Source organism: Manis pentadactyla, chromosome 2 (assembly GCF_030020395.1).
Source record: "Manis pentadactyla isolate mManPen7 chromosome 2, mManPen7.hap1, whole genome shotgun sequence".
In the NCBI taxonomy this organism is placed as follows: Eukaryota; Metazoa; Chordata; class Mammalia; order Pholidota; family Manidae; genus Manis; species Manis pentadactyla.
The window spans coordinates 163197912-163305736 of record NC_080020.1 but is presented as its reverse complement, the minus strand read 5'-3'; the positions used below and the strand labels follow the sequence as shown (position 1 = coordinate 163305736).

Genomic DNA, 107825 nt, shown 5'->3' with positions numbered 1-107825 from the left:
ATCCCAATTTGGGAGAAAATTATTATGCATAGAAAAAAGACCAATAAAATAAACTAAAAAGGGAAAAGTAATTTTTAAAGTGGATGGAAACACAATATACTAATATAAAGTGGTAACCTGTGGAGCGGTACGGGGCAAGAACATTCTGAGGTATACCCACTTTATCCCATTTTTATTTCTGAGCATTAGAATATGTATTACCTAATCAAAATATTTAATGTTTGCAGGACAGAAAATACACGTAAGCATTAGTAGCGATTATCCCAGAAGAGTGGGAAAAGATTTTTTTCTATTGCTTATACGTTCACTAATGTATTTTCTACAGCGAATAAGAATGACTTTTACGATCAGAAAAAGAATGTGCTTCCTGGAAAAGATCTGTGGCGACCTCGGTGGGTAGTTTCCGTGGAGTCGGGAGAGGGAGCAGCCGGGATGCGAAGGCCCCCGCTGCAAAGGTGCCGAGATTGCTTTCCGTTTCCAGACGGCACAGACCTGAGCATAGCACGTTTGAGCGGCGGACAAAATGCCATGACATGGCAGAGTTAAACATGCGGCAGAGGATGGAGCGAAGAGGCGGCCGGCCCCGCCACCGGGCTAGCGAGCTCCTGCTCGGCCTCGGTCGTCTTGGAAACAGGCGGGGAAGGAAAGGGGAGTTATGATCTGTTGTGGGTGCTCTGAAGCAAGGAAACCAGGAAAAGGTGGACACGCCTCCCACAGGAGATCTCACGGAGACGCCACAGGCAGAAACTGTCAGAACCGGAGAGGAAAGAACCACAGCCTTCAAAGCCCTTTCCGCAAACGCTTCCGCTCCCCTGGGCGGAGCTGCGCGAAGCGCGCGCAGGAAAGGGCGGGGCTGTGCGCCCGGAGCCAGCGCGCGGGTATCGCGAGAGCGGTAGAGGCGGAAGCGCGATCTGTGCAGGATGCGGTTCCTGGTTGTGTTGGTCCTGCTGAGCTTCGCAGCGGCGGGTAAGACCCCCGCCCCCGCCCCACCACCACCATCCCACATACCTAAGTAATCCCCCTTTCGCCCCCAGGCCCACCATCCTCGCCGTGGCCGGTGGGCATCCGGGCTCGCTTCTTCCCTGCCCGACCCATCCCTCTCCTCGCCGTCACCCTCCTCCTGCGTTTGCTTGTTGTCACGGTCTCTTCTAGCTCTGAGGGTTCTTTTCTGCTGGCCTGCCTCTCTTTCTCGATTTCAGGAGCCGGGCCGCTCACTTCGTCAGCCACGGAAAAACTGCTCTTCAATCCTGAGAAAGGTCAGACTTCTACAGGAAGAGACTCCAGCCAGCTCCCCTCCAATCAGCTGTCTAAGAAGGAAAGTCCCCACAGACATAATCTGAAACAGCGGTTTGCGGGAGATGGCAAGTCGGATCCACAGAAGCAGTCCGCAGAAGATGCCCCTGTCAAGTTGGGTCCTCAGAAGCAATCCACGGTAGAGGACGCTGACAAGTCGGATCCACAGAAGCAGTCCACGAAAGAGGACACAGGCAATTTGGATCCACAGAAGCAGTCCATGAAAGAGGACGCTGGTAAGTCAGAACCACAGGAGCCATCCACGAAAGAGAATGCCAGCAAGTCAGTTCCACAAGCACAGTCCACAAAAGAGGACACAGGCAATTCGGATCCACAGGAGCCATCCATGAAAGAGGATGGTGACAAGTCGGAGCCACAGAAACCATCCACAGCAGGTTACTCTGGCAAGTCTGATCTGCAGAAGCAGTCAAGGAAGGAGGACTCTGGCAAGTCAGGTCCACAGAAGCAGTCCACAAAAGAGGATGCTGGCAAGCTGGATCCGAAGAAGCAGTCCACAGGAGATGCCTCTGCCAAGTCAGACCTGCAGAAGCAGACCACAAAACAGAACACTGGCAAGTCAGATCCACAGAAGCAGCCCATGGAAGGTGCCTCTGGCAAGGTGGATTCACAGAAGCAGTCCACAAAAGAGGACGCTGGCAAGCCAGTTACCAGCCCTTCCTCAGATAACAAGGAGCCCACCAAGCAAGAAGGTGAGACCTCTCAGCAGTCTTCCAGAACTAAATCTGGGGAGAGAGTGTTAGTGGACTCTGACTCCACTTCTCCTCAGCAGGAGGGAGAACATAAGTCTTCAAAGCCTACTGAAGATGTGGAGCTCAAGGAGGTTGAGGAAGGTGATACAGAGCCTGAAGAGGATTTGCCACCCAAAGAAGAGAAAGAGGTGCCTGGGCCTGCCTCCAGTGAGGACCATGAAGGGACACTTCTGGATTCCATGAATAGGGAGAAGGATGACCTTTATAAGGACAGTCTTGGAAGTGCCAGTGCAGAGAGCAGCCACTTCTTCGCATACCTGGTGACAGCAGCCATTCTTGTTGCTGTCCTCTACATTGCCTATCACAACAAGCGTAAGGTAAGTCAAGAGTTGCCTTAAGAAGAGGAATGGGGTGTCCTCCACCCAGAAGCTTGGTGAATGGGTCAGTGTCCACGTGTTTGCCGGTGAGCATTGGGGATTTTAAGTCAAATTTCAGTTTTTCCTCAGACCCTGCTAAGGCTCTTTACTCTTGTTTTGTAAATTAGTTGTTTTTATGTCTGTTTTGAGTGCCCTCTGCTGCTGGATTAGGTACTAGTAAGGACATTCTTGTGATCTGACCTGAATGAGTCTCCTCTCATGATCTTGAACTAGATTCTCCAGAGCCTCAGACGATTTGAGGACCTAACAGTTTGCAGATATAGTAGTTCTTTTCTTGTTTCCACTCCCAAGACAGTGCATCATTTCTAGCTTCTTTTCCCAAGCGTTTGTCTTCCATCTGCAGTGGCAGAAAGAACAGTTACATAGTCTTCCGACATCAACAGCAGGGAGCCCAGGTGATATCTTCTACAATCAGCTGTAAAAGCTGACTAGCAGAAAGGCCTGTAAGTATATGGATAACCTCATGTTTTATTTCTTCAGCAGGATTTGGTGTGTAGTAATACCAGTATAGCTTAACAAGCACTCTGATATTAGACAGCATTCTTGCATTTCTTACCGATTGCTAAGAATTTAGTAGTTTCTATAGCCTGTTTGAAATTCATGAGTTCAGTTCATGATGGCCATTGGCTTATGTCTGTAAGGAATGAGGGAAGACATTTAGTGAAAATGCTGCACTGCTTATTCTATACTCAAGTGTTCATCATGGAGAGTAACCTTTGGCCTGAAATGAGAGTGAAAGGTTAATGTGAAGCAGGGTATGGAGTGATAGAATATATTTGCAGATAAGAAATAATTACTGCTTAAGATTTAAAAAAATAAATAAAAAGGAATGTCTTAGCCTGGAGCTGTCTAGGGAAGTGTCGGCGGATCTGTGACTGAGTATTCTTGAGTAAACCACAGACTCCCACAAGCTGGAGTCCATAATAGCCTTCCATCTGTCATTTCCTATTTAGCAGTTAAGGGATATTCTGATGTCACTGGGCCCTGTCCTCTTTAAAATTTGCATAGGACTCTTTGTGGCTGTACTGCTCCTTTTACTGTCAGCGTCATTAACAAATATATGATCAGGTGATTTCCTCTTGTTTCAGAGACTGAAGTACATCATTATAGAGTCACTTGTTAATCATTTTCTTTTTCCTTTCCCCAGATTATTGCTTTTGTCCTAGAAGGGAAAAGATCCAAAGTCACTCGGCGGCCAAAAGCCAGTGACTACCAGCGTCTGGACCAGAAGGTGAGGAAGACAGACCCAGGTCCGGGTGGTGGTGGGAGACGTGCAGTCTCAGGTGGGCCCGGCAGGGGTCTTGCACTTGGCATGGCAGCAGCAGTGGTTCTGGGGCCGCTACCCTCGTTTCCCTGCCCCTTTTAGGGAACATGTCTAATATGTCTACACGTTAGAGCTAGAAGAGACCAGCAGCTCTCTACAGCAGCTCCCGCCCTCAGCAGAGGAAGAAACTTGGCTCAGAAACATTGTGATTTTTTTCCCCTTCAGTTCCCACTACATTGTAGTTCATGGCAAAATCAAGACCTGATGGCATCTTCTTAGGCTATCGTCTTGTGATTTTTTACACCAGCACTTGATAAAATTTAATAGGCATTGCACATTTAACCACAACATGTCCTATATATCTAACTCAGACTTCTCAACTGCAGCATAGTATTCTGTGCGAATGTTCCATAATTTAACTGGTCCCCTATTGCTGGACTGGTTGGTTCTCTTACAGTCTATTGCTACTAACAGTGCTGCAGTGATACCTTTATACATTCATCTTGGTGAACATAGAAGCACAAGTGACCCTTGATCAGCATGGGTTTGAACTGTGTGGGTCCACTTATACTCACATTTTTTTAAATAAATGTATTGGAAAATTTTTTAAAAAATTTAATAGGCATATGAATCACCCTGGGAATTGTGATACAAAGCAAAATCTGATTCATTAGAAACAGGGTGGAGCCTGTGCTTCTCCATTTCTAGGAAGTTCCCAGGTGACGCTAAACGCTGCTGGAACATCTCTCTAGGTAGCAAAGCACTGGACGACACTCCCTGAATACAAACAAGTCCAGAAACACATAGCCTCCAGCTCCCCAGATCAACCCTGCTAATAAGCACCATGGACTAGATTTCCTAAGTGCAGCCAACCCATGCCTCTGCCAGAATGCAGAGCCCTCCTTCCTGTCCACAGCGCAGGAGCTGAGTAAGTTTCTCCCCACAGGCAGCTTGTTGGAGCGGGAATGGTACTCCACTGCCTTGCTGCTAGGACGCACCCTTCCTTTGCCCGTCTGCATAGAGACGGCACTGGGGAGAATAGTCAGTGGCCTCGCTGTGAGTTGCACGCAAACTTCCCACAGGGAACATAATTCATGTGCACAGCTCATACCAGCTACAAAATAAGCCCTTCAGCTTAGAACATCTTTGCCAGCTGGCCCAGTGGGTCAGCTTTGCAATTTAGCCCAGCCCAGTACCTTCCCAGATAATTGACGTTAAGGATTTTTTTCCCCATCACTATATTATTATTTCTGACTTTAAAAAAATGCACATACAAGCAATTCAAAGCAATACAGAATGGTACAAAGCAGAAGCCAAGACTGTTACATTCCCTCCACCAAATATGTATCTTTTTGGTATATGTTTTATTTCAAACTGACTTTTAAAATAACTTCATGTGCTTTTACTGGTTGCTGTTTGTATCATAGAGCATTCAGTTTGTCTTCATTCTGAAATTTTCCCTGAACTGCAACTCATCTTTTTTCACCCCTGAAATCACAGTAGTGAGGTATATTCCTGTGGAAAAAGATGAACTTTACTAATGGATTTTGTTGCTCTTGTTTCAGATTTGATTTTTCTGTTCTTGAGAACCTTGTCCTCCCTGCTGATTTGTTTCTAAATCAAGAAAAATGAAGAGAAAAGTACTGTGACCTAAGGGACACCCTGTCCTCTCGGATTTGGTGGCAAGTCCGGGCTGGCAGAGGCAGGGGGCTGCTTTGGTTTGTGCACCTGCACTTTGGTGCCCTTGTACTCCTGTGTTGCTGATGCCTGTGCTGGTGTCTTCCGTCCTTTCCCTCCTGAGTGTGAGTAGAGGGGGCTGCGGGAACTCAGCCGTGACCAAAGGAAGATCTCAGCCGTACGCAGGCCACTGCTGCTGACTGCTGCTCTCGGGCCTTGGCTCTGTAGAAGTTACCCCTTGAAAATAACATTGCACTTGCCACTATTTATCGTCACAGACCTAGCAGAAAATTCTGCAAGTTGAGATGCTTTTGTCCCAAGGCCTCTTACTTTGAGGGGCATGTGCCCTACGAAAGGTGTAGATGGTGAATGCTGATGGGCGAAGGGCTACTTTGAACACGTAATTCTCTTCAGAGGCTTCAGCAGCAAGCCAAATGGCAGCTTAGAGAAAGTGTTTTATTGCCTGTGAATTCCAGCTGTCTGGCATAAATTCTGAACAGTTTTCTGACATTTTCATATTAAGACGGAGTAAATTAACTTCCATTTGGTTGTATGGCGCATAACATCGAAGTTGGAGATTCTGGGAGAAATGCTGTAAAGCCACTGTTCCCACTGCAAATTTCTAAAAATACAGTTATGATTGTTGAAACATTGTGTTCTTCCATACTCACATCATGACAGGAACTTTCTGGAAAAGGGTAAGCTCATGCTTTGTGCAAGAAAAATGTAGGAGGGTTTTGGTTTTGGTCTGCACTTTTTTTCAAGGGGTTTTCATGAGTCAGATTTCCCACAAACTCGCCTTAGCCTTTGTTGCCTAACCTAGACAAAATAGACTTGTATTTAGTACTGTCCCTTTTACCTTTATCTAGTTAATGGTCCTCTACTCTGATATAAAACGCCAAGAGCAATTAGTAAAAATTCTTCCATCCCATGTGAGGGGTTATTAAAATTTAAGAAGTGCAGAGGGTTTCCCTAGGGTAACAACGAGTAGTGTCTTGGTTCTCGTTGGTTAACATTTTATTAAAGCTGTTGCTGGCATGCTACCCTGTTACAGAGAGCCTAAGGGGAGTTGTCTCTGCAAAGCAAGCATGGGAATAGAACAGCTGATCTCAGGGAAATACAAAGAATGGGAAGTGAGGGAAGATGATGGATTCTGTGCTATTGAATGACTAGGTCTGAAGGAGGGACATCCTGCTTGTCCTGTTACCTTCCACCTTGCTCACAACAGCCCATGGCACTGAGTTGAGATTTTCATTCTTTGCGGGTAAGCTATTTGTGGAGATAAGGAATGAATGATGGATGAATGCTCTTTGGGGCATCATTCTTCTTGGGCACCACTCTTCTAATACTGTCCTCTGCATCCTCTTCTCAGCAGCTTCCCTAATACTCAGACCAACGCTGTTCTGTTCCCTGTGCTGGTTCCCTGCCTCCCTACCTTCCCTCCTCCTCCCCAGTGTCTTCTGTTCCTGTCTGCAGAAACACCTTTCCTTCTGCCCAACCGTCCTCTTTGTTATTCACTCTGCTGTTCAGCTTCCCCAGTGCGTGTTGCTTCCATTACCTTGCCATTCATTATCCTCATAACCTTTACAAACTCACTTTGGTCTCTGCCTTTCTACTAAGAATGGTTTTCTGAGGTTCACATCACCAAATCTAGTGGCTTGTTCTCAAAGCTTAGCCTTGTCCTTGATAGAATTGGATACTGTTGACCCCTGAAATTAAAATCTTGGTTTCTCTGACAAACTGCTGGCTGCTGAGAGCTCCTGTACCTTACTCTGTGCTGGTGGGGAAAGGGCCCACAGAGGCAGGTCTCTGTTCCTTTGTCTTCTCAGAAATTCATTCCTCATCCTCCAAGTGACTCCTAAGCCTTCCCTTGGCCTGGCCCCCTGAGAGACCAGTCCTGCTGTGTGCTGAGCATTTCACTTGGTTGTCCTGTTGTTATTAAAACTGACTTTCTCTCTTCTACCCCTTACACTGCCCCTCAAAACTGCCCGGTTTCTTTAATCATCTCAGCTGTAAACTGCAAACTACAAACCTTTACCATTTTTATCTGTCCTATCCATTTTTAAACTATCTCCAACTACAGTCTTTCCATTTTCCTTGCTTCTTTGTCCCACACTCACACTCATGTCACTTCTCTCCTGGATGTTTTCTCAGAGGCACCTTAATTGGTTCTTCTGCCTGTCTTGCACGTCTTGAGACCAGATTGATTCCAAAGTACTTCCCTTATCTGAAGCTTCTGTCTGTACCTCTCACGGCTTAGCGAATCTAGTTTATAGATGCTCTCACTCAGGACCCTGCAGGTGGCACTTTCTTCCTGTCCTTCTCTGCATCCTGGCCATGTCAAAGGCCCCTCCTGCCAGGTGTCCATCCAGGCCTCTGTGCCTTTTTGTTTGTGCTGTGGCCTCCATTCCGGGGCTTCCCTTGGTGGTTTTTTGATTAGGGTGCTCTCCTTTCTCTTCTTCCCCTTGCCTTCCCAAAATCTGTTTGTTCAGGGCCCAGCTCAGGTTTTCCCATCTACCTTCCTGACCCTGCCCCTCCCCAACTAATGTGATTGGCTCTTGCCATTCTACTCTAATAGCTCTTAATAATATCAATCAGAAATTTTGGAACTTCCAACAAAGCGGGATAGTGAGTATCTGATGTCTAGTATTTTCAAGAACACTAAGCTACTAGAGAGAGGGCCCTTGGCACTGTCTGCACGTCTGCCCAGCACAGTGACATTCCCTAGGCACTTTAGGAGCTCAGTTTCTGCTTACAAAGGAGAGACACTTTGTTTAGGACATCTGGGTGTGACTTAACTGAGGCCTTATATAGCTCTTTGTGGCTACTGGTTGCTGTCCCTTATTGATGGATTTTGCTTAGGAGGAGAGCAAAAAGAAAGGGTGTCGGAAACAAGAGGGTTGACAGCAAGTGGACACTAAGTATTGTTGTGGAGACCACATACCTCCACTTTTTGAGCCTCTGAGAAGTATCACTTCTTGAGCTGAAAGCACAATAGAATTTGTTTCACCGTATCAACTACACTGAAAGATCTGTAAAGGAAAACTTGTTTACTGAGAGTTGTCTTTTTAAGAGAGACTATTTGAAGCATGCTTTCATAGTGGTTATGAGGATGAGGGTGAGTCAGCTGAAGCATTGCTTGAGCTGGTGCGGGCAGTGAAGCACATAGCACCATGAGAGGCACCCCTATCCAGACAGCTGCGCACCTCTTTTCCCTTCTTTAAGGGGGCTTCCAGTAGGAGGAATCTAAGCTTCAGTCATGGATGTTAACAGAGGAGCTTATTTTCCTGCTAGGTTACTAAATAGAATTATCCAGAGTGTACTTCTGTATTTGAGGGAGTGGAAGGCCAGTCTATCTAGAAAGGCTAAGACAACTCAGAAAGTCCTGACACTAGCAACATATCCTCTGACATTTCTTTTCCCATGATGCCTTTGAATGAAACACTTCATGATAGAATTATAAACCTTTAAAATTCCCCTTTAAATGGTGGTGATTCTCGTTTTTTCCTTCCATTTCATGTCATTTAAATCCAAAAGAAGCCTGCCCCTTGTGTTTATAGGGTAACCTGACAGGTGATGCTGTGCATGTGAGGAAATCTAGCATGCCTTGCATGTGTTCTCAATCATCTGAACAGGGAGGACAGGACACTGCACCAGCCTGTAGTTCTGCCAGCCGGTTTCTGAAACTGTTGCTGGGAAGGTTACCTTTGGTAGTGCCTTGCTCAAGTTAAGAGTCCCAGGAAGAGATTTTCAGGTTTAAGTAAGGTCCAGAGCCAAGACTGAATCTCAATTCAGTTAGTTCCACAAGTCACATCTGAATTTCCTAAATATCCCATTTAGGAACTCCTCTGTCAAGGCGCTGGGGCTGAGCTGTGTATTGTTCAAGCTGCCACACACACAACAAAGATAGCCTCCTCACACACTGATAGATAACCTTTAATTCAGAAATCTACTGTGTTAAGTGAATAATTGATGGTTGAAATTGTTTCTTTTTTTTTAACCCAGTTAGTAGAGTGCCACTGTTTTGCAATGTTTTATATTTTCAGCATTTTGTAATTTAACTATAATTACTGTTTTTTTTTAAAGCTTATTTGGTCTGATGATAAGTACTTTTCAGTACATAATGTTTTACTAAGCTTTTATGAATGCCATTTCAATGTAGTTTTGTGTCACTGCACAGAAACCAAAATAAATTTCAAATATTAGTTATCAAATCATTAATTTATTAATATTGCATTAAAATTGACTGAAATAAGGCCTCACGTAAGTGAAAGGTCATTTTTTTCTTAGCCTTCCTTCACCTTCCCATTCAGTCCCCATATGTGTACCAGGAAACTGAAAAAGCCGTTCCTGGGCTTTGCACACATTCTGTAGCTCTCCGTGTTCTCATCCTGACTGATCTCCAACCCCCGCTCCTCCCCACCAGGCAGCCCAGATCCTACGTGCAAGGGGCCACTGGGCTGTTTGGCCCAGTACATCCAGTGCCCCCTCGGCATGCTTGTCCTCTGCTGCCCCTTTGGCCTGAAGGGCCATTTCAGCGTGCTGCCACACCAGTGATGGGATCTTTCCAGTCCAGTGCCGTCTACTAATGTCACTCTGCACTGTGTATTTTTGGAAGAGCCCTGAGCTCAGGTATTGAGCTCCATGAGGATATCTTGGTGCTGGGATGTTGAGAACCCAGTGTCACCCCAATTGTAAGGACAAATCTAGAGCCTGGTTGCATACGAACTGGATGTGATCTTCTAACATACATGTTGCCTTGTTTCCTTACCAGCTGAGAACTGCAGTGCAGCACTAAGAGTGAATGAAAGGAGGGAGATGCCTCAGTACAATAATGCCACCCTTTCAGCTAGCCAGCACATCAAAGGGTTTTGTCCACCTAAATAAAAGAATATTCTGTTTGTTCAGAGTCAGGTGGTATGGGGTAGGGTGGTGGTGTGCAGAGCACTACTTGGTGAGTCGTTGAGCTGTGCAAATCAATAGCCCACACTGGGCCTTTCAGTAGGGATAGCCTGTTACAACAGGTGTGAATGGTCAGCAACTGCCCCAGCTGGAGGAGCTTCAGTTTAAGAACAGTAATCTTATGTGAGACTTGAGTGTGAGGTGAGAGCTCTACTCAAATAGAGATCAAAAAGAAATCAAGACTGCTTTATGTGAGCAAGAAAAGAATGCAGGAAGACATGGGCATGTCAGGGGCAGTGCCATAGCACTGGCTGAATTCCTGACCCAACTAATTCTTCTTCTGTGCCTGGATCCTTGAGCCAAGCTTCCTAAGGTTTGAGTACAAGTTCCGCTTCAGAATGGTGCTGCTACACAGCAGGGCCCCTTGCAGGGTCCCCATCAACACACAGGTGAAGATATCCTGGCCTAGAAGATAAGAGCAGAGGCCCATGAGCAAGCAGGGAAGGGGGAGAGCAAAGGTTCTCGTGGCCACCCCTCCATGCCAGGCTGTCCTGACGAAGTTTTAGGTCAGGACCAAGGTCCACAGCCTGCCAAGGCAGCCAGCTCAGGGTATGGGAGGCTACAGGGGACAGCAGGACCAAAGAACAGGGTGACAGAGTCTAGGGTCCTGGCAAGATAGGGCAGTCAGTGTACCTGTCAGGTAGAGGTTGGGGATGGGGCTTTGGGCCCTCAAGGAGGCCATCACGTAAGGATGCAGACGGCCCAGGTCATGGTCAGCTCCATAGGTGGCACCTCCGGAAGCAGCCAGATAGAACTGATTGGTCAGTGGGGATCCTCCAGCCACACTGTCCACCTGAGGGAGCAACAAAGGTGGCCACAGAGTGGGAGTGGGACCTGGCAAGATCACTTCTCCCTTCTCTGCTCTCCCAGAAAGAGCCGACGCCCTTTGTGGATTCCCTGTCCCTCCCTGGAGCCCAGTTATCTCAGGGCTTTGTTCCCCTGTCCAGAGAAGGGCGGAAATGGCCCCAAGAGGTCTGTCCCCACAACCACCCAGTTGCCCCTCCGACCTTCCCTTCCAGTTGCGGGAACAGCTTCAAGACAACGGACAGAGAGGCTTCAACAAAGGAGTTCTTGAGGGTCTCATATAGTCATTGCTCCGCTTTCCCTCGGGCTCCTCCTGCCACTCCTTAAACCACTCATAGGACGTGGGTGCCAGCACGATCATTGTGGACCGGTCTGGGGGCATAGAGCCAGCGTTACTACTGCCCAGCATCTTCCTCTGTCCCCTCCACCCCCTTGGGACCTTAAGCCCCACCTGGGAAGCAGTCCTCCCAAGTCGGATCCTTGGCTGAAGAAATGAAGAGAAAGGGCATGTGTGCTGCAGCCTTTTCCCTGGGCTTGGAGAGGTAGTGCTCCATCCTGTGGGCGAGGAGTGTGGCTGCAAGTGCACTGGCACCACTCAAGAACAGACCTCCCCAGGGACCCCCCCACTAGAGGGATGACGCTGAGGCACTGCCTAGGTTTGAAAGCCTTCCAGGAGCAAATTCTGGTCCACTTCTACCCATTTCACACCCTGCTGCTGACTCCCTGCAGGCCCACGCTGACACCCACCCCCCAAACCTACACATACACACACAAGCCTTACGCCTTGTCCATGTCTGTGTCAAAATAAACATATTGGTTGGTGGACTGCAGACCCAAGTCCTTGTGCCTTGCAGGCAGATGAAAACCGAGATCATGCCCAGGCTGGGCCGTACCATCCCCAGCTGCTGCTTCATGCCTGCCGAAGAGAGAAGGTGAGGGCTGCTGGACGAAGCCCAGAGAGGGCTGCTTGCACCCTCGGAGCTCCTGCTGGTGCTGCTCACTTCGCCTGCAGCCTTAGCCCCAGCTGCCAGCCTGCTCCTGGGCCATTTTTACAACTGCTGTTTCAACACTGACTTGGCAGAAGGGCTTGTTCATCTGTCTCCTGGATACAACCCTCTCCTCCTATCCTACCTCCATCGACTTCTGCTGCACCTTGCAAAGGAGGTGACATCTAGTGTCTCTAAGCCGGTTCATGGTGACTGCAGGGCAGTCTCAGGCCAACTGCCCCCAGTCTTCCCCTAGTGTCCTTAAGTTATGACTGGGCTCCACTCTCTAAAGACCACACATGTGAACAGTTTGTTTTAAGCCTTAATTTCAGTGTTGAATTCACCAAGCTATGTATTTAATGAATGACTATGCATAATTCCTAATGTGCTGGACAGCACTTAATATCTAATGTGCTGTCAGCCCAAGGTCTCAAAATGGTAAGCAATGCAGATAAACAAATGGCTAAGAGCATGACTGGCACAGAGCATCTCAGTATTCAGCTAGTGGGGCAGGGAGCACAGTGGAGGAAAGCATCAGTTGCAGGGAGAGCCCTCTGCAATCCCAGGGCCTGAACAGCGGGGCTTCCTCACCTCACAACAGGTGACCCAGACCAGTTTTCTGGAAATTGCTTCCGCAAGAAGTTACCCTTTGTTTCCATTCCCAGGACCTTTCTAGCACTTGCCAGGGGATAACTCGGCCACTTGGCTCTGCTTAATTCATTTAACAAAGATTTGTTAATTAACATTTAGCAAAGATTTGCTGAAGACCTGAAATGTAGAGAGTCCTGTGAGAGGCCCTGAGAGTACTACTGTTAGGCAGGAAAATAGATATGAGCAGGGTGGAAACAGAATAAGGTAAGTAAAAGCCCCCTAGAAAGGACTCAAGTTAACCAGTTAAAACTAGAAAGCCAGAAAAGACTCTGAGTTAATGAATTAATTAAGTATCTGAGCACGGCCCATGTCTTCATTGTGTCAATTAGATCATTGTAAGATTTACTCTAGCCTGCTAAAAGGCCCACCTATAAACAGCATAATAAAGACAGGGAGATCCCACCTTAAAGCTAAAAAAAAGTAAGATTCATAACATACCATTTAGCAAACAAATAGTAACTCAGCCCACCCTGGAGGGCAGGCAAATGGTCTTAAGTGATATGCCCCCAGACCAAAAAGCTGCTATTCTGGGAAGGAATCAGCAGTAAATTTCTTATGTTAATTTTGCAGAATTACCTGGAAAATGAATCAAAAGAAAGATGTAATGACTCATCAGGGATAAACATTCAAGTCCACACCCCTAGCCCTTTGAAAATCCTCAACCACCTATAAACCCCAGACCCTAAAACCTTGGGGGCGCCTCTTCTCTGAGGAAGCCCACACTCCCCACTGAGTGTGCATCTTTTTGCTTTAAATAAATCACTTATAACGTTTTGTTTCTGAGCTTTCCAAGTGGTGTCTTTGTTACTCTGCTTTTTCATTCTAATTACCTTATACTCTAACTTCCCTACGTCTCCAAACCAACCTTCCCCCCAACACTACGAGGAATCAGATATGACACCTGTCAAATAGAAAGAGACTTTCCTGAAAGAAGCTGGCTATCCTGCTGTCCTAATCAAGTGACAAAGAACTGAGCGCTCTGGGGAGGGTGACCTCAGAATTTACCATCCCAAACAGATAGCTTTCGAGAGGGAAAGGGAATGTCATAACAGTTACAGCAGGACAACAGACAGAGGGTTTGCAACGCCCAGCAAGGGGACACCCTGAGGAGGAAGGGGAACCAGGCTTCCCACAGGCCCAGGAAGGAGCAGCGAGTGGCCCTGGAGCCGTGGGAGCCCCTCACCGCCTGGGCCTGGCATGCAGAGAGACCACGCTGTGGACACCCCCTTTCCGGGTTGGGGAGGGTGGGCATGGAAGGAACCAGGGGCCCAGGAGTGAAACCCCCTAGGTCTTCAGAGGCCCCTCAGAACAGCAACTACCTCCAGCTATCCCGGATCCAGGAACAATATACCTGGCAGAAAAAATATACTCCTGGGTCCCAAATAAGGCACACAACAGTTACACAAACCCTTTTCACCATTCCAGCCTTAGCTTCCCTTACTGGTATTGCCAGACCAGTCTTCCCCACCCAAAAAACTTCCTTTCCAACCATCCCCAGTAATCTCAAGGCTTAGCAGAATTGAGAAAGCATTCCTATTCACAAAGGCTCCCTCTGCCTGACCACCCCACCTCCACCCTGGACCCCGACAGGCACTGCTTGTCCTAAATGCCACCAGATAACTAGTTCTCATCTCTGAGAGGTAAACAGACCTATCAGAATCTCCACCCCCAAACAGCTGGGAACGAAGGAGTCCCAGCATCTGGGTTCTCTGAGTTACGCATCATGACTGCCTCTAGCTGAAATGCCCCCAGACTGGTATCCACCTGGGGCAGCATCCAACTCCCCATCCATGGACAGCACTCAGTCCTTCAGCCGGCAGGGCTGGTGCCATCAAACTGTTTGCAGGCCTGAGACACATAAGAGCAGTTAAAGCTGAGCTAGATAGTGAAGGGAGGGCAAGCTGAACAGGTAACTCTGTAGCATGGCTCCCAGGAGAGAAGGCAGGCCTGGTGGGGCACTGGGACTTGTCAAGAGGGCACTGTCAGGGTTCAGAGGTCCTCAGAGAGAGGGAAGCAGACAGTACCAAAGGCGAAGTCTCTCAGACCACCCAGCCCCTTCCAGCTGCCCTGTCCCTGGGCAGTCGGCCTCACCCCACTCAGCTCACCCAGTGCAAGAGGAGGGAGGCCTCAGCTGGCAGCAGAGGCTACCTGACGCCCAGCTAAGTGAGACAGGAATGAGAAGGCTCATTTTCAGTAGCACACAATTCATATCTCAGAGACCATTACAATTGCTACCCCATCCTCTCCCCAACAAGGAAATCCAGTACCTCATTTTTCTACCAAACGCACTCTGCTGACCACCTTCTCTGGCTCCTCCGAGAGCAGCCCCCTGGCCCACCCTCTGGGGAGAGAGCTTCTTCCCACCACTCTCCAGGCTCCTCCTCTGTACACCACTCAAGTCGATGGTTTCCATCCCAACGGCATCTTCAGCTGTTCCTTCCTCTCAATCTCCCACCCTAGCCAGAGAAGCCTCTATCTAGACCCCTCTCTCTTACCCTTCAGGATTATGGGTCCCTCCCAGCCAGCCAGCCTTCTTTCCTCAGGTCACACCAGTAGCTTCTAGTTACACAATACCTACAGTCCATTTCTAAAGGGTAACTTCTCATCTAACTTTGGCTTGGCAGCTTGTTCCTTACAGGCTGATCTGCTCTCCTGCCCCGTTTAGTGAGGGCTTGTCCCTTGAAGCCCCATGCTTCTTAGCCCAGAGGGGGCCAAGAGCCCAAGCTTTCAACTTAGACACACCAGTGTTCTTACTCCACTTTGCTACTTTCAGCTGGGTGGCCTTGGAAAGTTGCTTTACCAATATGGGCCCCAGCTCACCCCACCCCCATCTTAGAATGATGGTCCTTCTCTCCCAGGTGGCTGTGAGCATCAATGACAGAGGTAAAGCCTCTCATACAGACTTACCAGAGCAGAGTGCACCCATAAATATGCCTACCTTCCCAACTCGACAAAACCAGGCTTTGATTTTTGGACACAGCCTATCAGAGATGACTGCATTGAGGCATATTTCTAACTGCATCCCAGATTTTGAGCATAGTGCTCAAGAGACAGAAGAAAGCCAGAGGGCACTCCTGCAACCTCAGGCCCAATAAGGGGCTGGTTACTGAAAGAGACAGAAAATATAACCTTTGGTCCCACATAAGGCACATACAATTTCTGCAAGCCTTTCTTCTCCGTGCCAGCCCTTGCTTCCCTTACTAATGTCAGACCACTCTTCTCCACCCAAAACAAGTGAGAAGTTAAGAAAGGAAGCAGGATTCATATCACAAACTTAGTGAAAATCCAAGAAATGTTCCTTTAGGAATCTACATACCACCATTAGCTGTTGGAGAGATGAGCTAAGACCTAGAAAAAGAAACCAAATGGGCAACTCGGAATGGAGACTAAAAAGGGGAGAGGGCAAAGCAGTTGAAGTTATAGGGGGAAAAGGGGCTGTATGCCAGCAATGGGATGAGAGATAAGGGCCAAAGCTCTTTGGGGACCATGCACTACAAAGGAAGCTATCTCCCAACCCCAAACACAGAGGCCCTGCTGAGAACGGATGCTGGAGACCTGGGTGCTCACCTTTGCTACTTAAGGATGGTCAAAGGGAAGCCAAGAGGAGGAAAAGCATTGGCCAAGCTGAGCAAGTGGTCCCCAGAAGGCCACGCTGAGAAGCTTGGAAGGGAGTGGTGCAGCCAGTCTTACCTGGCAGACAGCGGGCACTCTCCAGCAGTAAGTGCTCATAGGTATTGAACAAGCCTGCGCTGGAGACTACAATGGGGCAGTAGATGTTCACCAGCTTCTGACCTTTCTTCACACTGACACCTGTAAGCACAAGAGCTTGGCTGAGGGGCTGTGTGCTCCAGGAGAAAGAAAGGCCCACACCCTGCACAGATCTCTCCCAGCCTACACTTCATTTTCTCAGACCTGGGCGTCCAGCCCCACCAGGGCCAAGCAGGCAGGCCCCAGGCAACACTGGCCAGAGCGCGAAGCACCCTCAAGTACTCTCAGTGTTTCCCATTAGCCACCTCTGTGTGCACCTTCCCTTGCACTCTTCCCTCCCTGCATGGGCACTCTTCTTCTGCCACCCAACCACCTCCACACCAATCCCGACAAAGTTCATCCATTGGGATCCTAGACCCTTCTTCACTGCTGCCAGAGTTCTAGTTCCCAAATATGCTCCTTAAAACCCTCCAATGATACCTCACCTTCTGTAAGATAAACTCCAAAGTCTTGTATCAGTCTTCCATGATCTGGTCCCTTCTGTGTGTGTGCAGCCTCATCTCTGGCCACTCTCACAAAACTATTAGGTAGAACCATACAAAACAGCTGGTATTCAACCAATTCTGACCTATACAAATGGCTGTTTCATATGGTTCAACCTAATATTTTCATATGCCTAAAGATACTTAGCTCTTTCATACCTCTGTGCCTTTGCACATTCTGTCCCCCCTGCCTGGAATAACCTCCCCAGCCTCTGGCTAGCTTCTTCTCACACTTTGTGACCTGGCTCAAGCACCTCTGCCTTCCCTTGGAGGCTTTCCCTCTTCCGCCAATCCTCTATGTCACCTCCATCTTTAGTATGTGCCTCTGTATATCAGTGATCTTACCTATGAGACTGGAAACTTCTTGAGTTAGAGATTGGGATTTAATTTATTTTTTTGTCTCCATATTTTATCACCTAGCACATGAAAAACACAGATAATATTCTGAATTGAATTTAATTGAACTGATAAACTTGCCTTTCTTCATGGACCCCTTTCAGCTAGGAGAACTTGCTCATGGATGTAAGAGAAAATCTCACAGCTTGCACAGCCACCTCTCTCTTACCAACCAGCAACCCCCTAGTCTCTACTACAAATGCATTCTCAGAGATTGCTGATGCCTTTTCTCCCTTGATTTTTTTTTTTTTTTTTGCATTGGGCCATCCCTTCTTCTCCTCCCCGCTGAAAGATTCCTTTGTTGAATTTGCCATTGCACTGGCCCTGTTTTCCTCAGGCCCCTCTCTGTCACATTCCCTTATGCTTCTGTAAGCACTCCCTAGTCATGGACAACCTGTTCTGTTTACCAGAGTCCTTCCTAGCATAGACCTTCTCCTCACAGAATTTATCCATAGTAGGATTCTGACTCTCTGGGCAGGTAACAGCAGGGACCTGGGCCAGGACAATGAGCTCCTAGGCCCCACTCTGCCATTTACAGATTGAGGGCAGGCCATCCTGCTGGCCTCCACACTGCCCTCTGCAGTGCCCAAGATACTGGTTCATTCCATCAATCACTGAACAAACATTTATTGGTCTTCTGCTCTGTGTTAAGATCTGTAGACATAAAGATTAAAATGACACAATTCCTATACTCAAGGAGGTCATGGATTACTGGATAACTATTTTTACCTACTGAATAAATGATTAAATACTGTTCTCTGGGGACCATGCAATTCTTTATACTTCCTGAGTCCCTCTTACCTCCCGACTCTTTGCAATCCCCCAATGCCTGTTCCAGGGCAGACTGCAGCCTTTAACCCCAAGGAAGCCAGTTCCTCTATGCCTTCAACCCTCAGTGCCTTTTCTCTGCACCCTGGGCTCTCCCACCCCAGGGGCCCCGAGGCACAATGTGGGGCTCTCACCACAGGCTTTCCCAGCAGAGTCCAGCAACACACTCTGCACAGCAGCCCTGGTCAGGACAGTGCCCCCGGCCCGCTCTATCACAGGGATGGTGTGGAAGGCAATTTCACTGGGACCCCTCGGGGAAAAAAGGCCCCTTCTAGGAAGTGGTTAACCAGCAGAGCATGCATGACAAAGGTGCCTTGGCTGGGGGTCACACCTAAAGGGGAAGAAAAGGGTGATGAGGCAAGCGCAGGCAGCAGCACCATTCAGAAAGGAACATGGATTCCTGTCAGAAAGCACGCACCCTGCGTCGATAAACCCCAGGATCCAAGTTCCCAGAGCTCCTGGCAGCCAGAGGGCCTATTTCCACCCAACCATGTAGTACCTTACAGCTGTCGGGGCCAAGGGAATGTCCTCTCCAGAAACTGCCATGCTGCCAAGACATGGGACAGTGCAGGTTAAAAAGGCGTGCACGAGGGGAATTTTTACCAGGGAGTCCAGCCAATAGGTGGACGGATTTCTCATCCATAAGCCCTGGAGGGCGTGGGGTTTATACTGCTCCATTTCAGTCGGCTGGGCGGGTTCAGGAAGAAAGACTGAGAGTCAGGAGGGCAGTACCACCTCCTCCAGGAGCTGCCCAAGCCCAAGGCCAGTACTCACCGTAAATGGGAAAGATGTAGCTGAGCACTGCCCGGAGCTCTGGGCAGCTGCCGCAGGACCTCAGCCAGGCTCTGTGTGGATGCATGGAGAAACGGAGAGAAATGAGTGAGCAGGCCACACTTGCTGAGGAGCTGAACCACAGGCAATGGGAGGAGCTTCAAGAAGATGGCATGAAGGACTCCCCTCGATACCACCTGAGAAGAAAATGAGCAGGCGGGGCAGGTCTCATCTCTAGAATCAAGAATCACCTACAGCAGCTGGAGGGCCCAGCAGCACCTATTCCTGGCTGAACTTCACTGAATCTGGATTTTTAAAAATCTGTACTCTGTGAATTTTTCCCATTCACACTCAGATGAGCCTTTTTTTTTTTTTGCTTTTCAGTTTCCTGCCCAAATTCCTTTTGGAAAATCCCAATTTGGTCTCAGATGAAGTTAAAAAGGGTAGTGAGTGATCTGGCCACACGGAAGCCAGCCTAGTCAGGGAGGAGAGCAGGGTGCCCCCTAGAGGCCAGAGTGAGAGTGGCAGCTGCTGAGCCCAGGCTCCAGAGACAGGGCCCATCTGGGCAGAGGCCAACTCCGGTGGGGACTGAGTTCAGTACAGACATGACTGTTCCTCCCCAACCAGTCACTCCACTAATGAGGAAAGTCAGCCTTGCTGGGAATAAACAAGGAGTCTTAAGCATGTCCGAATTACCTTATCCAGCTTTATATACTTGTCAATGGCAGCTTTCTCGTGGGGAAACTTCTTGAGGCCCTGAACGTAGGCTTTCTCCCCGCTGTACATGGGGAACTGCTTTTGGCCATCGGGCCCTTCTAGTATCATGATGTCAAAGGGAGAAGACATGGCAGCCCAGTCCAGCTGCCCCTCAGTGATCTGGTCCAACATAAAATGGCCAAGGCTGCCCTCCTGCATGCGCCCAATATAATGGATTCCTGTTGAGAGACAGAAAAACAAGGTGTCATAGGGAGAAGGGACTTGAGCGCTGGCTGGAAAGGTGGACAAAGCAGCAAGGTGAAAGAGGCTGTCCTGCACAGCAGAGTCTGGGCCCAGAGGGGGCTCCCCACCCTTTCTGTCGGGAGGATTTGCTGCAGAAACCACCAAACCCCTGCCCAGCTCAGCTCCCAGTGGATATGGCTGTCAGATGAGGAAAGTGGTGTCCAGAGAGAAGACAGAACCTCCAAAACAACGGAAATGCCCAGTATCATCCCACAACCAGCCCAAGGCGGTTATCAGGTGATATACTGGAAGCTGGTATACACACCCACACACACAAACATACTCAGGAGATTAAGGTAGGAAGGCATCACAATTAGTAGAAGAGTACTTAGTTAATTTGTCAATTTCTTCTTTGGCGATGGTAGTTCCACTGTGAGCAGCAGTATATTTGACATTAATTGTTTAAATTATAAAGCTCTTGACATCATACAGGACTTTGACACCCACTCCCTTCCCTATGATTGGTAAAACTATATTGTACATACATCTAAGATTGAACATATCACTTGGTGTTACAATTTTTTAAAGGTTTGTGTAAAGCTCCATCTCCTTCAATTGATTCCAAGTCATCCTTATATTCAGAGTGTATTACAGTTGAACATGCTCCCAAGTATATGCATGTATGTGTTTATGGGTATTTGTATAATATTGGCCCACTTCTCTCCAGGTCTATGATCACCAGCTTAATCAGAGTCACTCACCATCATCTCTCACCTGGACTTTTCAAAACCTAATTGGTCTCCCCTTTTTTGGTTTTGCCCCATCAGAATCATTCATCATACAATGGCTGCTCCCAACCTGATGAGATAGAGCCATGCTCCCAACCCTTTCCCACATAGGTCCTACCTGTGTCAAATTCAAGGCCATTCTTTCCAAAGGTATGACAGCAGCCGCCTGCCTTGGTATGCTGTTCCAGCACCAGAACTCGCTTGCCAGCTTTGGCCAGAATTGCAGCTGCAGCCAGGCCCCCAAAGCCACTGCCTATCACCACAACATCCAACTTCTCTGGAATTCGGCTGTCTAAGAAAGCTGCAGCAGAGAGAAGAGAGATGGAGAGTGGACATCTGCAGCAGCAACAAAAGAGCAAAGATAAGGAAACTAAGGAAGACTTCTCTAGCTGGTACCAGGTAAGAAAACTCTAGAGCAGTTTGGCACAGAGCTCCTACCTAAAATATCTCAAATATTACCTGGGAAATACTCAGGACCAACTAGGCAGATTAAAGAAAGTGATTTGGTTTGATCTGAACTGACTTAACCAAAGTCACTATGTACCTGGGGATTTTCTCTACTTCAAAGAAGGTAGGAATTGGTAAACTGCTACAGGAACAAAAACAGGAAGTTGACAATAACACAGGCTGAGAAACTTTAGTGCAGATAGAGAGAGCTAGGGAAGAAAGAAAACAAAGAGATAGGGAAAGGGGTGCTGTGGGTTAGGCTGCTGCTCATGGAATTGTCCATTCACAAGCCGGTTATCTCTGGAAAATGCAGGGTCTGCTGGCAGTAGTGTGGCTGGTCATATGGTGGTTCTTCAAGATCCTGAAGCAGAGGCTTAGCAGGACTTTGCTGAGAAATCACAGCACCACTCCCTCATAACAGGAAAGTCTGGACGCAAGGCAGAGGGGATAGCACATAAATTAGACAACACTGGACAGCATGTGGTGCTACGTGGGCACTTCCAACACCAGATCTGTTCTTTAAAAGTTATTCCCAAAGGACTGGAATTTGGAATTTTTTAATCTACAAGATAACTTGATAAACTTTTAACTTAAACGTTTTCAGACAGACCGATAGTGAAAAACTAAATTTTATATCACAATCCAGATCCGTCACATGTAAGTATGTAATAGAAATACCTGACACAGAAGTTTCACAGTACAATACTTTCCAGAACCATATGTGATTCACACTAAGTTCTATTTTACTGCATTATGAAATGCAACCTACTAAATCCATTTCATGGCCCACTAATAGATCAGAACCTGGTTTGAAAAACAGTTAAACTAGTCATCTCATTTTTAGACCATCCCAGATAAGTGAAGTGACTTGTTATGCAACAAATTACTGGAAGAGTTCCGGCTAAAACTCTGATCTCAGAAGTTCAGATTAATAGTCCTTCCGCTTACAACAGTACTGCCTCAACTGTAGCAAGACGTTTCACACAGAATTCTAAAATTTGAGAGGGACCCTGGAGGTCAAAAAGGGTATCCAATTTTTTTTTTTAAAGCAGAACTCTTCTTTAATCCTTAGAATTTATAATTCTTTAAAACCAAAATATGTTTTAAAGATGACAGTGGAGGTAGTTTGGTTGATAGAAGAGTCACTCTGAGCCTGGGGCACCCTGTTGAGCCTGTCTCAGTTTTACAGCCAGGGTTCAGCCATATCAATCGGGACTGGGCATAACCAGTCAACTCATTTAATGGGCAAAATACAATTTCCTATATAGGTTGGAAGAGATTTCTGTGCAGCTTCCCCAGGCTCCTGAACCCATGAGGACGGTAAGTGAAAAAGTTAAGGTTCTAAAACCAAGCGGGGCAAAAGTCTCTTGTCTACCCCGTGAGTCTCGGCCACATTAAGAGGCGCACCTTGGCACAACGAGGACCGTGCCCGCGCCCGCGGGACACTAATCAGCGGGCCTGCCCGGGCGAAGGCTGTCGCCTGTGGCAGACACCAAAGGGGGCGCTTCCACGTGAAGGAGTTCCTCCCAGCAACCTGCTCACTGCCGGAATGGAACACGCACCCGCGAGGAGGCCCGAGCGCTGCCCCGGACCCAGGGCGCCTCCCGCTGACCTTTCTTGAGCACCTTCTTCCTGGCCTCCTTGTCGGTCACCAGGGGCGAAGGGGGCTGCTTGACGTCGTCGGAGAAAGGGTTCGGGGAGCTGCCCGCAACAGCCCCACGTAACCTCTGCAGAGGACTGCCAGAAGCAGCACAGCCAGCAGCACCAACGGCAGCCACATCACGCGCGAGAGAGCAAGGGGTCAGCCCCGACTTCTCGAGGCCTCTGCGGCTCTGGCTCGGCGCTGTCAGTTGGTCGTTGCCAGCCTAGAGAGGAGGACGCTTGGACAGCCGGACGCCCAGACTCCGGCGCAGATTGACCCTCCCGGCTCTTCGTACTAATCTGCGGGGTGGAGTTCCCATTGCCTGCTGGGAGGTGGCACGGAGGGCTCTGGGCGCATGCGCGGAGGCGCCCTGCCGGGCTGCCGGGCCCCGGCTGCGACCGCTCGGGGGACTTCGGGGATGCGTCCGGCGAGACCCCGGGGGACGTCTGAGGAGGAGGAATGTGGCGTGGAAATGATCGCCCTGAGGCGAGTCAAGGCTGTGAGTTGCAAGCCAGAGAATCCCGACTGGCAGACAGGAGACCTGGGTTATGGTCTGTTGTCTGCCGAGATTCGCTGAATGACCCGAGGCAAGTTGCTCTCCTGGTTCCCCACCAAGCGGTGAGAAAGTTTCTGGCCGGAATCCCCACACAGCCCCTGTCTGCTCGGTATCTTGGTGGATTGGGAATCTGTTGAGATACGAGCTTCACAGCGGCTAGCAGCCAGCCCTGTACCCCCCAGATTGTCCGTAGTTTTTGCCGCGGCGCCCCCCTAGGATGGCATTGCTTGAGGCGGAGGCCTGGGGCAGGCCTCCGGGTGGGTCCCCATGGGACTCCTTCCGTGGGGTGATGCGGAACCGCCCAGCAACAAGCCTGAATAAAAGATGATTGCCATACCTATGTACGCATTTGTGTTTAAGGTGTGGACCCGGTGTCTAGATTAAATACCCACTCAGAGTTTGAATTCCAACAAGCAGTTCGAAAATCATACCCCTTAATGTAGCTCCTCATCTAAAGTGACTGCATCATAAATACTTAATTTGAAAAGGATCCAACTTTATAGGAGGGTCGTTTCCTCAGGCACAACAGCTTTAAGGAACTTGCCTAATATTGGTGAGAGTGACTTCATTAACTTGGGGTATTTGAAAGTTTGACAGTTTTTGCTCTTTTCTTTCTCCAATACAAATAATAATTGTCCCTATTGAAGATGCCAGTGCTCCAGGCTTAGCTGAGGCACAAGCAGGTGTGTAAAGCTTATCATGCTTCTACGCTGCTTGATTGATTTCATACACAGTAACAGAAGAGCCTTCCTGAAATCGCTGTTAGCATTCCTCCCTGTCACCTTCCTCAGGTTGGCTGGTGTGTGAATGTTTGGTCATATGCTGTCATGGAGTTCAGGGAGGAGGGAAAGGAAAGGCAGGCCGATGCTGAGGCCCCAGAGGACATAGCAGGAGAGAGCTAGATCCTGAGGTACCAAGGGACACTGCCCTCCCCCATAAATTACAGTGAGCTAAATGCAACTCGAGAGACAGGAGGTATTCCTGTTCTTGGAGCTAGGAATCAGTGCATCCTACCCCTCAACAAAGACTCCAGCTTGTTACTGGCGGCCAGTTCTTAGACAATCCAGATCATATTCCCACAGTGGAGGACTGACATCATAGACCACCCACCTTCCTTAGTTACCCAAGTCTGTGAAGTACGGTTGTCAGTTATGTATGGTTGTCATCCATCTGTCCACTTCTGATCTGGATTTTTGTTGTGACTGGCATCCGTGATGTCCACTCCTCCCATGATGAGGTGTGAACCTGTCTAGTCTTGTTGTGTGCCACTCACTCGGGTGAAATGGGAGTGAACAAAAAACACAGACAGACAACACAGACAGACAGACAATGGCTGCAGCAGCCTCGATGTGGCGCAGCTCCTTTATTTTTATACTGCCTTTCTCGGACCTCAGCCAAATGCTATACTCATCTTTCCCTTCTCAGGGGGGACAGGCCAGAACATCTTGTTGATTTTCTTAGAATCTGCCCAGTAAGCAAGGGTGGTGTTTTTGCACGTCCCCAAGGTCTCCCTGTTTTCACTGTGAGGCGTCTTGGCTCGTTTTCAAGGACAAGATGTGTTGTTGTGGGCAGATAACTTCCAAGGACTGCACCAGTTGTTCTCAAGCTGGTGCTTCCCTATTCTGCGTTCAGACATGGGGGAAGACAAAGGCCGTCCCCTACAAGTCTTCCTAAGGTGGACTCATGAGATGACTTAGAGTTAGCCAAACTGGCTGAGCAGCTGCGACATGTACAATATTGATGATAGCAGAGGAAGGCAAGCATTGTGTTGAGTTTTGATATTCTGTTATGATAGGAACCAGATCACAGTGTTGTAAGTCTCCAGACCCAACCTGTGTCTCAGCACTGCAGCCAAGATCACCTACCAAGGTGCCATCCATTAGCCTCATCCCTTTAAGAAACTGCCCCAGATCCCAGTAACTTCATTGTCAGAAACAGACCCTTCCACATATGTAGGTGCTGCTGCCTTCTGGACACAGAACCCAGCCCTCAGACTCTATAGAATCCCCTTCTTTCCATCCAGTGGCACAGATGGTAAGAGGTAGGCATTTGGCTAAAGGAGCTTATTTATTCAGAATAAATTTAGAGTTCCTTAAAGATTTTTAAAGTCAGTTGTCTGAACAGAGGCATAACTGAATGATGAAACCAGCTTTCTTTTTTTAATTTTTTTCTTTCTTGTTTTTTTTACAGAGTTGAGACTTCAGAGACCTCAGAGACTTCTTTCCGTGCTTACAGAACCACCTCCCCTCCAACCCTGGTGATGGCCCACAGGGACTGTTTTCTTGCTCGTAGTCTGGATGCCTGCCAAGAAGGAAGGGGAAGGTAGAGCAGTCGGGTCTCTGGCTGTCCCCATAGCTTCTAACCTCAGACCTTATTAAACTACTTTCTGAGCCCAAGGACACAGCTCACTTGAATAAATGAGTTGAGTCATGAATGAGATATCTTGCTCTTTCCATAATGAGAAGGAATTAAGAGATGGACAGGTAAGCAAGCACTTCTAAAAACTGGGGAAAGAAGGTATTGGTTTGGGATATATCATTATTAGTATTAAGACAATATATCAAGAGAATAGGGAACTTTGGAAATGTTTAGGGAAAACCCTCATTATAATTATTTTTCTTCTCTTAGGAGAAGCTTTTATTCACCTCTGGGTCAATTGCCTTTCCTGGTAGCTTATTTTCTAAGTGGGTCATGGGATTCTGTTTTGGATTCACTTGAGTGAGAGGAAAATTTCAATGAGGAATTCCCCAAGAAGTTGGTAATCCATTGATTAGAGTTGTTTACCTTATTGGCTCTTTCTCTGTCAAGCACCCGCTTTGGCCTGATTATCCTTAGAACTTTTGGTTCAGTGTGGCATCTTTGAGCCTGGCAGCTAACCCTGCATTCCTTACCTGTCTCCCTACCTGGCCCAGACATGGTTTTAAATGGAGCCTGTGGGATTCAGTGGCCCAGACTAGTACGAAGCCTTTGCGGGCCCAAGAAGGTTTTCTTCACTGTACTAAGACGGTTGAACTGTTCAGTCTTGGGACACTGGAGGTGACTTAATAGGAGAGGGAGAAGAAGGATAGAATGTGTCCTGAGTACACAGACTCCTGCAGGGAGTTGTTTAGCACAATGAGTCACCAAATATTTTTGGAGACATAGTTTGTGCCTACTAGTGTGCTAACAGGTGTGGGAAATATAAAAGAAGCATAAGAGAAGATCCCTACACATGAAGCAGCCGAGGCTGATTGTGAAGTTAGGCTGTGCTGGAGGATGTGAAAACCCCAGGGTCACTCTGAAGGCGAAGTTGCAATGCACTTACACAGACAAAGTCACAGGATTTATTAGTAGCATATCCCAGAAATGGGGGTGGAAGGGCAGTCCTCCATCCCAGGTCATGAGCAAGCAGGAGATGGAGAGGAGAGTAACAAGCACCTATTACTTATGAGGTGGATGGGGTGGGGGTCACTGACTTTCCTCAGACTCAGCTCTAAGTGGTTATTTTAAAAGGTGCCCCAGAAGAAATCCTGCCATTTGCAACAACATGGATGGACCTAGAAGGTATTATGCTCAGTGAAATAAGCCAGGTGGAGAAAGACAATACCATATATGATTTCACTTGTATGTGGAATATAAATACAAAGCAAAATAGAATGAACAAAACAGCAGTAGACTCATAGACACCTAGAAGTGACTGGAGGTTACCAAGGGGGCGGTATTGTAGGTGGGTGGGGAGGGTGAGGGGGATAAAGAGATCCAGAATCTCAATCATAATATAAGTTGGTCATGCAGATAGTAATACAGCATGGAGAATATAGCCAATGATTCTGTACCATCTTCCTAGGTTGATGGATAGTAACTGCACTAGTGTGGGGGGGTGAGGATTTAATAATAAGGGTAACTGTTGAACCACTGTGATGTATATTTGAAACCAATAAAAGATTGTATATGAACAATACTGCAATAAAAAAAAAAAGGTGTCCCAGGAAAAGAAAAGTGGAAACTTGTGGCAGGAATCCTATGCTCAGGTCCTTATCTAAATGTCCAGTCTCTGTGAGCAGGGCTGTCACACTGCAAAATGCCCAGGCAGCAGTTCACAGAAGCTGTTTTCTCATCACGTGGGCCTTCTGGAGAGGAACTTGTATTGCCTGCAGAAGAGTCATAGGACTTAGGGAGAGACCATTGTAGCCCCCGTTGGTAAGGCAGGTGATGGAACTGATCTTGCAGGGACCAGAGGACACAGAAAAAGTGGAGGTGGGGTATGTTCTGGAGGAAAACTATGTGACCCAAATGATGGAGGCGGGGGCAGCAAGCCTATTCATCAGATTGAAGGGAGAAATGACAAGTGCTCAGGCATCATGAGGCCAGTTGCGGAGGAGTGTGTTCAGCTGTGGTGTGTTTAGGCAGCCATTCTTGCATCCTGGGCATGAAGAAATCAAAGCTGCGGTTAAGTAGTTATTCATTGAGAGATGTGTGGGAGGGATTTGGGAACAAGGAAGTCTAGGACTCCAGGACCTGACATAAGCAAGGATTATTTTATTAGTTGTTTTATTTTAATTGTTATTTTTCTGTCTGTATTTTGGAGCAAATAATACATTCACATAGTTCAAAATCCAAAAAGTACAGAAGATATACACATAGTAAAATAACTTCCTTCCACCCTTGTCCTGCAGCTACCCACCTTTCCTCCTAGAGGCAAAGTTACTACTTCATTGGGTATAATTCTGGAAATAGTCTGCAGAAACAAGCACATATGTTTCTAAAAACACAAACGGTAAAATAGTGTATATGCTCTACCTTTTGTTTTTCACACTTAATGTATCATGAAGATTGTTCCATATGGTTCCTAAAGCACCTTCTTATTTTTTATGGCTGTATATGTGTCATTGAGTAGGTGTGCTTTAATTTGATTAGTCCCTTAGTGGACTTCCGGAGGTTTGCCAGCCTTTTGCAGTTATAAACAGTGGTACCATGAATGATGCTGTAAAGCATGTCATTCAGCACATGGATGAGTATATCTGTTAGACAAATTCCTGAAAAGCAGTAGCAGGCCCAAAATGTACAGAGTATGTATGGTTTTGTCAGGTATTGTCAAGCTGTAGAGGTGGTAACAATTTACATTTCAGTGTGTTTTAACACCTGGGACTCTAGCCAGCACAGTATGCTATCACACTTTTTGGTCTTTGATAATATAAGTGAAAGACATTATTTCAGAGTAGTTTTATTTGACATTTCTCCTAAGTAGTTGAGCATTTTTTCATGTGTATAAGAATTATTTGTTTCCTTTTGTATAAATGGTCCATAACCATGCCCATTTTTCTACTGGGTTGTTTCTATTTTGTTCCCTTATTGAGTTGTAAGATTTTTGTTTAAACATGTTAGGAAAATTAGTCCTGTATTGGTGAAATTTGTGAAAAACTGGGTCAAGTGGTTTTTTAAAACTCTAATAGGCAAAAGGTTTGTCTAAGCAGAAGACCAAAAATGAGGAAACTGCCTCACTGAACTTAAGTTACTCAGAGCCCTGAGGCCTGTAGCAGAGCCAAGAAATCTGTATAAGATTTTTGTGATAACAGTAATTAAGCTTTTTGCAGTTTTTCTTAAGGCTAGATTAAACATAAGCTTTTCCTTACATTGTTCTTTGTAGTTGACTTCTTGGGAGTTCATGCATTTTCTGTGTGTAGTATTGGGAACAGGTGCAGCATTACAGCTGTTGTCTTTGGGGGACTGATGCATGCCCAAAAGGTTAACCCTGGCTTGTCGCACAGGTTGAAAACATGTGTGCTGGGCACTCTCCAACATCTAACAAGGACCACAGTGCTCTTCTGGCTTTCCGAGGGATTCCTGTACGTATCACCTACACCCCGATACCCCTGCCGATACAAGCTATTGTTGCATGCTGCCAGACACCAGGGACGAAGGGCGGCATAGACCCTACCCTCCAGGAGCTCATGCTTTGGGGTGGGAGGTGTGGGGCACAAATGTGCAATGACCTCTGTCTAATGAGGTAGTTGCTGCAGTGAAGTGGAAAACCAGAGGCACAGTGGCCTCAGTTGAGTTGTGCATTTTTGTTTACCATTCAAGGACAGCATGCACTGGTCCCCACATTGCCCAACTTCTACACCATAGTTGGAGTTTTCCATGTGCTTCTATTTAAGACTGGCTTTGATCAACCCCTCAAGGAAGACCAGATCCTCTGGCCTTCAGTTTCAAGGATATTCAATACAGTGGGTGGGACATGTTTGTGTGGATGAGGGATATAGATGCTGTCCTCACACTGAAGGTCAGCTGTCCTTGTAGATCTCAGAGTTGAAGAACAACGGCATCCTCCGTGCCCTGACTGCAGAAGCTAATGGATGGGAGCCAAATGGTAAGGTCCCCTCGGGCCCCTAAAGCTTGGGTGGCACCCAAGGTACAGCTCCCCATGGATCTACTTTCTAATCATTTGAATTTCTCTCACCATTTATCCTATAGAATTTTATAGATTTATCATACTTAAAGGAAGATTAGAATCCACACTGGATTAGAAGTCAAAAGACCTGAGTTCTAATCTAGCTCTACTAGCCCTGCTAGTAGTTTACTGTGTGCCTCTGAGCAAATCGTATAATCTCTGTGTCTACAGTGGAAATACTAATGCCTCCTTTATCCTCAAAGGGGTATTAAGATAGTGAAATACAACAGTCTATGTGAAAAAACTTTGGAAGGTATCCTATTATATCTGCTTTACATGGTTCTTTCCTATGCTGTATTTAAAGCTCACTCCACTTGCTTATTTTTTACACATAAAGTCACACTCACCAGTTCAGAAACACCAGTTCTGGAGTCATATATCTCTGATTTAAAGCCTGGTTCTCTCCCTCCCAGCTACATGACCTTGAGCAAGTTCCTTAACTTTTCTGTCACCCTCCTCATCTGTGAAGCAGGGATCATATGAGAACCAGTATAATGCAAATTCTATAAGGATTAGCTGAGTTAATGTAGAGTGGTCTGTGCACAGAATGTAAATCACAGTGCATACTCATTGGTATGTATTGTTATCTTTAAATTCTGCAGTCTGCAAATGTGATCTCCAAAAATATGGGGCTTCTTAAAAATATCCTAATGGAGAAAAGTTATTTGGAAGTCTGTGAATTTCTTTCAATGGAATTTTGTCTTTACTGTGTGATGACAAGCCTAACATTTATTAGAGGTGTTGCCTAAATGTCACAATACTTTATATTTCAGTGCACCTGGCATATATGTGCCAGATATTTTTAAGCCTCTTAAGCAATTACAGTTTTTTCAGAGTGCCCTCAGCTAATTTAAATTAATAGGCTGACTGGATCAGCAGTGCTCTTTACTATGTGAATAAGTAGAAGAAAGCCTAAAAAAGGAAGCAGTTGAGAGAGAAAAAAGACAACTAAACTAGTGTGCATTGCATTTATTATGCTGAAAATTAGTATTTTGCCTCTATTTTCTTTTATTAATCAAAACAAATTAGTATTTTTTGGCAAGATCATCTTCAGATACAGGAGTCGTCTACCCGATTCCAAGAAGAAAGGGAAGAGGTGCCCTTACGTGGTTTGAGAATTTGTCTCTAGTTTTTAGGTCTCAGATTACAATTGCTAGTTGAGACCTTACACTTTCTGTTGACTAACCTGCTGTCACAGCAAATTTCCTCACTTTTGCTGGTGACAGGTCTGCTCCTGGCTCATAACCTTTGGTCATGTTGTTTGTAGGTGAGGGTGTGTGGTGTCAAAGATTAGTCAAGCTGCTTGCAATAAGAACCTGAGGGGTGGAGAGTCCATAAGGCTGGGCAGGTGAGGAGGTGCAGGGAGGAGAGCCCCTTCAGTGCTATGAGCTGCTCCCCTCCTCTCTTCTTGCTCAGCTGCTTTGTCCCCCCTTTTGATATCCAAAGGTCCAGCGTGCTAGAAGTGAGTTTTATTTTCTTTGCCATCCAAGTACTCTGTATTCTGTTGCTGTCTAGCTTGGAAGCCCTGAGGCTCAGTGTCTGCTACCCCAGATGGGGGCTGGCAAGACTGAATTTCCTCGAAGCCCAGACATTCAGGACCGTGGGCCCATCTTACCAGTTACCACTGTCTGCTGCCCTGCCGGACCCAAGTCCTTGATGGTGTCAGTAGTACTAACAAACATGTACTGAGTACTTACCTTTGGGCCACATACTCCCCTAAGAAGCTAAAGAGTTACATCATCCGTAACAGTCCCATGAGTGATTGCAGATGGTTAAGTAACCTACCCAAAGAAAACAGCCAGGTAGGAATGATATATTCAAGGCCCTGTGGCTGTAGAGAGTGCTTGTAGCAACTATCCTCTTTGCTTCCCAGCAGCTTTCTCTTTTTCATTATCCATTAGTGTTTTGAGTTTGGAGCAGCATTTTATTTAATTTGCAAGTATAATTTCAAAACAGTTTATTGTCCTGCGATGTCCCCAGCCAAGATGGCAAAGCAGAAAGGAGCTGTCGTAAACCATTCTCACTGCAGAGGCTGCGGGGGCGGCCAGCACTTTTGGTATTGAACTGAAGGCTGTCCACCCTTCTGTTATTGGTTGATGCCTTCTATAGCAAATCAGAGAGGTCAGTGTGGGACACACCACTGGCAATTTGGGCTAGAGATGGACGGCTGTGGTTTGGGGAAAAAGGCTGTAGTGGCTGCAGAAGACCTGTCTTTCCCCTACTTTTTCCCCCTTGTATTCTGCTTTCCTTTATTCATCAGATATTTGTTGAACACCTCTTATGTCAGGTACGGTGCTAAGTTCTGGAGAACCCTGCCTTCATGGAGCCCCTGGCAAAGTAGGGAGACAGCTACAACACTGTGATAAGCACTGGGCATCAGGGTGTCTCAGAGGAATGGCTCCTTATCCAGACAAACAAGGTCAGAGAAGACATCAGGTGAGGGTGGTGTCAGAGTTACCTGGAGGAGGAGGAGCCCCAGAATGGAATAAGTCTGCAGGCGAGAGCACCCAGCGTGCTGCCTGCCAGCAGAGGGAGAGCAGCTGTGTGAAGGCGCCGAAGGTGGGAGGTGTAGGGGGCTTCAGGTGGCCCTGCCTGCCCAAGGGCAGAGCTAGAGAGGTCAGAAGGATCCAGCCTGTGAAGGTGCTCAGATGCTGTGCTGGAGAGTTTGGTTGTGAGAATTATGGAGAATCCCTGGAGGGTTTGAGCATGGGGGTAACATCAGTTCTGTCTTTTCAAAAGCTCACTGTAGAAGAGGGTATCTGAGGGCAACAACCCACGGCAGGCAGACAAGGGTGGGGGCTGCAACAGTGGTCCAGGCACACCTCCACCCCAGAGGGTCTCCTTTTCTCACTCTTGCAGTTGTGAGTACAGAGGTGCTCAGAGCCCAGGAAGAATGGGAAGCTGTGGACAACATCCAGCCAGAGACAGGTAACTTCAGGCATGACACTCTCTCCACGTAGCCTGGCTGCTGTTAAAGGCCCCGTCCGCTGTGTGGCTCATGTTTCTGTGACTTTGGGGTTTGGAGGCAGAATTCCCCAGTGTTCTCATGTTAGCTATGTGACATGGAATGAATTCTCTTTTCCAAAGCCAAAGATGATGACATTCTACCTCGGGGGGGAATAGAAATGAACACCGTGGGGAAAGGGCTGCCATCTACCCAGCCCTGAGAGAAGACAGGAAGGACCATGGTCAGTATCGGCTTCTTCTGGGCCATGAGGCTGGGCAGAAGCATGGAGGCAGGCAGCCAGGGTCCCATGTAAGGCTGAGCAGGTTACTTACTTGTACACACAAGTCCCTGGAGATGGGGGCTAAAGCCCTCTGCTGGAAGGGTCTGAGGGCTGGGTGAAAATTATCTCATGCCCCTAACTGAGAGTTTTGGATGGAGCTACAGGAGGGTAAAACTAGGACCCTGGCTAGCCTGAGCCCCACTTAGGCTCCTGGAGAGATGTAGCAGTGGACTGCATCAGCCATCACCTACATTGCTACCTGGTAAGTTAATCCCCTGTGAACTATCGCAAAGGATGGAGAGGGAGTCATTCATATCAGGGTGTAAGAAGGGGCAAAGTTGAAACTAGGAAAGGCTCCTAAGCAAACCTTAGCACACTCCTCCATAGACACCTACTCCAGGCAGTGACCTGCCCACACAGCTGGGAACTGCAGGTCTACCCCTTCTCACTGCAGAGGTTGGCCCAGCAAGCCTCCGAATGGCCTGGGCTTAAAAGGGAGAGGGCCCAGCAGGGAATGCCAGCCCCCTGGGAGAGGATTGATTATAGCTGCAGGTGTCTGGTGTTTGCAGCTGAAAGCCAGCCCTTGGCTCAGAGGTGACAACCAGGAGGCACTCAGTCAATGTTTGCGACAGTGTGACTACCATTACAAATGCTCGAGTGTCTTCCCTTTTGCTACAGGAAGCCAGGTCAACTCAGGTGAGCCTGGGCAGCTGATCTCCTTCAGTGAGGCCCTGCAGCATTTCCAGACTGTGGACCTCTCCTCCTTCAAGGTATGATGACAGCAGGGAAGTTTAGGTTCCCAAGCAAAGGCACCTTCTTCCCAGGAGCCACGTTTCTAGAGGACACTGGGCAAGCAAGATGGAAGCTTCCAGTTGAGGGCCCTATCTCACCTAAAAAATTGAGGAGCATGGATGGCTAAGGGCCCATACCTCATGCAAGGCCCCAGTGGCCTTTTTGAGACTGGGCCCTCAGCACTCCCGTGGTCCTGTCATACTGAGGTCCCTGTAGCTGCTCCTTCCTCTTCCCTCTTAGGGATGGGGAGGTCCGTAGTTCCTTAGGAGGCAAAGCATCCTGTCCAGAGAGCTGAGTAATTCCAGGCTATTGTAGGAAAATCTTCCATTTCCTCAAGTCACCAAAAGTTATTTGAAAATTTTGAAATATGTGGAGTTGGAAAAATAAGGGATATTGAGGGGAATAAAAGCTGGCAGGCTTTCTCAAGGATCGTATTATCTTGAGTGACCAAGAATAAATTTAGAGGAATGTGATTTCAGATTTTTAAACTAAAACCTGGCTCAAGAGAGAGAGAGGCTGAAAAGATAGGACTCAGGACCCAGAAGCTACCAAAATCAGAAAGTTCAAGGACCTGTAGCAGTGGCCCTGAGCAATGAAAAGTCAGCCTGGCCTGGTTTAGGAAGTGCTGGTTGTGTATGGACAGAAGGCCCCAGGCACCGCTCAGAGGTATCCAGCTCAAAAACAGTCCCCGCTCAACTCCCCTCCCCACCAGCTCTCTCATCCTGGAGGCCAAGAGGGCTGCTAGGTTTTATCATTTATGTCCTTGACAGAGAGAGACAGAGACAAGAGACATACAAAAGGAGCAGCAACCCTCCTGGGAAAACTGGCCTTGCTTTTGTTAGACCACATGGGCGGGGCCCCGCAGCCCAACATCTCTAGCCTCCTGGCAGTGGAATAGCTAGTTCTGGTACAGCCCAGAGGACCAAATGCGGACAACTGGCTAGTAATGCCTATAGGGACATGCCTTTCTACTTACAGAGAACTTGGAGATGGCCTCCAGAGATTGAACAGGTGCTTCCCCACTTCAGCTCCTTTCCACTGACCCAAAGACCAGTTAGTTGGGGGAAACTATTTCTTTCTGCAAGAACGGTATCTGTGCTGAGTCTGATGGTAAATTCATTAAGGCAAGTGAATCCATTACTCTGCCCATCGCCTGCAACTTCCTCCCCAGGAAAGAATCCAGCCAACTATTCGAAGGACTGGGCTTGCAGCCCTCCGGCACTGCCTCTTCGGGCCTCCAAAACTCCACCAGGGCCTCTGTGAAGAAAGGGACTTGGTCCTGACCATTGCTCAGTGTGAGTGCACGAGTGCTGCCACAAGGCAGGCTCCGTATGTATGTGGTCAGGCAGAGAGCACAGTTTGCCCAGTCTGTAGCTAAGGTTAAGCCAGGTGTCTTGTGTGTGCCATGCTGAGGGGCAAAAGCGTGGGAGAACAGGGTGTCTTGAGCACAGTGCAGATGCATCTTGGCTGAACCATTCTCTGAGGAGCACTCTGAACAGAGAGCATGGGTGTGTTTTGGGTCAGGTGGCCTGGATAACCAAGACCCAGTGCATGGCCGAGTCCTCCAGACCATCTACAAGAAGCTGACCGGCTCCAGATTTGACTGTGCCCTCCATGGAGACCACTGGGAGGATCTGGGCTTTCAGGGTAAGCAAGAAGAATGGTTCATCTTCTTTTCCTTGACCCCCCTTGATTCCAGGACTAGAGTGAGAGCCTAGATCATCTTCTTCTTGTCATGCCAGCTCCATGAGTCAGGGGATCTGGGGAAAACATTCCAGGAAGACGGTACAGCAAATGCAAAGGCCCTGAGGTAGAGCATGCTCACCCTGCTTGGGAAATAGCAAGGAGTGTGGCTGAAGTGGAGTGAGCAGAGAAAAGTTCACCTGCAGCCTTGCAGGCTATTGTAAAATACTTACTGTAAAGTGAGGTGGAAAGCACTGGAGTGATGTGATTTGGAATCTAGTTTCTTATTTTTCTTCTTTAAATATTGATGAAAAATTTTTTGTATTATTTTTTTGAGTGAAAAAAGTGGTTCAGCTGTTTTGGGGTTGTGCTACTCCTTTTTCATAGTTTTTGAGTGAAAAAAATGGTTTCACCTGTTTTTGGATTGTATTGCTCTTTTTTCCAAATTACATTCGTATAGAATATAACTAATTAATTAGGAGTCTGTTGGTATTGACAATGTGTTTTTGAGCCCCTTTATTGTCTCACATCTATAGTATAATTGTCTTAAATAATGCCTCTACATACTTTAAGGATCACATCATTGCTTTTATTTCAAGCATCAAAAATTTTAAAAACTGAAGAGAAGAAACATTCTGTTGTATTTACTCATATGTTTAATTTCTATTGTTCTTCCTTTCTGATATTCCAGTATTTCTTCTTTTATCATTTTCTGCTTTAAGAACTTCCTTTAGCCAGTTTCAAAGGTAGGTCTGCTGGTGATAAATTTTCTTAGTTTTCCTTCATCTGAGAATGTCTTGATTTCCTTTTCTTCCTGAAGGATACTTTCTCTGGATATAGAACTCCAGGTTGATAGTTCTTTTCTTTCCACACTTTAAAAATATGCTACACCCTTCAGGCCTCCATGACTTCTGATGGGAAGTCAGCTGTGGTTTGAGTTATTTCTCTCGGATAGGTAAGGGGTTGTTTTTCTCTCTGCTTTCAAGACCTTTTTAGTTTGTGGGAATTTACCTACAATGTGTCTTAGTGTGGATTTCTTTGGGCTTATGCTATCTGGGGTTTGCTCAGGATCCTGCATCTGTAGGTGTGTATCTTTTGCCAAGTTTGGTAAGTTTTCAGCCATTATTCCAGTACTTTTTTCAGCCCCACACTTCCTCCTCTCTGTGGGACTGATGACAAAGGCTAGACCTTGTGTTATTGTTACACAGGTCCCAGAGGCTCTGCTCATTTTGTTTGATCTCTGTTACAGCTCACTGATCTCCAAAGCTCTGCTCATTTTGGTTTTCTCTCTGTTGTTCAACAGATCAAATCTTTTCTGTTGTTCCAACTTCAAGTTCACTGATTCTTTCCTGTTTTCTCTGTTCTGCTGTCAAGCCCATCCAGTGGGTTTTTGATTTTAGTTATTAATCTTTAGTTCTAAATTTTCTATTTGGTTCTTTGTATCTGGCATTTCTTTACTGAGACTGATGTTCATCTTTTTCAGAGTGTGTTTGTAGTTGCTCATCAAAGGTGTTTCTATGGCAACTAGTAAGGTTTTCTGTCATTGCTGCAACAAATCACCACAAATTTAGTGGCTTAAAATAGCACAGACTTACTATCTTACAGGTCTGTGATTCAGAAGTCTGACATAGGTCTCTCTGGAGTAAGACTGGTGTGGTAGCCAGGCTGCATTCCTTGTCAGAGGTGCTAGGAAAGAATCCATTTCCTTCCCTTTCCCACTTTCTCCAGACCCCCCGCATTTCTCCTTCAAAGCTAGGAGCATAGCATCTCTCTGAGCCATGATTCTGTCCTCACATCTTTCTCTAGCTCTGTTTCTTCTGCCTCCCTCTTTCACTTCTCAAGTCTCTTCTAGTTATATTGGTCCCACCCATATAATCCAGGATAATCTCCCTGTTTATTAGCAACCTCAGTCCTACCTATAATCTCAATTCCCCCTTGCTATGCAACATAACATTTTCATAGGTTCTGGGGATTAGGACAAGAACACCTTTGGTGAGAGCATTATTTTGTCTACAACAGGTGCTTTTAAATCCCTTTCAAATTCTGTGTTATCTCAGTGTTGCTATTTACTGGTTGTCTTTTCTCATTCAAGCTGAGATTTTCCTAGTTCCTGGTGTAACAGATTTTTTATGATATCCTCAACATTTTGGATATTGCATAATGACACTCTAGGTCTTCTTTAAGTCATCTATTTTAGCAGGACTCCTCTGACACCAAGCCAGTGGCGTAAGGGGGATGTCACCTCGTTACTGCCAGGTTGGGGTGGACATCCTAGTGGCCCATCCTGGCCTCCACTGATACCACTGGCTGGGAAGGGCAAGCGTGCCTCATTACTGTTCCCTTCTCACCTCCACGGACATCATGGGAGGCAGATGCCTCCTTAGCACCAGGGAAGAATAAAAGTCCCAGTTCCCTGCTTCTCTGACACTGCCCTAGCAAAGCCAAGGGTCACCTCATTACAGTCAGGGAGGCGTGGAAGTTCAGGCTCCCCACGTGGCATATAATAAAGGTAAAATTCCTGAAGCTCACAGGAACAGGGGCTTCAGTAAGCATCACTCACTATTACCCTTGATTTCCCTGTGGTTTCTGTTGTAGGAGCAAATCCAGCCACAGACCTGAGAGGAGCAGGCTTCCTTGCCCTCCTGCATCTGCTGTACCTGGTGATGGACTCAAAGACCTTGCTGATGGCGCAGGAGATTTTCTGCCTGTCCCAACATCATATCCAGGTACGGCTTTGGTGGGAAGTCAGAAGAGAGGGCTGTGGAGCTAGGACATGGGCACAGAGCTGTCCTGAGCAGCCAGGAGGGCCTCGCAGATAGTATCTTTAGTTGCTGAAGGTTCTCAGAACACCTGAGGCAAACCAGGAATGGGCTTCCCCTGTCAGCCTGACCTGCGCTGGAACCTGAGCTCCACCACTCATTAGCGTGTGTCTCAGGCAAGTGCCTCAGCTCCTAAGAGCCTTGCTTTTCTCATCTGTGGAATGGAAATCATGGAAACTTCAGCTGCATGGTTGGGAAAATGAAGTGAGCTAATGTACAAAAGCACTGGGCACATCTGTGACGTTAGTGCTGCACCTCACCTTGCACAGGATAGGTAGGTTGTGACCCTGAAGGAGGAGAGTTAGCCTTATGTGCCCCAGAGGAGGATGTCTGCCCCCAAGGGTCAGGTGACACAGACTTATGGACAGGCCAGAAGTGGCTTCTGTAGCCCTCAATTTCTGCCCAGGCCTGCTCTCTGGGGTTGGGTCTGATGGTTTCCTGGGCAGTAAAATGTGGTAATACCCAGCATTTTAGAAAACAGATTGGACCTGTTTCCTGCCATTTGTCTATTTCAGATCCATAGGACCTGGAATTCATTCATTAACAAATATTTATTCAGCATTTCCTGTGCTAGGTAGTGTTCTTGGGGCTTGGAATACCTCAGTGAACAAAGCAAAGATACCTCTAGCACAGAAGACAAGACAGTAAGCATGACAGATAAATCAAGTATAGAGTATGTTAGAAGGTGGTAAGTGCTGAGGGAAAAGAACAAGTAGGGGAAGGTTAGGAGAATGTGGGAGGAGCTCCCAGGACTTTATGGGACGGTCAGGGTGGCTCTCGTGAGAGGGTGAGACTTAAACCAGGCCTTGAAGGAGTGAGGATGTTGGTAAATAAATCTGGGGGAAGAGTGTTCCACACAGGGGGAGCAGGTAGAGCAAAGGTCCTGAGGAAGGAGTGTGTCTGGCACAGAAGGAACAGCAAGGATGCCAGCTGGAGCAGAAGGAACACAGGAGGGTGTTACTAAAGGAGGTCATGGGGATGACAGGGACCAGAGGGCATAGGACCTGTTGGCTGTGTAAGGACTTCTGATTTACTCTGAGTAAAATGAGGGTTTTCAGCAGCCTGGAGTACTTGATCCAACCTAACATTTTAAAATGGATCCTACCAGCTGCTAGGCTGACAATAGTCTATAGCAAGAGCTTTTTTTATAATCAAGTTAGAGATGATAGTGGTTTGGACCAAGGTATTTGCAGAGGAGGTAGTGTGAAGGGATCAGATTCTGAATGTAGAATCTCAAACATACGGGTTTAAGAGAGTAGAGCCAGCATATTTTTCTGACGGAGTGGGTGTGGGTGTACAGAAAAAAGGAGTCAATGTTGATTTTTAGCCTGAGCAACTGGAAAGATAAGAGTGGCCATCAACCAAAATGAAAAAGAAAGAGCAAGTTCAGGGGGTTCAGTTGGCCATGTGCAGTCTGACTGCGGTTATGCCATGGCCCTCCCCATGCCTCACATTGGCGCACGCAGTGTCAGCACGGCTTACTGCTTACTGGTGAGGTTAACCTTGATCCTGTGCTTAAGTTGATGCCTACCAGGTTTCTCCCCTGTAAAATTACTACTTTTCCTTTGTATTTGGTAACTATCTCAGGGAAGACTCTTTGAGACCTTGTAAGTATCCTGTTTCTCCTCGAACTCTTTTCTAATGGTGATTTTCTGTTAACCTCATTCCTCCTACATTTATTAATTGGAATTCTTCTGTTAGAAACAATTTCCTGTGCTCATCTGTTTATTTACTAAGTTACTTTTTATATCAGTATGGACTCATGGATATTTATTTTATTCTGTGGGTTATCACCCAAGACTATCACTATTACGTTGCTCAAACTGTTCCAGCTTTGGCCATTTTAGTTCTTTCAGGTAAGCACCTGCCTGTTCAACATGCCCGATCCTTTTCTTAGCACTTTTTTACTTTCTAGACACCAAAGGATGTTCTAGCTTCATCTTGTATTTTCCCTGTATGATTCCAGCCTAGGAAGCAACCACTTCTCCAAGGAGCTCTTATTCCTTTAATTGGAGAATGATATTTAGAAACCAAGATATGAGCACCGAGTGTTTTTGCTGCTATTAAGATCTCACTGCTTCTAGGCCACAGTGGAAAGAGCACAGAATATGTATGTGTCACTGGTTGACTCCTGACTCTGATAGGAGACATCTTCAGTGGGGCACCGGCCAGCCCCAGCCAGGGAGAGGAGCCTGAGAATGAATGGCTGAAGTTCAGACCTGCCACGTGTAATCAGGTCATTTTATCTTAGAGGGCAGAAGTCAGTCAAGCAGGCTGAGTTGCCAGAACAGACTGTCACAGTGACAGTGTTATTGGCCGTGTTACCTCATTCTCACCACCTCTTTGCCCTTTGTCTTGTGAGAAAATAATCCCAACCCTGTAGAGTTATTCTGAGTGGGAGACAAACACGTGTCATTCAGTGAATGTTAGTTATCAAAGTAACTGCTGATTTCCGTGAGTAAGAATACATTTTATACATTTTATATGTAATAATACATACATACATAAATACAGCTTAGGTTTTTAAAATCAGTTGAATACATATGTGTATGTGCATGTGTGCATGCTCACACTCACACACACACACACACTCATATACTCATATTAATAAGGTAGATATTTTTGAATCTAAAACTTCTTGAATATACAGCAAATAATCATACAGTTCCTGCCAGGTGGGCAGTTTTTCATTGCTAACATTTCCTGGAAACCTCTGTATCTTTTTGGGAGAAATACCCATTAAATCTTAAAACCTCACCCATGCCTGTCTGTTCCAGGAAACTCTGGAGGAGGCAAGAGTGGGACTTAGGTTCTGGTCTTGAGACATGTCATGACACCCATGTTGAGAATGTGGACATATTCCGTGGTCTTCATGATGCGGGGAGGCATGTCCGGGTCAAGTGTGAGAACTGTCCAGTTAGCTTGTGAACGGGTGCGGCCTCTGGCCACACACTTGGTCCTAACAGCCTCCCAGAGGTTGAGCAGTGCTTCAGCAATCACTGGTGCAGCCCCTCATCTTAGAGGTGGGGACCTGGAGATCCAGGGAAGGGAAGTGGCCTGCCCAAGTCCCACAGCTAATGAGTATTTCCCATAAATCACCTTTGACCTCAGTGTCTCCCTTGTGATTTAGGAAGGCTCTTTTTTAGGACTTTGCTGCAGAAGTATGAAAGCCAAGGTAGAGGGTTATTGCCACCTCGGATGCCCTCATTTGGTTCCAAGGAGGGGCTTGAATAAGGGGTGGGAGCCAGCCCAGGCAGCTCTCTGAGGAAGAGGAGCTCAGGCGGAGGAAAGACAGAGAGAGGAAGGAGTGGGTACTTGGTCATCACAGACCCAGACTGACTGCCTGACCAATCTGCTTCTCATCCCTTCGCCCACCAGCCTTTGTGGAATTTACTGGGATTTATATTTACTACACAGTATGCATATCAGAAAATAAGAAGGAACACCAACTTAATATGATAAAATAAGAGGGCTAATATAGGCATCAGGAAACTACACGCTAGTTCCATCTGCACTGTTATCATTTAGCTATGCTATTAGGCAAGTCACTTAACATCTCTGGGTTTGCTTTTCTATGAAATAAGGGGTTCAGCCTAATAATTTGGAAGTCCCTTCCAGCTTTATTTTATAATTCCGTGAACTAAAAGTAATTCCAAGGTTTTAAAGTAAAACTTGCCCTTAAGCCCTCATGAATCTTGAAAACATACACGTTTTCATGTGCCAGATCAGAGTAACAGTTGGGGGCCCAGCCCTGCCAGCAGCCAGTTGTGTTCTAGAGGAGAAAACTGAAGTTTCAGGTACCCCTGGCACATCCTACTGAAGGGGAATTGGCCAGAAACTACAAGTATTGGGGGCTCACAGTGTAGAAGCACCTGGGCTGCACTGTCCTGATTAGGAGGAGTGCAGGGCATAGACACTCCGAGGTGCAGGGCACCTTGGGCTACATGCTGGTGGGCAAGGAAGCACCTTATTGTTTGTTTGTATACAATTTGTATAGCCTTCTATGCACCTTCCATCCATTAGTTCCCTCCATCAACATGACGAGCATGCAAAGAGGTAGAGCAGAGATGTTCTATGAATCTCCATTTTCTAGCAAAAGAATGTGAGGATCAGAGAGGTAAAGGCTTCTGGGCAAAGCTGGGTAGATAGTAAGTGGCGAAGCCAGGCCCGAGACCCACATCTCCTGGCAGCTAGCCTAGCAGTGGGCTCCTTACAATGGCAGTTCTCAGCCAGCAACACACTCCAGAGTCACCTGGGTGGATGCAGACGCCCAGGCCCACCCCGAACTACTGAACTGGAATCTCAGGGGTGGGGCCATGTCAGCAGCAGCCACAAAAAAGATGATGCTGGCTTCCTACTCAGTATTCAAAGGTGTTTGAACACAAACATGAGGCATAAAGAGAAGTGAAATTTTAAATGGGAACCCAGAAGTGGCCAGGTCTGATTTCCTCTGCTGTCTTTTAGCCAGCTGCCTGAACACAGCCTTGTGGTATATTTTACTCAAAGCAACACTTCTCAGGCCCAAGCGGACTGTGGAAAGAAACGAGGCATTCAGATCTCAATTCCAGCTTTTCACTGCTTTTTAATAAGTGGGTTTTACAAGAATGTTCCTGAGAATGAATGAACACCAGGTTTAGACCCTCTGTTAATTATGTTGCTACCATATTCTTGGTCCCATATTTATTTTTAAACTGAAAAAAAAAGGAAGGGGCAATATTATACAAGTAAATATGATAATGAAGTAAGCAGTGCTTGAAGGTATAAATACACTGCTGCTGACCTCAGCTACCCATCTTGAGGCAAGGCTGATACCTAGGAACATTTGTGAACAGCTACTGAGGCTGGTGTTGTGCTTAGTATTTCCTATAGGTGATCTAAATTACTCCTCAGAGCAACTCTGTGGAGCAGGTTGTGGGATAATAGAAAATGTAAACTCTAGATGACAAAACCTATCTCATAGAGTTTTGTAAAGATGAGTGACTTCACTCCACCCAGCATGGCACTTGTGCTGGGGTCTGCAGGACCAACCCCAGGTTCAGTGATTCACTGGGAGGATGTAGTCATACTCACAGCTATGATTGATTAAAAGCAAAATTAGGAAAAGGACAAGAATCCACAGGAGACCAGGAGCAAGCCCCCATGAGTCCTCTCCCAGGGGAGTCACACAGGATCACTTAATTCCTCCAGCATTGAATGGTGCAACACGAAAGGTTGCCAGCCAGAGGAACTCATTAGACATGCGGTACTCAAGGTTTTTACTAGGGACTGATCATGCAGACACTGTCTGTCTAGCACACACCAAAATTCCAGAATCACAGAGGGAGAGCAGGTGTTCGGTATAAACCATATTGTTTGCACAAACAGTTTAGGCACAGTGAGTCATCTGAAGGGATTGGTGGGAACCCTCTCAACATCCAGGTTCCCATATACTAGCCATGGGCTAACCTTTAAGCAGCACCTTCCAAGAGTAGCAGTCTCAGGCCTGCTGTGTTGACTCTTTTCTGCACAGCCCTCAAAATTTACTTCCTTTTTGATTTTGAGAGATGGAAAGCCGAGTCTCATAAAGTTGGGGTGGCCTTCCTAAGGACACACAGCAGGTGGCCAGGCCAAGATCTGGAATCCAGGTGTCAGAAAAGACCCTGAGAAAAATCTCTGTGGAGCCAAAAGGCCCTGTGCAATTCAGTGCTGTCAAATAGAACTTTTCTGCGATAACAAAATATTCTCTATCTGCACTGTCCAATATCGTAGCTGCTAAGCACATGTGGCCCATATGGCTAGTAGGACTGAGTTTTTAGTTTTACTCAACTTTTAATTAATTGAAAAGTAAATTGTTCCATGTGGCTAATAGCTACCATGCTACCATACAGCACAATTGTACATCAGAATGTAATGGATTTTCTTCTCAGAGGCAGATGGGATAAATAGACTTTGGTTCTTGTTCTAAACTAAGGAATGCACTGATCTGTGTGCGCCTCTGAATGGATATCCTCGTGTATGTGCAACATCGGAAACTACCATGTAATATTTGTAAATTCCCTGGGAAAACCCCCTTTTCGTTTGCTTGGCTTTTTGTTAGTAAAGAATAGGAAGGAACTTGTCCTTCCAAAAATAAAGCATTAAAGCAGAGCCCACAGGAGATTCTGAGGCCCGTCCTAGTGAAGCACCTTTGGACCCCATGCTGCCTCCTCTCAGGAGTTTGACCTGCACAGCAAGTTCTCAGGTCTGTGTGTTTCTGACAGATGGGGTGTGCCAGTAAGTCAGTGCTTTATACCTGCTTGTACCTTCTCTGTCTGCGTTGGATGAAGTGTTTATGAGCAAATACCCAGATGCCTAGAGAAGGGGACATTTTAAGAACCTATATAGAATTAGATAACTGAGCCTCACCCCTCGTGTTCTTAATCCCAGGGATGATGAGGTCCATGGGTGGCCCACAGGGGGTCTGGAGATGACCAAGGAAAGCTAATGGGTCGATATGTTGTTGAAGAGGCTGGAGAACTAGCACGGACTATGCAGACCAGCTTTACAGTGAATTAACCTTAGTTGGAATCCTGGTTCTAATGCCTTAGGAAATTTATTGAAGCCCACTGAGCCTATCTCCTCATCTGTAAGGTGGATGGAAAATTATTGTGAAAATTAAGTGTAAGCATCAATATTAGCTGCTGCCTCTGGGTTATGATTGCTGTTCCTGCCAGAGGGCCACGCTAGGTTATGACAGGAAACAGAAGGCAAGAGCATGGGTTGCTACTAACCTGGGATCCCCTTTGTTCCAGCAATTCCCCTTCTGTTTGATGTCTGTGAACATTACCCGTATCGCAATCCAGGCCTTAAGGGAGGAGTGTCTCTCCAGGTGAGTCCCTCACTGCTTCCCACCCCAGCCGGCTGACAGGGACCAGCCACGCCTGGTCCCCTCCCACTGCTGCCTCATTCTCATTGTCCCTGGCTCTCTTCCTTACCTGCTGGCTGCTGGGGAACACTGCCTGACAAAGTCCCTGTGGGCTAGTCTCCTGGCCCATCTCTCCTCCTAACCCTGACCTCCGATGTGAAGGCTGCCTGGGGAGTGGCTCCCCTGGGGAAAGAGGGCAGACAGCCCCCAGGTTGGCTTCTGTTCAGTGCTGAGCAGATTGCCTCACTGTCCTGCAGGGAGTGTAATCGTCAGCAAAAGGTGATCCCCGTGGTGAACCACTTCTATGCTGCCACTTTCCTCCACCTTGCCCATGTCTGGAGGACGCAGCAGAAAACCATCTCAGACTCAGGCTTTGTCCTCAAAGGTAAGCTCTTCTGGGGAGACCTGGCTCCTGAACTCCAGGTTCAGGGACCCCAGGATGGTGGCTGATTGGGGCTGTAGTTCCCTCCCCCAAGCCCCCATTCACACCTTCTCAAGTTCAGCTTCCCGAAGTGTCCACTGGCCCACCCTCTGGAACCTGCAAGCCCTCCTTCTCTGCTATCACTCTCCTCCTTTTCTGTCCTTACACCTGTGCTGACCATATTTTCTGAATCAAAAGCTGGGCCCAACAGTGGGACTGACTACTCAGAAGCTGAGACTGTCCTGGCCTGGGTATCACGTGTGGTGCCTGTGCTGTATCTCGTTTCTCGGTCTTCACCTCTGGTGATCTCTCCATCTTGGAGGACTCCTTCACCCACCCCTGTCGGATCTGGGTTCAGGGTGCTCCCGAGAGTGCAAGGTCCTGAGTGTGGTGCAGTTCGAAGCCCCCTCCAGGCTTTTCTTTCCCACTACTCTCTGTTCCAGACTTGGAGGCGTTGGCCAAGAAGAGCCCGAGGCGGCTGCTCAAGACTCTGGATACCTACTTGGCCAGAGCGTCAAAGGGACAAGCCTCCTTGTTGGGAGCACAGAAGTGCTCCGGGCCACAAGACCCTCACTCCAAAGATCTCACCTTCACAGGCGTGTGTGACTTACCATCACACTCACCCAAAGGCACACGGCTAATCTGACCAACCCCAGAGGTTCACCATATGGAAAGACTTAAGGCTGGGCCACACGGGCTCTCGGAGGGCAAATGGCGAACCATGTGAGGAGTACTCTGGCTGGGCCGGGCCCCGTCCTGTCTCAGCAGAAGGGGTGTAGGAAGGTCCTCGGCCTGGCTGGCAAAGCCAAGGACCCTCACCCACATGAGACATTAAGCACACCTAGACTGCCCCACTCCCCACAGACCTCCACAGCCATACTCTGAGTGGGGAGTCAGTTCACAGAGTCGGGTCCCAGGTAATCTCAAGGAGAGGGGAGGGAGGGATCATGAGGTGGGAGAGCCCCACCTGCATGTCCCATGTGTCCCCACAGTGAAGGCTAGTCCAGGCAGAGGTGCCAGAATTCTGGCTTTGAGCAGCAGGGTGGTAAGGCCCCTGGGTGCCCACAGGACAGGGACTGGATAGGGACCCTGTAGTCAGAATTTGAAGGGAGAAGCAGTAATGGCAGCCAGTGGGGCAACATGAACCAACAAGCTTCAGCAGGGCCACCTTCCAGGAGCAGGGACCCTGGGGGCAAAGTCCTACCCACTCTTCCCAACCCTCCTCCCGCTGCTGATGCAGAGCCAGGCGTGCCTCTGTTGCTGCCCATCCTAACCGCCCTCCAGCTGGGCTGCCCCCCATCCCCTGGAGACCCATCAAGGATGGTTTTTGGCCTGGTTGAGGGAAAGAGGAAAACCACACAACAGCAATTTTTGAATAAAGAACTGTTCCAGGTTAAGGGTCCCAAGTGTTTTTCTCCAAGACAAGCCTTGCACCTTCCTGGAGCCAGGCAGTGAAGGCACTGGTTATGAACGCCAGGAGAGAAGGTTCCTCTGCTCTGGCTAAATGCTTGCTGAGTCACATGACGTCCATCTTGCACTTACAGACCCAGAAACTCCTTGCACACTTGAGCCAGTGGGTGAGGTGGCCCTGGCTCTTCACAGTGACTCATATGAGGCATGCACACTGGGGTTTTCCTAACCTTTGCTTCTGGGGAGGCTAGCCCTCTCGCCCCCATCTCCCCAGACCGGGGAATACTGAGCTGGGGAGCAGGGAGCAAGCAAAAGCCCAACTGTGCTGCTCTGTCCCCCATCCTCCCTCAAGGAGAGGCACGAAGATCTGGGTCTGACCTGCTGGAGGTGGGGACAGCAGATGGTCACCCAAGGATGGCAGAGCACTCCCCAGTGCTGCCAGTAGGTGGGCTCGACAGCAGGGCTGGTAACAGACTGCAGTCTGCCTTGTGTCATCTTTGCCCAGCCTGAACTACTCCTCTGTACACCTCACTTCCTCTAGTCTGGTGCTTAGCTGACCAGCAGAGGGGGCAGGGGGCTTGCTGGGCCTGGTGGAGCTGGGCCACAGAAAGACTGCAGCTCAAGCTCTCCTCTGAGAGGCAGGTGGAATGGCTCCTTCCCTGCAGATTCTTCTCACTCGCTCTGAGCCTGAAGGCTAACTCAGCAGACCTGACCAGGACCGCTCAGCCCACAGCACAGCCAGGAACCAGTCCCCGGGCCCTCTAGCTGGAGGGGAAGCCTGCAGCCCCTGTAGGAGCCCTTTGCTCCTGTGGCTCTCCTGTGTAATGTGTGCAGCTTTGAACCTGGGGAATCAGTAATAACATAGCTCAGAGATATAACAACAAGCTGCAGGCATACTGGTGGACTGGCTGGGGGATGGGGGTGTCTAAACCCTCCGAAAGTTGATCATTAATCTTAATCTGTGCGTTTTTCTTGGGAAAGGCCTACCTAGGCCTCTCATGGGGAGACTTAAAATCCTTCACAACCCCCAAAACGTCAGAACCAGGGGTTTGGTGTGGCTCTTACTCTCTCCCCTTTTAAAAATCATCCCTGGCCCATGCTGTTTGTGCAGGCTGCCCAGGGACCACAGTGCTCTCTGCAGGGGAGGGAGGGATGGGGGGAGATATGCAAGGGAGCTGATTTTTCTGTGCTGCTTGACACAAAATCAGTAAGATGAACCTGATCAGAATTTGTTTGGAATGGATGAATAAAGCATATCAGAGCTCAGAAGCCACAGAACCCTTAGGGCCCAGGGGTGAGGGTGGGTGAGGACAGCTGCAGCCCTACCCTGCCCAGTGGACCGGGGTCCAGGCTCCCACAGTTCCCGCCCTGCTCTCTCCCCACTGGGTCATGCCCTCCACGATGGGACCACTCAGGCTACTCCATTCTCCCCCTAGGTAGCTTTCTAGTTTCTTTGCCACCCCATTGTACAAAAAAATGAAGTGAGGGCTAGACAAGGAAGAACAGCTTGCCCAGATGCAGCAGGCAGGGTGAAAACCAGTGCTGGTCCAGCGCTTCCCCGCAGCCCCATGGGGGCCTGGATGCATCAGCCTAACAATGCAGTATGCCTCTGGAAGGGCAAGCCAGACTTCACAGCAGCAAAAAGTTGTCTTCTTGCTCAGTAAGCATGTCATTTGGAAGCTGCTTCACAATAGCTTATTAGGACATCAGAGGAAATACTGGCTTGAATGGAGATGTATCTGGAACCTGTCACCACAACCTTCTCCAGGTTGGGAATGTGAGACAACTGAAGCCCAGGCTGAAAGTAATCTTGGGGCCTGGTGTTGTGCCACCTCCCTACTGGGTTCACAGCAGAGCTGCCAGGCCTGCTGGGTCTCCTGGCCCCTCTGCCTCAGTCATGCAAAGCCATCTGTAGCCCCTTGGAGTTGGGGAGTTGTCACCTGGGTCCTGCTCCACTCCAGCATGGGCTAAGCGCAGGTGAACAGGCGGGGCAGTGAGAATTAGCCCAGGGCAGGCAGTGCACAGAGAATGGGGACAGTCCTTGTCTCCTTTATTGAGCATCACCAAGGCACCTCAGCACTGACCAGGCAGCTGAAGGAAGAGCAAGCACGTCAGCAGGTAGGGGGCAGCAAAATGCCCACCTTCATTGCCAGCTCTTGAAGAATTGCTTGAAGATGGGGCTCTCATGTCCCTGGGACAGAATCTCCACCTACAGAGACAGCAGGCGAGAAGTCTGGCTCACAAGGTTGCCTCCTTCAGGGAAGGCTGGAGCCATGGAGGAGGTGCTGGGCACCAGGCTGGAGCCTACAGGCCGTCCAGGCCAGGGATGCTCCTCCAGATAAGCCAAGAGACGAGAAAGAAGGTTACAGGACATGGGCTGTGAAACAGACTACCTCAAGGACTTGGGTGCACAGTTTGATAGATGCACCAGTTATAGGTGAGCCCTATCAGCCTCCCCCGGAACAGCCTGTGGAGTCACCATGCTGGGGTGAGCTGGGGACAGTGGCCCAGAGAAGGCCCACAATCCCTGCAAAGGCACACCCAGCTCTCTGGACTCCCAGGGGAGTTGCTGCCTAAATTCCCTTAGAAAGTATGTCCTTGTACATTTTGAAGGATTGAGAAGGGCTTTCCCACTGACCCAGGGTCTGGAAGGGAGGTCAGATTGTTCCTGACTGTGCCCACATCTTTCCTGTCCTGTCTGAGGGGAGGAGGCCACAGGAAAAGCCCCAGGAGGGGTCCAGGCTGGGGTGGCTCCTCACCTGAGTGTTTGGGGGGTACCGCATGCGTGAGATGAAGTCCTCAGCCACTTGGAGGGCCGCCTGCCGCTCCTTCTCGTTAGCTTTTTGCCCTGGATCATAGGAAGGAGATCATAATACAAGCAGAGACTCTCTAGCCCACATCCCATTTTTCTTGAGGAAGTTTAAAAAGGTCCACAGACTAGCTGGCAACTTTTAAAATAAATAGACAGAAGGTGCTAAGCATGCTCAAGAGATCCTTGGGTTTGAAGTCAGCCCGTTGAGACTACTCCCAACCAGGCAGCTCCAAGCGGAATGAAAACTGCTCTGCCGCCCACTCTCAGTGTCAATATCCTGCTAGTCCGGGGACCCTGGGATCCTCCCGGAGAACTAGTCTTCTTCTCACTGCATCACTAAAGCCAGGGCCACCCTGGGACCCCTCACCTCTTGGTCTGTCAACTGTACTGTTCCCCAGTTGTTAGTTGTAAAACTAATAGGACAAAAGGATGTAATTTACTACAGCTTTACTCCCAAAATGCCAGATAGGCACATCTAGCCTATTGGTTATGCCAACTAAGGGCTTATAAAAAGAAAATGGTACAGCCATCCATTCCCTCCTGCCAGCAGGCTCTTTAATGCAAACTGTGCTCTGGTTTAAGGCATTTTCCAAGGAATCAATGTTGTGAACTGTAATTGGCTCTCTAGCCAGGCTATAAAACTCCAGTTAGCTACAGTGTACCTGAAATTAATGTGCCTTATCCTTCCTCTGTGATTTGACCGACCAGCTACCAGCCAGATACTTCTCTTCCTGGTTCCGACTTTCCTGTTTTTATCCCCTCTGGTTTCTCTTTCCAAAATAGATGAGTTCTTTGCCTGAGGTTAAATTTGCTTCCCTGTGCACGTTGGGCACTCTCCCCACCCCCTGAGAATTGGTCCAAAGTGTGCAGTTTGCCCCCCTCAGCTTACCTGGTAGAAACCCGCCTAGCTGCTGGTGAGGCAAGAGCATGTTGCCTGGCAGCCCTAGTATTAGAACACTTAATATTTCCTCACCCATCCTGACCAGGCTGGGGCTGGGGCTGGGCACTTCTCTTGGCCTTGGTTGACCCCAAAAATATTTTTTGAGCAAATGCTATTTTGTCAAGACACTAGAGACAGTCTGGCTCCTGCGTACAGTAAGTTTATAATCTGGTCAGGGAGGTGAGGCACGCTCAAGAAAGGACAGACATGGAGAAGTGGCGAAGGTCCCAGTATCACTCAGACTTAAGAGCTTTGTTTCAGCATTTTCCAAGTCAAACCAAGCAAACAGGCTTCTGCACAAGAGTTCCTATTTCCAGCCAATACAATCTCTTGAAAAATCAAGTTCTACCAGTTCACTATCCACTGCCTAAAATGAGGTTTTGTTTATTGAAATTTTAGTCACACCTCCAGGCAGAACAGCAAGATTGGTTCCCAGCAGCCCTGAGGGCCCCAGAGTGCTTGAGCACAGTGGTCTGCAAAAATGTGGCCCTGGACAAGCAGGAAGAGTCACAGACCATTAGATATGCAAATAGTCAGGAGGAGGGGTGCCAGCCATCCGTTCTAATATCCTCTTGGGTGACTCTGCGCCATGCTCAAGTTCCAGAGCCACTGCCTAGAATTTAGGGGGTGGGAATAGGGAAGAGGAACCCCCAGCAGTTCTGAGGCCCCCTGAAAGCAGCCATCGGGCTGAGCCCTCCATTGGGAAGCCAGCCCAGGTCGGAGGAGCTGCAGAGGTCTCAGCTGGAGTGGAGGAGCCACACTTACCCTTCCAGATGTAGATCTTGCCACAGAGCCCATTGTCCAGCACAAAGCAGTCATCAGATACCAGCAACTCCAGGGCAAAGGGGCTGGAATCAGCCACCTTGGTCAGGTTCATCTGCCCAGTGGCATTAGAGACCTGGGGGAGGACAAGCAGTGCCAGACCCCACCCTCCTTTCCCAAGCACACAGCCTTAACCTCTGTCCCCCGCACTGCTGCCCCCTCCCACGGCCCTAGGGCAGACGGGACCAGGAGCAGAGCACTGCCAGGCAAATCCCAGCCACCCCCACCCCTCACATGCCCCTCAATCACTGTAGCTCAGAGGCCCCAAATCCATTTGGAAATGAAGTGGATTCCAAATTATGAATAAATGCAAAGAATCCAAAAAAGTAAAGCTCAGCATTGGCTTCAAGCCTCTTCTCCAAGAATGGGCCAGGAGTGAAGTGGCATTTCTCTCCTTAGGACTGCCTGACATCCATCCACTTCCCGTCTCTTCTCACTCCAAGCCCTGGGTAAACCACCGTGGTGCCCAGCTCAACAGTCCCACTGCTCTCGTCTCCCTTCAGTGGCATGTACCAGGCTCTCAACCCCAGCAGGTCCCAGGCAGAGCTGGAGTGCCCACCTTGTACAGAGCTGCAGTGCGGGCATTCACCTGATCAGCCGTGAGGTCTTCTTCAGGGTTGCCCTCCTTCAGAGCAGGTTTAGGGCCTAGGACCTGCAGGGGCCAGGGCAGGCCAAGTTCTCAGGAATTCCTGGGCACCTGCCCCAGTCCTTCCCCACCCGTCAAGCCCAGGTGGGGCAAACTGTCCTGCCTGCCTAAAGGTACCCTACAGAGGTGAATGAAGACTGGGTCCAGCACCCCACCACCTGCAGGCCACTGGTCCATCTGCCCAGGGGGTACTTACTCTGAATCACACAATGGCACCCTATGAGCTAGGCAGTCTGAGAAATGCCCCCGATGTGCCATCCTCCACCAAACCCCTTGTCCCCCCCAGCCTCTCAGCAGCTTCCAAGCAGAGACTCCCAGCTGTCCACCCCAACATCCCCTCAACCTGGATCATCTCAGCAGGCTCATCCCCATCGGTGACAATCTCCACCCGGGCCTTGCCCTGTCGCTCACTGTCCCGGATGGCCAGGGCCAGGTCCCGCGCCTTGTTGCGCTCCAGGATATTGGACTTTGCACCACACCAGGTGAAGATGTTCTGAGGGAAATGGGGAGGCTTGGGTTAGAGTTGGCGAGTGGGTGGCTTAAGAACTGTCCCAGAGGCAAGACAATCAAAGACAAGCAAGAAGGCAAGAGGGGACACAGAGGCCTTGCTGAGAATGGAGCCCAGCCTCCATCTCCCTCCTGCTTTATTTTTCTCCAGATCCCTTCTCAGCATCTATTTAAACATCTTTATCTTGTTTATGATCTGTCTCCCCTGACTAGAAATTATGCGTCACCAGAGCATAAGTGTTCCATTGGGCCAGCCTCACTTTGTGCACTGCTGTACACCCAGGGCTGAAACAGAGACTGGCACATGTTTGGCACAAAACCGATACTGAGTGAATGAATGAAGGAGTGAATGAAGAGGCAAACGCCACCCTTGAGCCCAGCACGGCACCCTCCTACCTGTGCCCCTGCCAGACATGGCCCTCACCACCCTTCCCCTGCCAGCATCGCACCACTTCTGATCCTCCTTCCAACAGCTCTTGGGTTGATCTTCTGTCCAAAATCTTTGGCACAAGATGCAGTGCAGACTCCTCAGACAAAGCCAATCTCTTTGTTATCTGGGTTTCACTCTCTGCATTTTCTCTCCCACTGCTCTTGTACCCACCCAGTCACTCACTCTCCGCATTTTCTCTCCCACTGCTCTTGTACCCACCCAGTCCCAGTCAAACAGGACCCTTCCCTGCTGTGCACAGACATGTTAGCTGCACTCAGGGCCTCAGCTCCCGGTCCTTCACCTGGAAGGGCACCTCCCCTCCATGAAGGTCCAGCCAAATGGCACCTTCCTGGGACACCAGCTTTGGCTCAGGCTAGAGGGCCCCTCCGTGCCCCAAGCTCCTCCCACACATGCGGTCACCTCTCTCAGCCTTTCACACATCCTGCCATGGGCTACAGCAAGTGACAGGCCCATCCCTGCTGCCTTCCCAGGGCAAGTAGTCTGTGGTCCCTACGCTAGCTCCGAGCAGGCATCACTGACTGAGTGGATGGTAAGGGAATAAATTAACGAATGGTCTGGTAGGCAGCTAGCTCAGAGTTAGCAAACCTGCAAGAGAAGGAGGGAGTAGGCCCCAAGTTACAGGCAGTGGCTGGACAGCAGAGGGGGGTTTCTATCCTTATGAGCATAAGGATGTCTTCTAACAACTGGAGCAGTCACACTCAGAATGGGCTTAGAGCTTCTCAGCATCCTTCCCTCTCCCCAGGCCTCATGGTCCCTGCCTTTTTAAGACGGTGCCAGTACAGAGTGCTCAGTCCTGCCCTACCTACCCACCTGGCCCAGGTCCAGGATGAAGCAGTCCCCAGTGTTGAAACTGTCCCAGCTCAGCGCCTGCTCTGTGGCACGGATGTTCTTCTTCCCCTTCACTTGGTAGAGTTTCTTGATGGGAGCTGGGGTGGTCCCTGGGGAGGTCTTGTGAAATGCCGACTCCACTCCGCCTTCCTGCAGCCCAGCCAGCCAGCCTGAGTGGGCCAGTGGGAGGCCCCGAGCCTTCCCTTCCGCGTCCCATTGGGAGATGGGCAGAAAGGTGGGGAGGACCCAGCTTCCTAAGGCACCTGGGCGTTTTTCAGGGTAAGAACCAGCTGGCAGTGGGGCTGACTCTGAAAGAAACCACAGGGTAGGGGCCCAGGACATGGGGTCTGACCTGGTACTTGACGCCATGTGGGAAGTAGCTCATGAAGAGGTCGGACTCATTGCCCTGCACCTCTCGATGCTGCACAGGCCGATCCCCAAGCAGGGTGTTGAGTTGCACGGCAAGCATAGCACAGGCTCCCTGCTCATCTCGGGATGACTGCTGGCCTGGGGCAGGCGGGAGGTAGCAGGGCAAGACCCTTGAGACCCATGCAGCCCTGGCTCCTGCCCAGGCCAGACGCACATCCCCACCCAAGTCCCCGCAGTCCCCTACCTATCCACATGTGCAGGTGGGAGAACTCTTCCAGGCCATTGTACAGAACAAGGTAGGAGTCCCCCGAGAAGAAGATGCCCTGGTTCTCGCGAGCTACTGGCACTGGCTTCAGCTTCTCCACCCGCCAGATGTGCAGGCCAGGAGAGCGCACCAAGCCCGGGAATGGAGAGCCACTGCAGGCAGGGGGAGGATTAGCAGTGGCCAGGGCCCGTGAGAATGGACCCAAGCAGAGATCTGGGGGGCCTGGGCAGGCCTGGGAGGAGAGGTCATGAGGAAAGCCAGCCCTTGGAAGTGAAGGAGGAGGGAAAAGGGGAGGGGCACACAGCCTACCTCTGGGGAAGGGGTGTGTACATGCTGTTTCCAGATCTGGAAAGACAGGAGAAGCCATTGTTATTACTACTATCATGACAACCACTCTTCACTTTGGTCTAGGGAGGTCCTTCCAGCTGGCCAGGTGTTACCCTATTCACCAACTGCTTCATCTCCAAGTGCCTGAGAGATTATCCCTGTCTCCATTTTGCAGTAAAAGAAACTGAGGCAGAGAGTCTAAGTCCAAAGGCACACAGCTAGTGGGTGGCTAGCGAAAACCATATCTCTGGCTCCTGGGCCAGTGTCTTTCCCTTGCTGTCACCTCTCAGTCACACCTCTCTTCTGCTTCCAGACCCCTAACTCTGGACATTATATGAGGCGGGAATACAGCACACTAAGCAATAACTGCTTATATTAGAAAAATCTAAAATCAATTACTTCAGTGCCACCATAAAAAAAAAAGAAAAAGAAAAGCAAATTAAACCCAAAATAAACAGAAGAAAATGATAAAAATAATAGAAAACAAAAAATAGAGAAAAATCAATGAAGCTGGTTTTTGGATAAAATTGATGAACTTTTAGACAAACTGATTAGGAAAAAAAAAGGCACAAATTTCCAATACAGAAACAAGAGAGATGACATCACTACAGATTATACAGATATTAAAAGGATAAAAAGAATATTACACAAACTTTATGCCAATATATTCAATAACTTAAGGAAATGGTCAAATTCCTTGCAGGATACAAATTACGAAAGTTCACTCAAGAAGAAATAGATTACCCAAATAGTTATATCCATTAAAGAAACTGAATTTGTACTTAAAAACTCCACCACCACCACCACTCTACCCCACCACAAAAAATTCCAAGTCCACATAAATTCTAGCAAAAAATTAAGGAAGACTTCTCTGGAAAAGAAGAGAGAACACCTCCCAATTCAGTCTACACTGTCAACATTATCCTGATATTATAAAACCAGATAAATATAGAACATTAGATTAATGTCCTGCAGTAACATAGACAAAATTTTAGCATATGTAACTCAATAATACATAAAAAGTAAAAAACATCATGATTAAATGTGGTTTATCCCAGAAATGCAAAATCGGTTTACATCTGAAATTAATGTAATCCACCCACCAACAAACTAAATATACGTATATATACATATATAATTACCTCAATAGGTATCAGAAAAAGCATTTAGCAAAATTCTATAATCCATTCCTGATTTTAAAAAACCTCCAACAAGGAATTTACCCTAAGAATGCAGCAATCAAGTATGAGAAAGATCAGTGCACCCCTATGTTTATCGCAGCACTATTTACAATAGCCAAGAATTGGAAGCAACCTAAATGTCCATCGACAGATGAATGGATAAAGAAGATGTGGTACATATACACAATGGAATACTACTCAGCCATAAGAAAAGGGCAAATCCTACCATTTGCAGGAACATGGATGGAGCTGGAGGGTATTATGCTCAGTGAAACAAGCCAAGTGGAGAAAGAGAAATACCAAATGATTTCACTCATCTGTGGAGTATAAGAACAAAGGAAAAACTGAAGGAAGAAAACAGCAGCAGAATCACAGAACTCAAGAATGGACTAACAGGTACCAAAGGGAAAGGGACTGGGGAGGATGGGTGGGTAGGGAGGGATAAGGGGGGGAGAAGTAGGGGGGTATTAAGATTAGCATGCATGGGGGGTGGGAGAAAGGGGAGGGCTGTACAACACAGAGAAGGCAAGTAGTGATTCCACATTTTGCTATGCTGATGGACAGTGACTGTAAAGGGGTTTATAGGGGAGACCTGGTATAGGGGAGAGCCTAGTAAACATAATATTCGTCATGTAAGTGTAGATTAGTGATACCAAAAACAAAACAAAACAAAACAAAAAGGACAGTTCCTGTGTGGTGACCTCCAATAAGTTCTACACAAGGGTATAAAGGGCATATAAAAGTGTAGGCAAAGGGTCTGTTTGTGTTTATACAGAGGATCAAAGCCTAATTGGGCTACCCCGAAAATGAACTAAGATACGATATGAAAAAGAACTTCCAACATCAGCACTCTCTGGAAGACTCATGCCAGAAGACGATCATCAAAAAACCCCAACAAAGATCCGCGCACTGCTACAGCTGTAGATGCACTCATCCCACCAGCTCCTGGACTTGCCATGGGAATGAAGGAGATATCTAAGCTGGCCTGTGCATACAGTAAAACAACAAATTTGACTGGATCTATACTGTTGGAACTCAACCAAGAATTAGGAGAAGTGCAAATTGTAGCGCTCCAAAATCTTACAACTACAGACTATTTACTGTTAAAAGAACATAAGGGATGTGAACATTCCCCAGGAATGGGTTGTTTTAATTTGTCTGATTTCTCTCAGACTGTTCAATTTCAGTTGGACAATATCCACCATATCATAGATAAGTTTTCACAAATGCCTAAGGTGCCTAACTGGTTTTCTTGGTTTCACTGGAGATGGCTGGTAATTACAGGTATGCTTTGGTTATGTAACTGTACTCTTATTATGTTAATGTGTGTGCGCAATTTAAGTAGTAGCTTAAAACCCACACATGCTGAAGTTACTCTACAAGAAGATATGTCAAAGAAATAATCAATCTTCCCATGTTTTCTGCCGCCTGCTACTTCTATAGCTTTTCTTCTTCCTTCCTAATTACAGCCCTTAAATAGAATTCGTGCCTTATATCAAATTTACCGAGTATCATAATTCTTCCAAGTGGTAAAGATACCTCAAGACAAATGCTGGGCATAGAAGCTACAGGGCATAAATATGCAAAGAAGTAAAAAGCTAACCATTTCAAACAATAAGGCTTCTCTCTCACTTACCAACTTTACATTTCCCTGTATGGCCCCGGAAGATGACTGGTTAGCCAGAGACGGGTAAGATTCCTCAAGGGAGGAACAACCTAAGACAGGCACGGTCGCAGGGGGGTCATCAGGTGAGAAATTGGGGATCAACAGAGGTGAGGCTTAGAACCTCACCCCCCCGTTCTGAGAGAAATCTTCTGCATACGTGGATGTTTTATTGCCCTTGTCTAGCTTGGATTAACACATAGTCTACAGGCACACACCTGATCATCTACATTTGCTCTCTTACAACACTAAACTATGTTTTCTACCTTTATCTTGTATCTACCTACCACTTCAGCATTTTATTAAAAATAATAATAATAAAGAGAGAAATGTGGTATCCACATATAAATCAAGTATAAAAACCAAATGAGTATTCATATTTGAACTGACTGTTTATAGTTCATAATGCATGAGCAAAACCAAAAGTTTCTGTGATGACTGCCCTTGTACTGTTCACTATGTAACTTATTCATTATGTAAGAATTTGTTCTCCATGTAAGAACTTGTTTGTTATGCCTCAGAAGATTGGAGACTGACGAAAATTAGGCTTGGGGTGGATTAATGATTGTGCATTGAGCATTGACTCCCCTATACAGAATTTTATTGTTGTTAACAACCATTCGATCAATAAATATGAGAGATGCCCTCACAAAAAAAAAAAAAAAAGGTACACACTTCCAATGGTAAAATAAATAAGTAACCGGGATGTAATGTATAGCATAAGGAATATAGTCAAGATATTGTAACAGCTTGGTAGGGTGATAGCTGGAACCTAGAATTGTCATGTATATAAATGTTTTATCACTGTGTTGTACACCTGAAACTAATGTAATGTAATACTGTGCCTCAACTGCCCTTCAATAAAAAATAATTATCTACAAAAAAAAAAAAAAAACTTCCAACAAACTAAGACTAGAAGGGAACTCCCTTAATCTTATAAAAAGCATCTAACCAAAACAAACAAAAAACCCTACAGCTAACATTAGACTTACTGCCTTTCCTAATTCTAATTTCCCTCCCTGGGGAATGTCACCCATTCCCAGGCATCAAGCAATCACTTCTAGATGCCCAGCTCCCTTCAAAAGCCAGGAAGATGAACATCATCCTTATTCTGTCAGTCAATGAGAGCAACCTTTTTTCGACAGAAGTTCTTAGGAAAAAAATAAATGCTATTAACTTCCCTTTCCTCCCTCTGCTCTTCCTTGCTCTCAACTGCCTGCGTGGCTGTTGCAGTTCATTACTACTCTTGCTTTAATGAATCCTTTCTTACCTGAACTCGTCCAACCTGTTCACGAATTCTTTCTCGATCAGAGTCAGGAACCCTCTCCCAAGTTGAGTTCTCACCAAGGGCTCAGAGAGATCTCCCTGGATTCGATTGCCCGACAACATTTAACCAGGGAGTTATTAGGAGGGAAGATTCCTAACATTTTATGGTGATTAGACAACTGACCTATCTTAAGTCAGGGCAAACAGTACTAAATATGTTTTCACTACTTGAGGGTAATCATTATCTTGGAGAAGAACAGGATCAATAAATTCCTTATGTTAAGTTTATCTTAAAGAATATCTAAAGGACTGACTATAGATGGTGACAAAATGTCTGTCACTAGAGATAGACATCCTGAGACCACATGTCAAGCCTACACTCCCCTGGCCCTTTACCCCATTCTTGAAATCCTTAAAAAAAAAAAAAAAAAAAAACGCTAAATCTTTAAGAGCATCTCTCCTCTGAGGCTGCCCACACTCCCCTTTCTTCGAGTGTGTATTTGCCTTAAATGAAGCCTCTTGCTCCTCAACTTACTGCATTTTGTCTCCTGCTCTTCCAAGCCTCTGGGAGGTTAATAAGAGACTCCTTCCCTGGTGGTAAGCATCTTTGTTACTTTGCTACTTTGTTCAACTGTCTAGACTTAAGCACAGATCTTCACTCTCTCTGTTCTATTTCTGACAAGTAGGGAAGGGATACTGAGATCTCTGATTTGGGCTTGCAAGTTCCCATCACTTGGGTGACCCAGCCAGGACTGTTAGCTGTAACATCGTGCTCTTTAGTAGCCTGTCCAAAAATCTCCTTTCTTTGTCTTGAGGAAGTTCTCAGAACATAATCTCACTTCATCCAGTGCTTCACAGCTCCCCCAAATCCTAGAGTGGTAGGGGCCTAGTTCCCACACCTGCAGATCAAGCAGACACTAGACATCAGGTGACCCTGACTTTAAGAGTTTGCAAGGAATTTGCCCTATGCTGAGCAGGAGTTCAATGAACTTCCCTTTCCTCTGTCTGTTCTTCCTTGCTCTCTGCTGCCATCCACTACTACTCTCACTTTAATGCATTCCTTCTTTACCTACACTCATCTGACCTGTTTGAGAATTCTTTCTCAATCAGAGTCAAGAACCCTCTCTGGAGTTGGCCTACTGCTCAGGGAGATCTCCCTGAACTGGACTGCCTGACAACATTACTAAAGGGTTTCTTTTTTTGTCGTCAAATGCAGAGCCCACACCAGCCAGCACTGCAGCCCAATTCATGCTGCATAGATGCACAGTGGTTTATTAGGTGAGTCCCAGTGGTGCCGGGTATGGACCTGGCGAATTTCAGGATGAAGAGGCAAATGGGCACCATTAGGAGATTCTTGGGGGCTAGGGAAGCAGGAAGGGTGGGCAGCCATGTTTAGGGGGTGGAATGGAGAAGAAAGGGTGTTGAGTCTAAGTAGGAAATGGAGAAACAGGAGCAGTGATAATAGATAGAAAACCACCATTTTGGGGGGTGTTTAATACCAAAAGATCATAAGGAAATTATGACTTTTCTTTTTCATTCTAAACTTACAACATAGCTGAAGGCATTTTTTGGAACCACATTCTCCCAAAGTGGGAGGCAGTGTGGGGGAGGTTTGGGGGAGGGAAACTACCATTTCTCCATCCCACAGACGGTCACATGCTGTGCCCACATCCCCTGTAGCAGGCAGCTGAGCGTGTGACTCAGGGATGAGGTGGTCAGGTGGCTGCCCCACGCCCAAGGCTGTGGGGAGAGCTTGGGAAGAGATATGGTGTGAATAGGGGGGGCCAAACTGTCTGCTTCACTATTTTTTGTTCTGTGTTACCAATCTGAGAGCTCAGGGCATAATGCAGAAGCAGGCAGCCCACGCATGGGGACTGATGGCCTTGGAGAGCCGCTGCAAGGGTCCCATGCAGGGGGTGGCTGCCTGCCCCGTCATCACTCTGGCTTTCCACCCTGCCTGCCTGTGAGAATTCCTTCGGGACCTTATAAAAACATAGATGCCCAAGGCCCAGGCCTGGAGATTTTGATTCCACAGGTCCGGAGTGGGACCTGTGCATATGCATTTTAACGTATGTTCCAGGTGATTCCAATGCTATCAGTTAACTCTGTCCAGCGTCTCACATTGGCCTCGCATGAGAACCATCCAAGGGGAGGCGGGACTTTCAAACAACCCCAATTCCCGGGCTACATACCAGATCTGTTAGAATCAGACTCTTTGGGGTGGAGCTTGGGATATCAGTGTTTGATAAGTTCCAGGTGACTCCAGTGTCAGGGCTGAAGCTCCTGCTGCCCCATCAAATCCCTACCCCTTAGACTTTTCTGCTCCAGGCTCTCACAGGTAAGGGTCCACCCTGACATCTGGCTTTTCACTCTGTCCTCTCTCTCTGGGCCCCTGGGCCCAAGCCCACAGACCCTTGAGCTTCCTCAGTGCACATGTCTATCAAAGCCCACCACCCCTCTAGGTCCCTATCAGGCCCTAGCTGTCCAAAGAGTCGTCCCAGCCCACTCCTGGGGGTGTACACTCCAGTCCCTGCCTGCAGGCTGTCCTACAGCATGACCTGACTGTCTCAACCAGAGCAGGGCACATGCTTGGTACCGCTGCATGCCTTAAGGGTCTATTCAATTCCATTCAAGGTCTGTGCTGGGAGCTTAGCACAGGTCTGAAGAGGTTGGGGGGAGCACAGAAATGAAGAATGCCATGTCCCATGGTCAAGCTGGAGGGGGCTGAGAAGGAGGGAGCCATCACACCCAGTAAGACTGCACACAAACTTCCCCAAGGTGGGGAATGTCACAGAGTCACAGATGGCAGCATGGAGATGAGCCTAAATGCTATCAGACGGTCACTAGACTGGGTATTAGGTCGGACGCATGCCTGCTGGTTGTCCCATGGCCCGGACTTTAGGAAGGAGGCTGCCTTTGAGGACACAATGGGGGACCCAGGGGCAGCGGGGATGAGGGTCACTGTTACGCATACCTTCACTGTCAGACAATGAGAGCCGCCAGTGATATCTGTGCTCTCCTCAGAAACTGACTCCATGGATGCCCTAGCAGGTTCTTCACTCCTAGGCCCTGTTCACCCCAGCTGTGAAATGAAATAGCCCCCTAACCCTCTCCCCGAAAAAGGGTGCAGGGATGAGTGTCAACACTAGAGACTGGATCTTCCCAGCCTGGGATTTGGGCATTCTCGGAACTGGGTCCAGAGACCTCGTCTGGGGACACTGCAGCCAGGGCTCTCACCCTGACACCAAGCAGGACTCCTATTCCCCCCTCCCCTCCCCCCACTTTCACCTCCCTCCCCTCCCCCCACACTACCTCAGGCAACTGACCAGACCCTCAGGGGGGTATTATTGAATATGCAAAATAATGTGCTATAGGCTTTGAATTCACTCTGCCTGCTGGGCCTGCTCTGCCCCCTCCTCCAGTTCCTCCAGCCCAGTCCACCAATCTCCAATCACACTGCAGTCCAGTCTTAGGCACAGGTCTCCTCACATCTGAATGCCCCTCCCGGCTGGCTGAGGACCTCCAAAACTGCTCACTCGAGTGTGGTGGCCTCTATCAGAAGAGGCAAGTTTCTCATCAGTGCAGTGAGCACAACCCACCTTCTCCAGTGCAGCTTCAACACTCCAGTCAGACCTTGTACCTGGAACCTGGTTCAAAGCTGCCAGGACAGTGAGCTGGGGAACACCAGTCCTGGACAAAACGGCTTCCTGAAACATGAGTCTGTTTCCAGCCCAGCAGCCAGCTCTCACCTGCCCACCTAAGAGGGTTCTAGCCAGCCCAGTGCCAGGGCCTACTCCCCTCAGCCACCAGCTGAGGCTCTTCACCTTTCTGCAGCTCTCCCTCCACCTACTTCTGCTTTTCAGGCTCTTCTTCCTCTCAGCCAGCCCCACCCCAGCTTCTCACTTCCCTCTGAACCCCCGGGGGCTGCCCTATCCATCTGCCACCTCTGGGCTCCTTACCCAGCCCATACTGGGGCCCCGTCCATCCTTGGAGAACAAGTACCGAGGCAAGGGGTCTGCCAGGCTGGCTCCTCAGAGGCACCCACAGGGAGCTAGAGGGCACCCCTGCTTGGGGCCTCCCCACAGTGGCCTCAGCCAGTCGGCATCTCTGAGTGTAGAACCTGCCAGGAGAACCACTGGCAGCCTCGGTGCTCACCAGCCTCAGGCAGGCGCATCTGCCCAGCCCCAGCCTCCCAGCCTCTGCTAGTCACATTTCCTGGGTGGGGTCACTGCCTGTGCAGTGACTTTCTCCTCTTCTTCCAGACTTGTCTTTCTCCTTGTCCTGAATGCATAAATTTGATTTTGTTTACAGCTCTGTTCTGAGGGAGTGGCTGAGGTCTGTGAAACATTTTTTGCCGTGTCTCGCATGCCAAATGCCTCTCAAGTCTATCCTTGGTCAGCTTTCCATCACCCTACGAACTTTACTATCACACGATCTGAGCACTGGGCGCCCTGGTGGACAGCAATAAAAATATAAGCAGGCTTCTATGGCTGGTTAGCCAGAGACAGGTAAGATTCCTCAAGGGAGGAACAACCTAAGACAGGCACAGTCGCAGGGGGGCCATCAGGTGAGAAATTGGGGGTCAACAGAGGTGAGGCTTAGAACCTCACCCCCCCTGTTTTGAGAGAAATCTTCTGCATCCGTGGATGTTTTGTTGCCTGGATTTTTTGTAGTTTGGATTAATACTTAGTCAATAGGCACAGACCTGATCATCTACATTTGCCCTCTTACAGCACTAAATTATGTTTTCTACCTTTATCTTGCATCTACCTACCACTTCAGCATTTTAGTAAAAAAAAAAAAAACCAAAAAAAATACAGGAGAAATGTGGGATTCTCATATAAATCAAGTATAAAAATCAAATGGATAATCATATCTGACTTGATTGTTCATAGTTCATGATGCATGATCAAAACCGAAAGTTTCTGTGATGGCTGCCCTTGCACTGTTCACCATGTAAGAACTTATTCCCTATGTAAGAACTTGTTCACCATGTAAGAACTTGTTCGTTATGCTTCAGAAGATTGGAGACTGTTGAGAATTAGGCTTGGGGTTGATTAATGATTGTGCATTGAGTCCCCTTTACAGAATTTTATTGTTGTTAACAACCATTTGATCAATAAATATGAGAGATGCCCTCTCAAAAAAATAAATAGATAAAAAATAAGCAGGCTTCTTGCTCCACCCAGGGGCCATCCTGCCTACATCACATCACAGGACCCTAGGGCTAGTCTGGTTCAACTCGCTTGCTCACTTTCTAGAGAAGGCTAGTGAGGTCCTGAGAGCACAAGTTACTTGCTCACGCTCACACAGGAAGCGAGAGGTAAGGCAAGCTTGCACTCCCTTCTGAATCTGTGTTGAAGGATTTGGGCATTCTCAGAACTGGGTCCAGAGACCTTGTCTGGGGACACCGCCGCCAGTGCTCTCACCCTGATGCCAAGCAGGACTCCTACCCTTTCCCCTCATCCACTTTCACCTCCCTCCCCTCCCTGCACATGACCAGAGGCAACTGACCAGACCCTCAGGGGGGTATTGTTGAATTTGCAAAATAATGTGCTACAGGCTTTGAATTCACTGTACCCTCTGGGCCTGCTCTGCCCCTTCCTCCAATCACGTCAGGATAAAGTGGAGTCTGAGTGTGCTCCGGGAGAAAGGGAGCGCCCAGTTACTCAGCCACACATGTGGCTCCTTGGCCCAGGACTCCGGCAGCCTGTCTTGGATGCAGGCCTGCCCTGGCTCAGAGCTGGCAACAGGCTGGAGATAAGGCTCAGCCTTTTGGGTCAAGGCACCACCAAGGGGCTGTAGTGTGGGCAATGGAACTAAATCAATCCATGTGTTAAAATCTTTGGATCAGAGCAAGATAAAAGTTAAATGTTCTCTTCAAAGAACACACACTCTAACTGGCATCTGAGTATGTCCATGACCAAATGGCTGGCCTTAAAAACAGGGTGATCTGGATTGGAATCCCAGCAGGCCGTGTCCCCATGAGAACCAGAGGCTGGGCGGATAACAGGGTGGAGTAGAAAGAGTTGAACAGTCTGGCTACTTACTGGCTGTGCTTCCTCCCGCAAGTGACTTAACCTCCTGGAGCCTCCCTGTGCCCAGTATCTAAAACGGGGATAAAGATAACCATGAAGCTTAAATGCGATCATAAAATTAATTAGCAAGTAATAGTTACTCAGTTAACCTCCCCAACAATGAGAATTTAGTAGGGGTCCTCAGTATATGTACCCAGCACCTTGGCAAGTAATGCCCCTGCCCTCTGCCCCAGCTCTGGGTGTAGGGGCACGGGATGGGAAGGTAAACCACAGGTCACTCCTCCTCGCCCTGCCACACCCCACCCTAGGGAGGTTCACCCACTCTTGTCTGCACCCGTATGGGACAAGGGTGGCTCTTAAGTTCTGGGCTCTGTGTACCTACGAGGGCACAAGGATGAATGGGATCAGCGTTCACACTTGAGCCTTCCCTGGGTAAAGGTGACCCTATCACCCCAGGAATATAAAAAATTTGCGAATTATCGAAACAAAAGAGCCGGTCACAAGCCTGGGAAGTCTCGGGCGCCTTGGAACTCACAAACAATGCCCAGGCTAATGACGTTATCTGGTAATCAGACTCTAAAACTCATTTTTAAAAAATCAGACTTACACTTTTCCTCCTTGTTCGGTTTCCCCCCCGCAGGAATGCCCAATGTTTGTACCAAACAGAGTAAAATACAGCACTCCGGAGCACGGACCCGCCCTCTCCCGCCCCTCTTTACGGGAAGCGAGGAGGGGGGATTAGACTCACGGTGCGCCCCAAATAGGAGAGAGGGGAGGAGGCGGCCCCGGACCGCCCGAGCCCCTGAGACCCCTACAAGGGGAGCCCGGCGCCCGGTGGTCTGACCCCGGAGCTACTTGCCTGCCAGCGCCTCTCTCTGTTGCTCTGGTCGCTCGCCGCCCCTCGAGGTGAGCAGCTAGAGGCCGCCCGGGGTGAGTCAGAGGGAGGGGCCGGCCGGCCTGGGCCGGCTGGGGGCGCTGCTGAGCCCGCCCCCGCAATTGTTCTGCCCCGGGAGAAGGAACCGAAGGGAACCTAGAACTGGGGAAACTGTGCAGAAGACTTCGCGAGAGGATTGCAGCGTTTGCAGCCCGCAGTGCTCTAAATATGATCTTGTTTTGTCCTCACACCTGCCATCGTTATTATGCTTATTAGATGAAGTCTCAGAGAAGGTAAGTAATTTGTCCAGGGTCACACTGCCAGTTCACTGGCAGAACCAGGATTCAAATCCAGCCTGGTCTGGCTTCAAAGCCGATGCTAGACCTGCAACCCCTCACTCTCCTCTCTATTCAGAAGAAAACAGGCCAGCCAGTGTTCACCAGGAGGCCAGGCCTTGCAGGAAGTAAGTCAAACAACAAATAGTCCACACTTCCACCTTGGCTTCTGAATGGAGAGGGCCATGAGCAGCAAGCAAACCCCAAAGGATGTCAGCTAACAAAACGTATCAGGATCATGGCATCAAACCACTCTCCCTCCGCTTGTCCATCCTCCTCTGACTAGGGCTCACCCCAGAGACTCAGTTTCTATGTCCCTCCTCTGAAACATGCAGTGATCGTTGACTCTCTCCTCCATGGCCCCCTGGTGTTCTGGGCATCAAGGCCACTGGGCCATCTCAATCTACACCCTCCAAGGGAAAACTTTTCAGCCACACCCTATTAGCAAAAGTGGAATTGTATCCATGGGCAACCTAGTCAGCTCCTGGCCCACTTCCCAACACCTGGGCCCTGCCAAGGCCCTGCCCGCCATAGTGCTCTCAAGAGCATTCCTATTCTCTAGATTTTTGGGGTAAAATTTACAGTGAAATGCACAGATCATTAATGTATGAGCTTTGGTATGCAAACACCCATGTAACCCACATTCCTATCAAGATACAACATCTCTAACCCCGCTCCCCCAAAAAGATCCCTTGTACTCTTTATCATCTGTCACATATGCCCCTCTCCCGCCACATCACTAGCTCCTCCGGCCCAGGGACTATGTCAGGTTATCCTTGTTAACCCCAGCACCCAGCAGAGCACCCACAAGGTAACAGACACTCAAATTTTTTTTTACTGAATATGTATCAACAGATTAGAGAGCAAAATCCCCACATTCTAGTACTGCCCCAGCCTATGTCGCCCTGGGAAAATTGCTTAAACCTACTGAGCCACAGGTTCCTCACCTATGAAATGAGGGCAGTAACCCAGCCTGCCTGCCTGGGGATTGTGGGGCTCCAATAAGATGACCTATGGGAGGCTCTTTGAGAAGAATAAAAGTTCTGGACTTGTACAAGGTGCTACTGCTGTTATTATTAATAAACTACTTCTAGAACAAAATCTGGCTAAAAGAAACCAGGAGAGGGAGGCCTTAGACACTGACTTCTGGGATTGGCTGCTTGGGCTCTGGCCAAAGTCTGGGGCTACCCAAGATGGCCAGCTTTCTGCTTCAGTTCCCATTGACTGTGTAATGGATTATTACAGGCTGTGTAATGATTTCCAGAGCTAAGAGCTTTCTGAAATTGCAAAAGATTCTCCCTAAGTGAGTTCCCAACCTGGCTTCTAACTTCCCTGCCATATGGGCTTCTCTGAGTCTTTCCATCTGTAAAGTGCAGCCACCAGACAAGGAGTGCCTTCTGGCTCCTCTGACCTTAGTCCAGAGGTACAGCCGAGCTTCCTCAACCTGTGGAGCTGACAGGGATCTGTCACAATACTTAAAAATTGGTATCAAATTCCCTTAAAAATTGATATAAAAATTCCCCAAAGTATTCCTTTGAAGTCACTGACTCAGGAGCTTCTAGCTTTTAAATTTGATCTGCAGTGAATTTTTCTAGATCATTCCAACTGGTTCTGAGCAGTGGCCAGGGGTATGGACTGTCATATTTTCTGACTAAAACTCAAGATTCAAAAGATTTTTGTTTTTCTTTTTTAAATCACTGTGGGGTGCTCAGAGGCATTCTGGGCAGTGAAACACTGGCACTCTTCAGTGACCTTTTGGAAAGTGGGACTGTCCAGTATAGCATGAATGAGTGTACCAAGAGGAGCTCAGGTGGAGCCTGTGGTGGCAGGGAAGGCCCCAGGCAAGTGGGCCAGGAGGGGCTGCTCCCGGGCTTACCCCCTTAAAGCCAGGGTCACACTGGGCCCTCAACATCACTGTAAGGTCATGAGAAGAGTTAACAATCTTGAACGTGGCACTATATGCCATGAGTCCTTTATATGATTGTCTCCTTTAATCCTTCCATTTACCTTCTAAAGATCCTCTTAGTGTTGTTGTTTTACAGATGAGGAAATGGAGGCAAAGTGAGGTCAAAGAAAGTTGCTCCAGGCTCCCCTTTTGAAGGTGCAGAGGATGGGTTGGGAGCCAGGTGCCTCCAGCCATCAGTGCACATGGCCTCCTGAGGTGGAGCTGGTCTGAGATGGGCACCCCTTCTTGCCAGGCCCTGCTCTCCCTCCTCCTCTCCCAACACCCAGCCTCCTCTCAGCACTGGATGCTAGTGCCAGCTGAGTCCTTTCACATGGAAGAAGTGACCTCTGCTCACCATCTAGAGACTTTAAAGAAAAAAAATTTTATTTGAAAGTAATTAGAGACTCACAAAAAGTTGCAAATAGTGTGGAGTACTGATATGTGCTACCGCCTGGATGAATTTTTAAAACATAACACTAAGTGAAAGAAGCCAGTCACAAAAGACCACATGTTACATGATTCCGTGAAATGCCCAGAATAGGTTAATCTATTGAAATAGAAAGTAGATGAGTGGTTGCCTAGGGCTGGAGGGGCTGGTGGGGGGGTGGGGGTACTTGGGGTGTAACTGCTAATGGGTACAGGTTTCTATTTGGGGTGATGAAATGTTCTAAAATTAGATTGTGGTGATGGTTGCACAAGTCTGTGAATGTAGTAAAACACAATTGAATTGTACACTCAAAGCTGTCAAACAAAAACTAAGAGGACTTTGTAACCTTTGAGTGGTAAGACCATCCATGACCCATTTGCACCCACTTTAAAAAAAGAGAGAGGTCTCACATTTCTATCCCCCAGCTTCTTCTGATGGGGCCATCTTTCATAACTGTAGCAAGTGCACCTTCCCTTTTAAAGGTGAGGTTCCTGAAAGCCCAGCGCTTTTCTGTAGTGCTTGGAGTTCAGATCATGGTAACTCCCCACCCATGCCCAGGGCTTTAAAGTTTACAGAACACTTCCACCCACACACCACACACAAACGGACCTCAAAGCAAACCTGTGGGACAGGATCACCCCATTTCTTGGTCACAAGAGCCTTCCTCTCTCCCTGGGTTCCCTCTCTAGTGTTGCCAAATTTGGCAAATAAACACATCTTGTCAACCCTGTAAGGTAATCAGCTCTAACATGCTCAGCCAGTCCTGGGTGCATCTGTTCATCATTTTGATACCGCATTGATCACATACTTAAGAACTGAAAGGACCCTGGACCCTCACCGGGCCCAGCCTTGCTCACCGGGAGAGGCTGGACCTCCAAGGCCAAGTCCTCACTCCGACCTCTCCTCTCCCGCCTTTCCACTCGGGCCTGGCTCAGCCCGACACGAGGGGCGGACCCCTGGCTAGAGCGCGCCCCTCTTTGGCCTCAGTTGCCCATCTTGAGATTGGTCCCGCGGGTGTCAGCAGATACATCGCTGAGGTTGTGGGCCAGTGGCGGAAAGTGCCACGGGGAGCCCGACCAGCAAAGCGAGTCCCTCGCCAGACCCACTGTCCAGAACCAGGGCCCACAGAAAAGGGTAATAAGGGTGGCACCACGCAGGGCTCGGCGTGAGTAGGCCCTCCCAACCCCACCCAGTCCCGAGCCCCAGCCCGAACTCCAAGCCTCAGCGGAAGTGGGCCGTGGAGCAGGCCTACGGCGCTGCGACCACCCCTGCCAGGTTCAGGCCAAGTGGGCTCCCGAGACCCACGCCACAGGGATTGGGACGCGGAAGCGGACCTCGGGACACAGCGACACACAGGCCACGCCCGCCCGACTGCGCTGGCCCCGCCCCATGAGTTACCAATCCCGGCAGGCAGCGGGCTAAGGGGCGGGGTGGGGGAACGCTCCTGACCGGAAGAGCGCGTCCCGCGCTGGGGGATCTGCTTTGCAGATTGGAGGTCCCCGTGCCGTGGAGGGACGGAGGTCTTTTCTCCCCTCCGGAACAGCCCCCGCCCCGGCACACAGTGTTTGACCATGGGATTGCCGGCCGGAGCCCTCCTCCGCTAATATGAGCTCAGCTCCGGCCTCCCAACAAGGCTGGGGCTGCTGGGGAAGGGGATGCTGGGTGGAGGCTTGGGCCCGCCCGCCGCCGAGCATGCGGGAGTGCCCTTCTGTGACCTCTCCTCCATCGCCTGGAGCGAACTCCCCTTTCCTGGAGGGAGGAGCAGCCTGGAGGCTGAAGCAGCACCAAGCTTGTTACGGTTCCTGTGTGGCCTGCAGGTCTGGAGAAGCCCGGGGAAGACCTGGGTCCTCGTGTCCTGGGATGTAGATACAGATGTTCGGGCCACGGTGTCTGACCGCTCTCAGCATCGTGTGCCCAGGCGTCAGAGCAGGGAAGGTATAACCAGGGCAATCTCATTCAGTATGCTCTAAATGCTCTGCTCACACCTCAGGGTCAGGAGCTAGAACTGTTGTCCAAACTTTCCGAGTTACCCAAAGAGCTTTTGAGGCACTACAAGAAGGACTTACCCAAGCCCCTCAGTGCAAGTCAGGAACTCAGGGGTGTCCAGCCAGCTCAGTGGGATCAGCTGTGCTGAGGCCCCACTTAACACACCCTTCTGGGGCGAGGGCAGTGTCTCTCTAGAGGCCTCTAATCAGCTGATTTCTGGCTTCCAAGTGGGGGTTCAGGTTACACCTGTATCGGGAGCAGTGACGCCAACCACAGTGGCCAGTAGTACACTGGACTCTCTGTCTCCAACCTCTTTTTCAACTTTTACACTTTCTGACCTGGTCATATACTGCTTTGTCCCCGATCATCAAGGTAAATAGGAAAATAACCTAGTGTATGAAGATAAAGTCATGACCCTGTAATGTCAGTGAGATTTTATTCTTCTGTATTAGGTTAAGACCATATGTACCTCCCAGAAATAGTACATTTAATCTTGAAACAATTAGAAACAACTCCAGTAAGGATATTCAAAGTTGATAACCCAGATTTCCTTGTAGCAGGAGTGGGGGTCATATAAACTGGTCAGGCTGTCTATAAGCATGTCCACTTCTGCCTGGGAAGTTCTCAAAGACTTCATTTCCTAAATATTTCTGTTAAGACAACCAGCCTTTTGTTGATAGCCCTCTGCCCCTGGAGACGAGAGACAGAGACCATAGAAGCTTAGAGGTAGCCACTGCCCCAGTCCCTGGACTCTTTGATAAGAGCCCATTCTTTCCTGCAACAGTGAGCTTCTGCATTCCAGGGCTTAGCACCAGACTCTTGAATCAGTAAGAGCATATGCCTTGCCTGCAATGTTCCAAAAGCTATTTAATGCCTATCCGTGCTTCCTGAAGCTCCAGCCAGCAGGGTGCAGTTAAAGTCACAGGGCATTGTCATTAGGTCCTTACATGGAATATGCCTTAGAGTAAGGAGTGCCAAAGGTGGGTTCTTTCCCCTTCGGGGCCTTGAGGAAGATTCAGGAAAGTACATATTCTAAGCATGGAAGTACTTGCACCTATACACATCCTGACGCAAATTCAAGATGCTCATTTTGAAAGAAATCCTTGGCATGCAATGTTTCCTATAAAAGTTGTTAAAACACACATGTAAAATCACAAACAGAAATGGATTGTTTTAATAACAGCTTTCACCTACAGTGGGATTATGGTTGAACTTAAGTTTTTTTAATATCGTTTGTACATATTTTAAACGTCTTGCGTTTGTGTAGGTCCTTGCATCAGTAACATGATGATTAAAGCCTGAATCGGTGTCCTGCAGGCCACACCCCTTTGTCTGTCTGCAGCCACGGTTCTCCTTACCACCAGGGGTCGCCCTTTCCCTTGGAAAGACTGCTCAGGACCCAACAGGGCCTGGGGACAAAGGTGAGGGGACTGAGGGCTTTAGTCCTGTGCACATAATTAGATAGCCATTGCCTACATCCATCTCTGCTTTAGTCTAAGCTTATCTGTTGGTAAAGGTGGGGAGGTGACCTCAGGACTCTCCACACCCATCAAGGAACGATGGGATGGAGACATAGCCACATAGTGTCAGTCCCTGGCTTGTCCTATGGGGGAGGTAGAAGGCCAGGCCAGTGTTACATACTCTCTCCGCTCACCATTCATGGGAAAAAGGAACAAGGAAGTGGGTGGGGGAGCAGGATGGCAGGATGCCTGGCCTTCTATCTCTGAGCTGATGGAAGCCTAAGCAGGGCCATATTACATCTGGTGAGGGAGCTGAGGGATGGGGAATGGGGGGTGAAGTGCAGAGAGAGTGAGGAGAGGAATAGATGACCACGCCCCCAGGGAGGTAAATAGAGGAAAGGACCCACTAGGGTGAGGGCAAGGTCACAGTCAAAGGTTCCCAGAGACAAGTCCTTGGTAACCATATACATTTAGAGAACGGGGTTGTTTGCAGATAAACAGGAAAACAGCCTTAGGCACAGTGCTCAGTCTAGGCCTGGTGGTTGGTGTCCAATGGGCAGGAAAGGAGCAAACCATGGCCTTTCAGAGGAGAGAGACCAAGGGTGTTTGCAGAGAGGCAGACTCTGAGTCATATTTGAATACACAGTTACAATGAACATTTTTTGAGAGCTTATTATGCCCAAGCTATGGGCTGCACACTCAGAATTTGGCCATGGACCAAACAGACACAGTCGCAACTCATGTACAGGGCTTACCGTTGAGGGAGAGTCTATAGTCTAGCTTTGAAATAAACCTGTGGATTTAATTATGTTGGGAGCCACAAGAGTATGTGTGTGGGGGGAGACAGACTGCTCTGGTCTGGGACCCTACTAAGGGTCACATAAACTGCGGCCTGAAGAAAGAGGGAGGAAAGGGATGTTCTGGCAGAAGAATGGCAAATGCACAGCCTCCAGAAAAGGAGCCTATTTGAAACTAGAAAGGGATGAAAGGAGCCATGTAACATTGTAAGTGTTTGCAACCACCCTGACCTCACCTCACCCTTACCCAGACTACAGTCGTCCAGGGACACCTCCTTGGCTCTCTACCCTAATTCTCCTGGGCAGAATCTGGGCAGTGGGCTAATGGATCAAGTTTAACGGTAGCTAAACAAGCTGTGGTGATCTGCACAATAAGGCATGAGGTAGAGGGGAGAGAACTGGGGTGTGGGGGAAGGAAAGTGTACGTCGCCACTTGCATAGATAAGAAGAGTGTCTTTGGGTGGGGGATAACTTTTTTCAAAGTATTACATACATATATAGGAGTCCTTTTTACTTTTTAACTGTGTTTTGCTATACATTAATATTCTTCAAGGTCAGAGTACAGATTCAGATTTCTTCCAGCTGAAATTTTATTAAGTCAACAGGATGCAGAATGGGCCACCCCTGGCCCCAATCACGTTGGAACCACAGAGAGAAGGTAAATGTGAATGAGTCCATGGGGAAAAAAAGGCGAGCAAAGTAGTTAGGGGCCTGATCTTGCAGACCAACAGGAAGCATTTGGCCTCCATGCAAGGAGCCATGTGGAGTTGCTTGAAGGTTTTAGGCTGAGCTGTGACAGGACAAAATGTGTTATGAGTAAAGGTTCTGAAATAGAGAAGGGCAGGGTGTGTGGGGCAGAGGCATACCTCCCGGCAGGGGCAGACAGAAGCAGGGAGGTGCTGGCTTGTGCACTTCACGCTAGAGGCTAAAGAAAGCCAGCCTCAACTTTCAGCCCTGGCCCTTAACCCCTGGAGAACCTAAAGAAAGCTAGTATATTGCCATCCAGAAAAACACAGAGACAGAATACCCTCCAAGCTTTGCACCCACTTTCAGGGAGATAGAGGGAGGGCCCCTGACCTAATGCTACCACAGTCAGAGTTCAGTTAGCCTCCCGCCCCTCCTCTGGGGACTTTTTGGGCCTCTAACTTGACCATTTGCTTGGGTAAAAATATCCCAAGAACTCATTCTCTCTACCCATCACAGCACTTTGTTGTCTGCTCCCAGGTCTCTCCTCTCTGTCCCCTCATGTTCAGGCCTGTCACATGCCACCCGCTTGGCCCTAACCTCATGTTCAGAAAGTTCTCCCTTCCCTCTTTCTACCCCTCTCCTTCCCTTTGCCCCTCTGGATTTCCCTTCCTCTGAGAGCAGGACCCTTTTGGTTTTTTTCTACTTTTCCCCCAACTTTCTGGGCTAAGAGGACCCTGGCTGTCCTAGGGTAGCCTCACACCCCTATGACCTGCCCTAGACCCACCCCCAATCCCAGGGTCCTGACTGCCACCACACTGTGTCCTGGCCTCATATTTGAAATCAAGGTCATCCTTCCCTCCTTCCCTTCCTTCCTTCCTTCCTTTTTTTTTTTTTTTAAAGTTAAGCAAGTTTCTTTTTATTTATTTATTTATTTTATTATTTTGGTATCATTAATGTACAATTACATGAGCAACATTATGGTTATTAGACTCCCCCCATTATCAAGTCCCCACCACATATCCCATTACAGTCACTGTCCATCAGCATAGTAAGATGCTGTAGAATCACTGCTTGTCTTCTCTGTGCTATACTGCCTTCCCTGCGCGCCCCCCTACATGATGTGTGCTAATAGTAGTGTCCCTTTTTCCCCTTATCCCTCCCTTCCCACCCATCCTCCCCAGTCCCTTTCCCTTTGGTAACTGTTAGTCCATTCTTGGGTTCTGTGATTCTGCTGCTGTTTTGTTCCTTCAGTTTTTCCTTTGTTCTTATACTCCACAGATGAGTGAAATCATTTGGTACTTATCTTTCTCCACCTGGCTTATTTCACAGAGCATAATACCCTCTAGCTCCATCCATGTTGTTGCAGATGGTAGAATTTGTTTTCTTCTTATGGCTGAATAATATTCCATTGTGTATATGTACCACATCTTATCCATTCATCTACTGATGGACACCTAGGTTGCTTCCATTTCTTGGCTATTGAAAATAGTGCTGCGATAAACATAGGGGTGCATATGTCTTTTTCAAACTGGGCTGCTGCATTCTTAGGGTAAATTCCTAGGAGTGGAATTCCTGGGTCAAATGGTATTTCTATTTTGAGTTTTTTGAGGAACCTCCATACTGCTTTCCACAATGGTTGAACTAATTTACATTCCCACCAGCAGTGTAGGAGGGTTCCCCTTTCTCCACATCCTTGCCAGCATTTGTTGTTGTTTGTCTTTTGGATGTTGGCCATCCTGACTGGTGTGAGGTGATAACTCCATGTAGTTTTAATTTGCATTTCTCTGATGATTAGCGATGTGGAGCATATTTTCATGTGCCTGTTGGCCATCTGAATTTCTTCTTTGGAGAAGTGTCTGTTCAGATCCTGTGCCCATTTTTTAATTGGATTATTTGCTTTTTGTTTGTTGAGGTGAGTCTTTCCTTCTTTTTAAACCCTTTTTATTCATATTGACTAAGTTTTTTAAAAACCAACTATAAAAATAATGAATGCTTGTCAAAAGTCCCAAGAGTATAGAAATATAAGTCTATGACACTTATTTCTCCCTTGTCTCACCTTCCCAGGAGACACCCACCCCTGGCCTCCCGGCTTGGGCTTCTTGGCAACTACATGGTGACCCCACTGACACTGTCATCTCCTCTCTAAATTAGAGCTCTTACCTAATGTAAGAGAGACCAACACTAGCTGGTTTAGGCTGAAAAATAATTTCTCAAAAATATTTTGAATGCTGGCGAGGATGCAGAGAAAGGGGAACCGTCCTACACTGCTGGTGGGAATGTAAGCTAGTTCAACCATTGTGGAAAGCAATATGGAGGTTCCTCAAAAAACTAAAAATAGAAACACCGTTTGACCCGGGAATCCCACTCCTCAGAATTTATCCAAAGAATACAACTTCTCAGATTCAAAAAGACACATGCACCCCTATGTTTATCGCAGCACTTTTTACAATAGCCAAGATATGGAAGCAACCTAAGTGTCCTTCAGTAGATGAATGGATAAAGAAGATGTGGTATATATACACAATGGAATACTATTTGGCCATAAGAAAGAAAGAAATTCTACCAGTTGCAACAACATGGATGGAGCTGGAAGACATTATTCTCAGTGAAATAAGCCAGGTGGAGAAAGACAACTGCCAAATGATTTCCCTCATTTGTGGAGTATAACAATGAAGCAAAACTGAAGGAACAAAATAGCAGCAGACTTGGAGACTCCAAGAATGAACTAGTGGTCACCAAAGGGGAGAGGTGTGGGAGGGTGGATGGGGAGGGAGGGAGAAGGGGATTGAGGGGTATTATGTTTAGTACACATGGTGTGGAGGATCACAGGGTGAACAGTGTAGCACAGAGAAGGCGCATAGTGGATCTATGGCATCTTACTACACTGATGGACAGTGATTGCATTGGGGTATGGGTGGGGGCTTGATAATATGGGTAAATGTAGTAACCACATTGTTTTTTCGTGTGAAACCCTCATAAGAGTGTATATCAATCATACCTTAATAAAAAATGTATATATATTTTGTAGCTCACAGCACCTGCAGTGGGGCCAGAGAACCAGCCAGGAACAATGTCCCAAAGGTCATGGCCAAGCTGACTTCTGGAGGCACCTCTGGGCACAGACACCACCATTTGTCAGCATAGCTGCTCTGGGCCCTGGGTGGTACCATTAGGGTCTCAGCCTCTTCAGCCTCTGGAAAGAGGATACAGCTGTCACCCCCTCCCCACGGTGGATTCCTCTTGGTACCTGCTTCAGATGCAAAGTCTAGCATGGGGGCATCTGACCGGTAGAATATCTGCACTCCAGCTGCAAGGGGAGCTGGGAAGGCTTCATCTGGCTTCTGTGAATGGAAGCAAGATTCAAAAGGGAGCCGACCAGAGAGAAAGGCAGATGTCCCCTTTAGTTCTTGAGGAATCCGGCCACCGCCATCTCAGCAGCAGCTGCTCCGCACAGACACTCTCCCACCTCTGAGACCTCTGGCCACAGCCTGCTTACCTGTCCTCCACTAGGTCCCCAGAGACCAGTCCCCAGCTCCTCACAATGCTTCCCACTTGACTCTTCAGGGATCTCAGCTAGACTTCACCCCTGACTCTGTCTACTGGCAACGATTTCATGGACCACCACACCACTACCTCAGGAAGAGCTGATATTCATTATGCAAGCACTGCCGCTGACCCTTGAACAATGTAGGGGTTAGGGGCACCGCCTCCTCCCCCCTCCCACACACACAGTTGACAACCTGACTATAACTTTTGACATCCCCAAAACTTAACTACTAATAGCCTACAAATGACTGGAAGTCAAACTGATAACAAACAGTCGATTAGCACATATTTTATATGTTACATGTATTATACATTGTATTCTCACAATAAAGGAAGCTAGAGAAAAGAAAGCATTTTTTCAAATTGTTGCAAGTCTCCAAAAAATTTTCCAAATACTTATTGAAAAAATCCATGTGTAAGTGGACCTGCACGGTTCAAACCCATATTGTTCAAAGGTCAACTGTATGTTTCATGTATCATCATTTTATTCAACCCGCTTTATTATTAAGGAATGCCTTATTAATATCCCCATTTACACAAGAGGGAATGAAGCCCAGAGAGACTGAAGGGCTTCCTGGGTTTGCCCTCTCCATCACTCACAGTGGCCACATGGGGGCAGTGTATGTGTGACATTTCTTCTCTGCTGGGGATCCCTGTATTCCCAATGAGCTAAAGGCTGCATTGTGATACTGGAAGTCACATCTTCCCAGACTGTTTCCAGAAGAACAGTGTTTCTCAAACTTGACTGATCGTAAGATTGATCTAGAATGCTTGTTAAAATAATTCAGATTCCCAGTTCTGTCCCCAAACATCCAGTTCTTAAGAGCTCAGTGAATGTCCAGGAATCTAAGACTTGTAACAAGCTCTCCAGCGATTCTTGTGATAATAATGCAAATGGAGGAAACACAGCCCTGGAGAGCTGTTTGTTTCCTTGGGGTAGGTTTAGACTATCCTGGGCCTGTAAATAATGGCCTGTTCTCACTGGAGATCAGTAGCTGAGATCTGGAAAATGTGGAAAATCACTGTGTGTTATGAAAGGAACATAAAACAGGCACTGATGTGCTGACAGAAAAAGGGGCATTGAAACTGTCAAAATGTGAGTTTCCAGCAATTCCACTTCTAGGAATTCATCCTGAGGAAATAGCTATGGTTGTACATCAAGCAATCTCTTGCCAAAGATGGAGAAAGAGGTTGTCCAAATATGCTTGTGTAGTTAGCAAGAAGCCCAGTCCCACAGGGCTGGCTGCCATGAGACAAAGCTGTGAGGCAGGCCTCTTTCCATCCCCTCTCCTTGCTCTGTTCAGGCCGGTGCCCCCACCCAGAGGGCACAGATCCCATCCTCTGGCTAGGGCCCTGCCTGCATTTGCCTATGCAAAGCCCTAGGCTTTTAGAAGGGGGGTGGGGGTGGGGTGGCGAGGCAAGGGCAGTATGGACTAGGAAACAAGCTCAGTTGGGGTTTGCAGTGGGGTGGTATCTACAGCCTCCTGCTGACTTTGACCTGCTGACTCTGGTCCCATAAGTGGTCCCCTTGGTGAGGGAAGTTACCCCCTGCTTTTGGTCCAAATGTGGAACAAAGATAACTGGAGGGAGGTCAGGTAGGAGAACCTGTCCTTCACTCCAGGACCAGATTGTTGTTTTTATTTGTTTTCCCAGTTTTTTGCATGGCACCAAGTGAGTTCACTGAGAAGCCACTTAAGGGCCCCTTGGTCTGCAAGAAGACCAGGAGTTGTCTGCCTTCCTCTGAAGGCTGGGGCCAGCCCACCCATAAGGCTGTCTCCCCAGGGCCCCTAGCCCCAGCACCTCCAAAAATGCAGGCACATGGATTTTATTTCTCCCTTCTGCCAACAGCAGGATGTGACCAAAATAATAAACACAGAAAAGTTACAGTGTCCTAGAAAGGTTTTACAGTCATGATCCTTGTCTGTGTTTCCTCATTCCTGGTTTAAACAAACACCAGGCCCTGAACTTTTTTTTATCCCAACACTTCTCAGAATTCAAAGCTCCAAAATTCACTCAGGTAGCAGAGTAGCTAGAAGTTACAGCCTCCATAATGAAACTCATTACTACTGCTGTGTTTAATTCTATCTCAAGAAAGGAGGGTCAGGATCCAATCCTAGATGAGGTATAGGATGGTTCAGTTTTTAGCACACAGGTTCTGGGTTGGGCAAAACTTGGGTTGAATCCCACCTCCAACACTTATTAATTGCCTGACCTTAGGAAAGTTACTCAGTTTCTGAGTCCCAGGGCTGTGGACTGAATTGTGTTGCCTCCCACCCCCACCGCCTCTAACTCCCAATGTGACTGCATTTGGATACAGTACCTTTAGGGAGGTAATTAAGATTAAATGAGGTCAAAAGGGTAGGATCATGATTCAATAGAACTGGTGTTCTTATAAGAAGAGATCAGAGCTTTCTCTCTCCAGAGATGGCTCTCTCCACGCATGCAGAGGAAAGGCCACATGAGGACACAGCAAGGAGATGACAGCTTGTGAGCTAGAGGCTTCTCACCAGAAACCAACCCTGACAGCACCTTGTTTGACTTCTAAGCCTCCCGAACAATGAGAAAACAAATTTCTGTACTTTAAACCACCCAGCCTGTGGTATTCTGAGATGGCAGCCTGAGCTGGCTGACACACTCAGTTTCCTCATCTGAAAAGCAGGGATAAAACTAGGGCTTGCATCATGATGCTGTTGTGAGGATCCAGCGAGGAAACACACGTGGAATGCCTGTGTCATTTTGCTACAGCGTCTTCAACACCTGGAACAATGCCTGGCAGGTAGTGGATGTTCAGTAAATACCTCCTGAATGAATAAATACATCCATCAAAAAAGGAAGCTGTCACACTAAATACAAGTGCATATTTCTGAGCTTTTCACTAATCTCCCATTTCCTTGATCATGGATCACCAGTCACCAGCAAATGACAGCAGGCATGAAGGGTTTTAGAAAAGTGTCTGCTAAAACAGTCTCCTGTTTTTACTTAGATCTGCCTGTTAATGTCATGCCTTCTGTGAATTGGGAAAGGGCTTGGTCTGGCTGATCCTGAGGCAAGTTTCAGTTTCTGGGAAGAGGAGATATTGATCGGACAGCTGAAGGAAGCCTGAGCCCTTGACCAGCTTGGGGGCCTAGGCATGGAGGGGAGCTTTTGATTCTGTGGGGCAGCAGGGCTGGAGATGGCAGCTATGGGAGGCAATGCAGAGGAGGCTACGGAGAGTTGGGGCTGAGCCCTGGGAGTGGCACGGGGAAGTTGGTCTGGGGTTGGAATCCACAGCAGGCCACCTTCCTGGTGCCTGCAAGATGCAAATGATGAGAACAATGGGGCCTCTGTGCCCAGGCCATTAGTGGCAGAGCCTGAGCTCTAGAGAGGCATAGCTGCTTCACCATAGCCATGGTGAGATGTGGTTCTGGGGCAGCCTATCCTTCCCTGGGGGCCCAAGACTCCAGGCAGGGAGAGGCATCCCAGCGGCTCTGACCACCCCCTTACTCCCCTACCTGACTCTTTCCAGGACAGGCTCAGTGGGAGCAAGCCCCGGTGAGTATATGTGCCCCCGTCTTTTCCTCTGCCCTCCTTTCTGGCCTCCACTCAACACCCCTTTCGAGGGCCCAGCCATCTCTGGAGCTGTGCTGGCTCTGCCTGGGCCCTCCCTGCCTGGTGGGACCATTCAGGAACCTCCACCCCTGTGAGCACTAGGGTCTCCCCACCACCGGCTTCCCTGAGCACCGGCTCATCCAGCTGTGGACACCAGGGCATTAGCTCTGCCCCGACTTCTCTTCCTGCTCCCCTGGCCTAGGTTGCTGTCATACAACTCCATGGGCACCATTCATTTTGTCAGCAATGTCACTGTCCCGGAGCTGGGCAGTACATGACTGACACAAACTCAAGGGCCCCTTGGGCAGAGTTGACTAGAATCTGATTGCAGGTTGGAGCCACCCCTCCCACCCCTCAGATACGTAGGTAAGTGACACAGTGGGCAAGAGGGGTCCCAGCAGAGTGGGGTCCCCTTCAAGTAAGTCTCCCCTGAGTGGTTCTGGATACCTTCCACCATCATAGTCCAGCACTGCTTAGCCAAGTTTTCCACCTTTCTTGGTCAGAAATAGGGGTGCATGGGATGGGGGGTGGGTACAGGTGGAATAGGCAGCTTGCTGGGAGGCCCCTTTGCTTCCAAAATGCCTACGCCCTTGGCCCTGGTGCTGTGATGGAAAGGATCCTCATGAATGGTCCCTTTGAGCTGAAGAAGCACGGAGGCCTACTGTAAAAGTGCAGATGGTTTATTATATTGGGGAGAGAGAATAAGTCATTGTGTTAGAGAGCAGGTGGTGGGCAGGGAGGAGAAGAGGCCAGTCTCATCAGTCTCCTGTCCAGACTCCCCAGCGTGGAAAAAAGATGACCCCCACCCATCTCCTCTTCCTGCCCCTGGGACCTGGAGACACAGGGTAAGTCCAGGTGCTGAGCCTGGGGTGGGGGGCAGCGGCCACCATGGTCCCCACACCTCTTCCATCCTCCCTGCGCTCAGCATCCCTTCCCAGAAGCCCAAGAGGTGGAGGAAGAGGAGGAGGATAATTATGAGCTGCCACCCTGTGAGGCTCTGCCCCTCAGTCTAGCCCCCGCCCACCTTCCTGGCACCGAGGAGGGTTCCTTATACCTGGGTGAGGATGGGGAAGTTGAGGCGGGGAGGTTGGGTGGTCAGGCAGGACAGGAGGGTTCCCACAAGGGAAGAGGGCTCAAGCCTGGCCCCTCTTCCCTCTGTCTGTGCTGGCAGTCGCTGAGGCCTCCGGGCAGGGCAGAGAGAGAGAGAGGGACGCAGGAGAGGAAGGAGGGAGGAGGGAGGGGAAGAGGGGGGGAAGGGCGAGGAGCCTGGAGGGGCAGCGAAACCAAGGTCACAGCGGGAAAGCAGGAGGCGCTCCTACAGGGTCCCGGGGGCCTAGCGCCCCCTCTCTGAGATCCTGGCGCTTTTCAGAGCAGGGTTACGGGTGCCAGGGGAGCCCCGGCCGCCGTGGGCCTCCCGCCCCTCGGGCTCCTCCGCTCGGTCAGATGGGGGCAGGGAAGCTGGCCGCCTCCGGTTGCCATGGAGACGGGGCTGTCGTGAAGCCAGCGAGGGGGAGGGGGGCGCGGAAGGGAGGAGGAAATAGAGGCTAGGTGTGGGGTGCGAGGAAAATGGGAACCTCCGTGGGCAGAAGCCGTCACACAGGGCGCTTGGGTCTTTTCCAGATCACTCTGGCCCCCAGGGCCCGTCCAAGTCGCCACGACCGCGGCCCCAGCCCAGGACGGTGAACAGCCCGCACCCCCATCCAGTCCCTCCTTCCCCACCCGTCCCACCCCAGGCCACCATTTCCCAGTGGGTAAATCTAAGAGGCATCTCATTTGCAAGATTCCCTATGTATGTATTTAAGAGGCCCCTGAAAAATCGGATGCGTCAGAAGATGGAGCCCTGTTAACCCCCCTTTCAGCCCTCCCGGTCAGCACCACCCAGGGCTCACCCTGCACCCCAGCTGGGGAGCAGGGCCCAGTTCGGCCGCCCTGGGGCCTGAGGACCCCTCCCTGCCTAGAGTGAAGAAATCCCTCACTCAGCTGCCAGTCACTGCCAGCTCTCATTCCCAACACGTTCCTCTTTCTGGGTTTTGAAAGCTACCACCTTTTACTGGAATGAAAAGAAAAACACAGATTTACAACAAAGAGCAAGCCACAGAACTGAGGCAACGAGAAGGACCACCTCCTCCCCACATTAACTCCTGCACTGTGGTGTTTTTAAGCTGTGCAGATAGACATAGCCCCATTACACCCCATGCCACATCCTTGCCCTCTGTTGCCTATTCACCCTCAACACTCCACCCTACGCCCTGTTCTCCCTCACCACCCCATTGTGCCCACAGCTGAAGGCGGCACTGAGCCTGCAGGAGGCCATGAAACAGGGACAGTCCCCTGGGAGGCGAGGTAATGGGGATGTCCTACCTCTTTCTGAGGCCCACCCACATCCCTCCCTAAGAAGAGATGAGTGAAGAGAGAAAGGAATTTGTGAAACTTAGGCTGGAAGAGTGGCGAATCCTTGAATGTATCTGAGGGGATCCTCAAAGTCAGCTTAGAAGCCCCAGGAAGAGACCATCCACATTTGCGAGATTCCCTACATATGTGTATTCAAGAGGCCCCTGAAAAAGGGGAATCTGGGTCCCCGCTGGGTAGTGCTGAGCTGCTGTATGTCTGCCTCATGCTTTGTCTGGCTGTTGCGATCCCCCAGCTGTTTCTCACTTCACCTGCCAATCCCCCTAAGACACGCAGTTCAGGAGGGGACTGAAGCCCTGAGACAGGACATGCTTTGCCTGAGGTCACACAGAAGCAGTCCTGACTCCCAGGAACTGTTGCAGTCTCTGGGTCGGATGAGGGCACCCCAGATGAAGAGGTCTGAAGGGCAGCCCACTCTACCTGGACTACCCTCATTATTGAGACCCATCAGCATCTCATCCCCCATCAAAGGGGCCTTTGGGCCACCAGTCTCTGATTCCATTATTGCCACCACTGTCCAGAGACTTTCCCCTATGGTAAGTGCCCCAAGGTCTATGACTCCAGAACCCTGGGACATTGGAATAGGGAGGGACCTCAGCCAGCATGATTTTGTCTGAAAGTGGCCCCAGGAGGAGCTTCTTCCCCCTGCCCAAGGTCAAACAGCTAACCCGAGGCATATTCATTTTTACTCTACTCAGTTGTTGGTTAACCTTCAGGTCCTCGAGGGTGGTTTTGATTTTTGGGAAAGCCCAAAGTCATTTGGAGCCAAGCCTGGCAAATTGGAAGGTCAAGTCAGTCTACACCCCTAGGTTATTAAGTAAGCTGATCAAGGCATGTGGATGGTCTTTTCCTGGGGCTTCTAAGCTGGCTTTGAGGATCCCCTCAGATACATTCAAGGATACTCCACTCTTCCAGCCTAAGCTTCACAAATTCCTTTCTCTCTGCACTCATGACTGATGGTTCTCTTCTTTTCCTTCCAGAGCTGGGTGCCTCAGCCAGAGTGGTGAGTGGCCCTTTAATCCAGAGTCACACTCTAGGGTTCTGGCTCGGGAGTTGGCAGGATAGGGTAGGGGGCCTGGGCAGGCCAGGAGAGGTCCCTGAAACCCAGGGAAAGGGTCCAGAGCAGAATCCCTCTCCATTTGCCACAGGCCTCTGGTGGGGCATAAGCCAGTTGTCCTTCTGAGAGCTGCCCAGGGCTTCTGGGAGGTGGGGGAGGTCTCACCCAGATCTCATTCTGGATACACACGTTCTCTGAGAGCTGGGGACTAAGGGCACCTTTGCAGGGTAAGGTGCTCATGGGATGCCCCTTCCAAGCCAAGGAACAATTTTAATCAGTCAGCTGGCTTTGAGGAATAGGTCCACTTTGTGAGGGGGAAGGGGACTGAGGTGCCCACAATCCCCTGCCCCAAGTGATGGCTCTGTCCTCCCTCCTACCTGTGGGTCAAAACCTTGGTGCCCTCTCTACCCTGCCCCCTCAGGTGACAGGCCCTCCAAAGAAACCTGATGAGGACATCTACCTGGAGTGTGAGCCCAGTCCAGGTGAGCATCTCCCACCACTAAGATTCACCCTGGCTGGAGGTCCCCAGCTGTCTCAGCACGACATACTCTCCTCTTCCCTTGATTCTCTCACCACCCCACCAGACACCCACATGGACACCCACACTTCCAACTTGCGATCTGGGTTGACCCCCAAGGTACCCACAAGGGAAGTGATCTTTTTAAAGCAAAAGCTCTTAGGGGCTTCTCAGCTGCTGCCCTCAGGGCAGTGCTCCCCTGGTCAGAAGCCTCCCAGAAAGCCCAGCTGCAGAGAAGCAGCAGGCCCTACCGCGGCTGCGGCCCCTCCCTGGCCAGCTCAGGTCTCCTTGCCTGGCTCCCAGCTTAGTGCAGCCTGCCCTCTCTGTTTCAGTCCCGGTCTTTACTCAGACTCTGAGCTCCCAAGTCCTGATGCCCCTAGTCCCTCTGCCAAGGACATCAGTGGTGCCCAGGTGAGCACGCCACCAGCTGTGTGTGTGTGGGTGTGTGTTGGGGGGGTTGGGGAGAGAGGGAAGAGGGGAATGGCCACTGCAGGCTTTCCCAGCTCTGACCTTGGGGTCTCTGGGTTCACTGGACTCTTTCTCTTGAAGGAGGTAAAGAACCTGAGCTCTGTTCCCCAATTTGCTCCCCACAGGCCCACCGTAGCCCCCCAGGAAGCTCAGAATGTAAGAGGCTGGAGGTCAGGGGAAAAGTGAGGTGGGTGGGAGGCAGGAGGCTCAGGGTGGGTCTTCAGGCCCAGAGAAGCAGGCCTGCAGGGCCAAGGCTCTTGTAACCAGATCTTCTGTGTCCCAGGGAGCAGAAAATGCCACCTATAAAGGTAAGTACAAGCATCTTCAGCATGAACCTGGGCAGTCTTACCAGGGTCCAGCCCAGCCCCAGCCCTACAGTCCATGCCACCCCCAAGCCTATCTTGTCCCACTTTGCTGAGAGAGTCTCTTCAGCTCTGATTCCCACTGACAGCAGGGGGGACCTCCTTGGATATTTTTCAGAGTCTGCACCAAAGCAGGAAATTCCCAGCCTGTACTTCAAGATCTCCCCTAATTTTGGGGTCCCGTGTGGCCTAGCTGGTGGGTCCCACCAGAGCCCGACACCTGGTGAGGAGGGGGGAACGCTGCTTCAGGCCTATGCACACTCCCTCCCACCTCCCCCACACTGCAGCTGGGCTGAACCCTCTTTTGCCTAATCCTCTCCCAACACCAGCTCTCTAATCTACTTTTTCCAGCCAGAAGGAGATCCTCTTTTTCCTCTGCAGCCCCCACCTGGAGCGCCTCTGCTGCTGAGGTGAGGAGGGGCTGGGGCAGAGGGCTGCCGGGAACCTCTTGGGCTGGTTTCCACATGTCCAGAAACACTGTGCTGGCACTGACACGGACACATCTTTGTCCTCCTTGCACAAGCTCAGTCTGGGGAAGCAGATGTGAACTCAAGTAATAGCAACTGGGTTATTGGCTGCTCCTCATCCCCCTCCAGTGCCCTGGTACATCTCTGAGCATCTCTGTGTGTACACACAGGACAGCAGCCTGCTGGGTCAGCCTTGGTACTCAGGGAACTGTGACCGTCATGCTGTTGAGAGTGCTCTGCTCCGATTCCAAAAGGTGGGCGAGCGCTGACCACCCGGGCCCTTTCTGCTTAGCAGGCAAGGGCAGGTGGGCAAGGGGGCGGGTGGTCAGGGCTGAGGTGGACAGTTTGCAACATGATATTGACAGATGGCATCTTCTCCACAGGATGGGGCCTACACCATACGCCCCAGCTCAGGGCCTCATGCCTCCCAGCCCTTCACCCTGGCAGTGCTTCTCCATGGCCGGGTCTTCAACATTCCCATCCGAAAGCTAGATGGTGGGCGCTGTTATGCCCTGGGCCGGGAGGGCAGGAACCCCAAGGAGGTGGGTGCTACAGGAGGGAGGAGGAAAAAGGGCAAGGAGGGCACAGCAGGCAGCACCCTAGTCAGAAGCACTTTTCCAGGGAGCACCCACATTTTGTGTTTCTCTGGAGTGTGTGGAATGACAGTGGCCAGTGTCCTGAACTCCTTCCAGAGGCCCACCCTGCTCTGGGGGAGGCACCAGTCCTGTGTGGCTCAGTCTGCACAAGCCCAGGTGGGGGCATTTGTACTGGTAATGAGCCCAGCTGGGAGGATGGCAGGGCCCAGGCAGTCCAGACTCCTGCATGTGCCAAGTTCTCAACTGTGCCCCCAGCACTCACTGGGCTACAAACCAGAGACAGTCACCCACCACTCAGCTCTCCATGCTGGAGAATCACGGCAGAGGTATGGCCCCATGGTTATTTCCATCTGGCCCTGGAAATATGAGTCTGGCCAACAACATGTCCATGGATTCAGTCCTGGGAAAAGAGTCCTGGATTTACGCAGCAAAATGGCAAACAGATAGGAAGCTATTTAGGAAAATGTCAACAAGAACCCTCACCAGAGCCCCTCCATTCCCTTGGGAAGTTTCTCCCAGTGTGAGGCTCAGGGAACTCACTGACACTCTTCCTCCCTGTCCAGCTCTTCTCCTCTGTGGCTGCCATGGTCCAGCACTACAGTCAGCACGCCCTACCCCTTGTGGACCGGCAGAGCGGCAACCGGCAGCTCACCTGCCTGCTCTTTCCCACCAAACCCTGAGGTGGAAGCAGATGCAGACATACCTGCCCACTCTGCCCCACAGCTTGCTCCTTGCTCCACCCATGCTGGGCTGTCCCTGGCTCTTATCTCCTAGGTCACCACCCCTGCAGGCCTTCCCCATCCCTGGCCCAGGTCCCTGCAGGCCAGAATAAGAGGCACTGGGAAAAGTTACCCAGAGACAGAAAGGGTCCCTGAGAGTCCCCCACTCCCATGCTCACCCAGAGCCAGGCACTGCCCCTCCCTGCTGCATCTCCACGGCTGGGAAGCAGGGTCAGGTAGGGCCCCTGTTTGGACCCCCAGACATGGCTGTGTCTGCCCTGTTTACTAGGGCCTCCCAAGCTGCTCTGGATGAAGGCCTCCCTGGGGAAGCGAGCCCTCAGCGGGACAGCACGAGCACTGCTTGGTCACAGAGAGAATCCTCTCACATTCTCTTGCAGGCTTACCAAAGGACTGGCATCTGGGAGAGACTTGGCCAACTTGCAATAAATATTTGTTGGAAGAATTTTTGAATCTGCTGAGTAAAGCAGAGGTGGCCTCCATGAAGCTGCAAAGCTCTCAAGTGTCACAGGGCACAGACTGGGTGTCGGATTCATGAAGCAGTGGTGGTCAGGCCAAGGCAGGAAGGGCCAGCCCCATTTCTTCCACTTGATTGGGGTTCTTGACCTTAGATGGTTTGTGCTAAGAATGAGGAAGGCCAGTCCCTAGGGAGTGGAGTTTTGTTTTGTTTTGTTTCTGGGGTCAGGGTGAGGAAGGGGTCGGGGAAGACCCAGTGCTGTCTGCCACCCTATTAAATGATGAGAATACAGTGAAGTACTTGTTCACCACCTATATACTGTACAGTGTTTCCCCAGGGGGAGATGAGCAAAAGCAGAGACAGGCAGACCCCAGGAAACAACTGGGTATTGCAAACGCCGGTCCTGGTACTGAAAGCTATGGGGGGCTCAACGCAGGCCTTCAGAGAAGGCCAGAGGCCATCGAGCAGAGCTGCTTGACCGGGTGTGGCCCGGCCAGCCGGCCGAGACTGCAGGGCCGCGGCATCTCCGAGATGGGCCGGCCACTTGCAGGCGGGCGGGGCCGGGCGGCGCGGGGCTGGGCGGAGGGGCGGGGGCGTCCCCGGGCCCTGACGCAGCGCCCGGAACACCCCGTGCCGGAAGCCCCGTGTGACCGTGACTGCGGGGAAGCCGCGAGCGCAGCGAAACAAAGAGCGGGGCTGCGTCCGCCGGGCGTTCATACCCTCACCGAGGGCCCGGACCCCCTACCCCCGCCGGAGCCATCCGTGCCTCGGGACGGACCCGGGCCTGGCCTGGCAGGGAGGCGCCGGATTCCTCTGAGGCCGGGGCGGAGCGCAGGCCCGGGGGGCGGGTGCCCAGGAACGCCGAAACGCCAGTGCGAGGCTGGGTGGGCGACGTCGGGCCAGGCTGGGGTAGTGACGGTTGTACCCGTCACTGCCGGCTCTGGCAAATTATCCTCTGAATCGTAACTTCTGCAGTAGAGGCGAAGGTAATCATCCCTACGCAATTTAGCTTACGGTTCGGTGGCGTAAGGGAGGAGTTCCGTTTGAAGCAGTGACGACAAGATAGGGCCTGATGGGCAGCACTCAGCTCCTGACTCTCAAGTAAACATGCACCTGAATTCAGGTCAATGAACTGCCACTTTCAAGTCACAGCCCGGATGTAGCTTCTGACCAGGGCACCAGCAAGAGGAGCAGAGTGGGCAGCTGGCGCAGGGCAGGGTGAGGGTGGGCCAAGAGATTAGCAGCTGGAGGCTCTAGGAGAAGTGTTGGGGAGGATAGGACAGCCTCCCTCATGTCTGTTAGCCAGTCCTGGCTCCCTCTGGGCCCTGGCTGGGAGTGGCCTCTGTCTGCTACACTTTCCCCAGCCTGACCCTGGCAGAGCTCAGGCTGAAAAGGTCTGGGCCTCAGGGTACAGTCAGACTCCTGCATCCCCCCCACAAATGATAAATTTACAGCTTTGACTTCTCTTGAGGAGCTCTACCACCCTATGGCTACTAGGGCTCTAGGGCCAGTTTTTATGAATACTGAATTTACCTAGCACCAAAGCTAAGTGACCTGTGTGGGGAGAGGAGGCCACGGTGCAGTTAGTGAGTTAGTGGCCCTATAGGGACTCTATGTTTAGTCCTAGATTCAGGGAGTAATTTTAAGGAACTAGCTTCAATCCTTTCTCTCCTGGGGAAAAAGAGGAGGAGCAGTCCAGGCAGTGAGAAGGGACCCAGATGGCCAAAAAGAGCTTGGTCTAGCGGGTGGCTCAGGCTAGCCAGTGCCGCCTCAGCCCGCCCATCGGTGCTTACATATCCCCTTTCCCAGGAAACAGTTCCAGCTCCCCCAGCCTGGGCTCAGGCACTTAGTACACCCCCTGGCAATTGCCTTTTCACTCCTAGGGAAGGACCAACTACTACTGCCAACTATTACTTACTGGCCTGGAATACAATAGGCGCCAAGTATTTGCTGAAAGAGTCACTGAATAGGTCAAGTCTACTACCCTGGATTCCTCTAAAGCTGGTAACTTTCCTTGATCAGACCGTCCTTTGTAAACCCAGTGCTGTCAATTGACCTTTCTGTGATGACAGGAACATTGCACTGTCCAGTACAGTAGCCACTAGCTACAGGAAGTTATTAAGCATTTGAAATGTGATTTTAGTGTGAATGAGGAACTGATTTTTAACTATAACTTACTTTTTAATTAACTTAAACATAAATAACCACATATGGTTCACAGCTATCCTATTGTTCCAAGTCTCTTGCCTTCCCAGGGCGAGGGGTGGTGGTGAGAGAAATCTGGAAAAGTTGGAGGATCCTTGGTCTGGAGGAGCCTGGGAGGCATCTGTAATGAGTGAGGGCAAAAAGGAGCTGTTGAGCTTCTGAGCAGGGGTAGGTGCAGGGTTGGTATTTTAGGAGGGTCGCTCTAGCAGAGAAGTGCTGAGCAGATTGAGGGGCAACACAGAGGCAGGGAAAACAGTTAGTTGCTGCAGATTTTTCTGTGATTCAGGTGAGAGGTAACACCTCTTGATTTTTCACCATGCTGGTGTCTCTCCAAGGCCTGTGACATTAACCTTGGTCTCTTCATTTTTAAACAGGCCTAATAACACAATAATTCACAATCACAGTGTAAGTTGATCACAGGGACTATTGAACCACCTTGATGTACATTTGAAACCAACGTAAGATTGTATATTAACACTTGAATAAAAAATAAAAATAAAACAGGCCTAATAATACCTGCTTTTTAGGGTTGTTGTGAGAATGAGAAATGATCTATATAGCATATACTCAGCCTAACACAGAGCCTGACATACAGTGGAGCCAAATGATTAGCACCTAAATAACAACCCTGTCAATAAGCTAAGCCTGGTTCTGGTCCCAGCTGCATGCTCCATTTTCAGGAGCTCTTCCTGACTAGAGAGAAGCCTTTCCTCCAAACCAGTTTCAGCTGCAGATGGCCCCCTTCCCCACCATGTAGACAGAGCCTGTCTGAAGAGGTCAGGCAAAGTTGTCGGGTCCTGCTGCAGGGTCCCAGCTTTTGCTGTAGTGCCCCACTCTGCTGTGTGAGCTAGAAATTTCCTTTTTGGTTTAAGCTAGTGGGAGTATGCCATCTGATATTTGTAAAGAAGACTTCTGCCAGCTACAGGCACTTGTGTCCTTGAAGTTTGGGGACATCAAGGGATTTTTCTGAAGCACAGAGAACTTAGTGGTAGAACCAGAATTCAGACTTGTCTGGCTGGCTCTAAATCTACCAAAAACTGTCCAATACATTCCACACATCATTTGCAAGTATTTATTGAGTGCGTGTTATTTGCCAGGCACAAAACCAGCATCCCGTTCCTCCTCTCCACCTACTGAAGGGCTCGCCTCTCCACTTTCACTCCCAGTCTCTAAGGACTCTCGAGTCAGGAGACATAAAAACAGCCCTTCACCACAATAGGGGCCAGCACACTTACTGTGCTCCAAGAATCAATACTCCCAGAGTTCTTATGCGCCAAGGATGTGAGAGGAGCCAGCCAGCTACCTGCCTACTTGCCTACTGTGGTCTGCTCAGCATGCAGTGAGCCCCAGCCCTGGTCTGGGGCCTCCTGCCTGTACCCCAGTCTGAGTGGCTGTGATCCTGCTGCCCTTATGGCCCAAGTGACCATTTATGGGGGAGATTGAGGTCATTTTAAAAGTGTTTTTGATCTCAGTTTTCCCAGATGTTCCCTTTCTTTACTTTACAAATCTGGTTGAGGAAAGGGACAAGGACTTCAGGACAGTGTTTCCAAATCTGTCCTCAGAACACCCATGGACCGTAACAATGACGTCACCAGTCAGAGACAAAAAAGGAGAAAAACAACCTGCTAAGCGAGCTTTTCCTGAAGCAAAATTATTCCACTTAAAGGACCATCCTATAAGAAGACATCAAGTTCTTCCTCCTTTTTTGGTATAAAATTATACTCTTTCAGGTTGCTTGACTTTGCTGGGCCTTATTTTTAAAAATGGGACTGAGGGGCAGTGTGATTGGCCTAGATAACCTCCAAGGGCCTTTCCAACCCGTCTTCCAAGATCCTCAGGGCCTGGGGTCAAGTATGCTCCCCAGGGTGTGTGTCTCTCCCAACCTGGCCTGCCTCCCCCTTACTCTCTACCTCTCCCCTCCACACCCCCAGCCCCTTCCTGCTGAGCCCCACAGGGCTGGCGCTCTCTGGCTGAGCTCTCCTGTGTGCTCCATGGGGAAAGGCACCCTACTCTGGATTAAATGATCACCCAGGAGGTACAGCTTATAAAAGGCTAACATTGTTTTGAATAGCCTAATGTTTATCTCAAGATAATGAGTATATCAGCCCAACCTCCATGCAGGCTTGGAAGTTAGGACAGAAGCTCCGAGCTGAAGAGTGAAACCCAAGAACAAACACCAAGGCAGGGGCTGCGTAGGGGGTGAGTGTTGAAAAGGAAGGACCTTCTGGCTGACGGAGGACATCATAGGCTCCTGCTCACCTGATCCGGGGGAGCCACAGGCCATTCTGTCCTGTCTCCTTAGGTTATAGGTGGGGAAATGAAGGCCCAGGGAGGGGAGAGCAGTCTGTGATTGGGTGGGGGGGACATGTACGTTTTTTCTCTAGCACCACGTCAGCTGGGGGAAGGCCTGGAGTTGGGAAGGACTTGAAAGACACTTGGAAACCCACTCTGGGGGAGGCCTGAGCACTATGTTAGGGCAGACCCAAGCTCTCCATGAGCCCCTGCAGCCCCAGCCTGCTCTCTTGGCTCTGGCCCTTTCTCAGCCTCCTTTCCTTGCCCATAAACCCTTGGCTTAGCTTGCTGGCTTGGAGCAGGAGGCTGGTGAGAGAGGCCCTGGCTGGAGAGTGAGGAGGGCTGACGGCGTCCTCGGGGCCTGGAAATGCCACAGGCCTTAACTGAGAAGCTCCAGGAAGAGAGGAGGTCAAGGGGAGTTGTCATTACACTTAGAACTCCTCTCCCCCATGCACCTCAAGAGGATCCAGGGGCAGATGAGGTGCTAGGACGTCCTCATGGGTGCCCTCGATCCCAGACCTTCCTGGGAGAACGACAGAACCAGGAGTCCCTCTGTGAACCTCCTGTTGCATTCAACCCTGAGGTGAATCATTAATAAATCAAGGATGGGATAAAAGGCCATGCTGAAAGTTCCCCTGATACACTTCCTGCCAATGTCTTTAGCACCCGCAGCCTTTGGTGGAGAGTCATTTGTGAAGTGGTAATGTCAGGGGCCAGACAGGAACCTGCTCCATAGTCTCCGAATCCACTTGGGAGACATCACCAATTTTAGGAAGGTTTCCAGCAGGAGACCTGGGCAGGCGGTGTGGGCTCCCAGTGCTCTTGGCGGTGCCTGTGCTTGATCACACAGGAAGCTCGCTGCCTGGGAAGCTGGGAGTGGGGGCAGCTCACTGACCTGGAAAGGGAGGACCTGAGGAGCCCCAGGCTTACCCGCTTCTTGCCACCCTTTCGCTGAGAGTAAGAGGTAAGGCCAGGAGTCTCCTGGGAGCCTCCTGACTAATTCCCAGGGCCTGGCACCCAGCTCCACAGCTGATGCAAGGCCAGGGCGGGTGAGCTCAGCTTGCCTCTGGCACGCGGAGCTTCTTGTGCCCCACCATGCTCTAGGAAACCTGCTGTTCATTCCCCTCTGCATTGGGCCTCCTAGGTCTCCAGCTCCATTTCTTCTGGAAAGCAGGGACCACCCAAGGATCTGGGAGCAGGTGCTGCTTACAACTAGGGTAGAACCGAGCATTTCCGAATCAACCCTGCTCTGCTGTGAGGGGCAGCATGTGAACCTGGGCCCTGGAGCTTTGCCTCCAGGGGACCTGTCCTGGGAAACGGAAGGTCTGGACACCCCTTGGCCCTCAGGCTAAGTCCATGCCAGCTCACTTCCTCTTTGGGGAGAGGTTAGACCCTCTTATCCCATAGAAAGGTGGACTTTCATCTACCTGCTCTCCCCCGTCTTTCTTGATGCCGATGCCCAGACCCAAGGTGGGAATGCCAGGACCCACCCATCCTTCCGAAGTATCATCCTCTCAGGGTGAGGATTCATTCACTATTTACTAAGAGCTTAGTAAAAATAAGCTAACATATAATAACAACGTAACACGGATAATGTGAGCCCCATTTTACAAAGTGCTTCGCGACTAGTGCTTTGAGGGATCCCTGTGACAATGCTGTGACGTAGGGAGACCCTGGATGAAGAAGCTGAGGCCCGGAGAGTTTGACTCCAGAACCAGGAGTCACGCCTGCAGGGTCTTCCGCGTCCTCAGGCTGCCTCAGTCCTGCCTGTGCACCTGAGCAGGAAGTAGTCTTCCTCAGTGGAGACCCAGTTAGGCAGAGGAACTTTGCTCAGGGGGAATGCGGAGCAGGTGGAGGAGGCTGGAAGAACAGGACTTGTGGATTTAGGGTAGAGGCATGCTGGGGGCCAGCCTGCCAGGGAGGGCCTGGAGACATTCTGGGGAGCACTGAGGTCTGAGGGGTGCTACTCAGGGCACTGGAGATGCACTCTGATGCCTTAGCCCCTGGCTTAGGGATTACGCCAAGCTCAGGCTGGAGCCATTTGGGCTGGGTTTGCTGCCTGGGGGCTGACACAGGCTTCAGGACTGCCCCTCCAGGTCTGGTGCAGGACTAGGGCAATGTCCATCACTGGCCTGCCTCCCTGATGGTGCCGGGGTTGAACAAGGCCTTCCTTGTCATCTGCCCCATCCTGTCGTGGGCTGGCCCTCTCCCCTCAGCTGTGCCTGACCCTCTCTGGGTGGCCATATGAACATCCTCATGAGCCTTGCCCCCACCCTCCCAGCAGTTCCCATTGCTGATGCAACTTCTGAGGCTGATGAGCTAAGGCCGCCCAACCTGACAGGCAGGTGAGCACACACGGCACTGTGGGAGGGCATAGCCTGTGCCAGCTGCACCCGCCCCTCCCTGCTCCGGCTCTTGGGCCTGGCGGGCAGGCCTGTAATGGAGCCGGTGGCAAAGAGAGAGGCAGAGACGCCTTCTCCCTGGAGGCACTCAAAGACGAGACACAAGCTCCACGGGGCCACGTAAGGCCCAGCCTGCTGGCCACTCCAAGCCCTTTGCCTGCTCTCCTATCCCCTCACTGGCACCCAGTGTTCAGAGAAGGGGCTCTAAAGGAGAAAACCCACTGCAAAGCCGACTCCTGGCTCTGCTGCGACCTTGAACCAATTCCTGGAGCCACTCAAATCACTTTTAAGTTCGAATTATATTCAATTTTTATTAGATATTACAATCACCTGGTATTAAATTATAAAGTAAGTTAAAAGCGTATAACACAGAGAGAAACAAGTGTCCCTCCCACCCCTTTCGCTCAGCTGCCCTGCTCTCCTCTGCAGAGAAAAGCAGCGTTACCAGTTTCTTGTGTATCTTTCCTGAGATAGGCTAGATTAACCGTTGGATTTTTTATTACAGTGCTTGCATAGTAAGGTCACATCTCACTTAGCTTTTCTGCCTGGGTTGAGGAAGGATAAACTCCCTGCTTTGAACATTCCCTAAATGGACAGGAAGTGACCAGAGGTAAACTTCCCACAGCAGGCCCATGATCCGGTTCTCTCTCCCCTTCAGCACCATCCACCTGCTACCCCTCTGGACACCCAAGGCAAGAATGGAGAAGGACAGGTGGCGTCGACCTGGTTTCATAGACAGGGAAGCTCAAGAGCCTAGATATTAAGGAGACTCAAGGTCACACAGTGAGCTGGGGCACCCTAGTTTTCCCACCCATGATCCCACCTCCCTAGTATCTTGCCTTCACCCTTTAAATGACCTCAAGTTCTTAAATATCTCTGCCTCAACCAGACTATGGTCACCTCCAGAGCAGAGTCAAGGACTCTCCTGTCGCCCCCTCTGAACTGGACTTTAAGCTGCGGTCAACAGTGGTCAACAGTGTTGGTTAAATCCACTGAGAGGAGCAGAGGGTGTGCTATTCTCCCAGGGGCACCCCAAGGCCCTGATGTTTGCTATGTGGACACATGCACATCCCTGAGCATCAAACCCACTGACCCCCAGGCCTGTGCCTTGTTCATTCTTTCTTGCGTGGTTAGCTCAGTTAATGTCCCTGCTCAGAAGGCCAAGGCTGTGGCTTGGCTCCCCAGGGCTGGAATCATCCTGCGGGGAAACATTCTATTCTTTGCCACGAACTGCACAGAGTGTTGTGAGTTACAACTCATGACAAAAAGAGAATGTCCCTCTGTGAAACGCAAAGTGTACAGCTCTCTAGCTGAAGTGGGTGACTTCCTTTGTGATCCTCTCCTCCCAATTCCTCCCCATCCTACCTCTGTGATCCTTGGGGCTCCTCTGAGTGAGCCTGGTCCATCCTCTTCTGTTTCATACACAAAGGCTCAATTCAGGAAAGTGGGTCTCTCCCTAAGGGTCATGAAGCGCCTGGAGTGATTAGGTCCTCAGAAAATAGGGTAATAAGAAGGGACAGTGGCTTCAGAAAGTATGCACTGTCCCTGTTTATTGATGCAGCAGGAACAAGAGGGAGTTTTATTTATTTTGGAGAACAGAAGTATCTTCCCTGGCGGTTTTGTGAATGCAGGCTCAGTTTTGGGGTGGATGTGAAGACCTCGGAGCAGGGAGGGACCCTGGAGAAGGAGGGACTGGCAGAGGAGCTGTGAGCCTGAGGGGCTGCTTGTTTGAGAGGATGCTGCTGGGGGGAGAACAGGTGGCAGTCAGCGGGAGGGGGTTGGAGAGGGATTCCTGAGTGTGGAGAGAGTGAAAGAATGGTGAATATGAGGTGTGGCAGGTTAGGAGTCATGGAGAAGGAAGGTAGAGGCTCCACCAAATTCCAGAAAATCCATATACTCACAAAGTAACTCATCTGCTCCAACAACTGGCTCCACTTCCTGCTTCCTCATTCTGCTCAAGGTGTCAGTGTCCCCATCCTGATTGGCCAGGGCGCCAAACCTGGGCCTAGGATCTCACCTAACTCTCCCCAGGCTCGCTAGGGACCAAAGCTCTATTGTGGAATCTTAGGCTCCACCTGCCTTCCTGGAATTCCAAGTGTGGCTTCCTGACAAGCCCTGCTCCCCCTCCCCACTGTCTTGTCCCCTCTGGATTTCCCCTGCAGGCAGCTGTGTGAGGTCAGGGTGAACCTAATTAATTGGGAGGGTGACAGTTGCATTAAATTGGATGGAATTGGTTGGTTCAACCACCGATCATTGAAAATGGCGGCCTTTCTTAAATATGTTGTGATGATACCATTCCTCCAGAGTAACTTGCTAAGGTGCCAATGGAATCACCCACCAGAGCCTGGACTTGGTCTGGCAATAATACTAGCAACAGCAACACAAGGGTCCATGGTGAGTGGTGAACACATCCTCACTTGGCCTCTGGGTCTCCACTCTTTCTAGGTTCCCCTTCTATTTCATTGGCCCTTCCTTCTCTGTATATTTTTCTGGTTCCTCTTCATCTTCCTGTTGTGTGAACACTGGAAGGCCCCAGACTCTGTCATTCTTCATCCTTGCTCACACCCTAGATGACTTCATCCAGGTAGATTTAAGGTCCATCTCACTAGCTGACAGCAGCTAAGTTTTACATCTCTATCCTAGCCTGTCCCCTGAACTACAGGGTTGAATACCCAACTGCCTACTCAACACCTTGACATAGACATCTAATAAACATGGCCAACACACAATCCAAAATCAGACCTCTATTGCTCCACAACACCTGCTCCTTCCACAGCCTCCTACGGTGTAAATCCTCACAGTTGTTTTTCTCTTTTAAGGCTAGTGCCTGACTTAAGCTTTGATTGTCAGCACATCCACTTCAAAGATGGCTCTCTTCTGATAAACGCCTTGCCAGCCACATGAGTAGCTGCAGACAGGCTGCCACCTGGACTGAGGCTCCTTTGTTGTAGAGCTCTTGATTGATTTTGATAACTGATCACTTGAGCAACTTGCTTTTCTCCTCCTGTGCTCTAAATAACCACTCTTGGGTTTTAAATTCACCAATAAAGAGTGAGCCCAAACCCCAGGCCGCACTCTGTCTCTCTACCTGCCACCTTTTGCTGTGTAGCCCCAGGTGTGCTGTGTAATTTTCAGGTCCTGTAAGTAATAAACCTTAATTTTTTCAAGTTTCTTGGTGGTTATTGCTGAAGAACATCTTGTAATCATAATAATAACCACAAGGGCTGGTCCAGCCACAACACTTCCCTAACTCAGTAAGTGGCTACATGACACCTTCATTCTTCCAGTGCTCAGACCAAAACTAGTTCAAGGACCCTTCCGTAATGTGTTTATTTTACTCACAAGCCACAGTCAATACGTTAGCACATTCTGTTAACTCTACCTTCAAAATATACCCACCGTGGTCCCTGCCACCACTATTCCTGGCCACTGAAGGCTTGACCAAGGCCAACCAGGCTCCATGACCACTAGCTCACCACCACCCTCCTGGCTTTGTCCCCTGCCATTCCCCCTACTTGGCTCCTGCCACACTGGCCTGTTTGCTGGTCCTCACACCAGTCCACACCTGCCTTGACACCTTGGCACTGTTGTCTTCTTGTCCTGGAATTCTCTTCACCAGGCTGGCCCTCTCATTTCTGTCTGTCTCTACCTCGATGTCACCTTGTCACTGAGATGTCCCCAGACTACCCTGTTTTACATAGCAAACCCTCCCACACCTGCACTCTAGATCCTTCTTTTTTACATTTTTTTCATAGCACTTATCATATATGTGTTTGTGGAGGTATGTGTGAACACAAAAAAATAAAGTGTTCATATTTTTTGGTAGCTTATTATCTGCCTTTCCCTTCTAGAATATAAAACTCCGTGAGGATAGAGATAGAACAGTGCCCACCACATAGTTCTTTAATCATTAAAGTTGATGAATAAATCAGGTTAGAGAGGCTAAATTAGTTCCCCAAGGCCATACAACTAGAAAACATAGAAACTCAGTGGGTTAACTAATTTGCCCAAGGTCACAGAGTGAGGGGCAAAATTGGATCCAAGCCCACGTTTTGATTAACCACGGCATGTAACCACTGTGCCTTCTACCTCCCCATCCTCCCAAGGTCAACCACCTAGATTTGCCCTGCTACTGCTTCCTGAACAGCATCCTGCCCTACAGCTGCTCCCTAGCTTCTATTCATTCTTTAGAAAACATAATAGTTTATGCTCTTTGTATAATCTAGCTCAATACATACTTAACCTAGAAAATAGGAAAATATTTTCTAAAAGTAGAAAAAAAAACTACCAATGCCCAGAATCCAGAGACCACAGTGGTTACTCTAATGTTCTAAGTGGTTATTCCAGTCTTTTCTATGACATTTGTGTATGATAGGGGTCATCATTATAATCCAGACCACTCTTCACAAATCCTTGGTTCTAATCCCAACATAAGAGAAGCAAAGGCATATAATGGGCATAGAAAGACAGGCAGGCTTTGGACAGAAGACACAAAGACAGGAGATATCCCCAGGTAGGGGAAGACAAGCAAGAATGGGCAAGAAGGATCCAGGGAGGGGAGGGGAGTGTTGGGGCAGCTGTCTCAATAGGAACACTGGGGAAGGTCAGAGGTACACCGCAGTTCCCCACTTATCCATGGGGATATGTTCCAAGGCCCCCACGGGATGCGAGAAACCTGTTATTATCACACTCTGTATACACTAGGCTTTTTTCCTACACACACATAACTGTGATAAAGTTACTTTATAAATTAGGCTCCGTAAGAAATGAATAACAATAATTAATACTAAAATATAACAATTTTAACAGTATACTATAAGTTAGATGAATGTGGTCTCTCTCTTTCTCAAAATATCTTATTGTACCGCACTCACACCTCTTCTTGGAAGGATGTGAGATGATGAAGTGACATGAATGACATAGGCATTGTGACATAGCACCAGGCTACTTTTGACCCTCTAATGCTATGTCAGAAGTTGAATCTGCTTCTGGACTGCAGTTGACCTCAGGTAACTGAAATCTCAGCAAAATGAAACTACAGATAACAGGGGACCACTATAGTCAGGTGGGAGGAAGGTGTGGGGAGCTGAGAACCAAAGCTGAGGCTGCAGAATTTGGACTCAGTAAAGGAAGCCTCCAAAGCTTCCTGCATGTGGGGTGGAGATACTGGAGGTTGGGAGACTATTCAGGGATAAAGGGTCCTTATCAGAGATAATTCAGAGGCAGAATTATTGAATTGAATGTGGAAGTCATAAGAAGGGGAAGAGTCAGAGATGACTGACAAGGTGTGTGGCTGAGGGGCTCAGTGAAAAGTGGTGGCTCTATCAAGGTTTTCAGTCAGAGAAGGAAAGGGGCCTGCTGGACCTAATTCTGAATGTCAGAAATTGGCTGGGGACCCTGCCACAGGCCGCACTGTCCTAAGGGGGATTGTAACACAGGTGTTTCCCCAATGAGGGAGCAATGAGGGAAGCAAAGGATGAGACATGAGCGTAGGCCATTCGCCAGCCAGGACCCTGCAAAGACGCTGCTTGCCTGTGTGAGGGGCCACCGCACCCCAGGCCTGCTTGCCTCCCCCTGCCTCCCTTCTGCCTCTGCTCAGGAAGCCACTCTGTCCCCCGTGCACCAGCGCCTTCTCTGATCACACCTCTCTGGCCACACCACTTAGCTTACCTCACACACCAGGCTGCCGTCTTCCCTAAGGGGTCCCATGTCTTGCCTCCTCACCTCATTCTCAGCTCCGAGGCCTCTCTGCCCTGTATGCCTGCAGCCACAGCAGTGGGTGCATAGCTGAACCTCCACAAATACCTCTTGACTTGGCTGTCCTTTTCCACTCTTGTCATCTACTCCCCAACTCTGTCAGCTTCCCTCTTGGCTGATGACTAAGCCTGACTCTGAGAGTGGTAGGTAACTTTGGCGTATTTGTGTCAAGCATTGCTGATTGGTGCCAACTTAGCCACATAAGGCTGGTTTCTAGTACAGGCCCCTTGAACCTAGCCAGGCCAGCTCCCATGTGCCTGCAAATCCCCAGGATTTTTTAAAAATGCTGATTCCAGTTTGGTGGCCTGAGGTGGGCCTGAGTTCCTGTGCTCCTACAAGCTCCCAGGTGACACCCAAGGACTACACTTGGAGTAGAAAGGACCTGGTGCCTCATCAGCCTGGTTAGTTTAATTCCTCTGGCCCCAGCTTTCTCATCTGCCAAACAGGGCTCTGACCACTTTGCTGGGTTACCACAGGGTGGAATGAGTTAGTGTTTGTGAAAACAGAATAAAAACCAAACAAACATCCGATGTCACTATATCCCTCTGGTATTCCTGCCAGGATGGATGGGATAAAATACACAAAAGGCCTCAGAAGGTGTGTAGTAGAGGTTAGTTACTCCTCTTCCAGAGGCTCTAAGGTTGCATGCATCACTGTCTGATACCAGGTAAAGGGACTGTTCCCAAATTTCAGGCAAATATACCCACTGTTCAATCCTTTAAAAATTTAAAAAACATTCTTAGCTTGTACACTTTACAGAAACAGGTGACAGTCCAGATTTGGCCTGCAAGCTATAATTTGCTCACCCCTGGTTCAAACCCCCACTAGCTGGGTATTCTGTTACTGTAACCAGAAGGAGCCCTAGTCCTGGTCAGAAAGGGCTGTCCTTAAACACACGTTTGCTGAGCTTCATCCCCTTGTACTCACAGAGGAGTCAGAGACACAGAGCTTATTTGCCCTTTGATTGATTGTCCTTAACATTAGTCAACACGCACCAGAAAACATATTGAGGATGTCGAGACTGGGAGAACATAATTTGGGGTGTAAACTGGGATTTGGATACGTGTGAGTGTACCAGGGAGCTTATTGAGCGATTGAGCAGACTTCTGGGAAAGCTCCCATCCCAAAGGACTGAGGAGTCAGGCACGACCAGCTCGGCCCAGATAAAGAGACTCTGGTCATCAGAGGACAGGGGCACAGGGTGTCTCAGATTAGAAATACAAAAATAGAAAACCCTTTTCATTTTTCAAATTGCTGTGGCCATAAGTAGCTTAGGGCCACTCCAAGAAATGTAACACAGTGGGGATGAACCAGGTCTTTTCCCATTGTGCACTAGAACATTGTGCCATGTTGGCATCACAAACTGCCAATATCTCCCAGAACCTAGTGGTACCCAGAAGATACCCAGTGGGAGACTCAAGACAGCCCTAGTGCCAGAGAGGAATCCAGGTATTTCTAAGTCCTTGTGAAACAGCCCTGAAAGACTCCCAGAAATTCTTGATGAGCACTTCACAGGGCAGCTTTCTTACTGAGACCAGTGTTTCTCCCTTGGCCTTCCCTTCAGTGCCACCTTGGAGACCTCCCCAGTGTCCTCCTGCCGGCCCCGGCTTGTGTATGCACACTGTCTTCTCCCTCCTCTAGCCCAGTGGCAACAAAGCCTCAGAAATTTCCTGTGGACACCCAGCTTCTACCCCAGAGTAGCAAAACGCCCTTTCGTATCCTGTCTCCAACCTCTCATTTCTGCCTTCGCTATGTGTGACCCAAAAGGTGGAAAGAGTAGAAAGAGCCCCAGATTTCAACTCCTAATTTCTAGCTAGAGTAGCTCCTAAGGGATTCTCCCGCTACAGCCCATTCCCCAGGGACTACCCTTCCCCATCCTCATGACCATGGGAGCTGCCATATCAGAAATATAGAACTCCACCCCCTGGTGGGGACAGGGGTCTGCTCCCGGACCAGTCCTGGCACTCTGCTCTCTTTGCCAAAATTAGTCGGTCTGTGAGAGACACGGGATTCAAACTGGACTAATGCTCACTTCCCAGAGTTTGAGAGACTTGAATGTATCTCTCTATGTAAAATTTAAAGCAGGTTGTCACAGATCATCCTCCTGAAATCCACCAAAATAGCAGGGGAGGAATTTGTAAAAGGGCACCATGAACAATAACAAAGGGAACCCAGGAGGGGACAGCAACACAATTTTGAAAGCTGGAAAGTAGACGGATGAGTGATAACTGAATTAGAAGACCTGAGAAAGCTGTGTACTAAACTGAATGTGCAAAAGCCAGAAACAACCCAGTTACACCACAGAGATGAGAGGCACCAGGTACCACTCACTGGAAGTAAGGTTAAAGTTGGGCTTAAGAAACAGAGGACTGATTAAACAAATATTTAAGAGGTAATTAGATCTCCAACCCCTCTCTCATTATCCGTAGTGACTGTCCCTCTTCTACTCCAGCAGAAGACACTAGAGACTTCCTCTAGGAAAGGATAAAACAGGTTTTCTGGACCAGGCAACATCAGTCACAGTTGAGGGCATAGGTGTCATATTGTAAACGGGGTCCCACGTGACATCTAAATGAGGAGACTACCATCTCCATCCTCCCATTCCACCATCAGAACACTGGCAGTCAGACTTAACTCCCTGGGAAGGAGGCTGAAAGAAACTTTTCTAGGAAATCTGACCAAGCCCAAGAAGAAAGATATGCCGATACCAGCGTCAGAGGTTTCCCAGTGAACTGGCCTAGCCGTACCACGCTGAAGCAAGTCCCCAGTTGACAAGCCCCACATATGCACAAGGGGCTTCCAGGTAGCTTTCCCATGTCCCACTCTTAAATATGTGTGCAGACAAGACAACCGCAAGATAACGGCTAAGGAAGACCCGATCACCACCCTATATAACATGTCTAAGGAGCAGCCAGTGCAGAGACAAGTCCAGGTCAAAGGTGCAAGATTTCTTCAAAATGATGAAACTGATGGAACACCCATTGTGTTTGGACACACAGAGAGATTTATTCTACTCTGGCGGAGTTGGGGATTGAATTAGCAATGAGTACGAGAAAACCCAAGAGAAAAACAAGACATTTAGTAACTCTGAGATAAGAATGGAGAAGTAAAGGGACTATAACCCAGTGGGGTCATTGAGAGGTGGGGATGGGGGCCGTGACAGGAGGTGGTCGGTGAGAAGTCAATCCTCACCCTCCATAAGAAGTAAATATATAGCACCTAAAATTCCTCCATGGTATCAGGGGCAATACCACTTAGTTTTCTTATAAATTCTCCCTTTTTGCTTAAAGCTTGTCAAAGTTGTCTTTTATAGTTAAAATGTTAGCTAGGTGATCATTGGCCAATCGTTTCCTATCCCTGGGCCTGGGGACCCACCCACACAACAAGCCCCTACTCTGTGGTTCTATATACTTTTCAGCTCCTCCCTTTTCATAACTTCCTTCACCTCCTCTCTCCCCTACTCAACCTTCCTACCAGTATCTGCCACACCCATTTACCAAAACGAAACTTCCCTTGGGGGTGTGTGCCTTGGCCTGTATTGTGTCACAGTGAATCACCACGTTGAGAAATCCTGAACGGAGGGAGTCTGACTAGGCAATCCTGTGCGGGAGGGAGGGGGAGGGGGGTGTGGGGGAGGGGGCTCTGGGGCTGGACAGAGCTCTGAGTCTGCAGTGTTCACCTGTGATTCTACTGGTCCCCAGTCTTGGACTTTCAGCTTTGATTTTCTACACTTTAAATTGCAAGTTGACTTATTTATAAATTTTATCCCACTTATATAAAATTTGAATCAACTTTACAAAATTAATGAGATATAGGCAAAGACAATTAAAAAATAAAAAGACAGACCAAAACTGAAGTAAAAAGGTCAGAGAAATGAATGTTTCAAGAAAACTGTGATGATAAATTAATTGATATAATGAAGTGCTGAATCTTGTTCCAAGTTCATTGGTAAGTAAGACAAAGTAGAAGTCACATGATTTCAGAGTTTTTCTACATTCAAAAAACATTTATTGAGTACTGAATCAGCCCGGATTATGTTTGGCTGCACAAAACAGAAAAAAGCTAATAATAGTGTATTTTTTCTAAGGGTAAAAAGTCTGCAAGGAAGGAAACCGAGGTTTGTATGGAGCCTTCTGGTCATCAGGGACCCCAGATCTCTTACAGGTCAGTGAGGTTTCTTAAGCTACAGCTATCACATTTGCATCCCAGGTAGAAGTAAAGATGAAGATGAGAAGAATATTTCCCTTCTATTTTAAGGAAGCCCCACATGACACTGCCACTTACATCTTAATGTCCTGAACTTAATCACATGGACACACCCAGCTACAAAGGCATGTGGGAAATGCCTTTTAGCTGGATGCCTTGCCACCCCAAATGGGAACATGAGTGAATGCTGAGGCAGCAGTTTCTGCTACAAACACTCACTATGTGGCAGGTGCTTCTGGGCCCAAGAAATACAAACATGAAGACAAAGGCCTTGCCCTTAAGGAATTCACAGATTTTAGGAAGGCACTAATAATGAACTGATTATTATACCACTAGAGAAAACATGGAATAAAGATGTGAACAAAGAGCTGTGGGAGGAAAAATGAGGTAGCAGTGAGTTCTGTCTGGAGACAAAGGGTAAGATCCATAGAGAAGGTGATAACTGAGCAGAAACTTAAACAGCATAGAAATTCAGAGCAGAGGGGAGAGGGCTGTGGGTGTAGGAAAGAGTGGGCATAAAACGCACTGAAACAGCTGGATTCTTTGTGCGTAATTCTGGTTACTTTTGCATGTCTTTAAAATAGGGTTGTCAGAGGCCTGGTGGAAGATAAGGCCAAAATAAAGGCGTAAAGGGCCTCAAAAACTCCACTAAAAGGAGATTGGTGATTCTGGAGGGAATGGGAAGCCCAGAAGGCTCTAAGCAGGATATCATGGGATGAGATCCTCATGTTCAAAAGAGAACCACGGAATAAGAGAAATAATGAACTAAGGCAGGGGGACATGGGAAGCAGAGAGAACAGCTGAAGGACAAGCTAATCATTTATGTGGCATGTCTTAAGACCTGAACTAGGTATGGGGAACTCATGGGGCTGGAGAGGAGGGAATGGTTTGACAGACAAAGTTGATTTATCACCGATTGGATGTGGAGAGTGAGGAAAAGGCAGAGACAACTAGAGGACTTAGGTGTCTAGTTAACCCCTTGGTGGCTTCTGATAATGTATTTTCTGTCCCTTCCTTAACCAAGGTGCTACCATGTGCCTGGCACAGTCTTAGCACTGGAAATTCAGTAGTGGGCAAGACAGATGTGCTTCCTGCCCTCAGGGAACCCGTGTCTGGAGAGAGGGTTACAAATTAACAGAGCAATTTAAACAGGGTGTCAGGTCAGATACAAACATGCCTGTGTGGAGGCAGTCTGGGAAATCAGATGTGAATGGCAAAGCCAGCCATGGGAATCAGGGCTGGATCTGTCCATTCAGGCACAGTCTTGGATGCTGGGTTGCACCAAGGTTTCACAAGAAGGTCCAATGCTCTGGCCCCCAGGCCAGTCTGCAGAGGTGTGCATTACAGTCTATGGTTTTAGTTAGTGAAGGCGTTTCTCCATGCACCTGAAAGTCCAGAGTTCATCTCGCCTAGAATAACACCTCATGATAGTGAGGGTGTGGGGAAGCAAGAACTTTCTTTCCTGAACTGTAGGTGGGAATGTATAAATAGCTAGGCCTTTCTGGAGGCAACATGGCAATAAATACATAACACCTTGGGAATATACATGCCCCTGACCCAGTGATTCTTCTAGAAATCTATCTCAAAGAAATGATTAAGGATGTAAGCAAAATGTTTACATTAGCAAAATGATGTTATTGTGTAATAAGTGAAAATTTGCCAAATAAGTTCATGTGATGAAATTCCATTCAGCCTTTATTATTTATCACAGTCATCTTAAGATATATTTTAAGTGGGGTGCAAAAAGTGAATTTTCTTTTCATTATGGGGTAAACCATTTTGGTTAAATTTTGATCAATACAGAAATTAAATTATTGTACATAGTGTGAAAGTAAAAGGAAATTTCAGTGTAAGTTACAATCATTGTAGTTTCTCTAAATTGTTGATAAATGTGCTTCTTCAAAGATAGAGGTTATGTTGCATTCAAATCTTCTGCAAGGAATTATTTGACTTTTCAAATAAACTCCACAAAGTCAGGGCATCTAATGTAATATATTTAAATTCTGCCCTGTACATTGTATTTTCGGATATTGAATTTTAAGTGTACTTTTACTTTAGCCAATTATATTTTTAATACAATTTTACTAGAGTTTACTATTTTGGTACATGAGTTTCTTAAGTCATTATATTTTTAAGGCAGAGAACAGATTAATCAAGTACATTACAAATACATTAGTGAAATTATGATACCTTGGAATAGCAATAGATTTATACCTAGAAAATCTAATAACCCAGAAAATCTGATAATCTGGCATGTTTCAAGTCTTCTCTATGCTTGGTTATTGAACTTTAACTGTATCATAAAAACTTGAAGCATGCCCAAAGTTGTCAAGAAGAAAAGTAAAAGGCACAAATAAATTCGACCCCAATTCCACCACTCAGAAAAAAATTCACTGTTGACGTTTAGGGATCATCAGTCCAGGTATTTCTATATGCAAATATACAGATCAGAATGAGAATGAAAGAAAGTGTGTGTGTGCGTGTGTGTGTGTGTAGGTGAGAAAGAGAAATAGTTTTACAAAGAATGAAAATACCCACAATAGCATTACAAAAAAAGGAATCACATTTTTCTTTTAAACAAAAGCATGACATTTATCAGGAGGAAAAACGGTGAAGGAATTCTTGAACTTCAGAAAATATTTTTGACACTAAGTAATACAGCTTCTTAAAAATAGCCCTTTAAATTAAGAAACAGATTAACATTAAGAGTTTTGAGTCATTTTTAAAAATGCTTTTCAACTTTAGATCATATTTATTGACTTCCAGCCAAGAAACATGAGGAAATTAGCACACACATATTGCTCTCATTTCCTCTTCCCTTGCCTCCTCCTCCTAATTTTGTTGGTTGTATCATTTTCACACAGGAAAGGTTAATATTTACATTCCATTCTTTTGCCACAATTCCTGCAATTATCTTGTTGGTTGTATTTAAATGTCTCTGGTGCTTATGATTGTTCTTTTACCATGACTTCTTCATTCCTGGTTTTGGAGTTATCCCTTCATTGATAGAATTTTGTCATCAACTAGTCTGTTTTTCATATAGGTTTTGCGGACCCTTGCATGATGA

At 48.7% G+C, this 107825-nt stretch overlaps 5 protein-coding genes across 20 annotated transcripts; 3 read left to right on the top strand and 2 right to left on the bottom strand.

Moving 5' to 3' along the window:
• Nucleotides 1-819: 819 nt before the first annotated feature.
• TGOLN2 (trans-golgi network protein 2) lies at nucleotides 820-9637 on the top strand. The gene is made up of 4 exons (XM_036931034.2): nucleotides 820-966; nucleotides 1200-2380; nucleotides 3588-3671; nucleotides 5270-9637. Exons 1-4 carry the CDS (start codon nucleotides 921-923, stop codon nucleotides 5273-5275), a joined length of 1317 nt encoding a protein of 438 aa, XP_036786929.2. The 5' UTR covers nucleotides 820-920; the 3' UTR covers nucleotides 5276-9637.
• An 878-nt stretch (nucleotides 9638-10515) lies between these two features.
• RETSAT (retinol saturase) lies at nucleotides 10516-22983 on the bottom strand. The gene is given in 16 exon segments (XM_036931033.2): nucleotides 10516-10748; nucleotides 10977-11136; nucleotides 11351-11428; nucleotides 11431-11519; nucleotides 11599-11702; nucleotides 11929-11989; nucleotides 11992-12063; nucleotides 16475-16594; nucleotides 18393-18509; nucleotides 18512-18589; nucleotides 19033-19076; nucleotides 19078-19226; nucleotides 19726-19964; nucleotides 20875-21057; nucleotides 22816-22914; nucleotides 22917-22983. Coding segments are annotated over 16 exon segments (1797 nt in total). The 3' UTR covers nucleotides 10516-10611.
• Nucleotides 22984-23166: 183 nt separating this feature from the next.
• On the top strand, nucleotides 23167-47053 carry ELMOD3 (ELMO domain containing 3). 11 transcript variants are annotated; one of them, XM_057497046.1, is made up of 12 exons: nucleotides 23323-23344; nucleotides 25592-25884; nucleotides 29149-29226; nucleotides 29681-29750; nucleotides 32691-32759; nucleotides 33737-33828; nucleotides 35022-35145; nucleotides 35375-35497; nucleotides 38129-38259; nucleotides 45123-45199; nucleotides 45493-45620; nucleotides 46100-47053. In XM_057497046.1, the coding sequence occupies exons 2-12, from the start codon at nucleotides 25831-25833 to the stop codon at nucleotides 46300-46302; spliced, it is 1149 nt and encodes a 382-aa protein (XP_057353029.1). In that variant the 5' UTR covers nucleotides 23323-23344; nucleotides 25592-25830; the 3' UTR covers nucleotides 46303-47053. The 11 variants fall into 11 exon arrangements, with proteins under 11 accessions (XP_036786935.2, XP_036786938.2, XP_036786930.2 ...); XM_036931039.2 differs by lacking the exon at nucleotides 23323-23344 and adding an exon at nucleotides 24602-24678; XM_057497048.1 differs by lacking the exon at nucleotides 23323-23344 and adding an exon at nucleotides 24603-24678 and having other exon boundaries at nucleotides 25592-25718; nucleotides 29150-29226.
• Nucleotides 47054-49099: 2046 nt separating this feature from the next.
• On the bottom strand, nucleotides 49100-66132 carry CAPG (capping actin protein, gelsolin like). 3 transcript variants are annotated; one of them, XM_036931053.2, is made up of 11 exons: nucleotides 66041-66132; nucleotides 65194-65251; nucleotides 55016-55051; nucleotides 54686-54858; nucleotides 54425-54579; nucleotides 54055-54222; nucleotides 52630-52779; nucleotides 52200-52292; nucleotides 51584-51716; nucleotides 49826-49914; nucleotides 49100-49275 (listed from the first exon to the last, which is right to left on the bottom strand). In XM_036931053.2, the coding sequence occupies exons 3-11, from the start codon at nucleotides 55036-55038 to the stop codon at nucleotides 49210-49212; spliced, it is 1050 nt and encodes a 349-aa protein (XP_036786948.2). In that variant the 5' UTR covers nucleotides 55039-55051; nucleotides 65194-65251; nucleotides 66041-66132; the 3' UTR covers nucleotides 49100-49209. The 3 variants fall into 3 exon arrangements, with proteins under 3 accessions (XP_036786948.2, XP_036786949.2, XP_036786946.2); XM_036931054.2 differs by lacking the exon at nucleotides 66041-66132 and adding an exon at nucleotides 65789-65809; XM_036931051.2 differs by lacking the exons at nucleotides 65194-65251; nucleotides 66041-66132 and adding an exon at nucleotides 63103-63280.
• A 14187-nt stretch (nucleotides 66133-80319) lies between these two features.
• SH2D6 (SH2 domain containing 6) lies at nucleotides 80320-88845 on the top strand. 4 transcript variants are annotated; one of them, XM_057497043.1, is made up of 18 exons: nucleotides 80320-80628; nucleotides 80744-80769; nucleotides 81158-81192; nucleotides 81601-81671; nucleotides 81752-81884; nucleotides 82447-82577; nucleotides 83109-83169; nucleotides 84216-84238; nucleotides 84714-84774; nucleotides 85142-85220; nucleotides 85403-85433; nucleotides 85561-85585; nucleotides 85758-85862; nucleotides 85991-86049; nucleotides 86277-86360; nucleotides 86490-86601; nucleotides 87266-87383; nucleotides 87820-88845. In XM_057497043.1, the coding sequence occupies exons 1-18, from the start codon at nucleotides 80626-80628 to the stop codon at nucleotides 87866-87868; spliced, it is 1206 nt and encodes a 401-aa protein (XP_057353026.1). In that variant the 5' UTR covers nucleotides 80320-80625; the 3' UTR covers nucleotides 87869-88845. The 4 variants fall into 4 exon arrangements, 3 of the variants coding, with proteins under 3 accessions (XP_057353026.1, XP_057353028.1, XP_057353027.1); XM_057497044.1 differs by having other exon boundaries at nucleotides 80324-80628; nucleotides 86490-86648; XR_008995788.1 differs by lacking the exon at nucleotides 87820-88845 and having other exon boundaries at nucleotides 85758-85835; nucleotides 85995-86049; nucleotides 86490-86648.
• The last annotated feature ends 18980 nt before the right edge of the window (nucleotides 88846-107825 follow it).

Bases quoted from the DNA above. Each gene is read 5' to 3' on its own strand.
- TGOLN2 (XM_036931034.2), top strand. From the start codon at position 921: ATGCGGTTCCTGGTTGTGTTGGTCCTGCTGAGCTTCGCAGCGGCGG. The intron at 967-1,199 runs GTAAGACCCCCG...TCTCGATTTCAG, and splicing joins GCTGAGCTTCGCAGCGGCGG to GAGCCGGGCCGCTCACTTCG. The intron at 2,381-3,587 runs GTAAGTCAAGAG...TCCTTTCCCCAG, and splicing joins CCTATCACAACAAGCGTAAG to ATTATTGCTTTTGTCCTAGA.
- ELMOD3 (XM_036931035.2), top strand. From the start codon at position 23,201: ATGCGCGGAGGCGCCCTGCCGGGCTGCCGGGCCCCGGCTGCGACCGCT. The intron at 32,760-33,736 runs GTAACTTCAGGC...CTTTTGCTACAG, and splicing joins CAACATCCAGCCAGAGACAG to GAAGCCAGGTCAACTCAGGT. The intron at 45,200-45,492 runs GTGAGTCCCTCA...ACTGTCCTGCAG, and splicing joins AGGGAGGAGTGTCTCTCCAG to GGAGTGTAATCGTCAGCAAA.
- CAPG (XM_036931051.2), bottom strand. From the start codon at position 63,128: ATGGACGGGGCCCCAGTATGGGCTGG. The intron at 54,859-55,015 runs GTAGGCTGTGTG...CCCTGCCTGCAG, and splicing joins TACACACCCCTTCCCCAGAG to TGGCTCTCCATTCCCGGGCT. The intron at 54,580-54,685 runs GTAGGGGACTGC...CGCCTGCCCCAG, and splicing joins CCACCTGCACATGTGGATAG to GCCAGCAGTCATCCCGAGAT.
- SH2D6 (XM_057497043.1), top strand. The intron at 85,221-85,402 runs GTGAGCACGCCA...TGCTCCCCACAG, and splicing joins AGGACATCAGTGGTGCCCAG to GCCCACCGTAGCCCCCCAGG. The intron at 87,384-87,819 runs GTGGAAGCAGAT...ATTCTCTTGCAG, and splicing joins CTTTCCCACCAAACCCTGAG to GCTTACCAAAGGACTGGCAT.